The sequence below is a fragment of the Zingiber officinale genome, chromosome 10B (assembly GCF_018446385.1).
Source record: "Zingiber officinale cultivar Zhangliang chromosome 10B, Zo_v1.1, whole genome shotgun sequence".
Taxonomy (NCBI): Eukaryota; Viridiplantae; Streptophyta; class Magnoliopsida; order Zingiberales; family Zingiberaceae; genus Zingiber; species Zingiber officinale.
In genome coordinates this window covers 27,063,593-27,204,275 of record NC_056005.1, presented here as the reverse complement: position 1 = coordinate 27,204,275, position 140,683 = coordinate 27,063,593, and the positions used below count along the sequence as shown (strand labels likewise).

Here is a 140,683-nt window from a genome sequence, read left to right as displayed (position 1 = left end):
GGTAGATAAAGGTTTCAAGCAAATTCATGGTATTGACTATGATGAAATTTTTTCTCCAGTAGCGATGTTTAAGTCCATTCAGATCATGCTTGCTATTGCAGCATACCACGATTATGAGATCTGGCAGATGGATGTCAAAACTGCGTTTCTGAATGGAAACTTGCTCGAGGATGTGTACATGACACAACCTGAGGGTTTTGTAGATCCACAACATACTGGCAGAGTATGCAAGCTGCATAAGTCCATTTATGGACTAAAGCAAGCTTTTCGGAGCTGGAATCTTAGATTCGATGATGCGATCAAACAGTTTGGTTTCATCAAGAATGAAGATGAACCCTGTGTCTACAAGAAGATTGTTGAGAACACAGTTGTCTTCCTTGTATTGTATGTGGATGACATACTACTCATTTGGAACGACATCCCTTTGCTGCGGTCTATCAAGACTTGGCTGGGGAATTGTTTCTCGATGAAGGACTTAGGTGAAGCAGCTTGCATTCTAGGCATAAAGATCTATAGAGATAGATTTAAGAGATTGCTTGGCCTAAGTCAGAGTACATATGTTGACAAGGTATTACTACGGTTTGCCATGCAGAATTCCAAGAAAGGATTTCTGTCGATATCACATGGTGTGAGTCTTTCGAAGACTCAAAGTCCCTCTTCTAGAGAGGAGAGAGATCACATGGATAAGATCCCTTATGCTTCAGCCATAGGATCTATCATGTACGCCATGCTATGTACTCGTCCTGATGTCTCGTATGCTTTGAGCATGATGAGTAGATATCAGTCAGATCCAGGTGAGCGTGACTGGATAGCGGTCAAGAATATTCTTAAGTATTTGAGAAGGACTAAAGAATATTTTTTTATATATGGAGGCGATGACGAGCTGGCTGTAAAGAGTTACAGTGATGCTAGCTTCCAAACTGACCAGGATGACTATAGATCGCAATCTGGGTTCTTATTTTTGCTTGAATGGTGGTGCTGTGAGCTGGAATAGTTCGAAGAAGGACACAGTTGCTGATTCTACAACAGAGGCCGAGTATATTGCTGCATGAGAAGCAGCAAAGGAGACAGTTTGGATCCGCAAGTTCATTACTGAGCTTGCGGTGGTTCCTAGCATAGCCGATCCTATAGAGCTTTATTGTGACAATAATGGAGCAATTGCACAGGCTAAGGAACCTCGCTCACACCAGCGGACCAAACACATACTACGGCGCTTCCATCTCATTCGAGAGATCATCGATAGAGGAGATGTGAAGATTTGTAGAGTACCCACAGAGGCTAACATAGCTTATCCCTTGACCAAGGCTTTGGCACAGAGAAAGCATGATGGTCACACTAGGTCATTGGGCCTTAGAGCCTACACTGATTGGCACTAGTGCTAGTGGGAGATTGTTAGTTAGAGCCATAGAGCCAATCATATGATGATTGTTGTATGGACTCGATGTATCATATTCCTATATATTTATAAAGACATTTCTTTAAGGTTATTATACTTACTTGTATTGGTGCCAAATAACTAAGTATAATAGCGTCCTTGAGTAGAAGGTTCTTATCTATATCAATCGATTGGTTAAATCGATAGTGAGATGATATAGAGAACACTACTCTTAATCATTACTAGTCAAGTATTAACATTCAGGGACAATGTTAATATGACGAGACTAGCATGTAGGTCAACTCGATGACTTGATCTCACAAGTCATGGATATAGAGATATTAAGTTGACACATGAGTATGCATTGGAAAATGCATACTGAATGACCCTCCATGAGAAAGTATCATGGATTGTTATATGAGTGTCATATACTTTCTCATATGACTATTAGTATGACTATTAGTCCTTAAACCTGAAGTCACCATGGTTCCCTACATAAGGAGTTGCACACTTTGGCTTCGTCAAACGTCACCTGTAACTAGGTGGACTATAAAGGCGATTACTGGGTATGTAACAATTTATGCGGAAGGATGTGAGTGATGTAGATGGGATCTATCCCTCCTATATGACGGGAGTGACTTCATTATTCTTGATAGAGTGAGACCACTAAGTGCATGACCATGCCCAAATGAGTCAATATGAGATATTGAGCTCATTTGTTTAGAGTGAGTCTACTTGAAGTTCAAGATATAGATTGATTAGAGGATGACATGGTCTATATCTCAATTTAATCAATCTAGATTTCGAGGATAGAAGGAGATTATCATATATTGTGAAGGGTCACAATTAGTAGTCACAAGGTGATGTTGGATCTCAACATTCTTGTAACTTGGGTAGTAATGATGTGTTGCTAGATACCGCTCATTACTTATGCTTCTAAATGGGTTTAGGAGCATTGCCAACATTACAAGAACCTATAGGGTCACACACAAAGGGCAATTAGATAGAGAATGAGTTCATATGATGAACCAAGAGGATTAGGTTCATATGATGAACCAAATTGGATTAAGAGTAATCCAAATTAAACTAATTGAGTTGGACTCAATTTGATTCATGTGTCCAATGAGTCTAATTTAGATTATGACTCATTGAATCAATTTAATTTAATGAATAGAGATTCATTAAATCAAATTGACTTGAATCTATGGTTGGATTTGATCAACCATGGGAGATAAATGAGTTAAGTTTGACTTGACTTGAGAGGGAAGGTGAAGGGTCAAGTTTGACTTGACCAAATGTCACTTCATTGGTCAAGTTTGACTTGACCAGAACCACTTGGCATGGGTCGGCCAATCATGGTGTTCCACATCATCAAGGTGTGCCACCTAATGAGGGAGATCAAGAGCCTTGACTCTTGATATTCCATGGAGGTTTATAACCTTCCAATAAGTGGCCGACCACTTTTAATTGAGGAATAAAGAGCATTGTGTGCTCATTCATTCTTGCTTCTTCCTCCTCTCTTCTCTTCTCTCCCTCTCATCCTTCTTGGCCGAAACATCCAAGAGTGCTAGCACACTATAGGTGTTTTTCCTTCCATCTCGTAGTTCATGTGGATACATATAGAGGAGTGTTCACTTGACACTCTCGAGATCCGACAACCTTGGACGAGCGGGATAAGCGAAGGGCTTCGCATCAAAGGTATAAAATCTCTACCATGTAGATCTAGAGTAGATCTAGAGTAGATCTAGAATAGAAACAAGTACATGAATTTATTTTAATCTTCGCACGGATCCGGTGGCAAGACTTCGGGGTTTCCGTAAGGCAAAAAGCGGTTTTTGCGGCCCGAAAGTCCCAACAGAAAATAATCTTAAGTTCACTGTAGATGAGCTTTCGAGACATTTTTCATATTCTTATTACACAAGAAAATTACCAAATGGAGAAAATAAAGATAGAAAATGGCTTGTATACTTGAAAGATGCAAACAAAGTATATTGTTTTTGTTGCAAATTGTTTAAATCAGTGAAAAATAAAAGTTTGCTAGCAAATAAAGGTCTGAATGATTGGAAACATTTAAGTGATAGACTTAGACAACAGGAGAATGGTATTGAGCATTTTACTTGTTGGTGCAATATCCCACAGGTCAAGGTTGACCTAGTTGACCAAGCCTGAGTCTTGGTATGAGTTTCGATGTTTGACAATACAAGACTTCGATGATATGGGCAAGTGCAGGTGCAATTGTTCATTTGGGGAGATTGTTTGGTGCAATTTCCCTCTGATCAGGGTATGATCAGGTTGGTTGAAGAATAATCAAGTAGGTCAAGGTTGACCAGATACTTGACTGGGAAGTCCTAACTGGAATGTTAGGCAGAAGGAAAATCCTGGTGAGTGAAGCCAGGTGAAAGACCTAGTGAGTGAAGCTAGGCAGAGAGAAAATCCTGGTGAGTGAAGCCAGGTGAAAGTCCTAGTGAGTGAAGCTAGGCAGTATGAAAATCTTGGTGAGTGAAGCCAAGTAAAAGCCCTGGTGAGTGAAGCTAGGCAGATGGAAAGTCCTAGTGAGTGAAGCTAGGCAGAAGGAAATCTTGGTGAGTGAAGCCAGGTGGAAGTCCTAGTGAGTGAAGCTAGGCAGTGAGAAAATCCTGGTGAGTGAAGCTAGGTGAAAGTCCTAGTGAGTGAAGCTAGGCAGTTGGAAGTCCTGGTGAGTGAAGCCAAGCAGATGAAAAGTCCTAGTGAGTGAAGCTAGGCAGTTGGAAGTCCTGGTGAGTGAAGCCAGGCAGATGAGAAGTCCTGGTGAGTGAAGCCAGACACGGGGAAAGTCCAGATGGGTCAAGGTTGACCAGACATCTAGTGAAAGTCCAAGTAGATCAAGGGAGTGACCGGATACTTGGCATGATGAGGAAAAGTCCAAGTGGGTCAAAGGGATTGACCGGACACTTAGTGAGGGAGTCCTAGCAGGTCAATGGTGACCGGATGCTAGGCATGATGAACCAACAGGTCAAGGTTGACCGGATGTTGGTTTGAGGGGTTTGGGACTTGGTTTTGGGCAAAAACCAGCAGTTGGATCGATCAGCCGATCGATTGACTTGAGCCCAATCGATCGGCCGATTAATTGGAGAGTCCCCGCGAGAAGCCTTCATCCCAATCGATCAGTGGATCGATTGGGAGGCAGTCGCGAGCGCACAGAAGCCTGCTGGATCGATCAACGAATCGATCCAGAGGCCCCAATCGATCAGTGGATTGATTGGGAAGCTGCGATTTGTCGTGATAAGCCCTGGATCGATCTGTTGATCGATCCAGGCATTTCCCGAGAGGACAGAGGCGTTCTGGATCGATCCAAAGCCTCCCCGATCGATTGGGAGCAATCAAATCGATTGGGATCCGACCGTTGGCATCGTATTTAGCTGCAGGCGTTCGATTCCTTCAGCAGAACTTCACCAATTCATCTCAGCTCCTCGACAGCAACTCCACAACTCTCTCTAAGCTCCAGATCGCCAGTTCTTAAAGGTTCTTGGAGGCTCTTCCAAGTCAAGAGGCGGATCAAAAGCAAGAAGAAGAAAGCTAGGGTTAGGGTTTCTTGTATTCACTGTAAGCTTTGCTTATACCGTTGTTCCCTTTCCTTTCTTTCTGTATTGAGAGTCTTGTAGGACTTCTCCGCCTTTGGTAGTTACCGAAAAGGAGTGTTTATTAGTGGAGGTGTGTGTGAGTGTGTGAATCCTTGGACTAGTCACCTCCTTTGGAGGTGGATACCAAGTAAATCTACTTGTTAGCGTTGTGTGTGTTGTTTCTTGTATATTTCTGCTGCACATCTTCGAAGAAACAAGCAACGCCGACCACGAGCACACGACGAGCTATTCACCCCCCCCCTCTAGCTACATTTTGGTCCGAACAAGTGGTATCAGAACGAGGTCGCTCTTCACCGGAATCATCGCCGGAAGGGGCAAACAAAACAAGCAAAGCTAGAGGGTGAAGAAGTTGGAGCAAATTCATCAAAGTCAAAGAATTCAAGAAGCTCAACTCCAAGATGCAATTCCAAGATGGACTTCAATTTGACACAAGGGTGACTCCACCATACGTTTCAACAAGCTTCGATCTTTGGAAATCAAGGATTGAGAATTTCTTAATGGTGGAGATAGAGCAATGGTTTGCTCTCATGAAAGGTTTCAAAGCTCCAAAGAACTCCAAGGGAAAAGTCCTCAAGAAAAGCAAATGGAGCAAAGAGCAGATTCAAAGGAGCGAGACAAATGATAAAGTGATCAAGCTTTTGGTCAACTTATTTCCTAGCCACATTTTGGCTCAAATTGGAGAATTCAAGGATGTCAAGGAGCTTTGGAGCAAGTTGGCAACTATTCATGAGATCCCCTCCACTGTACCAATCCAAGAAAAATCAAAAGAGGGTGACTCATTGGAGCAAGACCAAGAGGAGGAGAATTTTGAAGTTGAGAGATGCTCAACTTCCGTAGAAGAGGTCCAAGAATCCTCATCCTCAAAGGAGTGCAATCAAAAGAGCAAGGAAGGAGCATATTCCTTGTTTCATACACAAGAGGATGAAGAAGAAGGTGAATCCTCCACCTCTAGGATTGAGGGGGAGCGACATTCGGTGGCACCGGATCAAGAAGAATGAGAAGCTTCTACATCCGGGTCAAAAGAAGAAGATGATGAAGTAGCTTCCATCTCCACAAGTCAAGTCATATCTAATGGAGGATCATCACTATTGGATCAAGAGGAAGCCTCTACATCCACATCACATGGAGGACCAAGTGTCATTCCTACATGTGAAGGTAAAAATATCTCAATTAATAATAAAAATCATATTATATGTTTTGAGTGTAGGGAGAATGGGCATTACAAGAGCAAGTATCCAAACTTGGCCAAGAAGAAGGGCCAAGTGGCACCCAAGGGCAAGTAGAAGCCCAAGGAGACCATCCCCACAACAAAGAAGAGCAAGGAGCACATTGTGTGCTTCTTGTGCCAACAAAGAGGGCATTACCGAAGTCAATACCCTAAGGGGAAGAAGGTGGTCAAGGATCAAGGAGAAAGCTCAATTCAAGGGGGAGCCTCCAAGATAAAAAGAAAGGTAACTTTTATTGAGCCTATCCCTTTAAATAATGGTAAAAAGTATGCTAGTTCTAATTTTTATCATTTTAATTCTATTTACCATAAAAATAGAAAGCATAAGAGCTTTAAAGAAAATCATATGGTTCTTCATGCTAAAACTCAACCTAAGGCTAGAAAAGTAGATAATCAACTAGGCAATAATTCTAAGGGTGTTAATTATATGCCTAGGAAAAAGAAAAATCAAGATTTTAGTGAAAAATCTAAGGTTGAGGAATTATGGAAGGAAAATCAAGTCTTGAGGTCAAGACATGATAAATTAGAGAAGACCCTTAGAAAAATCACAAATGGAACACAAGGGTCTAAGGGTAAAAATCTAGGTCTAGGAGTATCAAAGTCATCCAATGGCCATAGAGGTTTGGGATACAAACTCAAGGCTAAGAAGGATGTAATCTCTTACTATAGGGTTCCATATAGTTATGGAACCAACCCTAGGTCTAAGGGTCAAGTCAAAAGTACAAGGGAAGTTATCCCTAGGAGTATTTTTATAACTAGAGTGACTAAGACTTCTAAGAAGTCTAACAAAGTCACTAAAAAGGTCACAAGGGAAGCAATCCCTAGGGTTGACCTAGAAAATGTGACCAAGGCTTCTAAGAAGCCAAACAAGGTCACTAGGAAGGTATCTAGGGAAGTCACCCCTAGTGAATACCTAGAGCATTCAAGGAGAACCAATAGGTTTTGGGTTCCTAGTGTTAGGACATTTGGATGCGGCTAGAGAGGGGGGGTGTGAATAGCCGACCTCAAACTATCGTTTCTTCCTACAATTTAGGTTAGCGCAGCGGAAATACAATGTAGAAACGAAAGTGGAGAAGATCAAACCTCAAACATGATGATGTAACGAGGTTCGGAGATGATACTCCTACTCCTCGGCGTGTCCGTAAGGTGGACGAATCCTATCAATCCGTCGGTGGATGAGACCCCGGAAAATCGGCTAATAAGAACTCCTTCTGGATGGAGAAACCTCGCCACAATCTCTTTTGCAACAACAATAAAGGAGTACAAGAAATAAAGCAAGAAACAATGGATAATATGAATGTAAATACACTCTACCAAGTTTGCTTACCTTCTTCTCATCGACTGGAGTCCGTTGATGAAGCAGCAACTTCACGGATGATGCCAACAGCAGCTGATCAACCAGTCGAGGGAAGCTCACACGAAGCTTCAGCAAAGAGGAGCTCAGCAAAGCTCAAATTGCAGTAAGGAGGAAGAGCAAGTACTATATCTATAGAGGCCCTCGACCTCGATATATATCCTGCACCTGCTGCACCTGTGAAGAAGACAAAGAGTAACACAGAAATCTAGCCGTTGTGTCGCAACGGCTAGGCCTGGACCGATCAGGCTCCACCCTGATCGGTCTGGGAGCCATCTGATCGGTCTGTGGACCGATCAGGCCCTAGGCTGATCGGTCCCCAGACCGGTCAGCCATCTCTATGAGGGTTGGCTTTAAAGCCTGATCGGTCTGTGGACCGATCAGGCAACGATCAGTAGCTTCCTGATCGTTTTTCTGATCGGTCTGTGGACCGATCAGATAACCTACAGCGAACCACTGTTTGGTTACTGATTGGTCACCAGACCGATCAGATAAACCTGAGTATCACTGGATCGGTCACCAGACCGATCCAATGCCTTAGAGCTTTCCAGCCCTAAATCCTAAAGCCTTCCCGGTCTAGAGAACGAGCTACCGAGCCCTTCTGACCTAGTCTGGAGAAACGAGCTACCGAGCCCTCTCCGACTTCCATGTCCGGTCCAGAGAACGAGCTACCGAGCCCTCTCTGACCTAGTCCGGAGAACGAGCTACCGAGCCCTCTCCGACTTCCACGTCCGGTCCAGAGAACGAGCTACCGAGCCCTCTCTGACCTAGTCTGGAGAACGAGCTACCGAGCCCTCTCCGACTCCATCTGCTCTAGAGAACGAGCTACAGAGCCCTCTCTGACCTAGTCCGGAGAACGAGCTACCGAGCCCTCTCCGACTTTATCCGGTCCAGAGAACGAGCTACCGAGCCCTCTCTGACCTAGTCCGGAGAACGAGCTACCGAGCCCTCTCCAACTCCATCCAGTCCAGAGAACGAGCTACCGAGCCCTCTCTGACCTAGTCCGGAGAACGAGCTGCCGAGCCCTCTCCGACTTCGTCTGGTCCAGAGAACGAGCTCCCGAGCCCTCTCTGACCTAGTCCGGAGAACGAGCTACCGAGCTCTTTCCGACTTCCCATGCCAAGCTTCCATACTTGGACTTCTCCCGTGCCAAGCTCCCTGCTTGGACTTTTCCGTGCCAAGTCTCCATACTTAGACTTTTCCCGTGCCAAGCTCCCTGCTTGGACTTTTCCGTGCCAAGTCTCCATACTTGGACTTTTCCCCGTGCCAAGCTCCCTGCTTGGACTTTTCCGTGCCAAGTCTCCATACTTGGACTTTTCACGTGCCAAGTCTCCATACTTGGACTTTACCGAATCAAGTCAACTCAAGTCGGGTCAACCTTGACCGAAGGTTGCACCCACAATCTCCCAAGTTTGTATTCTTGTCAAACATCAAGATACAACTTTTCTATTCTCGTCAAACATCAAAATACAACTCGAGTCAGGTCAACTCGAGTCGGGTCAACCAGGTCAACCTTGACCTAAGGTTGCACCAACAATCTCCCCCTTTTTAATGTTTGACAAAAACCTTAATCAAGTTAGGTTAACCCGATAACCTAACTTAGGTTTTCCAATAGTTCTCCAATGTTCTTCCTTAAACATTCTCTGAACATTCTCCCCAAACTCCAATGTTCTTCCTTGAACATTCTCTGGGCATTCTCCCCCTTTTTGACACACATCAAAAAGAGTGAATCAAGGTCAAGAGTTTCTTCCTAATGAAAGTCACATACCTTTCATTGAAACCCTTAATTTCCCCCTTGATACTAAAGATAATAATCAACATAGTGACAATCCCCATATCACTAATCTTGACGAGTAAAAACTCCCCCTAAAAGTCAACTCCCGCTTGACCAATAGGTAAAACTCCCCCTAAAGGTCAACTCCCCCTTGACCATTGCACCAACAATGTCTTGGAGAGTTTCAATCCTTTAGAAATCTAAAATACCAACTTCCAGCTGAAATTTCAGACAATCAGTCGAAAATCAGTATTTTGGCATGCTCAGCCCTTTACTGGATCGGTCACCAGACCGATCCACACTTCCCTGGATCAGTCCAGTGACCGATCCAAACCTCCCTGGACCGATCAGCATCCCCTCTGATCTGTCCACAAAGCTCTGATAGGAATTTCTGATTTTTCTCCCGAAATTCAGAAACCCCTAAAAAATCACAGAAAATTCTAAAAATTGTAAAATTTTGAGGATACATTCCTCATAACATATATTATCATGGAAAAATAGTTTTCTATGAAAATAACTTCCATTTTTAAATCTCGATACAAAGTTTAAAAGACTTTGAAATAGTTCAAGGTTAATCCATCTTTGTATCAACTTGCTTAATGATGAATGCTATCACTAGAAAAGATTCATAAAGGTTTTTCAAATCAATTTTGAAATGATCTTAAACCATTAAATTTAGGACCACAATCTTAGGGCTAAATGTACATGACTTGTACGTAAGCTTTCCCTATGATCCTCAATTTCGAATTAGGCTCATCTAGGTACAAGAAATATGCACCTTGATCCTAACTCATAATCCTAATATCTCACACACATCTAAGGTGTATCAAACACATCCAAGTCAATTTTGATGTGAGATATGGGTTTAAGTCATCTTAAGCTAAGTTCTCATGCATTTTCTAAACAACAATTTGATCTCCATATCAAATTGTGTTTTTATCCTTAAATCAATTTAATTGATCATACATGCAAGAGATGATGACATGACATAAAATAATATCATAAGTGGAAACATGTGCCAATGTCATGATGTCATGGCATAAAGTATGAAACTTAAATAAGGCATGACATATAACTAACCTAAGCATTATCATGACATTTCAAATGATAGTAAATTAGATATGATGTGATGACATGGCATATGGCAAACAATATATGGCAAATAATATATAAAAGTATAGAAAATACCTAATTCTAGCTTTAGTTGCCATTTTTGATAATTTTGATCATTTTGCCATAAATTCTATATTCCTAAGTGTAATAGATCTAAAATCATATACTAAAGATTTTTAGATCACTATGTGCCAATTAGATTGACCCTAGAAAATTTCTCAAGTGTGGTTGGCACATCCTAATCACCTTAGGAATGAGTAAAATTTTAAATTTCATTTTCAAGGCTTGATTACACCTTGAAAATTCCTAAAATGCCACCTTTTGCCATGATTAGGTTAACTACCTATCCAATTAAGGTTGACACACCCTAACCCATCTAGCGTGATGGAATCACGCTCCTAGGAACCCAAAATCTATTTGAGCTCATTGGGTTCACTAAATATTCACTAGGGATGACTTCCCTAGCAACCCTCCTAATGACCCTCCTAGGCTTTAAAGCCTTGGTCATTTGGGACTCATCAAGATCAACTCTAGGGGTGACTCCCCTTGTGACCTTGGTGATGGTCTTCCTGGCCCTAGGTCTTGTTCCATAATCGAATGGAACATTATGATAAGTGGGCTTGACCACTTGAGACTTAGGTTTGTGACTCAAACCTCTCATGTCCTTGGGCTTTTGTTTTTGACCCTTAGACCCTAGAGTTGACTTCTCCAAATTCTTAAGGGTCTTTTCTAAAGTGTCAAGTCTTGACCTTAAGACTTGATTTTCCTTCTCTAATACCTCAAGTTTTAATTTGTCATTTTTCTTTGAGGTATTCCTAGGCATATGTCTAGTTGTTTTGGGATTCCTATCTAGGTTTTCCTTAACCTTAGATGAATTAATTCTAGGGTTGGTACTTCTAGTATTGTCCTTATCTAGACTAACATGTTTAGCACCTAAGCACATGTATCGATTTCTATAGTTATCATTCTTATCATTATTGACAAATGCAATAAAGCTACTAGCATGTGTCTTATTAGAATTGCAAGGATATGCCTTAAAGGGTACCTTAGGGTTTGCCTTAGCTCCCCCCATAGATGTGCTTGGTCTCTTGTCCTTGTGAGGTTGCCTCCCCCTCGGACATTGGCTCCTATAATGTCCCCTTTGCTTGCATTGGAAGCACACCACGTGCTCCTTGCCCTTGCGTATCGGGACTCCAACTTCCTTGACCTTTGGCGCCGGTGGAGTCTTCCTAATCCTCTTTGGACATTTACTCTTGTAATGCCCATATTCCCTACACTCAAAGCACATTATATGTAATTTATTTGAAATTAAGTTGCTTGAGTTACCTAGGGTTGAGGATGGATATACGCTCTCTTCTTCATCCCCTCCGGAGGTAGAGGCTTCTTCTTGCACCAATCTTGATGAAGAACTCTCCTCCTCTTCTTCCTTAGATGTTGAGTAGCCCTCAACTTCTAATTCCATACCTCCATGATATGAGCTACTTGGCTCACTTGACTCCTCTTCATGACTTGAATTGGAGCTCTCCTCATGGAACTTAGCCAAGTTGTTCCACAACTCCTTGGCATCGTTGTATCCACCTATCTTACACAAGATATCATTAGGTAATGAAAATTCAAGAATTTTCGTTACCTCGTGTTGATTGTGGATTGGTGGATTTGTTCCTTCGTCCACTTCTTCTTCTCGAGAGGTTCTCCCTTTTTATCCACCGGAGAAGTAAAACATATTCGTACACAATTCCAATTCACTAGGTTAGTCATAAGAAAATACTTCATTCTTACCTTCCAATATGCGAAGTCGCCGCGATCGTAAAAGGGTGGAATCGTGATGTCTTCTCCAAGTAGATCCATTCTCTAGCTCGTGCTCCCCCGAGTGTTAATCCGACGAAGAGCAACCTTGCTCTGATACCACTTGTTAGGACCTTCGGATGCGGCTAGAGAGGGGGGGTGTGAATAGCCGATCTCAAATTATCGTTTCTTCCTACAATTTAGGTTAGTGCCGCGGAAATACAATGTAGAAACGAAAGTGGAGAAGATCAAACCTCAAACACGATGATGTAACGAGGTTCGGAGATGATACTCCTACTCCTCGGCGTGTCCGTAAGGTGGACGAATCCTATCAATCCATCGGTGGATGAGACCCCGGAAAACCGACTAATAAGAACTCCTTCTGGGTGGAGAAACCTCGCCACAATCTCTTTTGCAACAGCAATAAAGGAGTACAAGAAATAAAGCAAGAAACAATGGATAATATGAATGTAAATACACTCTACCAAGTTTGCTTGCCTTCTTCTCGTCGACTGGAGTCCGTTGATGAAGCAGCAACTTCACAAATGATGCCAACAGCAGCTGATCAACCAGTCGAGGGAAGCTCACACGAAGCTTCAGCAAAGAGGAGCTCAGCAAAGCTCAAATCGCAGTAAGGAGGAAGAGCAAGTACTATATCTATAGAGGCCCTCGACCTCGATATATATCCTACACCTGCTACACCTGTGAAGAAGACAAAGAGCAACACAGAAATCTAGCCATTGTGTCGCAACGGCTAGGCCTGGACCGATCAGGCTCCACCCTGATCAGTCTGGGAGCCATCTGATCGGTCTGTGGACCGATCAGACCCTAGGATGATCGGTCCCCAGACCGGTCAGCAATCTCTGTGAGGGTTGGCTTTAAAGCCTAATCGGTCTGTGGACCGATCAGGCAACGATCAGTAGCTTCCTGATCATTTTTCTGATCGGTCTGTGGACCGATCAGATAACCTACAGCGAACCACTGTTTGGTTACTGATCGGTCACCAGACCGATCAAATAAACCTGAGTATCACTGGATTGGTCACCAGACCGATCCAATGCCTTAGAGCTTCCCAGCCCTAAATCCTAAAGCCTTCCCGGTCTAGAGAACGAGGTACCGAGCCCTCTCTGACCTAGTCTGGAGAAACGAGCTACCAAGCCCTCTCCGACTTCCATGTCCGGTCCAGAGAACGAGCTACCGAGCCCTCTCTGACCTAGTCCGGAGAACGAGCTACCGAGCCCTCTCCGACTTCCACGTCCGATCCAGAGAACGAGCTACCGAGCCCTCTCTGACCTAGTCTGGAGAACGAGCTACCGAGCCCTCTTCGACTCCATCTGCTCTAGAGAACGAGCTACCGAGCCCTCTCTGACCTAGTCCGGAGAACGAGCTACCGAGCCCTCTCCGACTTCATCCGGTCCAGAGAACGAGCTACCGAGCCCTCTCTGACCTAGTCCGGAGAACGAGCTACCGAGCCCTCTCCAACTCTGTCTGGTCCAGAGAACGAGCTCCCGAGCCCTCTCTGACCTAGTCCGGAGAACGAGCTGCCGAGCCCTCTCCGACTTCGTCTGGTCCAGAGAACGAGCTCCCGAGCCCTCTCTGACCTAGTCCGGAGAACGAGCTGCCGAGCCCTCTCCGACTTCCCATGCCAAGCTTCCATACTTGGACTTCTCCCGTGCCAAGCTCCCTGCTTGGACTTTTCCGTGCCAAGTCTCCATACTTGGACTTTTCCCGTGCCAAGCTCCCTGCTTGGACTTTTCCGTGCCAAGTCTCCATACTTGGACTTTTCCCCGTGCCAAGCTCCCTGCTTGGACTTTTCCGTGCCAAGTCTCCATACTTGGACTTTTCCCGTGCCAAGTCTCCATACTTGGACTTTATCGAATCAAGTCAACTCAAGTCGGGTCAACCAGGTCAACCTTGACCGAAGGTTGCACCCACAATCTCCCAAGTTTGTATTCTTGTCAAACATCAAGATACAACTTTTCTATTCTCGTCAAACATCAAAATACAACTCGAGTCAGGTCAACTCGAGTCGGGTCAACCAGGTCAACCTTGACCTAAGGTTGCACCAACACCTAGGAGCATTTTCTCTACCCCATAGATGGGTGAGAGAGTGTCAACTCTAAGAAGAAGGGTAGTTAACCCAACTTTGAAGAAATTGACACTCAATGAGCATTTTCAAGGTTTTTATTAACCTTTGAAAATGAAATTGATTTATGATTTACTCCTTGAAAGAGTAAAATGTGCCAAATTTGAGAAGTATTGATTTTATTTTAAAATGGCACATATTGGGAAAACATGAGGAAATATCAAGTTGGGATTTTGGTATTTTCTTAATGTTACTCTTGTGGAAAAATGAAATATGCCAACATTTAAGGAATAAGTTTAATTTCAAATGGCATAAGTTAATCAAGAGAACGAGAAATGCCAATTTAGGTTTTGACATTTTCTTGGAACGTTTAGAAGACAATCTAGGTTTAAATTTTTAATTTAGCTAAGGTTTAAGGACACTTAGATAGGTAATCTAGGTATTTTATCTATGCTAACTTGCCATAATTTGCTTGCCCATCAAATGACATGACATCATATTTATTTATTTGTGGTTGCACTCATGCCTTATTATGAAAAACACAAAAATATCATGTCATGACATACATACATCATGTAGTTATAGGAAATTTTCTTTTGAAAATTATTTCTTTTTGATGTATGTCATAACATTATCATGCATTGTGTTTATTTCCTTAAAATTAAGGACAAATGACATTTATCAACAGGTGATATCAACAAGTGACATCCTAGGTGGATGTTCAATATCCACAAAATGCCTAATATGCATGATCCCTAGATTTGGGCAAAACCAAATTTTACATCTCACAAAGACCCATAAGGTGACTTGTATGTATTTTAGTGCACATTAGATACAAGTGAGAGGTTAGGATGATGAACAAAACTCAAGATGTTGATTTAGTGCATTCTTTTGAGTTTTAAGTTCATCAAAACACATAGTTATGTGTTTTTCCATCATTGGGAAAGCTAATGTACAAGTCATGTGCATTAAGCCCAAGGAACATGGTGGGATATTGGTTTTGAAAATCATTTTAAAAAGTTTTTGGAAAACCTTGGTGAAGGCTATCTTTTGATAGTAATCACCATTGAAGAATTAGACACAAATTTGAAGAAAACACTAAAGTTTTTATAAGTTTTCAAGTTTGTGTCAATCTTTGAAAATATGATGTATTTTCATAGAAAACTATTTTTCCATGATAATATATGCCCTAAATAATGTCTACAACAATTTTTATGATTTTTGGGATTTTGTGGAATTTTCTAGGGGTTTCTGAAATTGATTGAAATTGAATTTCAGCTTTTTCAGAGATTCAATCGATTAGTGGATCAATTGGAGTGCCTCAATCGATCGGGCAATCGATTGAGAAGGCATCTCTCGCGAGCAGAAGCTCGCTGGATCGATCAGCCGATCGATCCAAGCAGTCTGAATCAATCAGTGGATCGATTCAGCAGGGTTCAATCGATTGGAACCCAACTCTAATCGATCGAAGATGCTGATTTTGGCTGGGAAAGCTTATTTTCAGCACTTTGAACCTATTTTAGTCTAGGTAACCATTCCAACCCCCTAAAAATACATGTGTATACATAAAAAGGGTGTTTTCATGTTGAAAACAAGGATGGTTTGGTTAAGGGAGACTAAGTAGAGGTTTACGTTTGAGGTTGATTCAAATTTTGAACTTTTGAACCTCAAAATTTTTAAATTTGGGTTTCCTAAAGGTTTAGGGATTCCAAGTCATTGTTGGTCCAATTACAGAAGGTACGACCATGTCTTTAGGGGAAGTTACTCTTTAAAGACATGAAAACTATTTTTTCATGAACCTTGGAAGGTGGTTAACCTTCTTTTAAGAACATGCTCAGGGTTGAGCGTTTGAACTTTAATGGGGAGTGGATATCCTCATTGTTCAAGTGATTCAAGTTGGTATATGCTCCTGGATGAGCATTTGATACAAATGAAGGGTATGAGATCTTCATTTGGGTTATTGGACCTTGTTAATGCTCAAGGGCGAGCATTGATGATAATGAAGGGTATGAGACTTTCATTATCGAGTTGATCACAACGAGTGAAGTTGTGAACAATGATGAGCAACTCTTCAGGGGGAGAGTCTCATAGGGGAGAGTTTTCAACAAGTGAATTTGTTGATGTGTGCCAATAGGGGGAGAATGTAGGGTTTAAGTTAGGCCTTCATTATCTAAGAGGGAGTTTGCCTTCTTAGTGGGAGAATGTAGGGTTTAACTTACGCCTTCATTACCTAGTGGCATGAAGGAAATTGAGGCTATGGGAATTAGCCTAACTTAAATGAGGTATTGTCAAATATCAAAAGGGGGGAGATTGTTGGTGCAATATCCCACAGGTCAAGGTTGATCTGGTTGACCAAGCCTGAGTCTTGGTTTGGGTTTCGATGTTTGACAATACAAGACTTCGATGATATGGACAAGTGCAGGTACAGTTGTTCATTTGGGGAGATTATTTGGTGCAATTCCCCTCTGATCAGGGTATGATCAGGTTGGTTGAAGAAGAATCAAGTAGGTCAAGGTTGACCAGATACTTGACTGGGAAGTCCTAACTGGAATGTTGGCAGAAGGAAAATCCTGGTGAGTGAAGCCAGGTGAAAGACCTAGTGAGTGAAGCTAGGCAAAGAGAAAATCCTGGTGAGTGAAGCCAGGTGAAAGTCCTAGTGAGTGAAGCTAGGCAGTATGAAAATCTTGGTGAGTGAAGCCAAGTAAAAGCCCTGGTGAGAGAAGCCAAGCAGATGGAAAGTCCTAGTGAGTGAAGCTAGGCAGAAGGTAATCCTGGTGAGTGAAGGCAGGTGGAAGTCCTAGTGAGTGAAGCTAGGCAGTGAGAAAATCCTGGTGAGTGAAGCTAGGTGAAAGTCCTAGTGAGTGAAGCTAGGCAGTTGGAAGTCCTGGTGAGTGAAGTCAAGCAGATGAAAAGTGCTAGTGAGTGAAGCTAGGCAGTTGGAAGTCCTGGTGAGTGAATCCAAGCAGATGAAAAGTCCTAGTGAGTGAAGCTAGGCAATTGGAAGTCCTGGTGAGTGAAGCCAGGCAGATGAAAAGTCCTGGTGAGTGAAGCCAGGCACGGGGAAAGTCCAGATGGGTCAAGGTTGACCAGACATCTGGTGAAAGTCCAAGTAAGTCAAGGGAGTGACCGCATACTTGGCATGATGAGGAAAAGTCCAAGTGGGTCAAAGGGATTGACCGGACACTTGGTGAGGGAGTCCTAGCAGGTCAAGGGTGACCGGATGCTAGGCATGATAAACCAACAGGTCAAGGTTGACCGGATGTTGGTTTGAGGGGTTTGGGACTTGGTTTTGGGCAAAAACCAGCAGCTGGATCAATCAACCGATCGATTGACTGGAGCCCAATCGATCGGCCTATCAATTGGGGAGTCCCCGCGAGAAGCCTTCGTCCCAATCGATCAGTGGATCGATTGGGAGGCAGTCGTGAGCGCACAGAAGCCTGCTGGATCGATCAACGGATCGATCCAGAGGCCCCAATCGATCAGCGGATCGATTGGGAAGCTGCGATTTGTTGTGATAAGCCCTGGATCGATCCAGGCATTTCTCAAGAGCACAGAGGCGCTCTAGATCGATCATTGAATCGATCCAAAGCCTCCCCGATCGATTGGGAGCAATCCAATCGATCGGGATCCGACCGTTGGCATCGTATTTAGTTGCAAGCGTTCGATTCCTTCAGCAGAACTTCACCGATTCATCTCAGCTCCTCGACAGCAACTCCACAACTCTCTCTAAGCTCCAGATCGCCAGTTCTTGATGGTTCTTGGAGGCTCTTCCAAGTCAAGAGGCGGATCAAAAGAAAGAAGAAGAAAGCTAGGGTTAGGTTTTCTTGTATTCACTGTAAGCTTTGCTTATACTGTTGTTCCCATTCTTTTCTTTCTGTATTGAGAGTCTTGCAGGGCTTCTCCGCCTTTGGTAGTTATCGAAAAGGGGTGTTTATTAGTGGAGGTGTGTGTGAGTGGGTGGATCCTTGGACTAGTCACCTCCTTTGGAGGTGGATACCAAGTAAATCTACTTGTTAGCGTTGTGTGTGTTGTTTCTTGTATATTTCTGCTGCACATCTTTGAAGAAACAAGCAACGCCGACCACGAGCACGCGACGAGCTATTCACCCCCCTCCCCCTCTAGCTACATTTCGGTCCCTACATTACTAACATGAGAACTTGGATTGATTTGGAAATTATATTGAAAAAGAATGAAACAATTGATAAAGAGATCCAAATGCAAATTAAGAAAGAGAAATAAAATTGGAAACTTGTTTTAGCTAGGATTATTTCTGTTGTAAAATGTCTTGTTAAACGTAATTTGGATTTTCGCGGAGATAATGAAAAAACATTTACCAAAATAGTAATGGTAATATTTTTGGGCTACTTGAATTAATTGCAAAATTTGATTTGGTAATGCAAGAGCATTTTCGACGTATTCAAAATAATGAGATTTATTATCATTACCTTAGTCATAAGATTCAAAATGAGTTGATTTTTATATTAGGTTCTAAAGTAAGAAGTACTATAATTGAAAAAATAAAAAGGCAAAATATTTTTCAATAATACTTGATTGTACTTCAGATGCAAATCACCATGAGCAAATGACTTTGATAATTCGATATGTGGCTATCTTAGCTTGTCCTATAAAGGTAAATGAGTATTTTATAGAGTTTTTAAAAGTGCATGATGCATCTGGATTAGGACTTTTAATGAATTACAATATGTTTTATAAACCCTTGGACTTGATATTGATAATGTGAGGAAGCAAAATTATAATAATGGTTCTAATATGAAAGGTAAAAATCAAAGTGTACAAAAGAGATTACTAAATAAATCCAAGAGCATTTTATATGTCATGTGCTTGTCATTCTCTTAATTTAACAATTTGTGATATGGCAAATTCTTGTGCTAAGGCTGTGTCATTTTTTGGAATTGTGCAGCGCATGTATACTTTATTTGCTACTTCTACAAAAAGGTGGAAGATTTTACAAGATCATGTTCATCAATTAACTCTAAAGTCATTGTTAACAACAAGATGAGAAAACCATGTTAATAGTATCACAACCACAATAACACAACCAAATGAGATAAGAGAAGCTTTATATGAATTATCAAAAGTTAGTGAAGATGCTAAGACTAGGAGTGAGGCTGGATCGTTAGTAACACATGAATTTGAAAGTTTTGAATTTTTGTTGGGCATGACTATATGGCATAACATTTTGAAAAAAAAAATTGAATTGATTAGTAAAAATCTGCAATCTAAAGATATGCAAATTGGCATTGCAATAAAGATTTTGAGAGGATTGATTTCTTATTTTGAAAGATATAGGGAAGAAGGTTTCCTATCTATTATGACATTAGCGAAAGAAATTGCATCTAAAATGGAAATTGATCCTATTTTTCCTCAAAAACATGCAACTCATAGAAAGAAACAATTTGATGAAAATTGTCATGAAGAGATTTCATAATCTGCTAGAAATCTTTTAAGATTAATTTTTTTTTTGTCGTTGATATTGCTATTTCCTCTTTAAAAAGTATATTTGAACAAATAGAAATCTTTGAAAATATGTTTGGTTTTCTATTCAATCCTAAAAAGTTTCTTTCAATGGATGATACTAGATTGTATGAGTGTTGTGATAATCTTCAAGTTGCTCTAAAATATAATGACAAGTCTGATATTGATGTTAATGATTTATTTTCTGAATTGCAAGTGCTACAAATGTGTTTACCAATAGAAAGAAAATCAACTTTTGAAGTTCTTGAGTTTGTAAAAGTCTTATATTGTTTTCCTAATATCTCTGATCCTGTCCGAATGCTGAACTAACGGACGCTGGGCACGTGGCGCTCCTCGGTTGCTGGTGTGGATCTTTGACTGGTTGCACGAAGCTCCGACGAACCTGCACAGAAGTCGGGACGGGAAGGGGTTCCCGGCGGCGACCCTCCGACGCTCAAGTCAGGCAAGCAAGCAGTGAAAAGTGGCTCTCGAAATATTAGAGCGCGTACCTCCGGCGAAGGATGAGGGCCTTTATATAGGGCAGTAGAGAAGTAAGTGCACACATATCGAGGTGTACACGTGTTTGTAGCCCATACCCCAGTAAGGGCTTGTCAATGAGCTTACCTGACCCATACTGCTACAATCTAAGCATGTCCTCGATGGGACAGCGAAGCCTCCTGTCACATGATTTGGAGTATGACCGTATCACAAAGCATGCCAGCTGTCAGAAGATGTCCCTTGTCTTTTTCCCCGAACTCCTGCCGGTCGTCCGACCGGCCCACGTTCACCTTCCGTCCGACCGGTCATATATGATGGTCCACTCGAGAAATTATCGGTATCGTGTTTTGTGGCGACTGTTAGCAGTATGCTTCATGTCTTCGGCCGAGCGTGAGGTCCGCTCGGCCCTACGGTCTTGCTCCATGAGCGCCGGAACCCCGACTTCCATAGGGGTGCCTTTTGCCATCAGCTAAACACCGGGCGGCCACCCGGTGGGTTGGACCCCTTTCTCCGGTCGGCGTAGTTGGTTCGACCTTCTTCGCTGGACCGCCCGGCTCTATGACTTCCACGTGGCGTTGACCCCTTACAACGAGGGTCCCCTGTTCTTACCGCCGGATCACTTGCCTCCCCTTCAAGTCTAGTCGAAGGAGGCAATTAGTCCGACTGACTAGACTGCGAGCCTGGCCGGGCGGCTCCTTAGTGCTAGTATCCTCCGATCGGCCTACCGCAGAGAAGGCCTTGAGTGAATCAATAGTGGCCTTCATCGGATCTCTTCGTAATCTGCGCCAATCTTCGACATTAAGGCTGAGCATGCGTTCATTAAATGCTTCGAATAGTTGAATGCCACGTGGCGCACTATCATCACCGTACAGCGGTGGTGGCATGGTGCTTTGATGTGATCGAAGCGATTTGAAATGGACGGTACGATGCACGCTTTGATTCCCGTGACCTGGATCCAACGGTGGAGGCCGCCCGGCCTCCACCCTATAAATTCTTCGTTTTCTTCTCTTTCTCTCATTTACCTCCGCGATTTTGACCCCTGCCCCCAGCGCTTTGGAGCTCCGGCGATTCCGCTTCTGCTTTCCGACGACCTCCGGCGTCTCTTTTCCGCTCCTTCTCATCGTAAGGCCATCTTTCCTTGTTTCCGGTGCTTTCCTTACATTCCTTTTCCATATTTTCATCCTCGGGATATCCTTTCGTTCGCTGTCTTCCTCCTTTTGCCTTTTTGCCTTTTCGATTCCTTCCGATCGGACCATAGCTAGTTCTTCTTATCCGGAAGACCAGTCCCTTGGCCCATGGTACACCACCATGCAGTCCCGCTTCGAACAGCGGGACTTCGATGTTCTGACAGACAATTTCGAAATCCCAGATGATTTCGAAATTTGCTTAGCTGGTCCTTCCGCTCGGCCTCACAAGCCGCCGCGCGGAGCATTCTGTGTCTTCCGCGACCAGTTTACCGCCGGTCTGCGCTTCCCTGTCCATCTGTTCATCATAGATGTTTGTAATTTTTTCGGTGTGCCGTTCGGCAGTCTGGTACCCAACACCTTTCGTCTCCTATGTGGTGTTGTTGTTTTATTCAAGATTCACAACATCCCCCTCCGACCGGAGGTCTTTTTTTATTTCTATTATCCCAAGCAAGCCGAGCCGGGCACCTTCATGTTCCAAGCTCGACCCGGCTTAGTCTTCTTCAACAAACTACCTACTTCCAATAAACATTAGAAGGATTATTTTTTCTACATCCGTATGCTCGATCGGGCCAACTTCCCGACCCAGTGGCAGGTCAGTCTACCCCCCACTCCCGAGCTGAAGAAATTCAAGACCCGACCGGACTACCTCCATGCTGCAAATACGCTAGTCGGTCTGCGCCTGGACATCAATAAGCTTCTTCACGAAGGAGTGATGTACATCTTCGGCCTGAGTCCCATACGGACTCCTCTTCCGACCGGCTTCGGTAAGAATTTTACTTTGGCCTTTGTTTTGATTGCTAACTGATTTCTTTTCTTTCCTTTACACCGGACATCGTCATGGATTTGGTGATGGCCGGCGTTTTGAAGAGAAAGGCGGCAGCTCTGGAAGCCGCGGCGGCCAAAGAAATGGAAGCGCTGGGTATCCAGCCGGTCGGATCCCATGAAGGAGAGAGCGGGACTCAAGCTGAGTCGGCCGCTCAAGCTTCTCAGCAAAACGTGGCCAGCGGAGCCATCCCCCCCTGGAGAACCAACTGCCCCTGAGGAAGGTTCCGCTCGGGAGGAGGAGCAGCCTCTACAAAAGAGACACCGAGTGGAGACTCCCCTGCGGTCGGCTACCTCCGCGGTCCAACCATCCGAGCGGGTCACTGCGACTGCTCGGGGCAAGGCGCCAGAGGCCGAAACCATTTCATCCGACCGGACGCCTTCTGACTGGGACGAGCCAGCTGCTCCAGTTGAGGCTACTCCGATCAGCACTCTTCCGCCTGCTCGTCATTCAGTCCAACGCTCGACCATTCATTCGCAGTTTTCTGCGCCGGCTTCTGATCCCCTTCCGACTGCCGGTCGGACGACCCCCGGCCACGGCCGTACTATACGAGTCTCTCTTCATCTCCCGACTGAAGAGCTGCTGCCCGAGGCCGACCGCCCGACCGCGCCCGAGCACACCATCACTTTGAATGGGCCCCTAGCCGAGATGTGGGCCGACGCTCGGGAACGTGTCGCGCTGATCCCCCTTCGCAACTTAGCCAACAACCACATGCAGGAGGCCACGGGGGTAAGTTCGTTTTCTCTGGAAGTTTTGCCTGCATTTTTTCAATCGGCTACTAACAATTTTCTCTTGCCAGAGATGGGTGGAGGAGATCGCCGTCTCCAATCGCCTAGCCATGGTGGACGAGGAGTTGAGACAACTGAAGGCGGCTAGCGGTCCGTCCGGCTCTCAAGGCCCCTCGTATGCTGAGCTGCAAAAGGAGCTGAAGAAAGCTCAAATTCTGCTGGCGGCCGAGCAGAAGAAGATAGTCGATCAAGCCCACGCCCTGGCCGAGTCCGAGCGACAAGTCAAGTCGCTCGACACAAAAATAACCTTGGCCACCACTCGGAAAAATACGGCCATTTCCGACTTGGAGAAGAAGAACGTAGAGGTTCGAGGCCTGGAGCTGAAGATAAAGGAGTTGACAGAGCAGCTCGACAGGGAGAAGGCGGGCCGCTCGACCGACGCGGACAAGATTCAGAATCTGAATGAGGCCCTTACTGGCTCCCAGGCGGCTTTCAAAGAATATCAAGATGCCGAGCCGAGTCGAATTGCTGCCTTAAGACAGAGCTACATCCGCTCGCCCGAATTCTCGGAGAAAATATGCGAGCGGATGTACACAGCCTTCGACTTGGCTATGACCGCCACCACCACTTATCTGAAGTCTAAGGGTCTTCTTCCGGAGTCTACTACTATTCCGGCCGGCGATCAAGTGGCGCTTCTGAATAACATTCCCAGGGACCTCTATGATTATATTGAGTAGTTTTCTATAATTCGGCAACTCGCCCGGATATCATCCTTTTTTGTAATTGGGTCGCTCGGCCTAAACTTTACCTTTAATGCAATGTTTTCCTTGTATTTGTTGTCTCCTTTCATAACCAACATGTGTGTTTATCCGCTCGCCCATTATTACTTCTTGTGCTCCTCCAAAAGGGATTTTAACAAAGTAATCGTTGTGATCTCCCCGCTCGGTGAAATATACCGTGTTCTTTGATGGTAGAGCTCGTTTACCAAATGCCAAGTACTTTTGGATATTGGGCCAATCGGAGCGTAGAGACGATCGAACGGTATCGAAATCGCGTGCCTCGGGACATTAGATGCTTTACTCCACTCGGATTATTTATAGACGCCGGCTCGTCTCTCGATTTTTAACGTCGGAGCTCGACGGCCTTCCGCTCAGAGGGTTTATAGACGCCGGCTCGTCTCTCGATTTTTAACGTCGGAGCTCGACGGTCTTCCGCTCGGATGATTTATAGACGCCGACTCGTCTCTCGATTTTTAACGTCGGAGCTCAACGGTCTTCCGCTCGGATGATTTATAGACGTCGGCTCGTCTCTCGATTTTTAACGTCGGAGCTCGATGGTCTTCCGCTCGGATGATTTATAGACGCCGGCTCGTCTCTCGATTTTTAACGTCAGAGCTCGACGGTCTTCCGCTCGGATGATTTATAGACGCCGGCTCGTCTCTCGATTTTTAATGTCGAAGCTCGACGATCTTTCGCTCGGATGATTTATAGACGTCGGCTCATCTCTCGATTTTTAACGTCGGAGCTCGACGATCTTCCGCTCGGATGATTTATAGACGTCGGCTCATCTCTCAATTTTTAACGTCGGAGCTCGACGGTCTTCCGCTCGGATGATTTATAGATGCCGGCTCGTCTCTCGATTTTTAACGTCGGAGCTCGACGGTCTTCCACTCGGATGATTTATAGACGCCGGCTCGTCTCTCGATTTTTAACGTCGGAGCTCGACGGTCTTCCGCTCGGATGATTTATAGACGCCGGCTCGTCTCTCGATTTTTAACGTCGGAGCTCGATGGTCTTCCGCTCGGATGATTTATAGACGCCGACTCGTCTCTCGATTTTTAACGTCGGAGCTCGACGATCTTCCGCTCGGATGATTTATAGACGCCGGCTCATCTCTCGATTTTTAACGTCGGAGCTCGACGATCTTGGGCTAATCTTTAACACAGCCGCTCGGCCAACACAAGCCATCCTTTTTAATTCATTTCTGCTTCCTGCATTACAAGGACATGGGCGACTAGAATATACACAAATGAGTTACACCAGTGCACCTTTCATCCGGCATGATAAGGCTGGAGATGATTCGCACTCCATGGCCGATCCAGCTGCCGTCCATCTTCATCCTCCAGATAGTAAGCGCCCGAGCAGAGCTTTTCGATAACCTTGAAGGGGCCCGCCCAGGGAGCTTCCAGCTTGCCGATGTCACCGGCCGGCTTGACTTTCTTCCAGACAAGGTCGCCGACCTGGAACGATCTGGGGATCACGCGCCTGTTGTAGTTTTGCTTCATCCGCTGCCGGTACGCCATCAGCCGGACGAACGCCTTGGCTCGCTCCTCTTCAACCAAATCTAGCTCCATGTTCCTCCGCTCGGCGTTGCCTTCATCATAATTCTGGATCCGGGCGGACTCGACGCCGACTTCAACAGGAATCACCGCTTCGCCGCCGTACACCAGATGGAAAGGCGTGACGCCCGTTCCTTCCTTTGGAGTCGTTCGGATGGCCCATAGGACGCCCGACACTTCATCCACCCAGCTTCCTCCCAAATGGTCGAGCCGAGCGCGCAGAATGCGAAGAATTTCTCGATTGGCTACTTCGGCTTGACCGTTGCTTTGGGGATAGGCTACAGATGTGAAGTGTTGCTTGATGTCATAGCTTTTGCACCAATCTTCAAGCAATTTTCCTGTGAACTGCCGCCCGTTATCGGAAATAAGTCATCGGGGGATGCCGAACCGGCAAATGATGTTCTGCCAAACAAATTTCTTGACCATCTGCTCGGTGATCTTGGCTAGTGGCTCGGCCTCCACCCACTTGGAAAAATAATCTACCGCCACTAGCAGAAATTTTCGCTGTCCGGTCGCCATAGGAAATGGACCAACGATATCCATTCCCCACTGATCGAACGGACATGAGACTGTTGATGCCTTCATTTCCTCTGCCGGTCGGTGGTAGGAGTTATGGTACTTCTGGCACGAAAGGCAAGTCGACACGGTCCGAGCGGCGTCTACTTGTAAGGTTGGCCAGAAGTACCCGGCCAACAGGATCTTCTTAGCCAGCGATCGTCCGCCCGGATGTCCTCCGCATGATCCTTGATGTACTTCTTGGAGGATGTAAGCCGAGTCCTCCGAGCTTACGCATTTCAACAGCGGGCGCGAGAAAGCCTTCTTGTAAAGCTGATCGCCGATGAGTGTGAACCGACCGGCTCTCCTCCTTAGCAGTTGAGCTTCATTCTGATCGGACGGTGTGGCGCCCAAGCGCAGAAACTCCATGATGGGTGTCCTCCAGTCGCTCGGAAACGTAAGGCCTTCCATACGGTCGACGTGCGCTACCAACAATACTTGTTCAATTGGCTGCTAAATGGCGATCGACGCTATTGAGCTCGCGAGTTTGGCTAACTCATCGGCCGCTTGATTTTCTGCTCTGGGTATCTTCTGGACAATGACTTCCCTAAAATTGGCTTTAAGCTTCTCAAAGGCTTCAGCGTAGAGTTTGAGCCGAGCGCTGTTGATTTCGAAGGTACCAGAGAGTTGCTGAGCAGCCAACTGGGAATCCGAATGAAGCATTACCCGACCGGCACCCACATGCCGTGCTGCCTGCAAGCCAGCTATTAGGGCCTCATACTCTGCTTCATTGTTTGTAGCTTTATAATCCAGCCGGACGGATAAGTGCATCTTTTCTTCTTGAGGGGAGAGCAACAGTATTCTAATCCCGCTTCCGAGCCGAGTGGATGATCCGTCCACAAATATTTTCCACATAGCTTCCGGCTCTGAATTCTGCACCTCCGTCACAAAATCTGCCAAGGACTGCGCTTTGATTGCCGATCGGGGCTGGTATTGGATGTCAAATTTACTTAGCTCCGTCGTCCATTTGATGAGCCGTCCAGACACTTCTGGATTCAATAATACACGCCCGAGCGGGCTATTGGTTTTGACAATGATGGTATGCGCCAAGAAGTAGGGACGAAGGCGCCGAGCGGCAAGGACCAGAGCGAAAGCTAGCTTCTCGAGCCCAGTGTAGCGAGATTCAGCATCTTTTAAAATGTGACTAAGAAAATACACAGGCTCTTCTCCGCTCGCCCTCACTAGTGCCGAGCCAATTGCTTGCTCGGTTGAAGACAAGTACATATGAAGTGGCTCACCCGCAGTCGGCTTGGCTAATACCTGGAGAGAGCTCAGATATGCCTTCAACTCTTCGAACGTCTGATCGCATTCTTCGTCCCAATGAAACTTATTGGCCTTGCGCAAGATTTTGAAAAAAGGAAGGCTCCGGTCGGCCGTTTTGGAGATGAATCTGGACAGAGCAGTTATCTGACCGGTCAAACGCTGCACTTCCCTTGTATTTCTTGGAGGCGGCATGTCTTGTAGAGCTTTCACCTTGCTGGGATTTGCTTCGATGCCCCGCTCGGTCACTATGTACCCCAAGAAACGCCCTCCTTTCGCTCCGAATAAGCACTTCTGGGGATTTAGCTTGACTCCATATTTGCGTAGCGTTCTGAAGGTTTCCTCCATGTCTTTGAAGAGATCGGCCGCTCGGACGGACTTGATGAGAATGTCGTCCACATAAACTTCCAGATTCCGCCCGATCTGCTCTTTGAACACTTTGTTCATCAAGCGTTGATAAGTGGCTCCCGCGTTCTTCAAACCGAATGGCATCACATTATAGCAGTAGGTGTCGTCGGCCGTCACGAAGCTGACTTTTTCTTGATCTTCACGGGCGAGCGGCACTTGATGATAGCCTTGGTAAGTGTCGAGCATACATATTAAATCGCAGCCGGCCGTAGAGTCCACTAGCTGATCTATCCTAGGCAGTGGATAAAAGTCTTTCGGGCAAACTTTGTTGAGATCCCGAAAATCTATGCATACTCTCCACTTGTTGCCCGGCTGGGAGACTAATACTACGTTCGCCAGCCAGCTCGGGAACTGCACCTCGCGAATGTGGCCGGCCTCCAAGAGTTTTTCCACCTCCGCTCGGATGATGGAATTCTGCTCGGCGCTGAAGTCCCTTTTTCTTTGCTTGACTGGCCGTGCGTCCGGTCGGACGTGTAGCTCATGCTGCGCTATACTTGGTGAAATTCCGGGCAGCTCATGTGTCGACCAGACGAAGACATCATGGTTTCTCTGGAGGCATTGGATCACCTCCTCTTTCTGATTCGCCTCCAGGTCGGATGCGATGAATGTCGTGGCCTCCGATCGGGTCGAGTCTATCTGCACTTCCTCTTTTTCTTCATAAACTAGAGAGGGAGGTTTTTCAGTTATAGCATTCACCTCGATCCGTGGCGACTTCCGAGCGGAATTTGCCTCGGCTCGGACCATTTCGATGTAGCATCGCCGAGCTGCCAGTTGATCTCCCCGTACTTCTCCCACTTTGTCTTCGACGGGGAACTTGATCTTCTGGTGGAAGGTAGAGACGGCCGCTCGGAACTCACTAAGCGCCAGTCGTCCCAGAATGACGTTGTATGATGAGGGAGAGTCGACCACCACGAAGTTTGCTGTACGCGTCCTTCTGAGCGGCTCTTCTCCCAATGAAATAGCCATCCAGATTTGTCCGACCGAAAGGACTTCATTGCCCGTAAACCCGTAGAGGGGGGTTGTCATGGGCAGCAACTCGGCACGGTCAATTTGTAGTTGATTGAACGCCTTTTTGAATATTATGTTGACCGAGCTTCCTGTGTCAACAAAAACACGGTGAATAGTATAGTTGGCTATTACCGCTTTGATGAGCAGAGCGTCGTCGTAGGGCACTTCAACTCTTTCCAAGTCCCCAGGCCCAAAACTGATTTCGGGTCCACTCGCCCGCTCTCGGCTACAGCCGACCGCAGGGATCTTCCGGTCGGCCCGCCAGCAATAATGTTGATCTCGCCTCGGGAAGTATTGCTTCTATTCTCTTCTTCCCGAGCGGACGGTCGAGACCGTTCTCTGGACGCTCGGCGATTCTCCTGCCTTGGAGAACGATGCCGATCGGGAGTCTGTTGCTGTCGTCTATCAGCTCGCGTCCGATCGGCTTCATGAGTTCTCTGTCGCCTGTCGACTGAGGGAGACCGTCGGCCGCCATTCCGGGGAACGGGATGAGCCACGAAGGGAAGACTTCGACAATCCCTTGTGTTGTGCGTATCCGTCCGGTGGAAAGAGCAGAACATCGGGGTCCATTTCTTCTTTGGCTTGGGCCGGGCGGCAGCTACCTCTTTCACGTGAGACCTGGCATGGGGGGAGCGGATTGCTTCGGCCCTCGGTCCTCTGGGTGGCTGATGAGTGGCGTGCTGTTTCCGCTCGGCAGGAGGAGCCCGCTCGGTTGGAGTTTATTTTTTCCTGGCCGCTTGCGCTTCCTCCACGTTGATGTATTCGTTGGCTCGGTGTAGCATGTGATCATAGTCTCGGGGCGGCTTCCGAATGAGCGATCGGAAGAAATCCCCATCCACGAGGCCTTGTGTGAAGGCATTCATCATGGTCTCCGAGGTGGCCATTGGAATATCCATTGCCACCTTGTTGAACCGCTGGATGTAAGCTCGGAGCGATTCACGGGCTTCTTGTTTGATGGCGAACAGACTAACGTTGGTTTTTTGATAGCGCCGACTGCTTGCAAAATGATGTAGGAAAGCCGTTCGGAAGTCCTTGAAGCTGGTGATGGATCCGTCCGACAGCCTCCGAAACCAACGTTGAGCTGATCCGGATAGGGTGGTGAGGAAAACCTGACACTTCACCCCATCTGTATATTGATGCAAGGTTGCCGTATTATCAAACTTGCCCAAATGATCGTCCGGATCGGTGGTTCCATTGTATTCGCCGATCGTCGGAGGCACGTAGTACTTGGGCAGAGGGTCTCGTAGAATAGCCTCTGAAAATTGGCGATTAATCCGCTCGGGCGATGAGTCCGCTCGAGGGGCTTTTCCTTTTCTGTCATCTCGTCTCGGCATTTCATCCGAAGAAGATCCCCGATCTCTATGAGTGGGTGCGGCTTCGGGGGTGCGGAATAGGGTCCGGTGGAATGCAACGATGGCCTGTGGTGCTTCCGCTCGGCCACCAGATGCTGACGTTGCTTGCTGCTCCGGCCGCTCGGCTGTTGCTTTCTGTTTTTGCTCCACAAGCTTGGCGGCCCTCAACTCGATCAGAGCGTCGAGTTCCTCCGTTAAAGCGTCACCGTGTGTTGTCGTCCAGTCTCGTCCATTGTTTCCGTTCGGATGCAGGAGCGTTCCCACAGACGGCGCCAATTTGATCCTGTCCGAATGCTGAACCAACGGACGCTGGGCACGTGACGCTCCTCGGTTGCTGGTGTGGATCTTTGACTGGTTGCACGAAGCTCCGGCGAACCTGCACAGAAGTCGGGCCGGGAAGGGGTTCCCGGCGGCGACCCTCTGATGCTCAAGTCAGGCAAGCAAGCAGTGAAAAGTGGCTCTCAAAATATTAGAACGCGTACCTCCGACGAAGGATGAGGGCCTTTATATAGGGCAGCAGAGAAGTAAGTGCATACATATCAAGGTGTACACGTGTTTGTAGCCCATACCCCAGTAAAGGCTTGTCAGTGAGTTTACCTGACCCATACTGCTACAGTCCAAGCATGTCCTCGATGGGACAGCGAAGCCCCTTGTCACATGATTTGGAGTATGACCGTATCACGAAGCATGCCAGCTGTCAGAAGATGTCCCTTGTCTTTTTCCCCGAACTCCTGCCGGTCGTCCGACCGGCCCACGTCCACCTTCCGTCCGACCGGTCATATATGATGGTCCACTCGAGAAATTATCGGTATTGTGTTTTGTGGTGACTGTTAGCAGCATGCTTCATGTCTTCGGCCGAGCGTGAGGTCCGCTCGGCCCTACGGTATTGCTCCATGAGTGTCGGAACCCCGACTTCCATAGGGGTGCCTTTTGCCATCAGCTAAACACCGGGCGGCCGCCCGGTGGGTTAGACCCCTTTCTCCGGTCGGCGTAGTTGGTCCGACCTTCTTCGCTGGACCGCCCGGCTCTGTGACTTCCACGTGGCGTTGACCCCTTACAACGAGGGTCCCCTGTTCTTACCGCCGGATCAATCTCCATTGCTTATAGAGTTTTGTTAACTATACCAGTTACTATAGCATCAACAGAAAGAAATTTTTCTAAATTAAAATTGATAAAATCGCACTTGCGTTCAACTATGTCTCAAGAAAATTAAATGGCTTAACAATTTTATGTATTGAAAATGAGGTGTTAGAAAAACTTGATTTGGAAGACCTTATTGATGATTTTACTTCTCAAAATGCTAAAAGATCTAGATTTTTTCAATGATTATTTGATACTTGTTTTATTTTTGTATTTGTATGTACTGCACTTTTTGGAGAAGTTTGGGAAATATATTTTGTATGGTGTTATATTTTTTTAAGAATCTTGAGAAATATATTTTGTACGAAGTTTATCATATTTTAAATAAATTAAAATATATTATTTTTTAAGTTTTTTTTATTCAACTCTATTCAAATTGTATATTAATAAAAAATTATAAGGTCTTTTTTTTTTCTCTTTTCACTAAGGGACTCTAAAAGTCAGGCCGACCCTGATCCCATCTCGTATTCATGGCGTATAAAATCATCGATAATGACGTTAAACCCCCTCAACACTTCGATAGTGATTTTCATATTGCAAAATGTCTGATGCATGCCGCCTCGCTAGGATTAAACCCCGCTACTCGAAGCGTTTTATGGAGGCGCGGGAGGTCTATGCTAATCTAGTCCACCATCGCAACTATCGTATCATGAATTAGTGAGTCAGTGGATTTTATAAGTGTTAGTGAATATTAATGTTTATATTATACAGTGTTAGTAAATTAATGATTTTATTATGTAATTAACAGTTGAGAAATTTATTGGATAATATTTATATTTGGGCATCTCTCATATGCCCTAATGTATTTTTATGTTTAAATGAGACGTGTAATCAAAAGATATTGAATTTTTTGATCGTCCATCATGAACATTTTTTGATTGATCCTAGCGACTGATGAAAATATTTAATAAAATTGAATCAATTACTTCTAAAACTAATCAATAAGATTAACTAGATTTATTATTTTTTAATATATTTTTATGTTACATCAATGTAGCATAAAAAATTTACTACTCTTAAAAAACCTTTCCTATAATTTTTTATTGGTCTACATTATTAACTCTTGCATCTTTATTTTTCACTCATATTACTAATTTAGATAGTAAAAAAATAAATTTAAAATTTGACTATTATGTTTTAAATAAAAACTTCGAATCTCACATCCTAACAACTCAAAATTTTTTATTCAGCTCTTTTTATTCTACAAACATGTTAAAATCCAACAGATTTTTTTTTAATTGACAAAGTATTTATCTCTTCGAGCTAAAACAACCATCAACAGCCGCACCCATCCACAGCCCGTAACCGTGGCGCGGATTGTGATTAATTCGACGGCTCGAAAACCTATAAATCCCGTTCCAGTCAACTACTTCCAGAAGGTCGCCGGGTGCAATGCCGGTTCATTAAAGCCGAAATTATGGGAAAACAGATGGCAGTAGGGGTGGTAATTTTTGACCCGACACGAAAACACGACCCGAACCGAACACGAAAAAATCAGGTTAGGGTTGGGTAGTTTCGGGTTCGGGTCGAAATCGGGTCGACCCATTTGACCCAATTAATAAATAAGTCGGGTTATGGTCAACCTGAAATGACCCGATTACAATCCGCGAACCCGTTTATAAATAATTATAAATTTAAACTAAAATTATAAATTTTAAAAAGTTAAAAACCCTAAACATAGATATATGTTATGCTATTGATTGCAATGTTGCTATGCCTTATCATTTATGATATGAATTTTCAATTTGTGTAGATAAATGTTATTTTTAATTTTTAATTAAATATACAAATTTTATTTAATGAATTCAGGTCAGATTCGGGTCAAATGGGTCAAACAGGTTAAACGGGTCAAACGGGTCGAACGGGTCAAACGGGTTAAACGGGTCAAACGGGTCGGGTTCGGGTCGGGTTCGGATCAAGTGCAAATAAACAGATCAGATTCAGGTTGAATATTTTGACCCGAAATAATAATCAGGTCGGGTTCAGGTTGTCATTTGCCAACCCGCCAACCTGCCAACCCGAACCTGTCAACCCGAACCCGAACCGAATTGCCACCCCTAGATGGCAGATCAACTGCTCCATTATTTGATTAAGAAAATTCAGATATGACGACATTCATTACGATCGGTAGATCACTGCCGTCCTCTTCATCGATCATCAGATCAGTGTGTTTTACTTCTAAAAATATAAGAGCCAGATAATGGGAAAAGAAAAAAGAAAAAACACTAAATGATGAACAAACTATGTTTATAATCGTCATACTCTCACTGAAGGAAAGAGATCTTCGCACTAAAACCCTCGATTAATTAACAGTAGTAATAGAATCATGATTTTCACAAATTAAAGTTTCTCTTTTTTATATTATAGTTTTTGTTAAAACTATTATATTGTATTTGTGAAACACTTTAAAAATTATAATTGCATTCCGATGTTTTTTTAAAAAACATTTGTGATATTTTAATTTTATATTTAATTTGTAATTCATGTAATAATTTTTAAAACAAAATTATGAGATAACGATGTCACTTTTATTTTAATTTTTTATTATTATTTATCACACCCATTCAATGTCTGACCTAATTTTCTATACCAACATGTGAAGGTGAGTTTTAAATGGACAATTTTGACCGATAACATAACACAAAGCTAGATCCTCTTAATGATAAATTAAAAAAATTATTGGAAAAAAATACCTTTTATTTTCCCCCAGCAATACTATATTATTAAAAATTTGGACTCTTGTTTTTGAACTCTTTACTATGATGGTCCTTTAAATTTTAAAATTTTCACTTGGTTACTATTTTTAGAAATTTTTGTTTTTATGATATTCAGAGTATATTTGGTATTTCCGATAATTATGGGTCCTAATTAATTTTATTTTTATTAGAAGATTTATTTTTCTATAAAAACCTTTTTTCCATATAAAATTAGAACATATATTAAAATTTCTTTTTTTTTTCTGTATAATTTTTTTTAAAAATAAATCTGGCGAGCTTATCTTATTTAATTATTTTTTTACGTTCTCTCCTTCGACGAGTTTAATCTCTCATCCTATTTCTCCTCTTATTATTAATTTGCATCCAAGTCCATATACAAACTAACAAAAGTCTAAAGCTTGGAAAAGAGTGATCCCCAAAGCTCTCGTGCAAGAAAGCTAGCTATTGAGGGCACCCCGGCGGCCCATGCCACGACGGCATCCAATCAATAGCCGGCAAAAAGGAAGGAGAGGGGCCACAGTTGACAGAAGACTGCGCGCGTGTCCAACGTCCCGTCCCGTCCCGCGGACAAATGTACCGTTGAAGAGTAGAATTTTGCGGCAGAAATTGCATGTTTTTCCCACCTCCCCACCTGCCCATGTGTGCGCTCTATAAATAGAATAGCAACCCATCCTCTCCGCCTTCCCTGTCAAAAGGACAACAATTTGTGATTCGAAACGGAGGAGGAGAAAGCAGAGGAAGAAGGAGAAGGTGCTTCGTCCTTTCCTCTGTTCCTCTTCGTCTTATCCATTCATTCGCTCTATAAATAGAATATGGCAATTCGTCCTCCCTCCTTTCCCGTCAAAAGGAGCACAATTTGTGATTTGGAACAGAGAAGGAGAATAGAGAGGAAGGAGGAGGAAGAGGAGCTTCGTCCTTTCCTCTTCTTCTAATCCAACAATTCCTTGCTGGAAGAGGAGAGGAAGGTGCCTCTTCTCCTTTTCCTTTTTGATATTCGAACCATCCATTACGGAATCCTAGTTGACATAGAGGAGGTGCCTTTGTTCTCCGCCCATTTTTGTTTTCTGCAATTAGGAGGAACATTATTTGTCTTCCTTTTTTCTTTTGCCTGCATCTTTCATTTTCACAACTCGATTGTTTACAAGTGGAGGGCAAAGAGGCGTTTTTCTTCCCCCAGCCCTCTTTTTCTCCACCATTCAATCCTCTTGAACGCTCCTTCTGCGCTTGTGGAGACATCTTTGTTGGGATTCTGGAGGAGGGGAAATGGCAAGGATCTCGATCGGGTTCCTCGGTCTCACCGAACTCTTTATCAGCACAATGGTGCATATGCTCTTCGGTTTCTACATATTCAGCACCGCAGTGGCATCCGATGTCTCTCAGGTCCTAACTGATTGCCTCCGGCCCAATATCTTCAACCTGGGAGCCAGAGAGGAGGGAGGCAATGATAGCAAGGAGAAAATGGCGGTATTGGAGGGCTCTCCGCCCCCAATTGTGCTGGTTCATGGCATTTTTGGGTTCGGCAAAGGGGTACGTACGCCATTGTCATTCCTCGACATTCTTTGCAATTTTAGAGAATTGACCCAATCTTAAATTGGATCTTGAGATGCTGCTATTTGTTGCAGAGACTCGGAGGTTTGTCCTACTTTGCTGGGGCGGAGAAGAAGGATGAACGAGTCCTTGTGCCTGATTTGGGATCCCTAAGCAGCATCCACGATAGGTGAACTTTCTCAGATTCTTTTGTTCGATTAAGCCAAGGGCATGAACATTGAAGGTTGGGAAAAATTGAAACTTTTTAGGGCAAGGGAATTGTTCTATTATCTGAAAGGAGGGAAGGTGGATTATGGAGAGGAACACAGCAGGAAATTTGGCCATTCACAGTTTGGAAGAACATATGAACGAGGTGAGATTTTCGAATGCCTTTTCTCAGTTAGGGTTCTCCCCGCGTTTCTCATAAAGTATTGCTGTGATGGGGTGCAGGCCATTACCCTTCATGGGGTGAGCACCATCCTGTTCATTTTGTCGGCCACTCTGCTGGCGTGCAGGTTGTCAGGGTTTTGCAGCAGATGCTTGCAGATAAGGTGTTCGATTTATTGCGTCTGAGGAATTCATTACTTAATTTTGCCACTTTCTTGATCGATAACCCTAACCTTCATGAACTACCCATCGGCTATCAACAGGCTTTCAATGGCTTTGACACCTCTGAGGACTGGGTTTTGAGCATCACCTCCCTCTCTGGAGCCCTCAACGGAACCACTAGGACATATTATGACGGCATGCAGTGAGTAACTTGTTTATTTTAGATCATAATCTTGGTTTCTTGGATTATTGATACACGTTTGATGAATTTGATTCAGGCCTGAAGATGGAAGGTCGATGAAATCGATATGTCTGCTTCAGCTCTGTCGCCTAGGAGTCATAGTCTATGACTGGCTGGACATTACATGGCTGAAGAACTACTACAACTTTGGGTTCGATCATTTTCAGATGGCATGGAGAAATTCTGGCATTACTGGTTTGGTTGATCTCATACTGGGAAACTCAGGACCTTTTGCTTCTGGAGACTGGATCCTCCCTGACCTTACAATTCAAGGCTCAATCAATCTCAATTCTGGTCTCCAGACCTTCCCCAACACCTTCTATTTCAGCTATGCGACTAGGAGGACGCAAAAAATCCTTGGCTACACGGTTCCTTCTAGCATCTGGGGCATCCACCCTATGCTCTTTATTAGAGTCTTGCAGATGTGCCAATGGAGGTTCCCGACCAGCGCATCCCCACCTTATAAAGGATACAGGTCGGTACATGGGACTTGGGTATATAATGCAGATCAGATTGAGACATGGCCGTTGACTTGTCTCACTGTTTGGTGCTAATCTGACAGAAATTTTGAATACATTGTCGTACAGGGATGAAGATTGGGAACACAATGATGGAGCTCTAAACACAATATCAATGACCCACCCTCGTCTGCCGGTAGAACATCCAAGCTTTTATGTTGTGGATGACTCAGAGTGCCATCCTTTGCAACCAGGAATCTGGTCAGTCTTGCTCACCCTCAGTAGCTATACTTTGACATGAATATTTATTACAATGCTACTTATCTACAAATATCACGGACAAAAATCAAAAGAGTACCCTTTTTTATTGAATGAAATCATAAAAGTGCGCTTCTTTTTTTATTTATCATCAAAACAGCGTTCCATCCCATTTCAATCTATTTTTGTTTCTAAAAATATCCTTTTTTTTTTTGAAGTTGTTGCAGCAGCTATGGAATCATAGTTGTTACATAGTCATAACAGCTATGAGATTTATAAAAGCTACAATCTTATAGTTGCTATAATTATATTTGTAGTAGTTATAATTACATAACTGCTATGATTATGTAACAACTATGATTTTGTAGCCGCTACAACATAATATTAATCAATGTTGATCAAAGATGAAGTTTTTATGTTATAAAGATAATTTGTACTTGTTATAATATAATATTGACTAGTATTGATTAAAAATGAAGTATCCATATTGTAATAGCTATAAACTGTAGTTGCTATAACATGAAGTTACTAGTGTTAATTAGAGTTAAAGTGTTCTATCATAGTTGCTACAATAGTGCCGAACAATGATATTTTTAAAAATAAAAATAGCTTGAAGTAGGATGGGATGTTGTTTTGATGATAATGAAAAAGGAGTGCCTTTTACGATTCTAATAAAAAGGGTTCCCTTTTGCATCTAAGAAATTTACTCTATTGTTGTGGTGAACAATTCCTTTAAATTTCAGTTCTTAGCATAGTCTTGTCTAACTTCCCTACTTTTCCTCATTTAAATGTGTTTGCTGAATATCCATTCCTAGCGGAACTTATAAGTTATCTAATTGTCGTAGAGAATTTTTCTATCATCTTTCCTTGTTCCAACATGAAATTTTTACAGAAAGATTCATTTCAACCTAGTAGCAGACATCCATTTTCACTTTACGGAACGGTCAATCACTCATATCTATGTATATCCTTTTTTGTCTCATAATGAGCATGAAATTATGTGGTTATTACAACAATCAATTACACATGCCCATGCTGCTCATATTCCCTTTTTACTACCCGGGACTATGGTGTGACGAAATGGTGCAAAGTTGTGACTCAGGCATCCACAGTTCGATCCACAGTTAAGGCTCATTTGTAGAGATTTTTCCTTCAAATGGAACGAGTAACCACGAGATATTGGGCTTCTGGGCCGCTTGCCGTAAACGCTTCCCAATTTATTTTGATAGCCGGTGGAAAACTTCCGTGAAATCGGACGATCGCCCTAATTTAAATGTTACCTGATTCAATATTTTTTCATATTCCCTTCTTGCTATTACCGACTTTTGTCTCAAGAGTTACTTTGATTAATTATACGAAGTCATTATATCCTCATTTCATTTCTTAAGTTTGCTCATTGTGAATCCTAAGTAATCCCCCGTTGTTGTGACAGGTACTATAAGATCATGGAGGCCGATCACATCTTTTTCATAGTAAACAGGGAGAGAGCAGGAGTACAGTTTGACGTTCTGTATGATGGCATATTTCAGAGGTGCAGAAAGCATGTATTCAGAAGCAGTAAAACACTAATACCCAACGAAAGCAGTCAATGACACCATTCTCTTCTGCATTAGATGTGACTAGGGAACCAGATAAGAAAGATGCATCAAGTTTATCATACACATCCTTTTACAAGCAGGCTTCCTCGTATGCACGCCTTAGTCTACCACAATGTTATGACAATGCTCACAAATGACTTGAAATTATTCAAAATTGAAGCTTCTAGGTTTTGCAGGACATACTCGTACTGATTTTTAGCTTTGCTTGTTTGTACATATGCATTTCGTGAATGGGAAAAAAAAAAGAAACTCAGGTTTTAGCATAAATTGAGTGCTTTTATGCTAACTATAATGTTGCATGATGAACACCCAGCGCCGTTTATATTTGGCCTTCTTCAATATTGTCCGGCAACAGTTGTAGTGAAAAGTTCATAGCAAATATTCTGAGTTTTCAGCATAGTGTCTAAACTTAACGACTCCAATATAACAACTACATTTCAAATTTCCAGCTCAACATTCCCTTATTGATGAATATATGGAGTTGTTTACTTGCTGAAGTTCTGGGCAGTATATATGGAGTTGCTTACTTATTACATTTTCTTAATTAAAAAAAAGTAAATAAAAAATTAATGTCTATGAATTTTCGAGTGATTAAAAGTTGATCTCATTTAGTAGACAAAATATTTTAGACTTTTGCCCTTAAAAACACATTCTCTTTCTATTATTCAAAACAACTGAAGTTGAAATATTTATGGTTGATCTCCTTTTTTTTTTCTTAAGAAGTTCTGAATACGTTTATTTTATGATGAAGGTCGTTATATTTTATGGATAATTAATTGATAAATTGTAAAAGTATCCACATTAGTTACTATATTCAAACATGTTATTAGATAAGATAGTTAAAAAATCTTTACATCAGTTATTCTATCCATTTCTTAAATTTTATAAATATTACTTATCTAAATTTAATAAAATAGTTTTTTACTTTAAATTATACATTTTGAATAAGGAAGTTATTGAGAATATTCTAAGCTCTTAGATTCGTATTAACTAATTTTCTTGGACAAAAGTCAGAAGTTTGCTTTTTTTATTTATTTTTTGGATAATGTTGAAATAGGTAGTCAGTTATAAGATTACCCATTTACAATTTTATAACTATTATAACACAATACTACTAACCCATTTTTGATCATAAATAAACTGTTTATATTATAGAAATTATGATTTATAACTATTACAATATAATGATAATTACAATCGAAATGTCTATGTTGTAGTAGTTATAAAGTTATAATGTTGTTAACGGTGATTACAATTGAAATACTTATATTATAGTAGTTATAGTTTTATCATGATGTCAAACATAAAAATATAGTAAAGTAAGAAGAAATATTATTTTGATAATAAATAAAAATGCATTCCAAATTTTCTAATATTTTATTTATTTATTATTTTTTTATGTTAATTTGAATAAGTACTAACGAGTGTTTGGGAAAGCTTTTGCTTATTTAAAAATGATTCTTGTAGAGATTATTTTGAATTAAAAATGATTCAAAGTATAGAGTGTTTGAAAATAGAAGTCAAAAGTTAATACAAGGTAAAGTGAGAGTATTTAATAAATAATTATTTCTAACCTTAATTTTTAGTTAAATGACCACAATATCCTTAAACTATAAAAATAAATATGTGTGGTGATAATTATATAAAATGATAAATTTATTAAGATCATAAATATGATAGTAATTAGGTAAAATAATAAATTTATTAAGGATATAAATGCCAACTTTTAATTTTATACCATAAAATTTCAACTTTTAAAATTGAATAAAAAATTACATAAAATAGAAGTTGACATTTATAAATACTTCAAATATTTCTAGCTAATATCTAAAGAGCTTTGTTTGTATTTTCATTTACATTTTCAGAACATTCTAATTTTTTATTTTTTTGAAAAATAACTTTTCGTATTTTTCGTTTCTTAAAAAATACTTTCTCTTTTTGGAAAATGAATATAAAAAATACAAACAAAATATATTTCTTTTTTTTTCAAAAAATAAAAATAAAAAATAATATAAAAAATATTCTCTATAAAAAATAGATCAAACGCTGTCTTAAAACAATTTAGAAGCTCTATCAAATACTTTCTATGTTCTACTAAATATTCTCTAATTTTGCTAGTTGTATGTTGTAGTTGTAATTGTAGAGGAATATGTTGTTATTAAAATTATTAAATCCAATGTCAAATATGTCGAACCAGTCTCCTTGGAGATTCGTGAATACGTTCGTCCAGCGCTCAGTCAACCAGTCAACCCGTCCCAGGACGGCTATTGTTGGAAATACATAAGCGCAAAGGGAGAGGGAGGTATTTCGTGTTCCTCTTTGGAGTTGTTCGGCCGGTGCTGCGAAGGCGAAATGGAAGTGAAGGAAGAGGGCGAAACGGGGAAGCCGCTGATGGAGAGGAAGAGGGAGAAGGCTAGCGCTTCGCCTTCCATATGGATGGTGGTCGCCAGCACAGCCGTCGCGGTCTCCGGCTCCTTCGAGTTCGGCATGTCGGTATGCGAACAATCTCCTGTTATAAAATCATTAGCTTTCCTATTTCAGTGGTGGTTATTCGAGGGTGAAAATTGATAAGGGTGGTTCTCTGCATGTCAACTCCTTGATTTGGGAACTAGCTCGAGAGTATTCTTTTCGTCAGTACTAACAGCAATGCACTTTTCTGTGAACGTTTAAAATTGAGGTAGCACAGACACCGGTTTCCAATGAATCTGAAAATTTTTACGAGTAAATATACAGAAGATGTTTCCATTTGGTTGGTTCGTCGAGTGGATCGGATGCTGGTGATATAAAGTAGGAATTAGAGAATAAAGCCGAAAGAAATGTGAAAAAAAGTGCCATAAATGCATGGAGAACCTTAACTGAATAGTTTTGATTTTAACTTTTCCGACGCACGCTGTCATATCTAGGTTGGTTCATAATTAAATTGAAAACACTTGGGGTTTCAACAAGAAGATTTGAGAACAAACTTATTCAATGGAGAGGTCAAAGGTGCTTGTTCGGAGTTGTCTACTAGATAGAAGCCTATTTTCCCACTGTTAATTTGATCTCATTTAGGTGTTAAATTTGCAACATGTATTAAGCTTAGTTATATATTTATACTAGGGGTTGATATCAAGTACAGAAGGGATTATGTTTGTGAATGCATAGTTGATTTCAGTCTATATTTGAAGTTGCTTAAACACTAGAAGTTTTCACATTTTTGTAGATTATCCAGAAGAAAAGCAATCCTTGTAGATTTTTATAAACAGTGTAAAAGATATCAGTACTATCTCATTTACCTTTTGTTCTCATATGTAATTAAGGTGGATTAATAGTGATCAAATAAATACCATCCATACTTATTGATTTATCTTTCTTTGTAACTTGCCCTACTTATCCGAGTAAACTCATTTCCCCATCTTGTGTTTGTTTTCACCTTCCATTGCATGCCGCCAGTTCATATGCTCTTTGACAGGTGCATGTTTCTTCAAATGCCTCCAAGAATCCATTAAACAGAATGCTTAAGAAAAATAGAGGTTAGATGTTTCATCTAGAGATCTAACAGTCTATGCTCAATAAATATCTTTTTCTTGAAAAAAAATAATTCAACATCTGGACCACTTGCCATACCAAATGTGTCTTTCCAGGCGTTGCTAGAAAGCTGGTAATTTTGGCTAAATATTTGAATCAGGTACACTCTCTACTAAATTCCTAGACATAGGCAACTAAAGAAGTTGCTGAAGTAATAAATATCACTGGGGCTTTACATGCTGCCGTTCATATGTAGTCTCATGTCATGATTAAAAAGTTTCAGTACTTTGTTCAGTAAAATACGGAAAATATCCTTGCAAACTTTAGGTACTTTTTGTTTTCCATAAAAATGAAGTCTGCTTATTTGGTCACTTCCTGTAATTCTTCCATTTTCTCTTTTTTTGTCCTTTCAGGTAGGATATTCTTCACCATCACAGTCTGGAATAATGCACGACCTTAACCTTTCATTGCCCCAGGTATGTGTTTCCTTCTCACATGGCCACCTAATTATGGGTAAAGAAAAGGAGAAACAACTTACAGGTGCAGTGTTAGAATCAAATAGAAAGAATTTTTAGTGGTTCACGGATGGCGTGAGCATTGTGTGTAGTGGGATACATGAAACATTAGTTTGTAGCACAATTTTATTTCACATATTCATATGTTATACTTGGCTCTGCAGTACTCTCTATTTGGCTCAATATTGACAATTGGAGCAATGATAGGTGCTATATTCAGTGGAAGGGTTGCAGATCTAATTGGAAGAAAAAGTGTAAGTTAAAACGACATCTATTTTTTTCCCTCAATGCTGGATCCATATCGGAGAATCCACACTTACATAACTAATGCATTATTTATTCATGACTATTGCAGGCAATGGCGGTTTCAGATTTTCTTTGTATTACTGGATGGACTTTTATTTTCTTAACAAAGGTTCTTCCCTGAGTATGAAATTGAGGCTTTATGTCAGTTTTTTTATTAGTGTAAATTCACCATGAAGCATGAAGCCTGCCAAAGTAGTCATGTAGGTTTCGTTCTTAGACACTATGCTTGTGTTTTGAATGATCACTGATTATCATGAGCTTATTACCTGTTGTAAGGGTATCTGGTTGCTTGATATTGGAAGATTACTAATTGGATGTGGCATCGGTCTTCTTTCCTACGTGGTAAGCTCAAGCCAATATGGTTTTCTGAATAAAATTAGAAGCTAATTTTCTTGTTCTCATTTTTATTTTGGTCAAAATTTGCCATGACACATCCGTCATTTTGTGGAATATAAATATAGTCTGACATATCCAAAATATGTCACTATATCCTCATCATTCAAGATAATTTGATTATGCTATAATTGGTTTCTTTCATGATAAATAGTTATGGGTGTAGACACTAAATTGTTATCCTTTGGCCCAAGGTTTAAAATTTTGGTTGTGTTGATTTGTATCGACTCAAATATTATCTCGATGTCCAGCTGTGTTGATGGTCAGCATGGACCAATAGGATCTGTATTGTGCTGAGATAGTTTTGGACTGACCTCACTCTTTTGATCTCCTCCCATTTGATTTATTTACTTCAAAAAACAAGAATGGTAAACAAGAATATAACATTTTCATAATCAATTGAATTAAATTTTCCTCTTGAATGACTCAAATATCAAAACCATCTCAACTTATAGCATACCTTACTAGTGACAGTGTTTCTACTAATTCCTTATTAATAGGAGTTTTAATTAGAATGAGCGTCTTGCATTGGATGAGCATATTGCTTTTGCTTCCAGGATGATACTTGAATTGGTTAATCTACAGATTTATTATTATACTCTTGTTTGTCAACGAAGGTTAGACTAACACAATTGGACCTGTGACAAGCACAATTATAGGATATGGATATAAGTAGATCTCAGATCTTTGATTTGATTTATCACCGTTTGTTGTAGCCAGACCATAGTAGCAGGAACACCAAGTATGATGAATTTCGATGATCGGTTTAAGCTGAGCTTTATCAATGATTGTACTTGTAACAAATTTGTCTCTCTTACAACATACACATATGTTTATTTTTATGCATATATTTGTGAAGTTTAGTTGTTTTCCAAATGCAGGTTCCAGTGTACATTGCTGAAATAACACCAAAGAGTTTAAGAGGCGGATTTGCTGCAGTTAATCAGGTAATGGAAGAGGTTTCTGAAGCTGGATAGTACAGAGTTAAATTTAGGCATCATATTATTTTAACAAAATTCTAGTGCAGCTAATGATATGTTGTGGAGGGTCACTAGCTTACCTGTTCGGAACTGTTTTCACTTGGCGTATTCTTGCAATTATAGGTAAAACTATTAACATCTGAAGAAAAGATAATTTTTATCCTAATTTGATATTGCAGAGTTAATATTGGGAATTGTTGAATCATTTGACAAGATTCATGCCGCTAAAAATCTAGCAGTTTGGGATTTGTAAACTAGTTATATGTTCTACATAGAGGTGTAATCTAGATTTAACTGGTCATTGTTATGTTATATAGGGCTACAAAAAAGGCCTATCATTCTGATTATTGATCCCTATCAAAAGCATATCAGCAAACAGGCAATAACAACTTCTTCGGACCCACATTTTGAAGATTAACTACCTGTCGAGTAGAGATCCGCTTCTCCTTTGTCTGCAATTATTCATGGCTTGCTGTATGCTTGTCTAAAAATTGCCAATGAAGACTTCAACCTGCACACAAGTGACAATACTGCACTATTTATTACACTGAACTACCTTACTTCTTACCTTCAACTTAGTACTTGCCTCTTTTAGTTTTTAACTTTTTATCTTTTGCCTGTATGAACACTTAATTGGGGTACTGAACTAGAGTGCTTTTGTGTGTTGGGATTACTAGTTTCTACTAATAGCTTGCACTTTTCCCACCTAATGAATGCATTAGGTCTTCAACCTCATTTCTTTCCTAACAAGTGTATCTTGAAGTTGATTGACCTAATATTTTCTGCTTCAGGTACATTTCCATGTTTTCTGCAGTTAATGAGTCTCTTCTTTATTCCAGAATCTCCGCGATGGCTGGTTAGTAAATTGAACATCAATTACAGTTTTGAAGTGAAACTAATATTCAGGTCTAAGTACATAGGCCTCAATGGATTCCTTATTTCACAACTAAGAGTTAGAAGTGTTAATGAGTATTAAACTATAGATTGCCATCAAGTCTAAGAGTATTCATACCTCAATGAATTTATTTTCCACGCACTCTTCATAGTTCAAGGCTTCAAGCTGTTATAGAAGTATGGGTTGGTGCTCTAGAAGTAAGTGGTCATTTCATCAAACTTATGGTGGTTTTTACAGACCTAAACTACTTAGGATCACCCTAATACCTATATGATATAAAGAATGAGGGGTCATAAATACAGAATGAGAAAAAACAGTTAAAATGATTTATGTGATGATCTTTTGGGGAGAAAAACCATTAACAAAAGATATCATGATGGAGAGAAAACAGGAAAAGGTGCAATAGCCACACTGATAGAGGGCTATGATGATTCCTCTTACATGACTATGATTCTTCTCACACTTCCTAGTTCCCTCACTGATTTATATCTTGATACACATGCGATGCATGTATTTATAGGAAACCTACATTAGTGCCACTACAAACCTTGAACCACGCATGTTACTGGTGAAATGTTGAGGGGGTGATGAGCGTGATGTGTGATGATTTAATGAGCTTGTTGCCTTCTTTTGATACCACTTGCTATCTGTCAACCTTGACCAAATAGGTTGATCTGCTTCTATCTAAGGGTGAGCAAAAATTCGATTAAATTGAATTAACTGATCAAATTTAAAAATTCTGTATGGTTATTTTGGAAATTTATTTAAAAATATATATATATTTTTCAGGTAATTTGGTTCGGTTTCAATTTTAAAACTCGTAATTCAGTTAAACCGAATAAATTTATATTATCAACTGAACCGAGCAGCATCATAGTGGTGCTGGCACCATAGTGTTGGTTTTTTAAAACCAACACTACAGTTTGATTAATTCGGTTTTCGATCGGATTAACTGATATTTTATCCGGTCAGTTCGAAAAAAATTCGGTTTTTTTGGTTACGATTTAATCGGTCAGTTCGGTTTTGAACCGTTTGCTTAGCCCTACTTCTATCTAGTATTGCAATTTGATTATCCAATTGTTCTACATATGAATCTAGTCTAAACTAATATGTCCACCTCTTAAGTGTTGGCAACCCAGCAATTAGCATACCATTTTAAAATACCTTAATTTCACTAGTATGGATCTAACCTGCTTGACTTAAGGGTCTAAAATTGAGCGGTCAGATATCACAACACCTCAGTACATGCACTTCAACAATACCTCGATACATACACTTCCTCTACATGATAGCTCTACACACTCTAGAAGGGGTAAACATATACTTCAGAAGTGTCAATTGACACAACACTTCAAAAAATTTTATTGAGTAGGTGAGATACATTTGAGTGGCACAATAGTAGGCAAAAGACACGGAAAGTTGAAGGGGAGCCTTGGAGCAACGGTAAAGTTGTTGCTTTGTGACCAAAAAGTCACGGGTTTGAATCCTAGAAACAGCCTCTTGCAAAAAGCAGGTAAGGCTGCGTACAATGGATCCTTCCTCGGGACCCCGCATAGCGAGAGCTTCGTGCACCGGGCTGCCCTTTAATAGTAGGCAAAAGACAAGTGCAATCAACTCTTTGCTAATGCACCCCATAGGATAGCTGCTGTAATGTACACCAACCAAATAGGAAATAGCAGTGTAAGATGTTAATGCTCAAAAGAAACTCCGTTAAATTATTAGATAGGTTATCATATATGATGATCCTACATAAGCTTCACCTCAAAATCTCACATCATGCATAAAACACAAAGTGATACTATCTGCGTCTGGTCCTCTTAATTATCCTTAGTGAACTATGTGAAATTCACTTAGAAAAACACTAAATTCATTGACCAAGCCCTTTGCATGGATTGCTTTCTTTGCTGCATCTAATATCACCAGTCTTAGTAAACAATAACTATAGCCTATAGAGAGCAATGCCTAACAATATCATATCTACTAAGCGCGAACATCATCTTTTCGTGATCTCGTCTGGATCTGCTGCAAGATAGATCAACCCTACATAGCCCTGTAGATCATTCTTGATCTGCCAAATTGCAAACATTCTTCTGTACTTTCTTGTTGCTTAATCTACTCCAATGCCTATCAGTGTCGCTTCCCTAGTTTCATCATCTGTGTATGCTAATAATGCCTATATGATCTATTTTTAACCTGATTATGACATATATCATACTCCTAACACATTAACCATAATGGATGGGTGCATTCATTCAATCTCCTGAGACGATTATGTACCACGTTTATTAGTTTGAATTCTTTCTAATAGTGCGTTGAATGACATCTGGCATTAAATAATTTTAATACCTTCTTGATGTAGTGTTGTTAATCAAGTAGCAGCTTGCCTAAGCTCCACTCCATATCCATTTCAAATATTCATGTCAAAAGTCTTTTGTACACAATGAAAAATTTTCACTTCATTATTTATAGACAATAATCAATATGTAGTACTGAAGGGGAGCATTGGCGCAATAGTCGTGTGAACTAGAGGTCACAGGTTTGAGTCATGGAAATAACCTCTTGCAATGCAGCATAAACCTGCATATAAAGACCATTTCTTGGGGGAGGGGCACATTGCCGTTGGCAGGAGCTTTGTGCACTGAGTCACGGAAACAACCTCTTGCAATGTAGGCTAAGGCTATGTATAATAGATCATTCCTCAAGACTCCACATTGGCGGGAGCTTGGTGCAGTTGCCCTTTTCTTAAATCAATATGTAGTACTAAGTAGATGAGCATGCCACCATCTAGTTTCTTGAGAGACCAACCTTCATAATTGCTTCTGGAGAACTAAAGTGAATATAAAATAGTTAAATCTTTTGTACGCTGCTCAGAGATTGTTTCGAGCAATGACATGTTGGCTTTCTTACCAAGTTTTCTTCACTCTCAATCACAAGGCTTTCTGATTTTTACATGTAGATTTACTTGCGATCGGGATAAATGACCATTGAATTTAACTCATGGTATTTAACTGACACAGAAAATGAGGAAGAAATAATTTCTTTTACACAAAAGAATAGGCACAAGGCTCTCTTGTTTATAGAGAGAATTTACAATAAAAGGAAACTAATAAAAAAGAAACTAAATAATAAGAAAACTAATTAAAGCTAATATTTGACATATTATCCTTTTCTATTTTTCCCGATTTGCATATTTTGACTTTAATGACAGAATTTCTAACACTCCCCTTCAAGATGGTTTGTAGATATCTTCCATAGTCAGCTTGCTAGTCAGCTTATCGAATTGTTTCTTGTGTAGTTCCTTCGTTAATACATCAGCTAATTTTTCATTTGTTGGAAGATATGTCATGCATATTATTCCAGTGTTGATTTTCTCTTAGATGAAATGTTTATCTACTTCTATATGCTTTGTGCGATCATAAAGAACAGGATTATGAGCTATGGAAATAGCAACTTTATTATCACAATAAACCTTTATAGGAGTTGAGTAAGAAAGCTTCAATTCCTCAAGAATTCTTTTGATCTGCATCACCTCATAGATTCCATAGGCAACAACTCTGAATTTTGCTTCAGCACTACTTCTGGCTACCACATTTTGTTTTTTACTTTGCTTCGTAACTAGGTTCCCACCAACAAAGGAACAGTAGTCTGATCTCTTGTCCGTAACACTCTCTGTAGACTTCAACTTGAAGATGTCCATGTTTCTTGAATAATAAACCTATCCCTAGATTCTCTTTAAAATATCTTAATATCCTATAGATGACCTCGAAATGTTCTGCTCCTGCTGAGTGCATGAATTGACTTATCATGCTAACTGTGAAAGTGATATCAGGCAGCGTATGAGACAAGTAGATCAATTTTCCTACGAGTCTTTGATAAAGGTCCCTGTCCTTTACTCCTTCAGCCCTAGCAGCTTGTAACTTCAAGTTAGACTCAATCGGAGTCTCAACCATTTTACACCTCAGCAAACCTATTTCTCCAAGGAGATCAAGAATATATTTTCTTTGATTAACAAATATACCTTCCTTGATCATACAAATTCCATTCCGAGGAAATACTTGAGGACTCCCAAATCTTTAATTTGAAACTCTTTTGTGAGTCTCTTCTTTAGGACTGCTAATTTTGCTTCATCATTGCCCGTTAAGATAATATCACCAACGTAAACAATCAAAACAACACTTTACCATTTTTTGAATGTTTATAAAATATTGTGTGATCTGCTTGACTCGAAGTCATAACTGACAACAGCCTTTCCAAAGTGTTCAAACCATGCTCTTGGTGACTGTTTGAGTCCATATAATGTCTTATTTAATTTGCACACTTTTTCACTGCCAAGTCTCTTCTCAAATCCAGGTGGTAGACTCATGAACACCTCCTCTTCTAGATCACCATTGAGAAATGTGTTTTTAATGTCAAGTTGATGTAGAGGCCAATCTGAGTTTAATGTAAGAGACAACAGAATTCTAATAGAGTTTATCTTAGCAACTGGAGCAAAAGTCTCTAGATAGTCAATCCCGTAAGTCTGAGTGAAGCCTTTGACCACTTGTTTAGCCTTATACCTTTCAATGCTTCCATCAACTTTAGTAAACATCCATTTACACCCAATTTCTTACCTTTGGGTAGATCAACTATCTCCCAAGTGCCACTTCTCCTTAAAGCATCATCTCTTCCATGACTGCTAAATTCCAACTCGGATCATCCAACGCTTCCTGTATATTCCTTGAAACAAACAAGTGTGAAATCCTAGAAGTGAAAATTTTATGTTTTTTTGACGGTCTTTGATAGGAAAGATAATTTGTAATAGGATGATTAGTGCAATCTTGGACACCTTTTCTAATTGCTTTAGGAACATTAAGATCAGGAATAGTAGGTGAAGAATTAGACATAATAGGGGGAATCAAAGCTGGACTTAGAATAGGGTTACTTGAAATTTTAGTGCCAAAGCTCGGATTTTCAAACTGGTGTTGTGCAAGCTTGATATTCGAGTCTTTATTCTTCAGATGAAATCTTTTCCTATTATATACCTGAAGCTCAAAATTCAGATCTTGGAGATCAGTTTGTAATATTTCTCCCTCTGATCGAGAGTTTCCAACACTAGGCACTAGAGGTAGGTGATTATTTTCAAGATTGTGTGAAAAAATGATATTAGGAAGTGGGATAGAAATGTCCAAAAGAATTGTCTTTTTCTTCACTTGTCGCCCCATGAAGAGAATTTTTGGTAAAATAGGAATTTGATTCTAAAAAAGACACATGCATACGCAAAAAAAAAAAAAATTGAGGATTGAAACACTTATACCCCTTTTTGTTTGACGAATAACCCAAGAATACGTATTTTATAGCACGTGGTTCAAGTTTTGAACGAAATTGACATAGAACATGAACATTGACAGTACATCCAAAAGTTTTGACTGATAAATCAGGAAAAAAAATTTTAAGACAATCAAAAGGTGTTTTGCATTCTAACACCTCAGTAGGCATCCTATTTATCAAATAATAGGCTGTTAAAATTGCTTCACCCCATAAATACTTAGGAATATTCATATAAAACATTATGACATGTGCTACTTCAAGTAATGTTTATTTTTTCATTCTGCAATGCCATTTTATTTATTTATTTTTTTGGGGGGGGAGGGGGGAGGGGTATTCCGACAAGTAGATTGATGAAAAATGTCTTTTTCGTTTAAAAAATCACCCAAGACCTCATTAAAATATTCTGTTCTATTGTCAGAATGTAAAATATAAATTTTGGTTTGAAATTAGTTTTCAATCAGAGTGTAGATTTTTTTTTATTCATCAGATAAATTCAACATAAATGTGTATGGTCATCAATAAATGTTGCAAACCATTTTTTTCCAAAAAGAGTAGTAATTTTAAATGGCCCCAAACATCACTATGAATCAAATAAAAAAGTTTGAAGGCCCGATAATTTTTTGGTAAATAAGTTGAACGATGAAATTTTGCTAAAAAAAATTTCACAATGTAAAGAAGAACAATCAATGATTTTAAATAATTATGGAAAGAAGGTTTTTAGATAAGGAAAACTAGGATGTCCTAGTCTATAGTGTCATAGCATTATTTTTTCTCGAACTAAATTTGAACTAATACTATTAAAGCTCTGAGTTTTTTTATTACTAACAGGTATTTCATCCATAGAGACCTTCGATCATCCTAGCACTTCCAATCATCATCCCGAGTTTTGGTCATGAAATTCGCAATGTGATTCAAGAAATATAATACGACAATTAGAATCTTTAGATAATTTATTAACAGACAAAAGGTTGCAGGCTAATTTAGGAACATGAAGAACAGAATTGAGATTAGTTTGTTCGGTCAGTTTAATAAGTCATTTTCCTACAATAGGTGAAAAACTACAATCGCCAATTCTAATTTTCTCGTTTCCAGAACAAGGGAAATAAGTATCAAATAAGTGAGAGCAACTAGACACGTGGTCTGTGGCTCCCGAATCTATGATCCTCGGAGAGGAGTTTAAACAGAAGAGAGCTTTAGGATTGCTACCTGTTTGTGCCAAGGAAATACTAGGAATACCAGATGAGAAGTTGGATTTTATTAGCTTCAAGAGTTGATCCGTCTGCTCTTTGTTGAAGGGACCTGAGTCGGCTTCATTGGCAGTACGAATTCCACAATTCTTCTCTCCTTGATTAACTTCTATCATGGCTACTACAATTTTATCGCTGTTCTGATACCAACTCAGAAAATGAGGAAAAAATAATTTCTTTTACATAAAAGAATAGGTACAAGGCTCTCTTATTTATAGAGAGAATTTACAATAGAAAGGAAACTAATAAAAAGGAAACTAAATAATAAGGAAACTAATTAAAGTTAATATTTGACATATAATCCTTTCCTATTTTCCTTGATTTGCATATTTTTGACTTTAATGACAGAATTTCCAACAACTGTACCTCTTGAGAACATGTTATCCCTTGTACACTATTGGCATGACCCAAGTGGTCCCTTTCCCATGGATGGGATAGGATTCACTAAGTGAGGAGACAACCCCATCGATGATAAATTGTTGATCATTGACCCATGTTGTCGTAGCATTAAAAATGTGTGAGATGTCTCACAACCTAATACTAGTTCCAGCATTGAGCCCAATAATGGCACAATGGCCAGTAACACAAATAATAATAATTAACATGGCATTATAAAAGAAACAGCTAAAGATATCTCTTCAACTCATGAAAACATAAGTAGCAGAAACAAAACGGAAAATATAATGAAGAAGCCTTGAGAAGTCTGACTGAGTGAACTCCTTGAAAGTCCAACACCAACAGCATTGTATGTCTTAGGGCATTGCTTAATAACTTGATCTGACTCAATTAGCACTGACCTCAAGAGAATTTGGAGGCAAGAGCAAAAGGGATTGTATGTATGAAATCAAAAGGGTAAGTAACAAGTAGGTAATTATATGTCAGTGTAGTATGAACTCTTCTATTAAAGTAGCTCACTTTGATAATTACAATAATGTCTTAAACCAATATTCTAAAAATAATATTTTTTTTAAGGATATTCTAAAAATAGGAAATATCTAATTCAACTACTCTTGTCTCGTTACCTTCCCCTTTGAACAGATTTTATCTTGTTACCATATGGATCCAACAATTGCATTTCCTAGATTAACGCCCTTTTTGAGTTCTTATGTTTAGGATTTTTTTTTTTTTTGTTTGCAATACTTGGTTCTCAATCTTATACACATTCTGCAGAGAGAGCTTATTATTACTTTTCTATTGTTACACGTTAAATTTTTTAAAACAAAAATAAAGTAGAAATACAGGAGTCTTCCTAGCAGTGATTGAAGTTTTCAAGATTCTTCCGTGCTAAGGCTTAGCTAAATGTTGTCAGGGATAGATTATTGGTTTCAAATATCAAAATGTAAGGACATCAAACTTTACTTGGCATTGAAGTACAAGTTCAAACTCTTTGCAGGCTATGGTTGGTAGTCATCAGGAGTTTGTAGCTGTCTTAAAAAGGCTAAGGGGAAAACACTCTGATGTCTCTCAAGAAGCAGAGGAGATAATGGTACTATATTTGACTTCAAATGGTTACATAGCATATAATAGCTTCTGGAATATAAGAATGATCTAACATTGACCATTTAGGAGTTCACAGTAAGTCTTCAACGGCTTCCTCAGTCCAGCATGGTGGACTTGTTTCAGAAGATATACCTTCATGCAGTCATTGTAAGGTTCTTGTTCAGCAAAACTGGTCAATGTTTTAAGTTATCTTGATATTTTCTCGTTCAAATTTATTAACCAGGTCGGAGTTGGCCTTATGATACTCCAACAATTTGGAGGAGTTAATGCTATACACTTTTATGCAAGTGAAATATTCGTGTCAGCAGGTAAAGTATTAATGTCCCTCCAAACTATAATTGTGAATTTAACTATATTGCCTCATCCTAGACAATAAATGGGACTTCTAATCTTTTGTATGGGTTTTATCCAAAGTTTTTTTTTATGATTCTTATTTTTGAGAACGAAACTATTGTGGATCTCTATGAAAGTGAATCCAAGCCATCATATTCCTGCGGCCTTTGGAGCACAGGATGCATCCTTTAACGCACAGGCTAGAATGGGTCCAAAATTGTTTATTTGTCATACTTCCTTAAAATTTGGCATCGTCAGTCAAGGTCATTTAAAATTTTGCTTCTGAAAATTTAGAAGCAGTATTTTCATTTTCTTGAGAAGAATGTGATGAATGCACTGAAAGTCCTAAACTAGTGGCGGCGGCGGCGGCGGCAATTTTTTATATGTAAATCTTCATAAATTGATATAACAAAAGAAACTCAAACGAAATTATTATTTTTGAGTTTGAACTTTTTCAAAAAGTCCATATAATTCAAATTTTCCATGCCTCCTTTTTTTAAAGAAAAGTTGAGAGACATAATCACAAATGCACACAAACTCTATGATCTTACCAGGTTTTTCATCCGGTAATACTGGAATGATTGCTATGGTTGCAGTGCAGGTATATCCTTTATGAAATTTCTGTTTTCTTTATCAAATACATTATAACTGAATTGCTCGTTGCAGATTCCAATGACTACATTAGGCGTGATTTTAATGGATAGATCAGGGAGGAGACCACTTCTAATGGCAAGAAAATATAAGCAATATTTTTCAGCTCAGATTTCTCTTTCCTTTTCCTTAAAAATGATCTGCATATTAACTCATGTCTTTACCACTTTTGATTTCAGGTTTCTGCCGCAGGAACGTGTGTAGGTTGTTTCCTCGTTGCTATAGTATTCCTATTGAAGGTCTTCACTTGAATCGAGAACTCTCTTTATTAATGTCAAAAAAGAAATCTCATTCATTTCTCAAGTGCAACAGGACCATGACTTTCCAAAGGACTTGACCACCGCGCTTGCTCTGGGTGGCATTTTGGTATTTCAATCTTGTTTCATTATAACTTTTCTTTTAAATTCTATTTATATTATTCAGACTGGCATTTTGTTTCTTCATATCAGATATATACTGGATCGTTCTCATTGGGTATGGGGGCAATACCATGGGTTATTATGTCAGAGGTGATTTACTTGAACAAAAGGAACTGAAAATTAAGGGTAATTTTTAAAATGCCCTCCAATCTTTAACATCCTTTTCAAAATACCTCTTGAAATTTTATAAATGTCAAAATGCCGTTTTAAGGTTTTTATTGATTTTGATATAAAATAGAAAATTTAGAAGGCATTTTGGCATTATTAAAAGTTTGAGGAGTAGTTTAAAAAGTATTAAAAGTTGGGAGCATTTTAAAAATTACCTAAAAATTATTGTTATTGAAGCAGCTTGTCGTAATTGAGACTTTGGTCGCAGATATTTCCGCTGAACATGAAAGGAACCGCAGGAAGCCTTGTGACCTTCGTTAGCTGGGCTGGTTCATGGGTTATCTCATTTGGTTTTAACTTTCTCATGATGTGGAACTCAGCAGGTAATTGAGCATACTAGGTACTTCCATTTTATGGTGGAATTTTTCAAAATTTTTAAAAATATTCTCAAAACACGATAAGGAATTTAGTTCTACATTTAAATTTTAGATTAAGTTTAGGTCATTTAAATATCATCTGCCTGCAAAGTTATGTCTTTAAAAAAGTGAAATGAGTTAAGCGACCATATATCTTTTGATTTGGGAGGAAGCTTGTGACATTTAAATATAGATGTACTTATAGAAATTATGATGCAGACGCACATGAGGTGCAATATAAGCACTTTATTGGCACATTGCATTTTGCACCTAAGTCAAAAGTTTAATTTACCATATATGATTGTCTGTATGGCTGATTCACCAGTTAGTATTATGCACTAACTTATTTCAACCCAAGTGGTGCAAGCTAGTGGTCTAATACTTTTGAGTGTGTGATTTTAATTGTTTAAGTGATCTAAGTACCTAAATAAATTAGGATGAGTATAGCTCAAGAGACAGCTCAGCCAAGGAGTATGGAGTTGTTAGATTAAGGGTCAATTATGGGCTAGGTAAACTCGAATTCAATTGAATTCATAGTCAACCTCACTTCACAGTTGTGGTTCTAACATACAGCCATCATATTTGTGCACTTCAACCAACAGATTCCTAAATGGTGAACTCTTTCTTAGCAATGCAAATCACATAAAAAAAAAAAGACAACCTGGTGCACATAGCTCCTACCAATGAGAAAATTATTCGAACCTTAGTTGACTCATCATTGGTGGGGTGAATTAAGTTTAAAGAAAGATGACCACATACTTATTGCTATAAGTTGGGAAACTATAATTCTGATTCGAGGCAATACCATTTTTCTGCATTCATAAGTGTTTTTTTTTCCCTGTAAGATAATATCTTGATGATCAAAGAGATGGGAAGTCTTATCATATTAGAGAGGTTGGATGATTACAATTTTAAGTGATGGCAAAGAGGATGCATCTTCTTCTTACAACTTTGAAGGTCGTCTATGCCCTCAACACTCCCAAGCTTGACAATGGAGAAACCTTTAGAGTCAACATGAGCAAAAGGCAAATGGGAGAACAACACTCTCATGTGTTGTGACCACACCCTCAACTCAATGTCAAACCATATTTTCAACATATACCAACATCATACACTGGAAAAGGAATTTTAAGATAGATTAAAAAAAAAGTTTACATTCAAAAATGTAGAAAGCAAAAAAGTTCTGAGTAATTCTATAAGTTGTGTAAGGAGGTTTATTATTTTCTCAAAAAGTTGGAAAATACCAAAGAGGAATATTGGAAGCTGGAGGATCCCGTTAAGTCAAGTTTAAAGTACCACTAGATTTGAAGCTGGAGGATCCCGTTAAGTCAAGTTTAAAGTACCACTAGATTTGTGCACTTTAGGTGGGTGAAGTTCAACGATGTTTCTAAACTGGGTGAATCGTGGTTTTTTCCCGGCATTGTAAGTCACAAAAGAGCAAATGATCTCCTGATCTTCTAAAAGAAATTTATCAATCTTAATTTTACATCATTAATAGAGGCAAAACAAACCTCAAGGAAAAAAAATTATACACTTCTGGATTATTCAATTACTTTGAATTAATAGACTATCATTTCAATCCTATTGACAATAACATTTTCTGTCATTTTACATAAAAGTGAAAAAAAAACCCATAAAAATTCTTATTGATTAAAAAAAAAAGGTCTAATGAAGCTTACTTTCATTAAAAAAAAAAGGAAGTCTATTAAAACTTCACGAAGATAGTTCACATGATTTTGCCCTTATGTTTAACCAAAATATATTATTTATATATTTTTGAACGAATCATGGTTCTCGGGTGGGAGTTTTTTTATTTTTCATTTTTTAAACATCTACGTGATTACACATGACTTAATTGTTTATCTTGACAGGTACCTTTTTCATATTTGCGAGCATTTGTGGCCTTACCATTGTATTTGTGGAGCGTCTGGTACCAGAAACCAAGGGAAGAACTCTGGAAGAGATACAGGCGTCAATGAGCTTCATTTCTTCAGATTAACAAAGATTCCACAAGTAATCGGCAAAGTATTAATTATTGTAGTAAAAATAACATAAAAGATAAATTTCTGATGATAAAAATAATATAAAGGACGAAGTTCCTTCATCTGTAATATATATTTATCTCCGTTTCAGAATAGGAATCAAAGACTAAAGTATTAATATCTTCCTGAATTATTATATTCATAATCATCTTCTCGTACATTCACAGGATACATATTTCACTCTAATTTATTTTTGCTACTGAAAGGGCTTTTTTTCCCCTGCCGATTTCCTTTCAGAAGATCCATAGCTTTCCTGCTCATAATCAAGCATCCTTGAAGGAGTTCTTCCTGGCTTGCGCCAGCACCGTCTTGTCTGCGACTACGAAGTAAGCCAATCCAGCAGCTGCATCCGCCAACATCGATCTCAAAGTATTGAAATGTCTGAAAATAACCAACATCTCTGAGAGTGTTTACGAGATGAAATGGCGAACAGACCTGTGGAAATGATGAGTGCTTGGGCTGTAGGATTGAGGTGGTACTTCGCCCATGGTAGCATCCTAACGCTGGCCAACTTGTTTGCCCGAGTTAAGAAAACAAAGTTAATAAATTAAGCAGGAAGGAAACACTAAATTTGTTTGCATCAATTGCTGCACTTGCTTAGTGCTTACAGTGGGCACGGCAGCAGCGACGCCTGCGACGGCGGCGGCCTTGGCGCCTGCAACAACCCCCTCTGCCATGAAAGAAGTGAAATTCTTAACGTAGGCAATAATGAAGCTGCATGAAAAAGCAGGTTAATTATAGAATACCATGAGAGCAGCGCTTGGCCATGGCCAGCTTCTGATCTATTGACGCAAGAGTGACCGGAGCCATCGGTCGATAGAATTGTGTTTACTAGAGTGGAAGAAGAAGAAGGTTGAAGTGAGTTTTGGGAGATGGAGATGGGGGCGATGAGTCAGTATTTATGGGCAGCAGTGGGCTGATGGTTTTGCGAATTCCATGGGTTTGGATGGGACAGAAAATGAATCTTTTGCTTGTTTTGAAGTCACGCGAAGATCGAGTACTGACTGAAGTGGCAGACAGCCCTTGGTCTTGTAGATCTTGATAGCTATAAAATATATTATATGCCTGTTGCTCTTTTTCTTTTGAATCATTTTTATATATATATATATATATATATATATATATATATATATATATTTTCAATTATCAAAACATAGATTTTTTTTTTATTGACAGTCAACAAATCAAAATACTTGAGTTTTCATTTTAAGCATAATGCTGAGTATGATGCACAAGAATGAATCATAGAAGCTCAAGCTCGTTGTATATGCCTTCATCAAATCTCACAAGTAAATCATTTTCCTTAAATAATTACATTTAGTACGGATTTGGATGGTAAGCAAGGATTGAATCCTTGGAGAACAATTCTTTAAGGAATGAAATCCCTTCCATCTAAAAAGGTCGTTCCATCGTTATGATTTACTCAGTTGAAATACTTTAGATGAACAAGTCATCTTTTGTCACTTGAGACTATTTATTTAGTTGGATTTGGTCACCAACTTCTTCTAATTAATTTTTTGGATATATGAAAGCAAACCTACAAAAGTTGTCAGGCTAAGTTTAATGAATAAATTGAAGAAAAAATAGATTTAATTCTTTGAAAGTGAAACCACCCTTTGAACACAATAGAAAAATGACCAGAAAAAAAAAAAATTCTTTTGACAGTTTTTGAAAGAAAAAAAGACAATTTTCATATTAATGAAAAACATAGATTATATATATATATATATATATATATATATATTGATTAGAACATAACAAATTATATGAGAAAAAGATACATTTTTTAAAAATCAGATATCCAATTTTTTTAAACATATTAATCTTGGATGTAATCGACTAAATATTTCAGAAACCACTACTCATTCAAACAACCCGGATTCTGATGCCCGCTTTCAATAATTATTATAATAATTTTAAAATTATTTTAATTAAACTTAATTTTTTAAAAAAAAATTATATTAAAAAAGGCTCAATGTATTTATATATATTTTTAATTTTTTTACAAGTTAACAACTATTCTATATAATATATAAGTAAAGTTAGAATAAAAGTATTTTTAAATGAAAAATATGATAAAAGTGTTATTTTATTTTAAATACATTTTAATAATAAAGCGTGCCTTTTAATATTCGTAGAATTTTTTTTTTAATAAAGCAGGAGTCCGGTAACCCAAATTATCAAGCACTCCAAAACTGGGACGAACCGCCACCTTCCCATCAGTAAAATAGGGGCGCCCACACTCGCATGGCTTCAAAACAAGCAGCCAGCCAGCCAGACAGTCCCAAAACCATCGGCTTCTGCAATATCCAACATTTAATTTGACTCCTCTCCTCTGCCTTTCCACTTCTGCCAGTCCCACTCTCCATAAATACCTGTCCTTCCTACCCCCAAATTCGCACTCTTAACGCATTCCCTTCGACTCTTCTTCTTCTCCCTCTTCCAAAAAAGAAACAGACATTAATTGATGGCTTCGGTCACTCGTGCTTCAATGGACCAGAAGCTGGCCATGGCCAAGCGCTGCTCTCGTGGTATATATTCTAATCGATTGCTTAATTCATTACTTCCAGTACATCATGAAAGATCTTCTCAATTCTCATCACACGATTTCATGGCAGAGGGAGTTATCGCAGGCGCCAAGGCGGCCGTCGTCGCGACCTTTGCCGCTGCCGTCCCCACTGTACGTAAGCTGCAGTAATCAGGGCACATTGATTAATGAGTTTTATTAATTAATTAACTTAGTTTTTCTCAATTTTTGATTAAAAAACAAAAACAAAAACAGTTGGCCAGCGTTAGGATGCTGCCATGGGCGAAGCGCAACCTCAATCCTACAGCCCAAGCACTCATCGTTTCCACAGGTATACCGTATGCGTGCATTCATCTTCAATATAACATATATAATACTATCGGTTAAGTGGGATTAATTAGTTAATAATAGTTTGGAATTAATGCTGTGGATCGATCGATGCAGCTGCCGGATTCGCCTACTTTGTAGTTGCAGACAAGACAGTGCTGGCACAGGCCAGGAAGAATTCCCTCAAGCATGCTGAGATGTCCAAGCAACATAAATAGTGCTTGGTTAAGAATCTAATAATAATTAGCTATATATATATATGTATAATCTTGATGCTAAAAATTTAAGTAAATGCATGTAAAATGAGTGAGATTAATGTATAACTGTAATAAGATTTTGACAATCATTTTGATGAAAAGAACAAGAATCTGAGTATGAAAATTAAGGTTTAAGAAAAAGCATTTCATGCCTCCTTAGAGGTTCTTAGCTCATTGCCAATGAAGTATGGATTCTGTAAGAGTAGAAATAAATCGTTTGACCTTTTCTGACCAAAGGAGCTAGCTAATGTTGGAGGACACATTCAGTGCTTCCTACAATGTTATCGAAATTTTTTAGTAGAAGTGAGAAACAGAAAATATATGCTCCTCCAACGTAACTATGGCTAGCTTCCTCCGCAGAAAGGATGACTATCACTATGGCGAACAAAATTCTTACCAAACATTTTCAGGATTTCCTATGTTAGAAGGATGAGATCTAAAATGTAGAAGATACAAGAAACTTGGGGATTATTAAAGAGATACTCTTCAAAACCTTGAGTCCCAATTGCTAATGATCGAGTCAGAAAATTGCCAAGCAAATGTATAAATATTCAAGTTGGAAGGTTTCCTGAAGGCTTATACACTTTAGGTAAGTTAATTGCTAAAACCCATACTTTTTTCAAAGAATCACTTAGTGCATATTGGCTTCTTATCTTCTAGCAACCAACAATTTCCACTTCTTCAATCCAAAATTAAGTCACAGGATTCAACAGAAAAGGTGAGAGCTGTAGATCATTTTTGCAACCTAAGACAGTAGTTGCTCACAGTCACAGACCATGATCTTTGATACTAGTGGAACAAGTACAATACAACTCAAATGACCATTGCACAAAAAAGTATGTGAAAGAGTAAGTTCCATTTTTTTTCTTCAATCAATCATACAAGAAAATTGATGATGAAATACATATACACTACCTGGCAGATTAAATTTGACCTGACAAACGGGAGCGAGTAGGCTTATCTCAATCTTTCCCATAATAAAAATATGCTGTTAAGTTTGACTTTGTATTCAAGATCTTTGAATTATATTTATTTTTCTTCGATGTAATCTCCATGACAACACTAATCTGATATGTAATATGTGCTATTCAACAAAAAAGAAAGTAATAGGATAAAAAAGACGATTGAATTACACTGCAATAGTGTCCGATTGCTTAAACTATGAAGGAAAGAGAAAATAAAAGGAACAGCCTCCATATCCAGTATAAAACCTCAGAATACAACTCAAACCTTTATTTCTCACCGAAGATGGAATTTGTAAATTGAGATTAAGTTGAGCGAACATGTATCCTTCGCTGAATAGGGGTCCTGCAAGAAGGGCAGTCCTTCATTCCTTGCTTCTCATGCAATTCATTGCATTTTGCACAAACAATTTGATGGGAGCAGGGAAGGAAAACAACTGACATTTCCTCAGTCAAGCACATTACACACTCTCTATCACGCTGTACTTCATTGTCAGATCCCTGGGAATCCAATATCTCGGTATTAGAATGAGCATTCATGTCCCATGTAAGTGCTGGGGTTTTTGTATAACTATTAATTCTCAGTTTTGAAATCTTGTCTTCAAGGCTTCTGATATCTTCTTTGTATTTTTGTAATTCACTTTCTGACTTTAATACAAAGGCTGTTTCCTCCAATTTAGCTGAAGTTTCTATTTGTTCATGTTCATTCCTTTCAGCAGCGACCAGCGTGAGGATATCTTGTTTTCCCTTCTCTTCAAATTTCCATCTATCCTGTAATATTTATTCTAAGTGAACCATCTGAAGTTACATATACAAAAAACTCAAAATGGCCAATACTTAACTGAGAAAAAATGTATCATAGGAAGGAACATAAACTTCAATTGAATTGAACCAAGTGATGGAGGAGCTACAAAAATTAATAAATTATCTGTGTCTCTAGCATCTAAAACACACCTGGTTCTTCCCTTGACAGTTTCCCTGGCCTAAGAATTGTTTTCCTTCCAGATGACTTCAACGTAAGATACTAGTATTTACAAACAAATATGTATTTATATTTAAATATACGCATTACAAGTGTTTGAATGAATAGGCTCTTAGATAGACATGATTTATTTACTAGTCACTATTATAATTGTGACACACTCATGCACACACACATATATATATGGTCAAATCTTATTTCTTCAGTTCACTTGAGTGTTGATTACACCTTTACTCTAAACTAAAACATGTCAATTAATAATGAGTCTCAGATAGAATGCTAAAAGATATCTCAGGTACAATGATAAAAAACGCAAGTGAAAATGATATTATTGGCTGGAAAGGGATGTTGAATACTTTCCAATGAGGCGAGTTATCAATGATTTTCTTAGTTATAAGGTTCTAGAATTGCAGCATTCTGTTACAATTTGTCCACAAATGAAGTCTGAATTCCCCCTGTAAATATAACATAACATTTGGTTCTCAAAATAGTCCTTGTGGGATGACAGAATACACAGGGAGCATATGAGTATAATGAAGTCAACTTACTATTGCTTTCAGTTACAGCTCATGGTGTGCCAGGAAACGTTACCTCATTTACAATCATTTATAACAATATAGCAACCATAGAGTATAGGCGCTTATATAATCATAGGTTACCAAGAAGTTCTCTATTCTGTAACAAAGGAAGAGCATTAAATTAAAAAGGGGAAACAATGATCGAGACTAATGACTAGCATTCACAAAACATAAGAAAAAAAACAAGGACGAGTGGAAACAAGAAAGTAATGGCACAACTAAGTTGCACAATTGCAATCGATAATTACCTCACTTTGGTCATGGTACACTTTAGCTTCTTCAAACTTCAGACTAAGATGCAATAACTTCTGTTTTTCAGCTGCAAGATCCTCGGCAAGCATTATTTTTTTCCTTTTCCCATGATTGCTTCTTTTTCTGTGTCCTGATTTCCCTCAGAGATGCTTCTTGACAACTATTAGCTAGTTTAGTAGCACGTGCCTTAGCAACTTCCAATTCCTGCCTCAGCTTGTTGTTATCATCTTCAAGCCTCCTGGTAGTATCATTTAGCGATTCATACTGAGAACACGCTTTTGACTAAGCAAATTCTGTCTCTGCGACTTTCTTCATCATACTAACTTCCAGTGTTTCCTTTTCTTTAAGGAGATGAGCTGCTTCATCTCTTTCTTGCCTCAGGCTTTGAAGTTCAGCCTTTTCCTTGTTGAGTCTACGAGCAGCCTGCATCACCTTTTGTTGTCCCCAGTCTGTCCAGTCTTGTAGTTGGGTCTTTAACACCTCAATTCGAGCGAGTAATTTAACCAATATTTCATCTTTGACATTCATAGGTGTCCAATTTGAACTAGCCTGACTGTACAGAAAATTAGAAATGCAGGTCCTCCTAGTGGAGTCGGAACTATCATTTTTTCCAATCATGACATTATGACAAGTATTAATAGTACACAATAAGGAAGCATCAATGCTTGCAGGAGGCAAGGAAGGGTTCTTATTGACTGTATCCAAGCCAGTTGATATTGATCCTGTCCGAACCAGGAGTCAACGAACGCTGGGGACGTGGCGCTCCCTACTGGACCCTCGAGCGCTCCGGCGAACCTGCAACAAAACCGAGCCGGGAGGGGTGTCCCGGCGACGGCCCTCCGACGCTCAAGTCAGGCGGGGAATAACAAACAGATGGCCTCAAGATGAAGACTTGCGTACCTCCGGTGAAGAAATGAAGACCTTATATAAACCTCTCGAAGAAGCCTGGGCGCGCCAATCAAAGCAACCACCTGCTTTTGACCATGCCCAGGTATGGGTCTGTCAGAAGGGCCATGCCCAGATATGGATCTGTCAGGAAGACGTCCATGAGGCCATACTGCTACTGTATCAACCTTTTCATGATGTGACGGCAAGATCCTCCATCGTGCGATCTTGTGTACGGCCTAATCATCAGACATGCTTCTGCTGATATCCCATATCCCGAGCCGAGCACATAGGCCGCTCGGCCACCTTTGTACCCTCGCCCTTATCTTGGCCGAACGGACAACCCGCTCGGCCCTTTGGTCCCAGCTGAGCGGACTCCCGCTCGGCCCTTCGATCCCAGCCGAGCGGACTCCCGCTCGGCCCTTCGATCCCAGCCGAGCGAACTCCCGCTCGGCCCTTCGATCCTCCTGCCTTGGCGTCGGAAACCCAAGCCCATGGATGGGTTATCTCTAGCTCCGCTCGGACCATTACCCGCTTGGCCAGCCCTCCATCCGTCCTTAGGCTGGGACCCTTCAGAAGGTGGGTCCCCCATTCTTACCGTCGGATCACTTGCCTCTCTCTCAAGTCTAGTCGAAGGAGGCAGTGAGTCCGACTGACTGGACTATGTGTCCAAACGGAGCGGTCGTCGCCTTACCGTCGCTTATAATATCCCTTGAGCCGTTCGGCCCTTACGCCACATTCAGCCGCTCGGCTCTTTGTTTTGGATGTCTTGGCGTTCAACGTGGATGTTCGCTTGTCTAAATCTTCTCGAACATCGCGCAAATCCTTTTCATTAAGTCGAAGCATGTGCGGTATGGGCGCATTAATTGCGCCTGGTGACAGAGCGCCACGTGGCTCCTCTTGCGTGGCGGTGATGATCCGTACGATGGGACATCGATTGCTTTGAAATGGACGGTTAGATGATGACCTTGTCTCCCGTGACCTGCATCCGACGGCGGAGGCCGACCGACCTCAGCAGTATAAAGCCTCTGTCTCCTTCCTTCGCCGCATATTCGCTTGTGCGTTGCCTTCTGCTTCTTCCTCTGCCGTGACCTCCGACGATCCAGTTCTTGTTTTTCGGCGGCTACCATCTCACCGGTGATCCTTTCCGTCCGTTTCCTTCTCAGTGAGTCTTCTCCCTTCGTTTACAAGGTCTTCCCAACTTGTTTTGCCTCTTTTGCTCCCATTCCTTCGATTCCTCGCTATCTTTTTGCTTCTTCGAGATGGCAAGCTCCTCCGAACCCGCTGTTGGTATTCATGGCCCTTGGTATCTGACCATGGAGAGTCGGTTTGATGAGGAGGGTGCTCGGCGCCTTGTTCGGACATATGGGATTCCCGATAACTATGAAATAGTTGTAGCCGACCCGACTGACCGGCCCCATGACCCCCCGATCGACACCATTTGTTTTTTTCTAGACCAATTCCAGGGCGGCCTTAGATTTCCTACCCATCCCTTTATTTTAGAGGTTTGTAACTATTTTCGCATCCCGCTCGGCCAACTTGTGCCGAATTCCTTTAGGCTGCTGAGCGGGGTGGTTGTCCTCTTTAAGCTGCATAGTATCCCACTTGACCCTAAGATATTCCACTTCTTCTTCTACCCCAAACAATCCGAGTTGGGCACTTTCATTTTCCAGAGTAGAATAGGCTTTAAATTTTTTGATAATATGCCGACCTCCAACAAACACTGGAAGGAGTTTTTCTTCTATATCCGACTTCCCGAGCGGCCAACATTCCGAACCAAATGGCAGACCGCTGTGCCGACTCAGCCGGAGCTCGACAAGTTCAGAAGCAACCCAGCCTATCTTCATGCGGCGAACTGGTTATCCGGTCAGCGATACAAGATCGACCAGTTGCTTCTCAAGGGGGTGTTGTATATTTTCGGATTGTCTCCCGTTCGGGCAAATCTCCCCTTCCGCATGAGTAAGGATTCTTTACTCTCTTAGTCTTTTTTGTCTAATTGATTTTAATTTCTTTTACTGCAGCTGAAGTCATGTGGCGCTCCAAGGCTACCGCTCATCTGAAGTTGAAGGCCGTGGAAATTGAAGCGGCCACCAAGAGAGAGCTCGCCGAGCGGGGTCTCATCCCCAGCCGCCCGGCGGATGCAGGAGAGGGGGGGGCGCAGAAGCTGCCCCATCCGCTTCAACGGAGGTTGAGGCGGATCCTGTTTCCTCAGCCCCCGCCGAGCTGGGCGTCCCCCAGGTCGGAGATCCACCATTGGAGGTTCGGCGGAAACGTCGAAGAGACTCCAGCCTTCCGCCGACCCAAGAGGGGGCACCACAGGCGCCGATCGGCGTAACTTCGCCTGCCCGCACGCCATCACAGATCGGGACCCCCGTTGCTTCGCCTACCGCACAGCCCTCCGGCTCTCCTCCCCGGACTCGTCGCCGCTTACGTCGGTTGGGCGAAACTTCCACCATAGGGGAGTCCTCGCATCAGGCGGTCGCGACTGAAGAAGCGCCGTCCGGCCATCCGACCATCAAGACTACCCTCCGATTCCCATCGGAGGAATATTTACTGTCTGCCGATCGGCCCTCGAGCCCTGTTCACGAAATAACCTTGACGGGTTCGCTCGCCAAGCTTTTTGAGGACGCGCAGATTCAAGTGGCCCTCATGACGCCCAAGCAGCTCGGCGACAACAACATGCAGCAGGCCACTCAGGTAAATTCATTTTTCTTCCCGCACCATGCTACTGTTTGGTCCCTGATTTCATTATTTCCCTTACAGCGTTGGGCTGAACAAATCGCCACTAGCCATCGGCTAGCCGAGCTGGAGGAGCTCCTGGAAAAACTCCAAGTGTCGGGGGGTCCTTCGGCCGAGCGGGAGAAACAAACCCTCGAGGCCGAACAGAAGAAGGCCGCCGACCTGTCTACAGAGGTGGCTCGGCTAGAGGGCGAAATCAAGAAGCGCGAAGCGGACGCCAAACGCGCTACTGCCCGGAAGAAGCGAGCGATAGCTGATCTGGATAAGATGAAAGTAGATGTCCGTGCGCTAGATCAGCGATCCAAGGATCTGGAGGCCCAGCTGAACGCCGAGCGAGAGGACCGTTCGGCAGAACGCACAAAGGCCGAGGTGGACTTGAAGGCTGTCCAAGATACCTTGACCGCTTCCCGAGCGGCACTCAAAAAATATAAGGAGGGAGAGCCGAACCGTCTAGCAGCAGCGCGCCAAGAATACCTCCGCTCGGAGAGGTTCGGCGCAAAATTCGGCGGCAACGTCTCTTCTACTTTCGCCGAAGCGGTCAAGGTCACCATGACGTACTTGAAGAAGGGTGGCCACCTTCCCGAGGGAATGCATATTCCCGCCTCCGACCTGGCGGCCATGATTGATGATATCCCGGACGCCTTCTTTAATTTTGAAGACCCGGAGTGAGGCGAGTTCTTTTAAGTGCTTTTTATATTTCATCCGCTCAGCGGATGCAAAAATTTTTGTACGTGCCGTTCGGCCTCCTTATGTTCCTTTGCTTGCATTTTTTGTTTGCCCTTCATTGTCTCGTTTTAGTGTGTTGCTGCTTATTCGTAGAATCAGTTGGGCTCCCCTAGCTTCCTACTAAACGACCGATCGGGTTAATCAATTGACTTGTTTCCTCAGAATCGTTTAGCGCTTGGCTATGCTAATTGCCTTCAGTGAATGCGAAGTGTTGGCAAACCGACGGCCGATCGGCCTTAATCAATCTGGTACTTGCGAACGATCATGATCGGCGCGGCTCTCGATCTTTAACGACGGTGCTCGTCGGCGCGGATGTTTATAGCCGATCGGCGCGGCTCTCGATCTTTAACGACGGTGCTCGTCGGCGCGGATTTTATAGCCGATCGGCGCGGCTCTCGATCTTTAACGACGGTGCTCGTCGGCGCGGATGTTTATAGCCGATCGGCGCGGCTCTCGATCTTTAACGACGGTGCTCGTCGGCGCGGATGTTTATAGCCGATCGGCGCGACTCTCGATCTTTAACGACGGTGCTCGTCGGCGCGGATGTTATAGCCGATTGGCGCGGCTCTCGATCTTTAACGACGGTGCTCGTCGGCGCGGATGTTTATATCCGATCGGCGCGGCTCTCGATCTTTAACGACGGTGCTCGTCGGCGCGGATGTTTATAGCCGATGGCGCGGCTCTCGATCTTTAACGACGGTGCTCGTCGGTGCGGATTTTATAGCCGATCGGCGCGGCTCTCGATCTTTAACGACGGTGCTCGTCGGCGCGGATGTTTATAGCCGATCGGCGCGGCTCTCGATCTTTAACGACGGTGCTCGTCGGCCCGGATGTTTATAGCCGATCGGCGCGGCTCTCGATCTTTAACGACGGTGCTCGTCGGCGCGGATGTTATAGCCGATCGGCGCGGCTCTCGATCTTTAACGACGGTGCTCGTCGGCGCGGATGTTTATAGCCGATCGGCGCGGCTCTCGATCTTTAATGACGGTGCTCGTCGGCGTGGATGTTATAGCTGATCGGCGCGGCTCTCGATCTTTAACGACGGTGCTCGTCGGTTTTCCGCTCGGTTTTTATAGCCGGTCGGCGCGACTCTCGATCTTTAACGACGGTGTTGGTCGGTGCGGATGTTTATAGCCGATCGACGCGGCTCTCGATCTTTAACGACGGTGCTCGTCGGCGCGGATTTTATAGCCGATCGGCGCGGCTCTCGATCTTTAACGACGGTGCTCGTCGGCGCGGATGTTTATAGCCGATCGGCGCGGCTCTCGATCTTTAACGACGGTGCTCGTCGGCGCGGATGTTATAGCCGATCGGCGCGGCTCTCGATCTTTAACGACGGTGCTCGTCGGTTTTCCGCTCGGTTTTTATAGCCGGTTGGCGCGGCTCTCGATCTTTAACGACGGTGCTCGTCGGCGCGGATGTTTATAGCCGATCGGCGCGGCTCTCGATCTTTAACGACGGTGCTCGTCGGCGCGGATGTTATAGCCGATCGGCGCGGCTCTCGATCTTTAACGACGGTGCTCGTCGGTTTTCCGCTCGGTTTTTATAGCCGGTCGGCGCGGCTCTCGATCTTTAACGACGGTGCTCGTCGGCGCGGTTATTTATAGCCGGTCGGCGCGGCTCTACGGTTTAACGTCTGGGCTAGACGGCCTTCAAGGCTAACTCCTTACCAGGTCGAGCGACCTTGGCCTTCATAACTTATCTCGCGCTTGAACAGTCTTTGTGCCCGGCCGAACAGCCGGGTCATTTGCTTGCGAATCCAACCAGCTGGGAGGCCTTTACTATTCGGGCGCTTGGCTCGGATAATCCATATGCCCCTTTCACAGCTGGGAGAACGTACTCCTGGCCGAACGACTCAGGGTCTGCTTCGTCGAGCATTTTGGCTCGGATAATTTATATCCGTCCGGAAGGTACTGGGTCTTCGATCTTCGAGCGCTCGGCTCGACCCATTTACCTCCGGCTGAGCGGCGCGAGGCCTTCGTTCTTCGACGACGATGCCTTATATTTGTTCTTTTGACTTTTCATTTCTGCATTTCAAGTATTTAGTCGAAAAAAAATACACAGGATGATTTACAGTGGTACACCTTTCATCCCGCCCGGTAAGGCTGGAGGTGGTTTGCGCTCCACGACCTATCTAGTTGCCGACCGTCCTCATCCTCCAAATAATACGCGGCCGAGCGGAGCTTTTCGATGATTTTGAAGGGACCTGCCCACGGAGCTTCAAGCTTGCCGACGTCGCCGACCGGCTTGACTTTCTTCCAGACAAGGTCGACGACCTGGAATGATCGGGGAATGACGCGCCGGTTGTAGTTTTGCTTCATCCGCTGACGGTATGCCATCAGCCGAACGGATGCCTTTCCCCTCTCCTCTTCTACCAAGTCCAGCTCCATGTTTCTCCGTTCGGCGTTGTCATCATCGTAGCTCTGGATCCGGGCGGACTCAACGCTGACTTCAACCGGAATGACGGCCTCGTCGCCATATACCAAATGGAACGGTGTGACTCCTGTCCCTTCTTTTGGCGTCGTTCGGATGGCCCACAAGACGCTCGGCACTTCATCCGGCCAACTTCCTCCCAAATGGTCGAGCCGAGCGCGCAGAATACGGAGAATTTCCCGGTTGGCCACTTCAGCTTGACCGTTGCTCTGAGGATAGGCCACGGACGTAAAATGTTGCTCGATGCCGTAGCTCTTGCACCAATCCTCTAACATCTTCCCTGTGAACTGCCGCCCGTTGTCGGACACTAGTTGACGAGGGATGCCGAACCGACAAATGATGTGTTGCCAGATGAATTTTTTAACCATTTGTTCAGTGATCTTTGCTAGCGGCTCGGTCTCCACCCACTTGGAGAAATAGTCTACCGCCACTAGTAAGAATTTCCTTTGCCCAGCCGCCATCGGAAATGGACCGACAATATCCATTCCCCATTGGTCGAACGGGCATGAAACGCTTGACGCCTTCATTTCTTCGACCGGTCGGTGGGAGAAGTTGTGATACTTCTGGCATGAAAGGCAGGTAGATACTGTCCGAGCGGCATCTATTTGTAAAGTTGGCCAAAAGTATCCGGCCAAGAGGATCTTCTTGACCAATGAGCGGTCGCCCGGATGACCCCCGCATGATCCTTGATGTACTTCCTGGAGGATGTAAGCTGAGTCTTCCGAGCTTACACATTTTAGCAACGGGCGCGAGAAAGCTTTCTTGTAAAGCTAATATCCGATGAGTGTAAACCGACCGGCTCTTCTTCTGAGGAGCCGGGTTGCATATTCATCGGTGGGTGTGGTACCCGAACGGAGAAATTCTATAATAGGTGTCCTCCAGTCGCTTGGAAACGTGAGGCCTTGCATCCGATCGACGTGCGCCACCAGCAGTACTTTTTCAATTGGTTGCTGGATGGCAACTGGTGTTATTGAACTCGCGAGTTTGGCTAACTCATCTGCTGCCTGGTTCTCCGTTCGGGGGATCTTCTGTATAAGAACCTCTCGGAAAGTAGCTTTGAGTTTTTCAAAGGCCTCAACGTAGAGTTTAAGCCGAACACTGTTGATTTCAAAGGTGCCAGAAAGTTGTTGAGCGGCCAACTGTGAATCCGAATAGAGAGTCACCCGAACGGCACCCACATGCCGGGCCGCCTGCAATCCGGCTATGAGGGCCTCATACTCTGCTTCATTGTTGGTAGCTTTGTAATCCAGCCGGACGGATAGGTGCATCTTCTCTTCTTGAGGTGAGAGCAGCAATATTCCAATCCCACTTCCGAGCCGAGTGGAGGACCCATCCACATATATTCTCCACATAGCTTCCGGCTCTGGCCTTTGCACTTCGGTCACAAAATCAGCCAAGGATTGGGCTTTGATCGCCGAGCGGGGTTGATATTGGATGTCGAATTCACTTAATTCTGTCGTCCACTTGATGAGCCGTCCGGACGCTTCTGGATTCAACAGTACTCTTCCGAGTGGACTGTTCGTCCGGACAATGATGGTGTGAGCCAAGAAGTACGGTCGAAGGCGCCGAGCGGCTAGAACCAAAGCAAAGGCCAACTTCTCGAGCCCGGTGTAACGAGATTCAGCATCTTTTAAAATGTGGCTTAGAAAATACACCGGCTGCTCTTCGCCGCTTGCCCTCACAAGTGCTGAGCCTACAGCATGCTCAGTTGACGACAAATACATATAAAGTGACTCACCCCCGATCGGCTTGGCTAGCACTGGCAGAGAATTAAGATATGTCTTCAATTCTCCGAAAGCTCGGTCACATTCTTCATCCCACTGGAACTTAGTAGCCCTGCGCAGGATCTTGAAGAATGGAAGGCTCCGGTCGGCGGTTTTGGAGATGAATCTGGACAAAGCAGTTATCCGACCGGTCAACCGCTGCACTTCCCTTGTATTTCTTGGAGGCGGCATGTCTTGCAGAGCTTTCACCTTGTTGGGATTGGTTTCGATTCCCCGCTCGATTACTATGTACCCCAAGAAACGCCCTCCTTTTGCTCTGAAGAGACACTTTTGGGGATTTAGCTTGACTCCATATTTGCGAAGCGTTCGGAAGGTTTCTTCCATGTCCTTGAAGAGATCGGCCGCTCGGACGGATTTGATAAGAATGTCGTCCACATAGACTTCCAGATTACGCCCGATCTGCTCCTTGAACACCTTGTTCATCAAGCGTTGATAGGTGGCCCCGGCATTCTTCAATCCGAATGGCATCACATTATACTTTTTCTTGATCTTCCCGGGCGAGCGGCACTTGATGATATCCTTGATAGGCGTCAAGCATGCAAATTAATTCGCAGCCGGCCGTAGAGTCCACCAGCTGATCTATCCGGGGCAGAGGATAGAAGTCCTTGGGGCATGCTTTGTTTAAGTCCCGAAAGTCGATGCAGACTCTCCACTTGCCGCCCGGCTTGGAGACTAATACTACGTTAGCCAGCCAGCTCGGGAACTGCACTTCTCGTATGTGGCCGGCCTCCAGAAGTTTCTCTACTTCCGCCCGGATGATGGCATTCTGCTCGGCACTGAAATCCCTTTTTCTCTGCTTCACTGGCCGAGCGTCCGGTCGGACATGCAATTTATGTTGCGCTAGGCTCGGCGAAATTCTGGGTAACTCATGTGTCGACCAGACGAAGACATCATGATTTCGTTGGAGGCATTGGATCAGTTCCTTCTTCTGCTCCTCCTCCAGATCAGAGGCGATAAAAGTTGTAGCCTCCGATCGGGTCGGGTGAATCTGTACTTCCTCTTTTTCTTCATAAATTAAAGAGGGCGGCTTTTCAGTGATGGCATTTACCTCTATTCGGGGTGCCTTCCGAGCAGAGTTGGATTCTGCTCGGACCATCTCGATATAGCATCGCCGAGCTGCTAACTGATCTCCCCGTACTTCTCCCACTTTGTCTTCGACGGGGAACTTCATCTTCTGGTGGAAGGTTGAGATGACCGCTCGGAATTCGCCGAGCGTCGGTCGTCCCAAAATGACGTTGTAGGACGAGGGAGAGTCAACCACCACGAAATTTATTGTCCTGGTCCTCCTGAGCGGCTCCTCTCCCAGCGAGGTAGCCAACCGGATCTGTCCGACCGGCTGAACTTCATTGCCCGTGAACCCGTAGAGGGGGGTCGTCATGGGCTGCAGCTCGGCTTGATCAATTTGCAGCTGATCGAAAGCCTTCTTGAATATGATATTGACCGAGCTCCCTGTGTCAACAAATATGCGGTGAATAGTGTAATTTGCTATTACCGCTTTAATGAGCAGCGCGTCGTCGTGGGGCACTTCAACTCCTTCTAAGTCTCCGGGCCCGAAAGTGATTTCCGGTCCACTTGCCCGCTCTTGGCTACAACCAACTGCGTGGATCTGTAGCTGCCGGACGCCCGCCTTTCTGGCTCGGTTGGAGTCTCCTCCAGTCGGCCCACCAGCAATAACGTTGATCTCGCCTCGGGCAATATTGCTTCTATTCTCCTCTTCCCGAGCGGACGGTCGGGACCGTTCTCTGGACGCCCGTCGATTCTCCTGTCTCGGAGACCGACGCCGATCGGGCGTCTGTTGATGTCGCCTCTCGGTGCGTGTCCGGTCGGCTTCATGGGTCCTTTGTCTCCTGTCGATGGGAGGAGACCGCCGTTCGGCATTCCTAGGAACGGGATTAGCCACGAAGGGAAGACTTCGACAATCCTTCGTGTTGTGCGTATCCGTCTGGTGGAAGGAGCAGAACATAGGGGTCCACCTCTTCTTTGCCTTGGGCCGAGCGGCAGTCACTTCTTGTACGTGCGACCTGGCATGGGGGGATCGGATTGCTTCGGCTCTCGGTCCTCTAGGTGGCTGCTGAGCGGCGTGCTGTTTCCACTCGGCATGAATAGGTGCCCGCTCGGTAGGAGTTTCCTTTTTCCGGGCGGCTTGTGCTTCTTCCACGTTTATGTATTCGTTGGCCCGATGTAGCATATGATCATAATCTCGGGGCGGCTTTCGGATGAGCGACCGGAAGAAGTCCCCATCCACAAGGCCCTGCGTGAAGGCATTCATCATCGTCTCCGATGTGGCCGTTGGGATATCCATCGCCACTTGGTTGAATCGCTGGATGTAGGCTCGAAGCGATTCTCTCGACTCTTGCTTGATGGCAAACAAGCTGACACTTGTCTTCTGATAACGCCGACTGCTAGCGAAGTGGTGGAGGAAGGCCGTTCGGAAGTCCTTGAAGCTAGTGATGGATCCGTCCGGCAGCCTCCGAAACCACCGTTGAGCCGATCCCGAGAGGGTCGTAAGAAAGACTCGGCACTTTACTCCATCTGTATATTGATGGAGTGTAGCTGTGTTATCAAACTTACCCAGATGATCATCCGGGTCCGTTGTTCCATTGTACTCGCCGATCGTCGGAGGCACGTAGTGCTTGGGTAGAGGGTCTCGTAGAATAGCCTCCGAGAATTGGCGATTGATCCGCTCGGGAGATGAGTCCGCCCGGGGGGCTTTCCCTTTTCTGTCATCCCGCCTTGGCATTTCGTCTGAAGAAGAGCCTCTATCTTTTCGATCTGGTGCGGCTTCAGGGGTGCGAAATAAGGCCCGGTGGAATGCGACGGTGGCTTGAGGTGCGTCCGCTCGGCCACCCGATGCAGATGTTGCTTGTTGCTCCGGCCACTCGGCTGATGCTTTTTGTTTTAACTCCACAAGTTTGGCGGCCCTCATCTCGATCAAAGCGTCGAGTTCTTCCGTCGAAAGCGTCACCGTGTGTTGTCGTCCAGCCTCGTCCATTGTTTCCGTTCGAATGCAGGTGCGTTCCCACAGACGGCGCCAAATTGATCCTGTCCGAACCAGGAGTCAACGAACGCTGGGGACGTGGCGCTCCCTGCTGGACCCTCGAGCGCTCCGGCGAACCTGCAACAAAACCGAGCCGGGAGGGGTGTCCCGGCGACGGCCCTCCGATGCTCAAGTCAGGCGGGGAATAACAAACAGATGGCCTCAAGATGAAGACTTGCGTACCTCCGGTGAAGAAATGGAGACCTTATATAAACCTCTCAAAGAAGTCTGGGCGCGCCAATCAAAGCAACCACCTGCTTTTGATCATGCCCAGGTATGGGTCTGTCAGAAGGGCCATGCCCAGATATGGATCTGTCAAGAAGACGTCCATGAGGCCATACTGCTACTGTATCAACCTTTCCATGATGTGACGGCAAGATCCTCCATCGTGCGATCTTGTGTACGGCCTAATCATCAGACATGCTTCTGCTGATATCCCATATCCCGAGCCGAGCACATAGGCCGCTCGGTCACCTTTGTACCCTCGCCCTTATCTTGGCCGAACGGACAACCCGCTCGGCCCTTTGGTCCCAGCCGAGCGGACTCCCGCTCGGCCCTTCGATCCTCCTGCCTTGGCGTCGGAAACCCAAGCCCATGGATGAGTTATCTCTAGCTCCGCTCGGGCCATTACCCGCTTGGCCAGCCCTCTATCCGTCCTTAGGCTGGGACCCTTCAGAAGGTGGGCCCCCCATTCTTACCGCCGGATCAGATACAATGTTAGATGAACCAGCAGTAAAAGAGAAGGTCTGAGTTGTAATTGATTCTGAAGAGGCCAGTTCAATTGTTTTATTCAGTTTTTGTGGAGAGGATTTTGGATTACTGATAAAACCTGAAATGGACTTATTCTTTTTGTCTAACAGAACACTAGCCAAGTTGCTAGTTTTGGTTGATCTTGAACCTAACCTATAACCATGAAGTTGACTATTCCTATCAGATTGATGTGATCGGCACCAATCTCTAGAGCTACTAGCAAGTCGTTTTTTTTCTTCCAGCAGACTTTTCACGCGGAAGAGAAGATCTAGGTAGAGCATGAGAGAAGAGATTCTCCTCTAAAAAAAAATGTGGAACCGTCACATCAGCGGCCCCCCTAGAGCCGGTCCCACGGATATGGAGGGAGGTAAATGCAGGTACATAGGTGGAAAGTGCATGGCGGAGACGTTAACCCCAGGCAGTGACACCCCGGGGATCGACCCCTGGACCTTTCAGCCACAGAACCATGCACTCCCCATCTGTGCTACGCCCTGGGGACAAGAGATTCTCCTCTAAAGATTTAGATAAAGTTAGTGGATTCTCCTCTAAAGGTTCTGAATGGCTGTATGGACCATGCACACTGCCTGAGGAATAGAACCGTGAAGAAGGTAAACCAGGGACGCTAGCCAAGCTTGAGGTTTCATCGCTAAGGGAAAGTGGAGGATGAGTTGAAGAATTTAGCTCACCAGCAGAAGCATTGCATTCTGACATGAGTGAACTAGGACCATAGGAATTACAGTTGGAAATTAACTGAACAGAAGAAGAACCTGAAATGCCACTGAATCCTGAACTACTGAAAGTATCAGTATCCATCATGCATGCAATGGAAAGATTCATATCGCACATTAACAAGGACCACATTGCATTTCCTCTACTAATGAAAGGCCTCATCTCCATAAGCACACTAACCATGTCTTCCAATAAGGTCTTCTCCAACTTTCTAATCTATTCAGAAGCATTCTCACTCTCAGAAACATCCACTGCTTTTCCGCTTGCTAGGTACTCCAGAGCATGTTCAGCAATACTTGCAACCGGGTCTTTACAACCATAGCAATGACCAACATTTAAGAGAGCATTAATTGCAATAGACTCTGTATACCCATAAGAAGTAATCTTTTTTATTGCATTCTTGTAAGCTGCATCCAAATTACTCAGTAGAAGCTCCTCAAGTTGGGTTTCTGTCATGCCACTCCAGTCAGTTTCTCTTACATCTTCCAAATCTAATACCTCCTTGAGACTATGAGTAAGAGCTCTACAAGTACTACACAAGCTTACATGCTTCTCAAGTTCTTGACTACTCAAAGGTTTAGCTGAAATCGTTTCATAGTCATGGTATGCACTTTCCATTAAAGAAGGATCAAGCGTGTCTAGTACTGGGGAATCTGCAGGAAATTTTCTCTTATTCCTGCTACACTTCTCTTGAGAGGATATAGCAGATGATCCAAGATCACCATTTGCGACAACAATTGCTGCCATTCTAGCTGCGCGTAGTGGCACAGATTGATATCTGTATATCAAGATTATAGAAATGATAACCCCACTGATACATTAAATTGAGCACAAACATCATTCATAAGAATCGTAAAATACAATAGCATTCAGATTTTCTCGATTATTATTGTAATGCCAAGAAACTCAGACTACCCCAAAAAAAATTGGGGAAGAAAAAATGGCAATTGAATCTTCATCAGCACATCGGTTCAACGAACAACAATAAAAAAAATCAACGAGCGAGCAAACGACCGCGTTTAACATAAATTTATTGAGCAAGAACCAAATTGGAACGATTTTCGACACAAAACATAGCGACTTTTGAGGAAAAAATACATCAGTTAGGGTAAATCTGCCCCCAATGCTCGATCGAGCGGAAAGTTTAATATCGAATTCCATAAGGTCCAATTAAGAAGAGGTGTTAATCCATCGGATGGAAACACCGTCACAGACGGGCGGAGACAAGGCAATTCGTTGCATGGACTGCCGCAATAAAGATCGGAGCTGACCAGGGTGGATCTGCCGCGGTCTAGATCGATTGGAGGATCGATCGGCGATCATAAAAGGGGGGATTGGGGTTGGATTGGGTCGCAGCACAATGGCATGGCAGAAAAATAACTCTCAATTTGGCTTTGGGGTTGGCTATCAGATTTGTCACGGTATATATAGCCAATTGCAATTTTAACCCTTCTGTTCATTTACTTAATGACATCAGCCATTGCTATATTTTTTTTCCCATTTTCTTTTCTTCCACGCAAATTCTAATGAATTGAGATTTTTTTATTCAGATTAAATTTTAAGAATTAATTTTTTCCCCCATGTTATAATACCAAATGAAATTTATAGTTGAAAAAAAAATGTCTTTTTTATTTTGCAATATAAGCTAAATCCTTCTTGACTGTGGCAAGGTGATAATCCTCCACTCGACGGTCCTACCAGACCGTTCTAAAAATATTGAAAGGGAGTAAAATTATGGGGCGTCACCCTCCTCCTCATGTCGCTTCCTTCTGCACCGGCACTCTGGTCTCCTCCGGCTCCTCATCCTCCGTCCTCGATTCCACCACTCTCCCTTATGATCATTCTTCCTTCACTCGTATTTTAAGGTACCGTTTCTTCCGTCCACTGACTTTATACGGAAATCTCCTAGATCCGGTCATGTAACCGGAGATTCTTTTTGCAGGCGAAATGGGGTTCTCGAACCTTGTCGCTCTCGCACACATAACAAAGTCGATGCTGATCCCCGCCGATGGGCGTCAATGTCTGCCCTACTGAGTACAATGAACACATTCCTTGTCACGATTCGAGTTGAGCTAAGTTTGATCTGAAGTTTGAACATTTTGAAGAAAGGAAGGGCTAGAGAGTCATTGTCCGCCCGCGGAGATAAGATTGTTTTGCTTGGTGCCCCCGCCGGCTGGCTCAATATACCCATAAGGCCCTACGAGCAGGGACTATGTGTGGCGCAGCAATGTGAACCATTCGCTCCTCGCCGAGGTTAAAGGGGGACAGAATTGGGTGCATGAGAAGGGATCCTGTGGAGGCGGTGCCCACTTCGAGCATGGTGGCGGCCAGGTATATTCAGACGAAGCTCGTCCGTTTTGACTCTACTGGTTTAATTCCAAAAAATAAAAATAAAAATCCAGTGGTACTTTGATCTATTAGTAACCCAGGCTTTGAGAAATCTATCTTATGTCCAGAATTCAAGTTGCGATTGCTGAATGTGCAGGCTGGGAAACATGACAACTAATGAAGAAGGTGATCAATTTACAACAAGAGTTGTTCAAGTCTTGGATGTTGGCTGTGGTGTCGCCAACTTCTCAGCTTATCTGCTTCCGCTTGATATTCACACTACTTCATTTGCTCCAAAAGATGGTCACGAGAATCAGATTCAATTTGTTTTCGATAGAGAAATTGGGGCAATGATATTAATGTTGGCTACAAAAAAATATTGATTTCCTAGCAACTCATTTGAGATGGTTCATTGTTCGAAATGGCGTGTTGATTGGCAGGAAAATGGTATTATTTTCTCATATTCATCTTAAGAAGAGCCTTTTTGTTCAAAGTCTTTTGTATCATGTCATGAATGATAAGGATTTGGTGTCTCAATTCTTATATTTTATCCATTATATGGAGCACTCAATTAAATGATTGTTAATAAAAGAAGTGTCATTTCCTTAATTATGTTCTCAGGACTTACCAGTGAAAATCTGTTGCATTTGGCTCATCTTTCTTTTTAACCTGGTATGGATAGTTCTTAAAGTTGCTGGTTTATTTCTATCATTTTTGTCAGTTCTTCATGCTATTTTGAATTATGCCAAGGGCATTACTCGAGAATTTGCTATTTATGGCTTCTCTAATTGATGCTATTGGCATAACACTTGCATAGAAATTATACACATGATGTTTGATCCTATCTGAAAATCAAGAAGATAACTAGCTAGAGTTATGGCTGCTGCATTAATTGAATGTAGACCTTGCTCTGCTCTGCAACACAAGAAACATCAGTGCCAAGCCAGGGAAGGGGTTCCTGGCGTTGGTCCTCCAACACTCAAGTCAGTCATCGGAAAGAGGGAAGAAGACAAAGTAATAGTGAGCACAAGCGTGAATAGTGAATAATGCGTACCTTCGCAAGTACATGGACCCCCCTTTATATAGTACCCAACGGGCGATGTGCACACTCCTCGAGGTATGTGCATGCTCTCCAATTTGTCCTATTAAAGGACCTGTCAGGAAAGTGTCTCTGACATCATACCTTAACATGGCATGCATATCCCTAACAAAACAGTAGAACCTTCCGTCGTACGATCCGCCTATTGACCATAGTCATGTACTATTCTTTATGCATGCACTTAAATATTTTGCAGTAACATACTTAATATCAAGAGAAAACATCCTATTTTTAGACATAGGAATATGAACAATAAATTTGCTTTGTTTTCTCAAATGAAGACTATCATCTTTTAATTGCATATTGAAACCTTTCTCAAGCAATTGCCCAAGACTAATAATATTTGTTTTCATGTCCGGCACATAATAAACATTGGTGATATATGTGTGGGTTCCATCTTTAAGTTTGATGAGAATCTTACCAACGCCTCTTACTTAGATTTTGGATGTGTCTCCAAACGATACTTGCCCATTCACGGTTTCATCCAACTCGGCAAACATATCTTTACGCCCGTACATATGATTGCTTGCCTTGGACTCTAAGTACCACAAATTCTTGTTTGTGGAATCTCTATCCTTTCTTGCTAGCAAAACTACATCATTGTCATTGGTTTTTTTTATGCGTAATTAGCATTAGTACATTGTTTAAGCGGCATTCCATTGCATAATGTCCAAATTTGTTGCAAGTATGACATCTTACATTTCTTTTGTCATACCTTTGGTCTCTACCTTGATTGTTGTCTTTACTTCTTCCTCGGCCTCGAGCAAAGCCCCTGCCACGGCCTCTACCTTGGCCATGTCCACGGAAGTCACCACGGCTACCGCCATTTTCTGGCGAACCTTCGGTCTTTGACTCTTCTTTCTAGTCAATAATCGTGAGCTTGGTTTGTAGAGCCTGCCCCATAGGTCCTCTCCGTCTTCTTTGTAGTCTTGCTTCATGAGCTTGTAGAGAGCTTAATAGTTCTTGCACCTTCATTTCTTTCACATCTTTTGATTCTTCTATGGTCGCAACTACATAGTCATACCTTGGCTCCAACAAGTGTAAAATTTTCTCTACGACGCGACTATCTTCAATGTCATCGTCATTTCTTTTCAGTTGATTGACAATAACCAATACTCTTGTAAAGTAGTCTGATACACTTTCAGACTCTTTCATCTCTAATGATTCAAATTTCTCTCTCGGGATTTTAAGGTGAATACTTTTTGCTCTTTCATCATTTTTGTATGTTACTTGTAAGATCTCCCATGCCTTTTTGGAAGTTGTAGCTTCGACTACTTTCTCAAAAGTAGCTTCATCAAGAGCTTTATAGATAAAGAAAAGAGCTTTCTTATCTTTTCTCTTTTGTTCTGCCATTGTCGTCCTCTATGCCTCCGTTTGGTCGATTCCTTCTTGAGGCGTTTTATAGCCTCTTTCAACGATATCTCACAAGCCTTTGCTCTTCAATAAGACACTCATTTGGATACTCCAATTACCATACTTCAAATCAGCAAGACGAGGGATAGGAAACATTGACATGACTCTGATACCACTTTGTTGGAAAAAAAATTATTGGAGAAGAAATAAAGGAAATTATGGAAGAAAAATATGGAAGAGGAGGAGAATCTCTACACGGAATAGGAGGAGAATAAAACAAAAACTCAACTTACCCTTTATTCATTGAAAAAGGTATATATTTATAAGCTTATTGGATAAACACTAATAATCTAGATTTTTTTTTAATTCTATCTCCACGAGACTCTTATCCTTATCATGACACCTCATCAAATTCTATCCTATCACAAACTCTTATCAATAATTGTCACCTCATTATTCTATCTTCATAAACTTTTATCAAAAACTTTATCTCTAAAAATAAAGTTTAATTTCCAACAGATAGAGCATCAGAGAGCGAGAGGCTTAAACAAGAATGGAATAGAAAAGTGATATGTTCTAGGTTTTCATCGCCGCTCACCCTTGTGCGATGATCGAGTAGGGAGGCCAACGCGAGGCCGTCCTGTTGCTTGCGGGTGAGTGCAAGGTCGCTCGCATGCTCACCTGTTATGGCTCCCCGCTGCTCACCTATTGTGGTGCACATGGTGCCAACACGCACGAGCAGAGGACAGATGCGGGCTTTCCATTCGATTTTGGGAGGATGGAAAAAAAATAAAAAATTGATCCATGGATGGATTCAAGAATCCATCTATCAATTATTTAATAAGAAGTAAATAATGGAAAGGATGATTAATCCATTATTTATCGCGCACACGTGTTGCATACGTAACATAATACATAGTGTCACATACTCATAAATTAGATTGGTAAAGGTACGATAGCGCCGTACAATAACAGACTCTCCCTCGTAAAAAAAATAATTTAAATTTTTATATCAAATATTAAATTGATAAGAATAAATATTATACTTGATCTTAGCTAAAAGGAAATACATATTTTCTAATGTCATTAACCCAAGTTATTTATAGAACTTTCTCCATTTCCGATGCTACCAATCCTAAGATTTGAGACTAAAAAAACCTATGATAGTGTATAATTTTTTATATTAAAAATAATAAAAAAAATTATTAATAAATTTTAAAATCATTTTCAGTATGAAAAAAAATATTCATATAAGTTTTTTTTAACTTCATCAAAATTAATTGGTAAACGAATCAGATTCATAATAAAAATAACTTAGTAGATAAAAAATTTGCATTTCTAACTGTTTCTTAGGATTATAAGTTTTTCATAGTAAAGTATATGATAATAATAATAACTAAGTTTTTAATTCATAAAGTACGATCAAATTATATGAATCCTTTTCATTAAATTTAATATTTTATTATATTATTATCTACATTTAAATAATTTTATATCATTATTATTAATAAAGTTTTTTCTTCTTCCTCAATTAATATTTGTAATGTACTATTTTATTATTATAAAATATATATAATGTAATAAAAAATTTGAAAGTTAAGAAGATAGAATTTTCACGACAAAAATTCTTTTAGTTGTTGGGGTATTGAGGTTAAAAGTAGTATCTTTTTTATTTATTTTTATTGAAATCGTTCAAAATTTTTTATTTATTTATTATCAAAATAGTGTGTTGTATTCCGTGTCAATATATTTTATTGTTGAAAATATTTTTTATTTTTAGTGTTGTTGTAGTAATTAGGGATCACAACATGAACATTTAACTCTAAAGATGCTTAGGGTTTAAGGTTTACTTAGAAGTTATAATAAAAAATATATAATGTAATAAAGAAAATTAAAAGATTGATTTCATCATCTTAGATATTATTTATTTAAAAAAAAAATTCTTTCTCGATGCTAATTGGAATCATCAAATAGATATTTATTCTTTTATTAATTATCAAAATAGCATTCTTTTAATATATTTTTATTTTTAATGTTGCTGGATCGCGATATGGATATTTAATTATGAAAAAACGCGATTTAGGGTTTATCCAATAAGAATTTATGCCTGCGAAAAGAAAAAAAAAAGGACATAATTCATGCGCACGTGAATGCTGCGATTATCGGAAGTTGACAACAAAGAGGGCTGAAGTGTTGGAGAGGGAAGAGGCGGATCGAGAGTCGACGGGGAAACCTCTGAAGCTCTGAATCAATTCACGACCATGGCGACCGAGGAGGTGCAGGTGATCCACTCGTGGTCGGCTCCCAGGTCCCTCAGCACCAGTCTCATGTACTCTTTCGCTCAGGTTTTCTCTTCGCTCTCTGCATCCGCCTTGTGTTTGATCTTGTGCGATTCAGTGTTCTTTTTGACGGTGAGATCCTGATGGCCATTTGATCGTCATTCATCCTTTTTGCTGGTTTGGATTCAGAGGGACGATATGGATGTGGTCGACGAACCTCTATATGCAAACTTCTTGAGGATCACTGGCGTGGAGAGGCCCTACCGTGATGAACTCCTTGCCAAAATGGTAATGGCCTGTTACTAGTTTTTGAGTCTGTTTTTCTTAGCGTAGTTAAATTGAGGTGGCGTTTGGTTTAGGGATTTGGGAACGAGGGAATTGATTCATTCCCTAGCCTTGTGTTTGGTTAATGAGAATGGAATCAAGATTTTGGAATGAAACCTAAAAAATTTGGGTATATATTAAACCCACCCCTCCCTTGGATTTTGATGGAATAGGAATGTGAACTAAGTTTTGGACAAAAATATCCTTCATATATTTGTTCATTTTTTTTTCATTTCACACTATTTCCCTGTTTTCTCTCATTATATTTTCACTCTCCTTGTTCTATCATTACACTTTCTCTCTCAACATATTTTCTCTCTCATCATTCTCTCTATCACACATTCTCTATAATTTTCTCTGTATATTCTCTCCCATCACACACTCTCTCCTTATTTTTTCTCTCTTCATTCTCTTCCATCACACTTTCTCTCCCATTACACACTCTCTCTTCATTTTTTCATCATACTTTCTCTCTCCTCAATCTCTCTTCATTTTCTCATCATGCTTTCTCTCTCATTTTTTCTCATCACACTTTCTCTCTCTTCATTCTCTCCCATCACTCTCTCTCTTCTCATTTTCTCCAATCACACTTTTTTCTTTCAGCACACTTTCTCTCTCCTCAATCTCTTATTTTTTCTCATCACACTTTCTCTCTCCTCATTTTTTCTCATCACACTTTCTCTCTCTTCATTCTCTCCCATTACTCTCTCTCTTCTCATTTTCTCTAATCACACTTTTTTCTTTCAGCACACTTTTTCTCTCCTCAATCTCTTATTTCTCTCATCACACTTTCTCTCTCTTCATTTTCCCATCATACTTTCTCTCTCATCATACTTTCTCTCTCCTCAATCTTTCATTTTCTCTCATCATATTTTCTCTTTTCATTTTTTTCTAATCACTCTTTCTCTCTCATCATACTTTTTCTTTTCTCAATCTCTCCTATCATGCACTCTCTCCTCATTTTCTCTGATAATACTTTCTCTCTCTTCATTTTTTCATCACACTTTCTCTCTCATCACATTTTCTCTCTCATCATTCTCTCTCATCATATGTTTCTCTCACATTCAACTTTCCCTCCCATATAATTTTTTCTCTTATTTTCCTCTAAAGGTAAAAAAGAAAATTTAGGTTCATTCCGATTGAAAATATTCAACTAACCAAACATTATTTTTAAAAATGATACCGAAGCTTATACCTATTCCCATTCCATAATACTATGATACCCATTCCCATTCCGATTCCTAGGAGAGAACCAAACACCACCTGAGGGCCTAATCGATAGCGTGAAGGAACATTGGCTTGTTTTATATCACCGGAGTTCGTTTCAAACTGCAAGTTTATCTTTCTAAAGATAAAATAGTAGATTAAACGGGAAATGTCATAGGTTCCCCATCTTGCCCAGCAACATTTCACTTTCTCAATATTGATGACTTTCATGCTGTTTTTAGGGTAGACTTATTAATATCTCTGTGTGTATATTTATCTTGTTAACCAGTTTGGTTGTGTTTGCAAAATGTAGGATTCTGATGGAAATAAGGTGGTAAAGGAGGTGATATTCGGACCTGGTGAGAAGAAATATCGATACTGCAAGGTACTAACTTTATATCATTGTTGCTCAAACCTTGCATTGAATGGTTTTACTCTGAATTTGTCGACTTCTAGTATGCTTCTGGACTTCACTGAAATGCAATTAGTTTTTCCTTATTTCTTCCTGTTGCCAACTATCACAATTCTTAATTTGTTGGCTTCTAGTATGCATCTGGACTTCACTGAAGTGCAATTAGTTTTGCCTGATTTTAATCTGTTGTCAACTATCATGATTCTTATTTCTGAATCTAATACTATGCTTTTGTCTTCTTTGTAGCATATAGCAAAACAACGTCTTCCTAATTTGACAAATGATTTGATGAAGAAAGGAAAACATTTTATATTGATTCGCAATCCCCTTAATATCTTGGTAAGCACACATTGTGAACCACAACTTTTTTCCTCTTGTTATTTCCTAACTAGCTAGGCTTTTGCTCTTTGCATCTGTTTAATTATTGGATTTTCTAGACTTATCCAAATAATTCACAGTTATTGGACAGTTTTAAAATAGCCTAGGTGTTCAAATATTTCTACCTTTCATTCACCTGGAGGTGGCCGTCCTGATTCTACGGAATTTTCCTACCGACCACTGGATAAATCCGGAAAGTGCAAATGGGCCACAGGGAACAACCTAGCACCACGAGTGCTGTAGACATTTATTTGCGCTGCGTGGGAATCAAACCTTTTTTGCTTTGGAAACCCATCCATCTGCTTACCATCGCACCAAGCCCCACTTGCATTTATTGGACAATTGTTACATGTTAGAGTGGTTTTAATGTTTTATGATTGTGTAATTTCTAATATGATGTTGTATTTCAGACTTCTTAGGTTTGTTCAAAGAATATAGGCAATAATGGAATAGTGGTCAAATAAAGTACAACTCAAAATTTAGGACCTTCAAATGCTTGCCACAGTCTTTAGATATTTGCTTCATAACCAAGTAAAGAATAGGCTGATGGGAATATGCAAATCCATGGACAAAATCCTCAGGAGCATAAACCAATATTCTTCTGCAACTTAGAGGCCCATGGTTTGAGTAATTGAGCCATGGTGAAATTGATAATACAATAAGTCCATTACAAGCTACCTCAAGAATAAAGGAGGCATTCAAAGCTGTAGCATTTTATTTTTCTTGAAATTATTTCTCATTCTGGAAGCCTTTCCAAAAATTTGTATAATTTGTTTTCTGGATTCAAGATTTTTTCACACAATACAAGCTACTTCTGCAACAGCTAAGTTGACTCCATTACCAGAAGTATCTGGTGTACATATATTCAGTAATCCTACATTACAAGCTACTTATTTGTTCCTTCCTGATCCTTCATGATGATTTATGCCATCAGCAATCGTTCAACAAGGTTATATCGCCATCATTTCTTGAGCTGGGTTTGGGTGATCTTGTATCCATATATAGTGAGCTTTGCAAGTTTGGTAAACATCCACCTGTAATAGATGCTGATGACTTAAAAAAAGATCCAGAGGTTAGTTCACTTCTTGTTATTATCTTTGTAGTTTGAACACAGATTTCATACTTTAGTTGTCTGGTTTTGTAAGTGGTGCTAGTTGAAACTAGGGTTATTTTATGCTTGTTAAAATTGTATGATACTGCCTGAACTGTATTAGTATTGGCAATGGCTGATTTGATCTGATGAAATTGTTGGATAAGTTAAAAAAAATAGACGTCTCATAATTTAGCTAGAAACTAGGAAGATTTATCTAGAAAATGAGAAAATAAATTTAAATATGCTGAATCTTGACAAAACAGCTTTGAAATTCCAGAAAAAAGTGTCCCTTTCTTCCCCGGAGCTTTCTCATTAAATAGAATTGCTTTACAATTTATCTTTAGTAACAAAGTAAATATAGCTACCATATTAATTACTGATAATCTAATTTAAGTATGTACTAATTACAAATAATCTACTCTAGGTAATAATATATACACAGCTAATTAGCACAATTATGGCAAAGTAAATTCAATATTTGATAGGCCATAATATCTGCCATTGATATCCCCCCTCAAATTGATGCTGGATGATCAACAAGCATCAATTTGTCAATAAGAAAGTGATGCCGATGTCGGGAGAGAGCTTTAGTAAACACATCAGCAATTTGGAATTCAGTGGTTATATGTGGAAGAGTGATGACACAAGCATCATATGCCTCACGAATAGAATGACAATCTACTTCGATGTGTTTGGTGCGTTCGTGAAATACTGGATTAGCAGCAATTTGAATAGCACTAGTATTATCTGCATGAAGTGGAGTAGGTTCAAGTTGGGAAAACCCAAGTTCACCCAACAGTCCCTGAAGCCAAACTATTTCAGAACAAGCAGAGGACATAGCGCGATACTCTGATTCTGTGGAAGACTTAGACACCCGATCTTGCTTCTTACTTTTCCACGCAATAAGAGAGGTACCCAAAAACATTCACCAACCTGTAACTGAGCGTCGAGTATCAGAACAACCAGCTCAATCAGCATCACTATATGCAACCAAACGAATAGGAGAGCCCACAGAGAAGAAAAGTCCCCGGGAAGAAGTGCCATGCAAATAGCGAACAATGCGTCGAACTGCAGCCAAATGAAGATGTGTAGGTGCTTGTAGAAATTGACTAACTTGTTGAACAGAAAAGGCAATATCAGGCCGGGTAATAGTCAGATAGTTCAAGCTCCCCACTAGTTGTCTATATAAAGATGGATCTGGGAGAAAATCACCCTCATCACGGCGATATTTAACGTTCACCTCTAAAGGATGATCAACAGAACGACCATCCTGTAGACCAGCCAAAGCCACTATCCCCTGAAGATATTTATGTTGGTGTAAGAAAATTCCAGCTGGAGTAGAGTGTACTTCAAGCCCCAAAAAATAGTGTAAAGATCCCAAGTCTTTCATATGGAAAGACCCCTGAAGATGCTCTTGAAGCTGAGAAATTAAGACAGAGTCGAACCCTGTAATAACAATATCATCAACATATATCAGGAGCAAGACGATTCCTTTTACAGTTTTGCACAGGAATAAAGAAGAATCATACTGACTTTGGACAAAAGAGAAGTTAATAAGCGTAGAGCGGAACTTGTCAAACCAAGCACGTGGAGCTTGCTTTAAACCATAGAGTGAACGTTTTAGTTTGCAAACATCAGAAGAGGGTGTAGAAAATAATCCTGATGGTGGAGTCATATAAATTTCTTCCTTAAGATCTCCATGCAAAAAGACATTTTTCACATCCATTTGTCATAATGACCATCCCTTGGAAGCAGCAATAGCAAGGATAAGTCGTACTGTCGTCATCTTAGCTATAGGAGCAAATGTCTCCTCATAATCCACTCCATACTCCTGGCGATTACCAAGTGCCACCAGCCTTGCTTTATATCTATCAATTGAGCCATCAGATCGTAGCTTAATAGAATATACCCATTTACAACCAATGGGCTTAACACCACTTGGGCAAGGAACAATATCCCAAGTGTGATTCTCCTGAAGAGCCTGAAGTTCATCCTGCATAGCTTTAACCCAACATGTCTGCTTAGTTGCATGCGAATAAGAGGTAGGAACTGTAGTATCAGCTAAAGTGGCAGAAAAACCATATTTATCAGGAGGATGACGAGTGCGAGAGGATTTTCAAAGAACCATTGGATTAGGATCGGGAAGAGTTTGTGATGGTGAGGTTTTTCGTCGTTGATATATAACGCTAGGTATAAAACGATCAGTTGATGGAGAGGTATTCTCAAAATGAGGAAGAAGAATACTTCCAGAAGGAGAAACATGTTGCGGAAAATAATACTCATGCTCAAAGAAAATCACATTTCAGGAAATACGCAAACGATTAGCAATCGCATCATAACCTAGAAAACCTTTTTGAACATTGTTGTAACCCATAAAAGCACACCGTACAGATTGAGCTGTAAGCTTGTGACGCTCATGAGATGGCAAGTGACAAAACAAACACACCCAAATGTGTGCAACATGTGATAATCAGGATGCATACCGAAAAGACGATAGTAAGGAGAATCAAAATTCAGTTGTTGAGAGGGCAACCGATTAATCAAATACACAGTAGTAGACAAGGCTTCCACCCAAAATGTAGGCGGAACTGAGGACTCTAGGAGGAGTGTGCGTACCATATCCAATAAGTGATGATGTTTTCGTTCAGCCACCCCATTTTGCTGGGGAGTATAAGGACATGACCGTTGTGATAAAATACCTTTGTTTTGCAAAAGGGCTTGAAATTCATGTGATAGATATTCACCACCATTATCAGACCGTAAAATCTTAATGCACGTAGAGAATTGTGTCTCAATAAAAGCCAGAAATTTTTGAAAAACAGTGAACACATCAGCTTTACTACGTAGAAAATATATCCATGTGAATCGACTATAGTCATCAATAAACGTCACAAAATATCTATATTGTGCACGGGAAGTAATTGGAGTAATGCCCCAAACATCACTATGTATTATCTCAAAGCATGTTTTAGCACGACCACCATGAGTAGGAAAAGGTAGAACTTTACTTTTCCCAAGTTTACAAGTAGTGCAGGCAAGAAGTAATAGATGTTTAAAAGACTGAATGTTGTCACCAAGAAAGCCATTCTTCATTAAATTAGATAAAATCACATTATTCGGATGGCCCAATCGTTTATGCCAAATATCAGCCTTATTTGCAGTAACAATAGAAGAGAAGGACAAATTTCTAGGAACATAAAACTGCAACGGAAATAATCTTCCCACTTTAGGCCCCTTCGCGATCACCTGACCCGACACCTGATCCTGTACAATACAACCATCACGAGAGAAATGTACATCACAGTGATTATCAACCATCTGACCAACAGAAATTAGATTTGTAGACAACCCAGGAGAGATAAATACATGACTAAAAGAAGACCCTATATCACCAATGGCTGTAATTGGAAGATTACTGCCATTAGCAATCTGAATATTTTGTGAGCCATTATACTGTCGTACATTATGCAACAGATCAGGTGACCCAGTCATATGATTGGACGCCCCCGAATCAACAATCCATGAAGAAATATTCATACCTTGGCCCTGAAGAGTAAGAGTAGAAAAGGTTGTGAGAATCATCTGTTGGACCATCTCTGGGGTAAGAACAGATTGATTGGGGCCAGTGACTGTAGATGTAGGACCAATAACATTCAGATTTGGAATAGTAGCTTGAAAAGCTTGGGTTCGTCGATTTTCCGGACGTGTAGGACACTCCTTGATAATGTGCCCATGTTGCTTACAATAGTTGCAGAATTTCTTACTGCAGTTGCGAGCAATATGCCCAAACTCCTTACAACTATAGCACTGCAGTTGATCCTTACCACGGTTCCTCCCTTGAGCAACATAAGCAACATTGATAACTTTAGATTTTTCTAGTGATGCACCTAGAACAGCTTGGGTAGCCAATCTTTGTTCTTCACGCAACAATTCTCCAAGACATATATCCAAAGAAGGAACTGGATTTCTATTTAGCAATCCAGCCCGAGCAACATCAAAGTCTGATCTCAATTTCATTAAAAATTGATCGCGTTTACTAACTTCATGAATTGCCTGAATACTAGCTAAGGCCTCCTTTGGTACTTTTGAATATATAATATTAGAATATTCACCCCAAAGATTAAGAAATCCAGAATAATATTGCTCAATAGAAAGATCACCTTGACTGAGATTACCAATCTCAAGCTCTAGTTGGAATCGCCTTGCAGTATTATCTTGATGATATATTCGTTTCAGGTAATCCCACATCTCCTTAGCCGTATTAAAAGGACGTAAATTGTTCACCATATGAGCTTCGATGGATCCGAGAAGCCAAGAGATAATTCGGGCATCCTTTGTCTCCCATTGACCAAGGTCCTTAGCGTTTTCAGGAGCCATTAAAGACCCATCAATGTGACCCCAAAGCTCCTTCCCTTTCAGAAACATCCGGAACTGAAATTCCCATGTTGCATAATTCTTTCCGGTAAATTTGATTGCCAAAGTCTCCGTAGGTATTCTTCCAGAAAAATTCTCATTAGCCATCCGAAAAACAAGTCAATCCAGAAAAACAGAAATCTTAATCCAAACTCTGAATCACAAGTCAATCAATCGAGAGAAAAAAAAAATTGTTGATTGGAAATCAACCCAAAAGAAACAAACCAGAGAGCTTTAAGGGCAGAAGAAATTTCAGCCTTCCTTTGGCTCTGATACCATGACAAAACAGCTTTGAAATTCCAGAAAAAAGTGTCCCTTTCTTCCCCGGAGCTTTCTCATTAAATAGAATTGCTTTACAATTTATCTTTAGTAACAAAGTAAATATAGCTACCATATTAATTACTGATAATCTAATTTAAGTATGTACTAATTACAAATAATCTACTCTAGGTAATAATATATACACAGCTAATTAGCACAATTATGGCAAAGTAAATTCCATATTTGATAGGCTATAATATCTGCCATTGATAAATCTCAGATTAAGCTGATTTTGTGAAACTCATCTGTTATAGTCAGCTTCTTGTTTATCCAATGTTAAATTCTAACGAACTTGCATGAGAGGGAGAGAGAGTCTTTGACACTTGCTTGATACACTCCTTAAATTGTTCTTTGTATAGAAGAAATGAGAAGTAGTATTATACCACTACAACTTATGGTATCCAACACCCCTATCCCTTTAGTTAATCTAGTTAATCAATATGGATATGTTTCAATATATCAAACTACCATCTTGGTTGCCTATTGTGTAAGTATTGCAGGAAGTGATTATGTGTAGCATTTTCCAGGAGACAATAATTCTTATTGAAATTTGCTTGTAAACAACGGATTATTGCTAACTGTTGATGATGGGAAGTTGTGTAAACAATATCTAAAAAAGCAGTATACGGTTGACCCATTGCATAGTCTAAAAATAGTAGTTAAAAGTTATTATATGTAATTATACACACTAAAATACATAATATGTACTGATCTATATTAATTAACAATGATAGATATATCATATAGTTGCCAAGTATTTAAATTAATACTTATGAGTAACCACTCCAAGAATTTACCTTGTAAGAATCCTTATCAATTGAGAAGAGATCAGAGAAAGTAATAATCATACGGGTTAAATTATTTTATTTGACCTAACCCAAACTTGGCTTGAATATATCATAGTTTCACTTCTTTGGGTGTTTGCTTAAGCAGTTTGAAATTGGGCCATATAAACCCCTAAGATTGCTTTGAAAACAACGGTTATTGATGAAAATTGGTCATTTATAGTCATTATATGATCTTGATACTTGGATTTGTTGTCTACTCCTTTGTTCCCATGCTCCACTTTGGACATTGCGTTGCACAATGCTCCCATTGAACAATCATGTTGGACAGCTAGATCCATGCTCATGTAGGATACTTATATCCAAGGTTGAGAATACCGTTCCGTGCCGCCCGGCACGGACGGTTTTTACCGTTCCGCCGGGCGGCCGAAACCGGCACGGGAGCACCTCCCGTCTCGGCGCCGCCGGAGGAGACGCGGGACGCCATCAGCGGCGTCCCGCGACGACTTCGGCACCGCACGCGACGCCTTCGGCACAGAAGGCGTCGCGCCGAAGGCGTCGTGCGCGACGCCTTCTGCGGCGCCGATGGTGTCGCCGAAAGCGTCCGGCAAGGTAGCCGGACGCTTCCGGCGACCCTTCCGGCGCCGCCGGACGCCTCCCGCGGGATCGCCCGCGATGATCGCGGGCGATCTCGCGTACGCCCTTTTTTTTTTTCTTTTTCTTTTTTTTAATAATTATTTATTTTATTTAATTAATTTAAACAATTCCTAAGAGGAGTTGTGATATTCTGAAGAGGCTTTTACAAACCTAATTAAATTATCCTAATAAAATATATAAAAAATATATTTAAAATTAAAATAAATTAAATAAATTTTATTAATTAATATTCTGAAAAAATAATGTTTTAAATTTTATTTAAAAATTAAAAAAAATATAATAATTCTTATTTATATTCTAATATATTTTTTATTATTTTAAATTTCATTTAATTTTTAAAAAAAATTCTAAAAAAATTTAAAAAATTCTAATTTTTTTAAAATTCTAATAAATTATATTTATATTCTGATTTTTTTTATTTTTTAAAATTTTTTATTATTTAAAATATATATTATTTAATTATTAATTAATTAAATGAATAAATAGTTATTTTATTTATTTAATAATAATAATATTATTATTATTATTGTTATTATTATTATAGATACTTTCATTTTAATTTGAATTATTGTTATATCAATTCTATTTAAATAAATTTATTTTTAATTATTTTTTCTAATAATATTAAATTATTCAATAATTGAGAACTTATAATAAATCAATATACAACTTATTTTTATATATACCATAAACATATTTATCTTATAATTACTATAGATAAATAAAAAATACCGAAACTGAATCGGCACGGCACGATACGATACCGAAACCGTATCGTTCCGGTCTGAGACCGAAACCTCGGCACGGGTCGAAATTTTAAACCTTGCTTATATCCAAATCCAATTAAATTTATATGTGGTGGATAATACTTAATAGGAAAGTGAGCATAATCTGTAAGTTGTTCTACCACTAACATAATGCTACTTCCTATATTAATATGCCTTCGATGGTATCCATTGAAATGTCTGGCCACATTAGATCTTTAATTTGTAAAGGTTAAAGAAAAGCTTGTCCTTGCATGTTTCTTTCTTTTAACTTTTTGTCATTGGATGTGCCAGGTTTTTCTAAAAGGCACTTAACTTTTAGTTGCCAAGAAAACATAAATTCCTTTCTATAAACTTTTAGTTGCCAAGAAAATGTAAATTCCTTTCTGTAAAAGTACAGTGCCTCCCATGAAGCAATAACCATTGAGTATATTTTGTAATCAGCAGTATCCACTGTTCAGATTTTAATTCAATTCCATCCCAATTGTTGTGTCTAATATAGATGCATCTTGAACTAATTTCTGAATGGTCCCTGGAGTGGATGGGTCCTCTAGTCACTCCTTTCTAATGATATCCAAATCAATAGAAATATGCTTACAGATGGGTGTCAAATTTTCTTTATCTGGAATATAAAAAATGCTTTAGCCATTGGCCCACATCTCTGACTTCCTTTTGCAGATGATCACAACAAGCAATTTGAACATCCACTCGTGTTGTTCGATAGAAGTGCCCCTCTAGTCACAACCAGCAATTTGAACGTCCACTTTTGTTGCTCTAGAGAAGTGTTCCTCTGTTCTACAATACAAGGTTTTAAAAAGTATATAGAGGGTGTCATGCAGTCAACTGACTGCATAATGTATATGCAATCTGTGGAGGTATATGAGTCTACATTAAAAGTATTAAAAAATGATTTATATTGGTAAAACAATTAACAATCCAACATGCATCATAGCTGCAGATTGTTGTGCAGCCACGAGGTGTCTGATTGTGTGCTGGGTACTCGCACACAGTCTTGCTTGAGAAATAATTTGCTGCCCATCTTGTTGCCCCTTGTGCCTCATTTCATATATGGCAGAGTTTCAGTTTAGATTGCTCTTGAATCCATAAGGTATATTTATTGATGCTACTAATTCATACTTCCACGTAGAAAATATATGTCAATGATAGAATGTAAAACACATGCAGCACAGTAATCATTATTACACAACAATATAATTAAGTAATATCCATATAATTTATATCTAGTGTTTATGATTTACAAAAACAAGGGATTGAGTTACAAGTCACAAGCTACCAAATAGGTAGCTTTGGGTTTTAAGTCAATTTTGTTCATTCTAAATTGGTCCAAATGAACCAGATATGGCGTTTGTTTTTTTTCAACTTCACACACAGACTGCATTTGTCTTATGCACTCATATCATGCCTCTGAGGATTTCCTTTGAAATTCATTTTGGTGGCTACATATGGGCTTTTTAAAACCATGTTACCATACACATCAAGCTTTTATGATCATTTATAATATGGACTTGGTGCCTAATCAAGTAAGCCCTTCAGTTTTGTACAAAGTGAACTATAACTAGCGTTTCTTTATTATACAAGTAAGCTTTTGATGAAATGGAGAAAGGGCTTCATGATAGAATGCAACCTAGCTACCATACTAACCGAAACCCTACCAGCTCCAACTCTTGAACCATCACATTCATGTATAAAACATACATTTAGAAGAAAAAAACCAGCTAAAGTAAGAGATGTATAGGAGGGTAACTACTTCCCAATCTATGATCTCCTTCCAGTAAGAGAGGTTTGAATCTACGCAATCTGAATAATAATGAAATTATGTGGCTACAGTACTCCCCTTACCTTAGTTATTTTGTTCAGATGTAGCAGGCTCACTGATATGTATTATAATACTTTGTTTAGGGAGATTAATACACTTTTCTGTGATTTAATCTAGGTTCACATTGTTTGGTTAGAAAATATGACTAAGGACACTATATTTTAGTTTTATTATCAATCCAACATTTAGTTTAACTTTTTTGTTTTGGTTTCGAAAAGTAATCAATTAATCTCTTCTAACCTTCAGGTTGTCCTCCGTGGGCTTTGTCAAGATCTGGACATCCCATTTCAGACATCCATGCTAAAGTATGTCTATATATGATAGAAAAATCAACTTCTAAATTTGATTCTTTACATGACTGATGAATACTATTTTTTATTATCGAGCCTTACAAATTATATCTTCTACTCAAAACTATGCAATTTTCTTAGTTACCTTGATGATTCTTTACAAAGATTAAACTTTTTTTTTACTTTATCTGGGATTATTGTACAGATGGGAAGCTGGACCAAAATCCATTGATGGAATCTGGGCTCCTTGGTGGTATGAGAATGTGCACAAGTCCACGGGGTTTGAGAAACCAAATTTGCATATGATTGTAAGTTCCATGTTGAATGTCTATTAGGAAACCATGCTAAAGAATAAAGATAGTTTTTATTTTATCTTATTTTATGAGTAATAACTTTGTCAACATTTTTTTTTTTTTGATATCATTCTGGAATTCTTTTTGGTGATAAATAGTTTCCAAGGAAAGACGTAGACTATAAACCATCTTTCATATGAAAAGTTCCATAAGCGAACAATTAGTAAAGTAATTCGCTGATTTGCTCAAGTTAATTGAAATATTTGATAAGCCTTTAAAGTGTTGAAATAGTTTAAATAAATTCCTACATGATTTGTCATTTCCCTTAATGGCAATAAGAAAGTCATCAGCTAACATAAGATGAGAAAGTTTCTTGACTTCGACTGTAATAGAAGTAACTTTTATTTTATCCACAAAAGAAGAATCAGAAAGCTATTTGAGTAAGAATAAACATATACGGTGGTAGAGGGGTCACCTTGTCTTATATTCCTTGATCTGGAAAATTAGTGAGAAATGTTTCCATTGATTTCGCAAGCCAATATGGGGAGGAAATACATACATGAACCCAACCAATGAACTTCTTTAGGAAATTCATGAACTGTAAGGATGAGACCTTCTCAAGAGATTTTACAAAGGCTTATTATCAATTTTAGTTAAGATCAAAGGTCAATTTCCTTGGAATGTTTCACATTATCAAATCTCAGTATACTCACAATCATGTTATAGTCATGAATGATGCATCCTGCAATAAAAGCTGACTGCTCTTTGGAAATTAAAAAAAATCAAGAACATATTTGATACAAGAAGCCAATGTCTTGTAAAGGAGTTAATATCAAGATTTAAATTCTTTAATTGCTTCAGTGTTTTGGTTCCTTGTCGGAAAAATAACATTTCAATACAATATCATTCCATTTAGGTAGGTGTCAATTGCTCTAAGGAGGAGAAATCAGTAGAAGACCGGGAAGTAGAGTAGGAAGAAGCTTACTTGATGGCTTCGGGTCATAAAAGGAGCTCATGACTGAAAAGTGGGTCACATAAGACGCTTGGTATTGGGGCGGGGGTTGCAAAACTAGCTCCCTGCTTGGCTGAATTTTTGCAACAACGCTGGAAGATGCTCACAAAAAGGAGCTCACAATTTAGGCAAAGCTCACGACGAAGGTGGAAGACACTTGCGATGAAGCAGAGTGCTCTTTGACAGCAAAGGTTGAAGGCTTGGGCAAAGCTCACGATGAAGGAAAACGGCTTTGGTGAAGCTCACAACCAAGGCAAAAGGCTTGGGTAGAGCTAGTGTGAAGATGAAAGGCCCACGACAAAGGCAGAACTGCAGAAGAACTCGTATAAAAAATGAAATTCACTAACAAGATCAGAATGCAATTCAGTATTAACTGAAGGAATTTAATTTATTCCATATTCAAAAAACTGAATTCACTAATAAGAACAGAATGCAATTCAGTATTAACTGAAGGGATTTGTAACTCTCAAAATTCATAAGGATATTGTTGAGTATCAGAATTCTAAAGAGAGGCATATCAAACTGTAAAATGAGAAATAATCTATTGTTGATCTTGTGAAATTTCACTGTTCTCAGTTGATAATATACTTTATCGCAGCAATCCTACTGTGCTAGGTAAGTTGATGAAAATAGGAAGTGTCCTTGTCACCATCTGCTATCCATTTGGATCTAGACTTCACCCAGCATTTAAGATTAATTTGTCAGTTAAGCACAATAATTTTTATTGAGGAATTTTGAGGTTAGTTAGGTCTTTAAAGGACAGCCTAGATCTAAAATCTTGAGCTTCAAGTAACTCAATATTACTCGAATTTTCCTTGATTTTTAGTCCAAGGTTTCCAGTATTTTCTCTGATCCAAGTAGTTAAATTAGGATTTAAAGAAATTCACTTGTTACTGAGACTCTGAGAGTAAGCATAGGGTTTCTGTTGTTAGGAGTCTCAAGCTATGTGTTTACCATTAATTCTGACTTTTCAATAATGTTTAAAGGTAAAGAACCTTTTTCTTTTTGTTTATTATTGGGATAACACTAATTGATGGATGAGGATGGACATAAGTCACCTTTGACAAAAGTGTTAAACAACATAGATCATGGCATTGTTGCAAGGACTCTATCTAATCTAATGGAGATTCTTGAGGATTGCACAAAGGGAGTACCGAGTAAGGTAAATCAGCTAGATTTAGTTTATCCATCGAACTCTTAAAGAGGTCAATCAGAGAGGTGGATGAGGAAGGAAGTTGCTCTAGTACCAAGTTAAAAGGGAGTAATTGTCTCATCTTTTATTAAATAAATCCTATATATATAGGAGGCAAGGTGTAATGGACCATTAGGCCAAATTATTTTAATTGGTTTAACAGCTACAAAGAAATAGTATATATTTTTTCTCATTATGACATAGTTTTTTTAGTGCTTGTCTGTTTAAGCATCATGTGCATTTACCTCAGCTCTTGTTCATGGTCTGCTGCACACTTTTGTTGTTAATTAGAGTTATTCATGGCTATTATATTCTGCATCTTTTTGTTAACAATATCTTGGCTCAAGCTAACACTACTAAATTGATTGCACCATTTCCTATTTTCCAGAAGACATTTTGTATTTTCTCTGACATCCAAGAGGCACATTTTGTGTGTTCCTGATATAAAAATATTTGCAGCCCTTTCCACTTGAATTATATGACTTGCTGGAACAAAGCCTTCCTTTCTACAACATGCTCAGATGCCATTGTAGGAGATTGGTATCATCTCTCCATTCTTCACTACCATTTCCACCTCTTCCTGTCCCAGCCAATGAGAAAATTCTCATTTGGGTTGGTGATGAACTCTTACCTCGTGAAAATGCCAAGGTACTGAAATGCTTATTTTTGTCATTTCTTCTGATACATTTAGACTATTTGTTTCTTTGTTTTGGTGAACTAACCATGTGTTGTTAAAGGTGTCTGTGTTTGATTCAGTTGTACAAGGTGGTGATGCAGTGTGGGAAGGTCTCCGTGTATACAATGGAAAAGTCTTTAAGCTTGATGAACATTTAGATAGGTAGTGTTCTTTATCCATCCTACTCTTCAATGTAATGCAGCCATATGTTGCTCAATATATTTTTAATTTTCCTGCTTCTATTCTTCCAGAATGTTTGATTCAGCAAAAGCTTTAGCCTTTATTGATGTTCCAACACGAGAAGAGGTTAGAATTATGATTGCTATTCTGTTCAAACCTTGCCAAAGCAATCTTTCAAAATAGTAAAACTAATTCTAGGCTTGTCTTAAATGAAATAATTATTACTTAATAAACTTCTTTGTTATTCACTCTTTAGATAAAAGGAGCTGTTTTCAAGACCCTGGTAACAAATGGGATGTTTGATAATGCTCATATTAGACTCACTCTAACGCGTGGCAAGAAGGTAATCAGTGTAGTAGGTTGTCGATCAACTATCGACTTAGGATCAAATGTGTGGAGCTGAAATTATAGCTTGTATATATCTACAAAAGTCATTTGTTTCTCTCAGGTTACTTCTGGTATGAGTCCAGCTTTCAATCTTTATGGTTGCACTTTGATTGGTAATAGCTCATATCACACAACAACAATTTTTTGTGTAGTTTATACTTTATAGTCATACTTATTCTTTGTTTTTTTTCCCAATTTCATTTTTGCCTCTAAAATAATCATTAACTTGTTAATGTATTCCTAAGACAATAGGTCATTATGCCCATGCAGTGAACATTCTTGATCCTAGTTTGTCAGAATTTTCTTCTGGTCAATGCAGTGCTTGCTGAATGGAAACCACCAGTTTATGACAATACAGGAGGCATAAGATTGGTTACAGCAACTACTCGTCGTAACTCACCAAATGTAAGAGAATTCTACTAAAATTTTGTTCTTTGTTGAATTTACTGAGTTTCCTATACCCTGAATGATTTGAAGTATCTAACCTTTTGATTCAACTAATAAGAAGAACAAATCTTAGTTTGTCTAGTAATACAGTGGAGACCAAGGTTTAAAATTTTGATCCGTGCCGTGGTTTTGGTCCTAGACCGGAACGATACGGCTTCGGTATCGTGCCGTGCCGATACAGTTTCAGTAGTTTTTTATTTATTTATATATAGTAATTATTAGATAAATATATTTATTGTGTATAATTTAAAAATAAGTTATATATTAATTTTATATAAGTTCTCCATTATTAAACAACTTAATATTGTTATAAAAAATAATTAAATATAATTTTCTTTTAAAAAAATAATTGATGTATAAATAACTCGAATTAAAATTGATACATCATAATATCATAATATGTTACCTTACTAAAAGGAGTGACGTGAATCAAATAAAAGCAATGGTTTTTGTAATATTTTACTTAGATAACCTTTATAGTTCTCCAATGTCCAGATTAAATAATCATAAATATATAAATTAATACAAAATATTATTTTATATATAATAATCATATAAATTAGCTATTTGTTTATTTAATTAATTAATAATTTAAATAATATATATTTAAAATAGTAAAAAAATCAGAATATCAATTAAACATTAAAATAGTAAAAAATATAAAATAATTTAAAATATATATATAAGAATATAAATTTGATTTATTAGAATTTTTATAAAATTTTTAAATTTTTTAAGAATTTTTTAAATATAAAAAATAATTTTAGAATATTATTTAATAAAATATATTATTTTTTTTTAAAATTTTAAATATATTTTTATATTTTATTAGGATAATTTAATTAGGGTTTATGAAAACATCTTTAAAATATCACAATTAAGTGGGAGTGAGAATTGTTTGATTTATTTAAATGGTAATATTAATTTTGTATAGTCAATCCCACACCCGATGCTCGCGACTTGCCCGCGACGCCTCGAGGCCTCCGACTCCCCGTGGACACCTTCGACGGAGCCAGAGGCGTCCGACGACACCTCCGGTGGTATCGGAGGCGTTCGGCGATGCTTCCGGTTGCACTTGAAGCGTCTTGTGATGCTTTCAGCGCCGCTAGAAATGTCGCATAGCGACGCCTCTGGCGCCCGCAAAGGTTCAGGTGCCTCGCGACGCTTTCGGTGGCACCGGAAGCGTCTGGCGACGCTGCCCATGCTGTCGCGCTACAACGAGCGCACGGACATGACGAAATCATCACTATTTTGGTGCCGGTTTCGGTGCGCGGGCGGAACAGTAAGTTTCGCCCAGCACGGAATGAAATTTTGAACGTTGGTGCAGACTTCTAACTTCAAAGCTTTCAAATCCATTAATATGAAGGAACAAAGCCAAGTTGGTGTGATACTATAATGGAGCATACTTTCTGGCTCAACAGATGCAAAAGTGATTGTCACAAGGTTCCATGCCATGTTAATTGCTTGCGGGCCCACTTGTGTGTGATGTCTCCAAAAAATATTTGAGCAACCAGGGCCTCTCCATCTCCAGCACCTCAATATTGATGTTGGTCACTCTGAATCAATGGGACAATCCTTCAATTATTGCACCATCATAGAATCCCACTACTCAATCCTCCCATGCCTACTCCATACCAAAGAACCCCACATCCCATCACTCTACCTTGGTTCTCGAATCTACACTAATGCTATTTTCCAAGGGAAATTTTTTGGTGAAAGCTACTTAGCAGAAGAATCTCCCTTAAAAGTTCATATTTAAGGTTTACACCTTAACATTCAAGAAACAATCACCAAACTTTTATCACTAGGAACATATCATAAGGAATAATCTTTGTTAAATTGAATAATGTATCACCAATTGAATAAAAACCAGGTTAGCCAATGAACATAATGCCCATAAACCTATTAAGCAACCAATGTCTGTCTCATCGGTTATAATTTTGTTTGCCTTGCCTGATATCTAGCAAGATGAACCATTCCTCCTTCCCATTGGTATGGAAACATTCTTGAAACCACTATACTAGGTTAAAGCAGACTCCAATGCTAGCTGATGAAATTAGTACTTTAGTTCAAGCTTCAAAATTTCGTTCTGTGCCGGGCGGAACGGGCGAAACTTATCGTTCTGCCCGTGCACCGAAACCGGCACCAACCTAGGGAAGATTTCGTCGGCGTTGTGCGTCGCTCGTCGTCGCGCGGCAGCATGGACAGCGTCGCTAGAATCTTCTCGTGCCTCCGGAAGCGTCGCGGGGCGCCAAAAAGGTCGAGGGCTACGGAGGCGTCGGGACGCGACGTTTTTGGCGGCGCCGAAAGTGTCACGGGACGCTTCCGGCGCCGTCGGAACATCGCCGGACGCCTCCGGTGCCGCCAGAGGTGTCGCCGGACGCCTCCGGCGCCGTCGGAGGCGTCCGCGGGGCGTCAGATGGGTCGCGGCGTCGCGGGTGAGTCGTGGCTTCGACGAAGCCACGGATTACTGTGCAGAATTTAATTTTGCAACTTAAATAAATAAAACAATTCCCATTCCCACTTAATTGTGATATGTTATAATGTTAAAGAGGCTTTCACAAATCCTAATTAAATTATCCTAATAAAATATAAAATAATACATTTAAATTTTTTTAAAAAATAATAAATTTCATTAAATAATTTTCTAAATTTTTTTTTACTATTTTAAAAATTCTAAAAAAATCTTTAAAATTCTTAAATAAATTTTAAAAATTTTATAAAAATTCTAATAAATCAAATTTTTATTCTTATATATTTTTTAATTATTTTATATGTTTTACTGTTTTGATATTTAATTGATATTCTAATTTTTTTACTATTTTAAATATATATTATTTAAACTATTAATTAATTAAATAAACAAATAGTTAATTTATATGATTATTATATATAAAATAGAATTTTATATTAATTTATATAATTATGATTATTTAATCCGGACATTGGAGAACTATAAAGATTATCTAAGTAAAATATTACAAGAATCATTGCTTCCATTTAACATATTATATTATGATGTACCAATTTTAATTAGAGTTATTTATGCATCAATTGTTTTTTTTAAAAAAATTATATTTAATTATTTTTTATAACAATATTAAGTTGTTTAATAATGAAGAACTTATATAAAATCAATATATAATTTATTTTTAAATTATACACAATAAACATATTTATCTAATAATTACTATATATATATAAATAAAAAAATGCCGAAACTGTATCGGCATGATACGATACCGAAACCGAATCGTTCCGGTCTAGGACCGAAACCTCGGCACGGGTCGAAATTTTAAACCTTGCTTTAGTTACTAACGAAGGTTGGTGAATTGCCATGATCAACTATAATGAAATTTCCTTAACAATCTTACAAACACTAGACTTGGTATAAGTTTTGTTTCTCTTGTTTTCCTCAATCCTCTTCCTCGTGTCCTCTTTTCATCTTCTTTCAATTTTCCTCTTCTTCTATCCTTAGCACTTATCCTTGTGATCATTGCGAATTAGCACCATCTTAAATCGTCAAATGGTTTGCTAGTTGGCACCGGAACCTTGTCATTCCACCACACCATTGATATTGGCACTAGAACTGGTATAACCTTGTATCACTCTATATCTTTGTTCATCGAAATCTTGTGGTTTTTATAAGGAAATAGAAATAAATGCCTTAATTTCCTGAAAGTAGGTTACTAATTTTGCTAAAAAATTAGGTGTGCTTTATGATTGTTTGCTTCATGTCATTTGGCAAATAAACTTCAATGACACATACAACTTAAAAGTTAGCACTTATTTCATGGACTTATATCACCAAAATTCTTTTTGCATTGTATATAGTTTTTATTATGCAAGTTCAAATATGTTCTTTGTTCGTATTGTGTGTATGCTTAGAGTCACTTTTTGCACCTTTCTTTCAGAGCATAGACTCCAAGATTCATCACAATAATCTGATCAACAACATTTTGGCCAAGGTCTTCTTTTTCCTTCAAAATTGAATCATACTTCTTCTGTCCTGTTCTTGGTCTAACTGACTATTTTTTTTCCCAGATAGAAGGGAACCTTGCCAATGCAGAGGACGCTATCATGCTAGACAAAGATGGTTTTGTCTCTGAAACTAATGCTACAAACATCGTGAGACATTGCTGTAGTTATACTGAGGTGTTATTCAATAATATCCAGTTAAATCAAAATGCATTCGTTCTTTTTCAGTTTATGGTAAAGAAGGGGCATGTTTTGACTCCTCATGCTGACTATTGCCTTCCAGGCATAACTCGAGCAACTGTAAGTTTTATATTTCTATTTTAAAATATTTTTCTGCTATTCTTATATTCCCAATTAGTAAAGCCCTGACAATCATAGTGTTAATATTTATCACACAAAAAGGTGTATCCTACTTTGGTATTTACCAAAGGGCGCATCTGTTTTTCCAATATACCCCTTTGCTCTCCTAAACCAAATCACGATAAGAAGCTACAAGTACTTGATGGCCTTAAAAAGTTCAATTTCATGCTAAATTGGCACCATTTCACCACGATTACCCCCTTAAGTTTTTTAATGCTTTGTTTCCCTAGGGTTTGAGTCCTTTCGAAATTGGCACATCCACTAATGATAACTGTATGTTTTTTTTTTCTCTTGATTTGAAGTCCTTTAGGACCACCAAATAATTTTTGTCAAGAGTGTTTGACAGCTCTAAAAGGCTCAAGTGCCAAATGAACACACTGCTGCACCTCTATCGGTCCTTTGCTGTTCCACCAATTGACCACTCGTGACTCGTCTGACCAGAAGCTCAGCCAGTTTGATTTCCAGTTTAGATTTTATATGCTTCAGGAGGAAGAAGACAATCTCCTTCTGCTGCTTGAGCAGAAAGGGGAAAGGGAAAAAGCTTACCTGTGGGGGAGAAAGGAAGGGCCTCCTGAAGAAGATCTTCATCCTCAACCTCATATCTTCATATTTATGAACCAATAGACAATTTTGTCGCTGGCCAACTCTACTGGAGGAGGATGTGCAAAAGGAGATCGTGAGGCAAAGATCCACATCTGGATATTCATCCTCTGCTATTTGTGGAGATTTAGAAGCCTGGTGGAGAAAAGAGGTACAGGTTCGGAGAAGAGTTAATAGGCCAGGGGCTTTTTTTGTTTTAAAGCTTCGGTAAAAGGTAGTCTGGTGCACGAAGCTCCATCCAATATAGGGTCCCAGGGAAGGATTGACCCACATTGTTTTAAAGTTTAGGTATAAAATAAAATTGCTACATTTAATTTTCAAATTTGGAACTATACAAGCTATGCGGAAGGGAATTATGTTAGCAAAACTAATTTAAAATTATCTTGGCACCCTTTGAAGTATGCCAAAAATGTGTGAACTGTTGGAATTGCACAGTTCGGATTTTGTATCATTTCGACTGATAATCAAAACTATGACTTTAATCCTTGCTTTTATCTCCATTTATCCCAAACTATTTTCAGCCATCTAAACTCACTAAAATACATGACACATGACTATTAAATCCTAAGATGAAATAAATGAAATAGAACAAAAGTTAAGAAAAATAGGATAAACCAGCTTCAATACTTAAACATTAAGATTATCTCAAAGATGCACTTGTATCATGTTTCATCATTTAAAAACTTAACATGCAATCTTAAGAAAGTGAATATTTAAGTGTTCCTTTTATTTTAATTCTACAAATGCATGACAAGTTTGGTTCTGCGGAAACTTTCAGCTAATGTACATTGTAGATTCATCATTCTGCTGTGAAATTACAGGTTATGGATCTTGTTCTAAAGGAAAACCTAATTCTACATGAAAGACGGATAAGTCTATCTGAGTTCCATGCTGCTGATGAGGTATGCGCTTTAACATCCAGAAATTTAGTCAAATTTAGTGAAGTGTTTAGTTGATTCTCTTAGCATCAAGGTGACTGAAGAATGGCTTATCTGCTGTTTTAGTTAACTAAGCTTCTTGCCGTTAGATGGGTATATGAATAATACCATAAACCTTCATTTAATTGACAAGCTTTGTGCTGTGAGTGAATGTCCAGTAACCTACCATTAAGCTAATTAGACTTCATCCAGTAGATCAATAAACAGAAAATTGCCATTTAGTTAATTAAGCATCAAACCGTGATGAAATATGTGAATTTATTTGCATAAAGTTTAATTAAAATTTTCAACTTCGTGGTTTACCTTTGTTTGATAGTGGTTTCCCTCAAACACCTGTTAATCATCAAGTTGATTGTTAATATTGTATGTGTTGTGTTGGCATAATATGGATAATCATCTGTACTATGATTACTATATTTCTTTTGCTGCTTGACTCTATCTCTAGTCATTTTAGTCGTTCAAGATCATTGATAAATACATATTAGAAATACCATATATAACTTCACATTAGGATTATACCAGGACAACCCAGAAGGTGTGACACAAATACATAACAGAGTTAGCTTCCATTATTTGTTGGGTAAGGAACCATTGTGTATATCTCGTGGAAGCCTATTGTGGTTCTCTAACATAACTCTATTTGTCTGATGGAAAATATTTTCTTCGAAAAAGCAGTTCCTTTTTCCTATTTTAACTTGTGCATATAAAAAACTTATAACTGTTCTATGGTGCTGTTTTGGTTGATCTAAACCATACAACACATGGGTCATGTGTTGCAAAACTCGTAGGCTAACCATTAGACCATCCCATTTAAGATTCTTCCTAGAAGCGATTAAGTTCATTACTATAGTTTACATGATTTGCGCAAGTATTGATCATCAAACTAAGATCATTATACCTTGTGATCTATAAAAATTAGGCACTTAGAGAAGGCTATGGTATCCACTGGAAAAGGGAGAGTTATCAAAAGGTAATTTGGGGTAATGCTCAAGGTGCTTATCACTTGCATTATTGTGCATAAGCACATATAAATCTAAATTTTGACCTTAGTTATTATGCCATGTGCTTATCTTATCATATTGCATGGTGTATGGGTATGCGATATGCACCTTGCTTTTAGATCTTTTCCCACTAAAAGAGAAAAAGTGAATCAAAATACTATATATATATATCAGAAGCCCTTTAATGACATTTGAGTTGTAGAGTGATAGTATCTCAGACTGAACAATGATGTATATCCATTTACAAGCCAAAGAGAGAGCATGATCCACTTACGCTATCTTCCAACATGTGTCTACCTAGTTTGCAGTATCGTGATCGTGATCGTAATCCTATGCAAGATCGATGGTGAGAATCGGGATCAGATCGTAGAATCATAAGATCCTATTAAAAATTCTTAAAATTTAGTATTTGATAGGAGATCAAATTGATCAATGAAGACCAAAACATGATATTTGAGTAAAATTCCTTTTAGAATAAATAAAATAATAATAATAATAATAATAATAATAATAATAATAATAATAATAATAATAATAATAATAATAATAATAATAATAATAACAATAATGGGTTGAAAAAATATATAATAAATAAATATAGTTTATTCATAATTTTAAAATTTAAAATAAATTTATATATATATTTTAATAGGATAATTCAATTAGGCTTTGAGAAAGTCTATGTAAACTATGAGAAAGTCTATGTAAACTATCTTATTTAAGTTAGGATTTGATTGAATCAACTATCTAAAGTTTTCATCCGAAATCTAAAGTTAAAATGAATTCACTGTGTCGTCTCCTCTCCGGATCAATACACTGTGCTACTCTCCTCTCCCCTTATCGAGCGAGATGCGAGGCCTTGCCCCTACTCTCCTCTTCCCCATCAAGTTGAGGTCAGGGTTCTTTAAGAGGCATAGAAATTGCAAAGTATAGGTGATGATAAGTATTAAGTGTTTGAAACTTGAAAGCATTACTCTACCCATGCACCAACCACCTCAATAAATTTTTTCCTGATGAAGGTCCATTATAGTGCACAATCATTGAGGCACAAGAAGTTGCCAGAGAGTTGAAGCATGTGCACAACATCAAAGGAGAAAGATGACAGTTTTGTAAGCCCAAGTGACAATCCCAACAAGGAGCTAGGAATGGCAAATCAGATCAACAAGTCAAATATTCAACTTTGACCTGAACATAATCTGGTTAACGAACAAGTCAAAATATATGGTCCTAAACACATTAAGGGTTTAAATGGACAGACCCGACAAAACCCATTTAATTAAATGGATTGTGTTGACTCATATCATAGGTGGATCACAGGCTACCACGTAAAACAATATTTGTGAACCCATATGAAAAATTAAAAGAACATACCAAGCAATGAATAAATGTTTAAAGGGGTTAATTGCATAGTAAAATGGGTCAAAGCAGGCGTACTTATATTTAAATGTGGTCATTGGGTCATGTTTGAATGAGTCAAAGTGGGCCAATTTATCAAACCCAAACATGGCCAATTTTATTTGTAGATCATGTTGGCCCCATTTATGACTCAACCAATTAAACTCAAACCCATACCCATATAATTATAGGTCAGACAGTAGGAGTCAACCAAATGCAGGATCTGTTATTGGCTTCCTTAAAAGTGTGCCACTCACTTGCCCCACTTCCTCATTCTCACTCTCTTAATGCTACTAATGATATTGCCTCCTGCCGACATTGCATTTGGTAGTAAGGATGGCAATAATGGACTTAACCTTGCAGCCTCACTAGTGAGGTTGCCCTTTGTCTTAGGCTTTTATTAACTTCAAAGTGCTCCTACATTCATTGCTTCATCACAAACACTCACAAAGTTAAGAGGCAAACTGGAGAGTTTGTAAAGCTTGAGGCTTTGAGTGTGAATTTTAACTTTTGGCATTGGAGCATGATGCACTCTTTCCTGTTTGAATTAAGATACTGTCCACTGTATATTTAGATTTTGGAGATTTTTTGTTTATTTTGGTTTACATATTTTTCTTTCTGTTTTTGCATGTCTTAGGACACATCAACCTAGGTAATATTTTACATTGTCAATTATATTCATCTATAAATTTTAGTTCTTCATAAGCATTTTTTTAATTTATTTTATTTTTATATTTATGTATATTTTGTTATTTTCTTTAGGGAAATTGCAAAATCGGGCATAACTCCTCAGTTTTTGGATGAATTTTCATTTTAACGAATATTTAACATAGTTTCAATTTCATAACAGATATTATAGAAGTTTAATGATACTTTTACCTCTTTTTTTTTTTTTGAAAAAAAAGTTATTAACAAATTATGTTTAAAATATTTGAATCATTATATGATTTAATGTATCATTTTTCATAAAAGTGTCATTACAATGTGGTAAATTAAGCTTAATTTTTTCTTTTGTAAAGCTGAAAGTACATTTAAGGTTTTGCTAAAAATGGAAATCTGTGCTAGATTTGATAATTAGCCAATTTCTTATATGTTTTATTTATTTTTTTTCTATAAAATAATTACGATGTCATCACTGATATGCAGTGAGCAAAAATTAGCATAACCAAGTTGTATGAAAAATAAAATAGTAAAATAGTTTTAAAAGCTTATTTTAAAAAATGATGAATTGCTATCTTATTTCAGGGAAATTACTTCTTTGTTTACCAAATACCAATCACAAAAAAGCTAGAATCATTTTCTTAGAAACAATTTTTTGTCAGATGCTTGAGCCTAACACAAATGTAAAAAATTGTGATAACTAATTAGAATGGGGATGACTTCCATTGTTAATTGTTCGCAATCTAGTATCCATATTTTTGATAAGGTTCTCTCAAGGCTAGCATTTGCTGACATTTGTTCCAACGCCAACATTTTCTCCAAGAAGCCAACAGTCGTTCGACAAGGTCTACCTAGAGGCAATGGTGAGATGTAGTATTTAATCTATAAAGGCTCCAATCAAGACATAAAGCTATATCTAGTGCAGCCATAGTTAGCACTTAGCATCTCCCTTTTAGTAAATTCCAGAAGGATACTTTGACTCAAGGGGAGCTTAGAATTTACATTAGCTAGGTTATCCTTTGTTCAGTTTCATTTGTCACATTGTGGATGATGTCATTATGGTCATTATTCAGTCCATTTACTTAGTAGTCGATTTGTCAGATTTCTTGTTCTCTATAACAACCATTGTAACAGGAGGAATGTAAACATAAAGTTTTACAGTCACATAAACGCTGTATGTGCTTTTTAAATATTAATTATAAAATATTTGGATTTAATAGTTTTCATTTCAATTCCACTTAGAATGTGACCATTTGATTATGTGCAGGCTTGGACAACTGGAACTATGGGCGAACTTACACCGGTTAGTTCTTTTATTTGCCACTGCTCGCTTGAACTAAATCATCTTTCTTATTCACTAAGTTGATTCTGTGTCTACAACTGGTTGCAGTATTGCATAATTTAATTTTTTCAAAAATAATAAGAAAGAAAAATGTTTTATCATTGATTGCAGTCCAAATTTACTGGACAAGGAACCACCAGTGAACAAGGAGCATATCAGTTGGCGGCATGATATTTACCTTTATACCTCTTGATACTATTTAGTAGTCTACAACCTGATATCAGTTGGTTAACAAGAAGATGAACTGATGAGTAAGAGGACTAGAAAGAACAATAATTTTAAGTCACTGAGTAGTCAACCAAGGCCTCCCCTATGCCTATCTTCTTGCCTATGTCATCAGCTTTGTCAACTTGTCAACCTTTTCAATCTTGCCGAAGACTTCCTCAACATTGTTGGAACTTGTTCATCTAGACTTGTGGTGTTGTTTGCATACTGTTCCTTATCTTGGTGTGTGCATAGAATGACATGTCACTCGTTTTTGGTAGCAAAGCATGAGATTTAATTTATGCTTCATAATGCTCTAATGAGGGAGGGTAATAATCTGACTGCAAAGTCTATGTGAGAAAAAAAGACAATGCATTGACCTATATTGCCTCTTCTGCTTCACTTTAAGATATCCTCAATGTGGAATGCAGTGCTTGACACAAGACTGATGTAGAAAGTTACAACGACCCCATCTTATATAACCTAAGACTCCTCTAGAACAAAATGCACAAGCATTCCTCTAGATTAACAAAGGCTGTGATTATAGTAACCCACCCTATATAACCTAAGATTCAGATTTATTAGACCTAACCAACTGATTAACCCATTAACCTCAATCCAATATCCCACCTTCCTCGTCCAGTGCACAAGAAAGGTTTTACGTTTTCTTCGTCCTTTTCCTACACCAGGTTGACTAGTGATCAACCACCCAGCATTACGTCAGATCATATGATACCAATACCATGCCACTATGATGAATCATTGAGATTGGTTTTTAAATGCTGAGAAAGAATCAAATATTCATGGATATGAACTAGATCCTTTTAGAATAATTAATTTGATAACAGTCATATAAATTCTTTTCTTTTCTTTTCATGTATCTACACTATATATTGGTACACTTAGCATTTCCTCCTATCCGTGTTCTAAAAATAGGCCCCAGCGAGCCGCACCGAAAACTTGCTACTCGGCCAACCTAATGGTCTTAGCGCCTAAGTAGGATTAGGCGGCCCTAGGCGTCGACTAATTGGTTGAATCTTTTAGGCGCCGTGGAAATAGTGTAAGGTTTTCATGATTTTTTTTAGTTTGGGCTTTTAAATTTAAATCCCAATTAGAAAAAAAAAAACTGAAATGTAACCTTTTTTTTGTGTTGGGCTTAAGTTTTATAAGCCCTAAACTTTGGTCCAAAAAAAAAAATCGATTTATTGGCTTGCCCTAGCGGCTATCACCAAACTTTATCTACATCATATTGAGTAACTAGAGCTGGAGAAATCTGAGCGAATGAAGAAGCCCACATTTTGAAGAAATCAGAGAGTTAAGGTTGGAGAAATCAATTTGAAGAAAAATTTATTATCTAATCTTTCCTCGATTGAGTGACTTGGAAGGGAGGCGACGCCTATTGACCAAGTAATGCTATCTAATATTCAATTGCTATCAAGGTTTAAAGGTTCGTTCCATGCCGATTGACACTAATGAAACATTTCATTCCACCCACTTATTGACGCGCAGAACAGCCTAGCATTGGAATCTTGCTCGTGCGGTGGCGATATGCAAGTCTTTTCTGTCCCATGGACTTGTCTTGCAAGCACTTTCAGTTGGCTTCTTGTGTCTTCTGTGAGCAAAAGTGCTGTGACAAAATCAAGTTCATCTCCTTGCCCTTCTTTCCCCTCCTCAATGTCCATACACTGTTGCCTCCCTTCACCCGACACAGCAGCACAGCAGTCGGCATGCACGACATAGTCTTGAGTTCCTTAGGGACCAAAACCTCGCTTGGCTTGACTTAGAGGTTTCAAACCTTGATCGCTACATGGTCTTGAATCTGTTCTAAAATTGACCATGAAGAATGATCCTCTATCTCTCCTCTTCTGTTGTATAGTTTAGAGGTTTACCGTTTTTTACTTCTGACTTGATCTGCAAGATCATGTTGTATTATTGATAAAGATACATCAGGGCTGTTAAAGAATACACGTAAATGGAGTTAAAGGGGAAAAGATAGGAGGTAGAAACTCCACATAGCTAACTGAGGCTTCTCAAGTATGCTTAAATATAAAAAAGGTTCCTCCAGTTAAGTGCTTTGACATTTTCATGTTAGATTGTATTTCCTCTTGGTTGTCAACAAAGATGATGAAATTTGTGGCAAATCTGGTGGCAGTCGGTCACAAAAGCTCCCCTTGGTGGTAGTTCTTCATCAGCTTATGATCTCTTGAGCTGTATTTATTAGTTTGTTGATGGTTGGTAGGTCACCAATATCCTTCATCATTAAGTAGATACAGGGTTCCATGCTAGGTGTCTACACCATTTGAACAAAATCTTCAACTATCATTTCGACAACTTTTTTGAAATTGAAATTAGTGTCTACGGCAACTTGGATTATGTTTTTAGTGCTAGGTTACCTTCAACTTACAAATGTAAATTATGTTGTAGTACTAGCCAATTTTGTGTAGATCTGGTAGTGGAACATCACATTCTTGTTGCCATGGATGAGGAAGTTGATGATGAAAATTTGTGTATCGTCTATCATTGTGGCTACAGAGTGTTAGTTCCACGGTCCCTTATATTGCCGGATCTATACTCAACATTGCTCCACTTTAATGTTCTAGGTGAAATCTAGTAACTCATACAACTTTGAAGGCTTCCCCTTGCTTTTGGATCTCTAGGTATTATTGGTTGCACCAGGGGATGCGATTAAATTGGAAATGATTTGATATTTCTCTGCCATAGTCTTCTTATCCTTACCCACTCAAGATCAAGGCGTGTTATTCACTCACCTGTGAGAATGTCGTTGGATTTAGGTTGTGCAGTGACACAACGGATAACTATCGGTTTCGTTGATTCGTGCACGAATGCCGGAAGCGACTATCGAATCTGTTGATTCACGCATGAATACCAGAAACAACCTTCTACAACCTGTTGATTCGAAGCGGAATACCATGAAATAGGGAAACACCACATTCCAAAGACGAGACAATGGCTAAAAATAGCATTAATCAAAACTGTCTTTTACAACTAAACAAGATGCTTATATGTCTTGTCTTCAACCCCTAAATATGACTTATATGACTTAAACCCCTAAATATGCAAAGGAAAGAAATACTTACAAAAAAGAAAAATTCTAAACTTAATAAAAATACAAGATATCCTAAATATCAAATTCGGCAAAAATTATAAACTTAATAATTTCTCGATTTATTCTTTTGTCTGCATCATTAAAATTACTTTTCTGATTTGCTCTATGTCTGCATCATTAAAATTATTTTCCCGATTTGTGCTTTTGTCTGCATCATTAAAATTGTTTTTTCAATTTGCTCTTCTATCAGCATCATTCTCTCCATGATAGAGAAAATTTACCCCCGAATTTAAGTAGGTAACCAAAAGTGGATAGATATTATACTCAATAATAGCCTGTAGAGAAGAAGCCATATTGCTGCTGTTCTCCAAAAGATAAGATATTGCTTTGCAAGACAAACATCTAATAAACTGTTTGCCTGAAGCCTTGCTCGAACCGCGCGAATTGACTCCCTTGCAATGGGCACATCAACATTTCCAGCATATTCACACAATTGAGTCACAATCTCACAAGTGTTGCTCTCATTAGCAATGACAGTCAACATCTCAAGTTTAAGTTTTTTAATATATGATGGACCACTGAATTAGCAATAAAAATGTTTGTAGTCAGAAGAGAAGAGCTTAGGAAAAAGCATCACCAACATATGCATGTGACTCAGAACTGCGTAGGATTGCTCAGAACTTCCTGACCCCACTAAAGTGAGCAAAGGAGCTTTAAGGGTCTCATAGACCTGCTGATGAACATCGTGTTGGAGCAATCTAGTGACCCTAGGTTTTGATGTTTGGGCAAAGGTTTAAGTTAGTTTTATTGTTGTATTTGATATGCATTGTGAGTGTGCAGGATACAGGTACAACAAGGAAGTCCAAGTGTGATCTTGGCAAAGGAGGAAAGTCCAAGGATGAGTCTTGGCGGTGTAAGTCCAAGCATGTAGTCTTGACAACGTAAATCCAAGTGTAACTTGGCAATGGATGAAGTCCCGGAGGCGCGACCTCTTGGCAAAGGAAGACCCGACAACAATGACAAGGCCGATGGAAGCTCCAGAAGGCAAGACGTGAAGGATGGGGAGGCATCCGAGGGACGCAAGGCTGATGGAGGAGGCTAGAAGGCTAGGTCTAGGTTGGTCGGGCAGGGACGAGTGCTGAGAGATTGTACTCGGAGCAAAATATAAGAATTAGGGTTTATTGTAGCCAAGGTTTAAAATTTCGACCCGTGCCGAGGTTTCGGTCTCAGACCGGAACGATACGGTTTCGGTATCGTATCGTGCCGTGCCGATTCAGTTTCGGTATTTTTTATTTATCTATAGTAATTATAAGATAAATATGTTTATGGTATATATAAAAATAAGTTGTATATTGATTTATTATAAGTTCTCAATTATTGAATAATTTAATATTATTAGAAAAAATAATTAAAAATAAATTTATTTAAATAGAATTGATATAACAATAATTCAAATTAAAATGAAAGTATCTATAATAATAATAACAATAATAATAATAATATTATTATTATTAAATAAATAAAATAACTATTTATTCATTTAATTAATTAATAATTAAATAATATATATTTTAAATAATAAAAAATTTTAAAAAATAAAAAAAATCAGAATATAAATATAATTTATTAGAATTTTAAAAAAATTTAGAATTTTTTTTAAAATTAAATGAAATTTAAAATAATAAAAAATATATTAGAATATAAATAAGAATTATTATATTTTTTTAATTTTTAAATAAAATTTAAAACATTATTTTTTCAGAATATTAATTAATAAAATTTATTTAATTTATTTTAATTTTAAATATATTTTTTATATATTTTATTAGGATAATTTAATTAGGTTTGTAAAAGCCTCTTCGGAATATCACAACTCCTCCTTAGGAATTGTTTAAATTTATTAAATAAAATAAATAATTATTAAAAAAAGAAAAAGAAGAAAAAAAAGGGGCGTACGCGAGATCGCCCGCGATCATCGCGGGCGATCCCGCGGGAGGGGTCCGGCGGCGCCGGAAGCGTCGCCGGACGCCCCGGCGGCGCCGGAAGGGTCGCCGGAAGCGTCCGGCAAGGTAGCCGGACGCTTTCGGCGACACCATCGGCGCCGCAGAAGGCGTCGCGGTCGAGATGCGGCGGCCGTCATACAGGGTGGTGTTGAAGTCGCCGCCAAAGCCGCGAACGGTGATGCCGGTCGGCTCGCCGCGCGCGCCGGAGCGCTGGATCGACACGCCGGGCAGGCGCTGGAGCGAAAACTGTCGCGTCGGGCGGCACGAACGGTATTCTCAACTCGATTGTAGCGATCAGCGATCAGTGATCGGCCGATCGGGGCGCCGATCGGCAATGAATGTGAAATCGAGCCGTTGGGGTGTAACGGTCGAATTTCCACAGGAGGGCAGTCGACTGGTAGGCGGGGTTTTCAACCCGCGGGCTATAAAACCAAAGCTTGGGAGCTTGGTTTGAGTTGACGAAATTAGACTTGGTTAAGGTCTAATTAGTAGTCTACAAGTGCTCAAGAGTTTTCCTTGTGTCCAAGAGGTCTTGGTGAGTTTGTGGTGAGGTTTCTCCACCCACAAGGAGTTTGAGCTAGCCGGAGGTCTTCCGGGGAGTAATCCACCGACGGATAGGGATCGTCCACCTTACGGACACGCCGTGGAGTAGGAGCTTTATCTCCGAACCACGTAAATGATCGTGTAGCTTGGTTTGCATTCTTTCTTGTCCTGTATTTTGTTTAGCTTGTTTATTTTTGTATTATTCCGCTGCGCAAGCTAACAATGTAGGAAGCGAACGATTTGGGTGAGCCGCTATTCACCCCCCTCTAGCGAACGTCAAGGTCCCGACAATTGGTATCAGAGCGAGGGCGCTCTTCTACGGACTAACCGCCAAGAGAGCAAGAAGCTAGAGGAAGAAGAAGATGGAGTCCGAAGGACCACTCGGATGGGATATCCGAATTCCACCTCCGTACGACAAAGAAGACTTCAATTATTGGAGGAAGCGGTTAGAGACATGGTTCCAAATGGATTGGAACCAATGGGTTGTCTTGAGTGACCCATTTGAAGCTCCTACGGACAAGAAGGGTAAACGCCTCCGACCTCGGCATTGGACCGAAGAGCAACGAGAGCAATCGGAGGCAGACAAGGAGGTAACGAGAATTTTGAATAATTTACTACCTTCTAATATTTTGTTGAGTGTAGGTGAAACCACAAATGCAAGTGATCTTTGGAAAAAGATCATTGCCTATCATGAAGACCCTATAAAAATCCAAGAAGTGGAAGAGCCCAAGGAAAATGGCTCATTGGTCCAAGAAGAGAAGGACCAATCCGATGTTGACAAGAGGTCAACATTCGAGGAGGAAAAGGAAGAGGAGGAAGAGAAAGAGAAGGAAGAGGTGGAAGAGGAGAGATCTTCCACATCCTCAAGAGATGAAGAAGTGGAAGAGTCCACATCTTCAAGTGAAGAGGAAGAAGAGAAATCCGAGGAAGAGGAGATCTTGGAAGTTCAACCCTCTAGTTCAACTACCAAGAAGAGCACAAAGGACCACATCAAATGTTTTGAGTGTGGTAAGATGGGGCACTACAAGAGTAGGTGTCCTTCGCTCAAGAAGGTAAACCCTAAACTCACTAAAGTTAATTTAGAAACTAATGTGAGTTGTAGGAAGAAGAAGAAGGAGAAGAAGCACATTAGGTGCTTTACATGTGGTGAGTGGGGTCACTACCACACAAAGTGCCCAAGGAGAGGAGAGCTCAAGAAATTGGCGCACTTGAAGAAGTGGGAGAAGAAGGGAGCTTCCAAGGTAAAAACCAAGGTATCATTTAATGAATCCATTCCGTTGACATATGATAAAAAGCATGCTAGAAATAACTCTTATCATCTTAATGCTATTTATCATGAGAATAGGAGGCATGATAACCTTAAGGATAAATATATTCCTCCTTATGCTAGATTTACCACACCTAAGGTTAGGAAGGTAAATAACAACTTAGGCAATAATACCAAGGATTTTAGATATATGCCTAAAAATAGAAATGCTCAAGGATTCAATGAAAAACCAAAATCTAGAGATTTATGGGGAGAAAATCAAGTCTTGAGGACAAGACTTGATAATTTAGAAAGGACCTTAACAAGAATGGAAAATATTCTTAGGGGTCAAAATGAGCATAACCTAAGAAAAGCTAGACAAGAGCCATCCAATGGCTATAGAGGTTTGAGATACAAACCTAAAGCCAAGAAGGATGTGACTTCCTTTCATAGGGTTCCATATAGTTATGGGACCAACCCTAGGTTTAGAGGTCAAGTTAAAGATACTAGGGAAGGAATCCCTAAGAGTATTTTTGGCAAGACCAATGTGACTAAGGCTCCAAAAAGGCCTAATAAAGTCACAAATAAGGTTACAAAGGGAGTTAACCCTAGAAGTGACCTAGTGGAAGTGACCAAGGCTTCTAAGAAGCCAAGAAAGGTCCTTAGGAAGGTATCTAGGGAAGTCATCCCTAGTGAGTACCTAGAGCATCCAAGGAGCACCAATAGGTATTGGGTTCCTAGGAACATATTCTCTACACCCTAGATGGGTTTAGAGAGTGTCAACTCCAATTGGAAAGGTAGTTAACCCAACCTTGGGAAAGTTGACACTTGAGAGCATTTTCAAGGTGATTGTTAACCTTTGAAAATGAAAAGGATGATAAGTGTTACTCTTTGAAAGAGTAAAATGTGTCAAAATTTGAGGAGTTAAATCTAATTTAAATTAACACACTAGAGAGAAGCAAAAGTGATGCCAAATTTAGAATTCGACATTTTCTTATGGAATTAAGGGAAATGTAAACCTTAATCCAAATTGTCACTCTTGGAAAAGAGTAACATGTGGCAAATCTTAAGGAATTATGTTTGAATTAAATTGGCGCAATGTGGAAAAACATAAGAAATACCAAATTGAGATTTTGGTATCTTCTTAGAGTAATTAAAGAAAAATCTAGGTCATAATGTAAGATGTTCACTCTTTGGAAGAGTGCAATGTGTCAAACTTTGAGGTTTTGAACTTAATTTAAATTGACACATTTAGAAAAGGATAAGAAATGCCAAGTTGGGGTTTTGATATTTTCTTAAAAGGTAAAAGGCAAATCTAAGTTTTAATTTGATTTCATTTACTCTTGGAAAGAGTAAAATGTACCATACTTTGAGAAATTTGTTTAAGTTAAAATGACACAAATTTAGAAAGGAAAAATAAATGTCAAAATTGGGTTTTGACATTTTCATGGAAAATCATGGGCAATTTAGGGTTAAATTTTGAGTTAGCTAGGGTTAAGAATACTTAGATAGGTAATCTAGGTAAATTTTATTTATGCTAACTTGCCATGTTTTGTTTGCCTATCATATGTCATGACATCATATTTATATTTAGCATTCATATTTTATTATGAAAAATACAAAAATACCATGTCATGTCATACATACATCATGTAGCTATAGCTTGCTTTTCATTTTGAAAATTGCTTATTTTGATGTATGCCATGTAACATCATGCATTACTTTAATTTCCTTGTTATTTAAGGACAAATGACATCTATTATAAATGGTAAATATCCCAACAAGAGGGATTATATCAAGTGGCATCCTAGATGGATGATCATGATTTTTACAATGCCTAGATAGAGATGCATGATCCCTTAGTTTAGGGCAAGACCAAATATACATCTCACAAAGAACTATAAGGTGACTTGTATGTGTTTTAATACACGTTAGATACAAGTGAGATGTTAAGATGGTGAACAAAACTCAAGATGTTGATCTAGTGCATCTTGTTGAGTTTTAGGTTCATCAAAACACATAGTTATGTGTCTTCCAATCATTGGGAAAGCTAATGTACAAGTCATGTGCATTGAGCTCAAAGAACGTGGTTGGATATTGGTTTTAAAAATGATTTCAAAATACTTTTGAAAAACCTTGGTGAAGACTATCTTTTGATAGTAATCATCATTGGAAAGTTAGACACAAACTAGGAGAAAACATTGAAATTTTCAAGAGTTTTCAAATTTGTGTCAATCTTTGAAAATAGGAAGTATTTTCATAGAAAACTATTTTTCCTTGATAAAGTATACTCTAAATAATGTCTACATGAGTTTTCATGATGAAAACAAGTATGGTTTGGTTAAGAAAAACCAAAGTGAAGTTTCGGTTGAGGTTAGTTTCATTATTGAATTTTTAACCTCAAAACTTCAAGTTTTGACTTTCCTAATTATTTAGGAACCCCAAGTCATTGTTGGTGCAATGATAGAAGTTTAACCATGTTTTTAGGGGGAGTTACTCCTTTAAAACATAAAAATCTTTTCCAAGACCAAAAGGACGTCAAATGTTAAGGTAGCACATGACATTGGTATGGGAGGTGTTGCCAAGGACAAGGGAGAGTCATCCAAGGCCAATAAGAAGGAATATGCTAGGGTAGCATATAATTATAGCAAGGATGAGGTGTCCAAGATTAAGGACAAGAAGAAATTAATCAAAGACAAGGTGTCTAAGGTTAAGAAGGTGAGTTTAGTAGGCCAAGTGTCACCCGAGGTGCATCGAAGTGACCTAGCTATAGTGGATGAGTCACCAAGGGAGGTGACTAAGGTTAAGATTCCTAAGGTTAGGAAGAGCCTTTGGGACCCATGGTAGATGGGTTATCAAATGTGCCAAGTGGTTAGGAGACGGACTTAAGTCTCTAACATAGTGGGTTGGCACAATTGAGTTGAGTTTCATGCATAGAAATATGAATTGGGTTCATATTGCATGAAAATTAGTTTTTGATATATAGATGCCATATAAACTAATGCTAGTGATGCATTATGGTTTAGTATGGGCAAATACATCAAGAGGAAGCCAAAACTAGGACTTTAGGTCAAGGTTCAATTGAACTTTTTAGCTAGTTTTGTCAATCTTGGGATTGGTGATAGATATATTTTTATATATATTTTTCCCAAGTAGATATTGATATAATAGACCTCTCCACAAAATTTGGGGATTTTTGGAGGTCTGTAGAATTTCTGAAGTTGGTCAGAAAAGGTTGATTTTTTCATGAATAGTGTACCAGTCGACTGGTACAGTTACCAGTCGACTGGTAACACTGTTCACGAGCACAGAATGTCTCTGTAAGCTCGTTTTCATGGGGGCAGTCGACTGGTACTTCTTGCAGTCGACTGATACGGTCTAAAATTGTTTTTCAGCACTAGAAAATGACTAAAAGAGAGGTGAACATGTATGTAATCTTATGGGAAATTAATACATGATGTCTATGGTCATTAGAGGTCAAAGAGTCCGATAATTGGGATATTGTTGGAGCTCTTTTTGATGTATGGCAAAGGGGGAGAAATTTAGGTTTAAGTGGGAAACCTACATACCTTTGCAAGAAATCCTAACTCAAGGGGGAGCTTAGGTGAAGGGGGAGAAGTTTACCTCTGCAATAAATCCTAACTCAAGGGGGAGCTTAGGTGAAGGGGGAGCCTAGGATTAGGTTCCATGATTTATGCATGTGTAGATTGCATGTTTATTTGCATTATTATTGATATATTATTTCCCTAACTTAAACGGTTTGCCAAACATCAAAAAGGGGGAGATTGTTGGAGCAATCTAGTGACCCTAGGTTTTGATGTTTGGGCAAAGGTTTAAGTTAGTTTTATTGTTGTATTTGATATGCATTGTGAGTGTGCAGGATACAGGTACAACAAGGAAGTCCAAGTGTGATCTTGGCAAAGGAGAAAAGTCCAAGGATGAGTCTTGGCGGTGTAAGTCCAAGCATGTAGTCTTGGCAACGTAAGTCCAAGTGTAACTTGGCAATGGATGAAGTCCCGGAGGCGAACCTCTTGGCAAAGGAAGACCCGACAACAATGACAAGGCCGATGGAAGCTCCGAAGGCAAGACGTGAAGGATGGGGAGGCATCCGAGGGACGCAAGACTGATGGAGGAGGCTAGAAGGCTAGGTCTAGGTTGGTCGGGCGGGGATGAGTGCATGAGAGATTGTACTCAGAGTAAAATCCTAGTTTTAGGGGTTTACTGTAGCGTCACTGTAGCAGTACTGTAGCATTACTATAGCAGTACTATAGCAGTCGACTACATGTTTTAACAGTCGACTGGTTCAGTTGACTGGTGCAGTTGACTGGGTGCGAACCGAATGTTTTAGCAGTCGACTGGTAGGCGGGGTTTTCAACCCGCAGGCTATAAAACCAAAGCTTGGGAGCTTGGTTTGAGTTGACGAAATTAGACTTGGTTAAGGTCTAATTAGTAGTCTATAAGTGCTTAAGAGTTTTCCTTGTGTCCAAGAGGTCTTGGTGAGTTTGTGGTGAGGTTTCTCCACCCACAAGGAGTTTGAGCTAGCCGGAGGTCTTCCGGGGAGTAATCCACCGACGGATAGGGATCGTCCACCTTACGGACACGCCGTGGAGTAGGAGCTTTATCTCCGAACCACGTAAATGATCGTGTAGCTTGGTTTGCATTCTTTCTTGTCCTGTATTTTGTTTAGCTTGTTTATTTTTGTATTATTCCGCTGCGCAAGCTAACAACGTAAGAAGCGAACGATTTGGGTGAGCCGCTATTCACCCCCCTCTAGCGGACGTCAAGGTCCCGACACATCGGTCATTGACATTGTTAGATGCAAAATCACTTTGATTGTAGCTTAGACAACAACTCCATTTGCATGCTGAAGTCAGTGCTCAAGTAGATTCATTATGTCAAATACATCATTGCTATCAGGAGGTACATACTTAGAGATTAGTTCAAGGATAAGGCACTGTGCCCATTCATTGAATTCTTTAATCCATTTCAAAAGGTAGTATATGTCTGCTTGTTGTGAAGAGTCTCTCTTTCCCTATTGGCTTCCTCTAATTTTTTGGCCTCCAAGTTCCATATCTCCTGCAATACAAACAGGCAAGTTGCAACGACCTAGGCATCCGAATCGATGAGCATAAGGTTCTTGAGCGAATCTAGAAAATCAAAGCCGAAGCATGTAGTAGTAGAGATGTGATATAGCTTGAGGACACCAAGGACCACAACCATCCAGATGTAGGGGCTGCTGTCCTCAAGCCCAGAAGTGAGGGGGGAAACAAGGTACTCAACGAAGTTGTGAACTCGGAGGGAGAAGAGGCTAAGGAGGGCGAGGTCACGAATCATAGGGTCCACATCGTGACAGTCCTTATGCAGGAAGTTAATAGCAAGGAGGGCAAGCCCGAGGTGGCAACGTGCATAGTTTCCGACATGCAGATAGCACATCTTCTTGTGGATGATGTCGGAGGTGGCGGAACACATGACCATCTAGTTGAAGGCGGTGGAGACGTCGATCCCCACCGTCATGTGGGAGATCATGTGCTTGAAGAGATTGTGCTTGGAGTCATCGGCACCAAGCGCATGGCTAACAACTAGCAGACGGAGCGAAAGCTTAAGAGCAGAGACCTCGCTCTTCTTGGAAGGTTGAGACGGAGAGGAGGACTTCTGCTGAGCAATAGGGGCCGGAGCCATGGATAGATCCGACCATAGATGCCGAAAGATGGATGTGACTGTTGTCGGGCTTTTGAAAGAAAAAGGCAAATGGTTGAAACTTGAAAGCAACTTCCACTAACGTTTCGTGGACCATGCTACCCAACACAGTTAGTGTTCCTCGAGCTTTTGTTATATAGAGCAGAGCACAAATTTCAACAATTAATTCCTCTTTATTTATTTTTTTTTCAAAGTCCATATCCTTATCAACTTCATCATCGTCATAAACTGGCTCGCTAGTTGTGTCGATCTCGTTTTCGGCGTAAATTGGATCATTGACTATTTCAATCTTTCGCCCTATATCTTTCTCAAGAAAATTTTATCCAAATTAAAATAAAATAACTTATGAACTTTAATATCTTGTGCCGCTAGACACTTAGATAACTATCTATGTAGATCTTCAAATATCACGTCTTAGGTGCTACGACCATGGTGTGAGGCTTCCTCAACCGGAACATGCCTAGCAAGACTATAATCACGATCATGACGACCATCCACGGGATCTAGAGTTCTAATACCAAACTGATGTAGCGAATGACTATCGATTCCATTGATTCGTGTACGAATACCGGAAGCGACTATCAATTCCGTTGATTTGTGCACGAATACCGAAAGCAACTTTCTACAACCTGTTGATTCGAAGGGGAATACCAGGAAATAGTGAAACACCACGTTCCAAAGAGGAGACGACGGCTAAAAACTAGCATTAATCAAAATTGTCTTTTGCAACTAAACAGGAAGCTTATATAGACTTCAACCCTAAATATGCAAAGGAAAGAAATACTGATAAAAAAAAATTCTAAACATAATTGACAAAAATAATAAAAGATTAAAATTGCTTTCCTGATTTTCTCTTTTGTCTGCATCATTAAAATTGCTTTTCTGATTTGCTCTGCGTCATGCAGATCGCAAGTTGATCTCTGGACTGCTAGAGAGCCCTTTTATCTCACCTTAGGATGAGCCTCTTGTTGAAAGATTGTCGCAACTCTGCCCTGAACACAAACACTAAACTCATCAAATTTGAAATAGATGTCGACCCTGTGTAGCACAGTTTGCTACCACTGTCACTTTCACTTCCATAATGCAACCTGATGTCTTGCTCATATTTGCAGTCAATTCTCAAATAATCCATACTGGGGTTCGCATCTTAAGTTCCTTAGCATCATAACTGTGGCTCTAGGACTCGTACACATTTGTTGCTTTGAGCTCTGGTTTGGCATTCCTTCAGCAATCAAGTAATTCCTTGGACAATCAATGATATATCATGCTTTCAGTGACAGTTGCCAGTATGTTGTTGTTTTGTTAAAGATTCCAACATGGATATCAATATCGTATCCTAATAGTCAACACAATGGGGGGGAAAAAGGATGCCGGTTTAAGCACCATATAAGGCCAGATCCCACCAGATACACAAACACAGTATGTACTACCTGTGCCAGAAGGTAAGCAATGTGCACACATGAATCATTTCATCGTTGGAATGGTAAATATCAAAATTGTCCAAGTCATACTGACTGATATATGAACTCGTGCTTCATCTTGCTTTAAGATGGAGTGCCCGCATATTACTAGGAGTAATCTTGAAACATTCTACTCAAATTACACTGTCAGCTCCTGTCTATAATATGGTTTTTTGACTGGATGTTCTGAGGAGCATCTGAATTTCTAGCTGCTAGTTTAGACTAATCTTTGATCCTTTTATTGTATCGAAGTTTATGCACCCATTTTGGTGTTTGGTACTTGTGACATAAAAAAATTAACAGGAGCTTCAACAGGTTGTCATGATTGATGGTCGTGTCATCGGAAATGGAGAAGTTGGTCCAGTCACCAAAAAGATACAAAATGCTTACAGAAGACTAACTGCAGAGCTTGGCATGCCAATACCCTTTCATGGAGAGAGATAACTTGGTAATATGACAGATTGACAGGTTTGGTGCTATATCCACTGGAAATGTGATGCAATAAGGTGCTCTTTATCCATGCCATTCAACTTCCACAGTGTTGAGCATCTCTGAACTCCATTTTTTTACTGTCATCTGTAATAAATATGTGGAATTTTGATGAACGTGGAATATGAATATTTGATATTTAGATGTTGAACCGGATCCGCCGACATCGGGTTCGCATTCTGTTCTACATCATCCAGATTCAGAGGCAACTTTTCCCCAGGTAGAACTTCTATTGCAATTATGGGCTGCCACAGGATTGTCGTCTGTATTTGAGAATTACGTTCATGAGGATTCATGTAACTCATTTGTTTTTCCACAGGAATATGCAATAAACTGATTAACCACAGGATTGGTGGAATAAACATGGCTTATTTTGTACCATTCAAATGATTTTATTTTATTTTATTTTTATCATTTTTAATTCAAAAATGGCTCGTTAAACTTAGAAATACTAGAATAATACACTCTTGAATTTAAAACTCCACCCCACTTCATTTCACTTCATTGATATTCCTACAAGTGTACCCACTTCCATTAAAAGGAATAGACGTGTAATTAAAGATTTTCAATGTATCTTATATTTATTATTTCAGTATTTTAAAAATGTTATTTGCTAGTAATATTTACTTTGACTGTGTATGTATTTATATTATTTATTATTTACTTTATTTTAAGATAATTTATTCGTTTTTTTAATTATGTTTTGTTTTGAGATGCATTGTCTTTTACGTTGCACACCGTGTGAGTATTTATTTTTTTAAATTTTTTATATTTAATACTATAATTTAACTTTTAAATTTTAAGATAAAATTTAATTGGTATAATTGAAACTTAAAATAAATAAATAAATAAAATGAGTCATGTAGTCATTTAAACCCTACTGGCCACCAGCAACGACTAAGTCAGACAAGGCAATTCAATTTCCTTGCGATGCATTAGTCAACCACTTGCTTTACTGTCGTGGTTCAAAGTCATTTGCCAACTGCTTTGGCCTTGCATCTAGACCTGGTCAAGATTACAGTTTGATGGTTCAAAATCATTGGTTAGATAGTTATTAGTACGTTGCTTGTTAATTTTAACCGTCAAAGATAGTTAGTGCTCTTGTCCGAAAGTTGAGTCGACGAATGTTGAGGATATGACGTTCCTGTTAATCGTGCGAAGACTCCGAATGTAGCGGACTTGCAACTACAACTATGTCAGTGCCGAGCTAGGGAAGGGTTCCCTGACGTTGTTGGCCCTCCGACACTCAAGTCAATCACCGGCGATGTGGAAGCAGTAGAGCGAAGAAGTAGAAGAATAGTGGCAACAGTAATGTGCGCGTACCTCCGATGAAGTTTGGATCTCTTTATATAGGGCTCTTGTAGCACGTGAATGCTTCCCAAGGTGTGCATGTTTCTCGAGATTTTTCTTGAAAAGATGTATTAGTAAAGTGTCCCTGGCACAACACCTCAACGAGTTGAGCACATCTCTGACGTGACAGTGGAAGCTTCCGTCGTACGATCCTCTGCCTGATCGTGTCGCCAACCATGCCGTCTGTCAGGGGCACGAGCTCCTAGAAGGATATCGCGAGATGCTCCTTTTGTCCGTTATTGGGCCGAGCGGGTAAGCTGTTCAACCAACCATCACCCGTCCGGACGCTGTCGTTCTCGGGTCGAGCGGGATGATCGCTCGACCAATCTTCCACTGTTCGAGCTCCGCTGTTGTGCCGAGTGGAGCTATGTCTGAATGTAGTGTACTCGGTCGTGACCTCGCTTTACTGGTTCCAAGGTTTGATGTAAGTCCGAGAGGCCTGGCCGCTTGGCGTGTGCGTCACCGACACATGCTTCTCTGAGCGTCAGAAGCTCGGTACGTGGCCAAGCTATGATGATGTTGGATCGGACATTCTTTATCCTGGTCGGGCAAGGGGGTTGCCCGATCGACCTGTGATGTAGGGGAGTCGATCACGCCTTGACTTTGACTTCCAACGTGGCCTTGCCCCTCCTTGGGGTGGATCCCTTATCCCCGCATCACATGCCTCCCCCTCAAGTCTAGTCGAAGGAGGCTTCAAGTCCGACTGATTGGACAAAAAGTCTGGAGATTAGTTGGTCGATCGACCGTGATACTGGTGGACTCCAGTCGGTCTGTCGAAAAGTGTCGGTCGGCTATAGGACTGATCCTTGAGGCTGATCGACCCTTCGAGTACTTGTACTTAACTTTCTCCTTCGGTGTCTTCGAACGAGTGCGGTCAACGGTGACGTTACCCGAATCTCTTCGGAATTCATGCAGATCGCCCCCCTTAAGGCCGAGCATGCACCCATGCCTGTTAATGACACCCATTAAATGCGGACTAATGGGGAAATGCCACGCGTTGCCGTCGCAGTCACCGCATGTCCGAAGCGACAGGCGCTGATGTGACGTTTGGTGGTTTGAATTCTACGGCTGGATCTGTGCTCCGGTTCCCGTGACCTAGATTGGAAGACTCCGGTCAGCCGAGCCCAAAGTTTATAAAGCCGCAACACCGACTTCCTTTTCTCACTTTGCATCTTCTGCGAAAGCTGCCGGCGACCTCTTGCGAGATCTGTGCTCCGACAATCTTCTGCATCTCATCGACGGCGACTCTTTCTCCTCCTGTAAGCTTTCCTCCTGAATCTTCCCTCCTTCAATCTTCCTGGCTTACTTTTCGCTCCCCGCTACTTCCAGTGCTTGCTTTGTGTTTTTTGCTCACATTTCTTCCTTACTTTTCGCTTCCCGCTACTTCCAGTGCTTGCTTTGTGTTTTTTGCTCACATTTCTTCCCCTCGGACTCTTTTTCCTTCGTATTTTGGTAATGGCGAGCTCTTCACAGCCGTCGGACCCCTCTCCTAGTCTATGGTATACCAACATGGAGACCAGGTTTGATGCAGGCAACGCCGAGAGTCTCAAAAATATTTTTGAGGTTCCCCCTGATCATGCGATCATTTTACCTTCCTCGTCCGATTGGCCAAACGATCCGCCGACCGACACAATCTGTTTGTTCAGGGACCAATTTGTGGACGGTCTCCGATTCCCTATCCAACCCTTCATCATCGAAGTCTGTAATTATTTTCGCGTTCCCCTTCCACAACTCATGCCAAACTCATTTCGCCTTTTGTGCGGCATCATTGTGTTGTTTCGGTTGCACGACATTCCTCTGACCCCTCGAGTTTTCCACTACTTTTATTATCCCAAACAGTCCGAACTAGGAACCTTTCTTTTTCAGTCTCGGGTCGGGCTAATATTCTTTGACAAAATGCAAACTTCCAACAAACATTGGAAGGAATATTTCTTCTTTATGCGTCTTCCCGAGCGACCTAGCTTCCGATCCTACTGGCAGGTTGGCTTACCACCTCAACCCGATCTGAAGAAATACAAGAGCCACTCTGACTACCTTCATGCCGCCTCCATGCTGGCCAGCCAGAAGTATGACATCCACAAGCTACTGCTTGAGGGTGTGTTGTACTTTTTTGCCCTGAGTCCGATCCGCACCGGGCTTCCGACCGGCTTAGGTAAGAGATTTCATACACCTGTCTCCTTTGATTCTAACTGATTCTTCTGCTTCTTTTTGCAGCCGAAGTCATGCTGCGTGCTCGGATGTCCCGCCTTGTGAAACTTCAAAACGTCGAGATTGAGGCGGTTGCTGTTGAGGAGTTGGCGAACCGTGGCCTGCAGCTGGTTGGCTCTCAAGATGAGAGCGTAGCGACTCCCGCTCTGGCGAGTAGGGGGGGGGGGGGCAACTAGCCAAGCCCCCAGCGTCGAGGTTGTCAGCGGTGCGAAGCCACTATCCGAGCAAGTGCCCATCGTCTGCTCGGAGAGCTCGGATTCCTTTGTCGAGCCGTTGCTAAGGCGTAAAAGGCGCCACACAGAGTCTTCGTGCTCTGCTGCTTCGACGGTGGGATCTGCCAAAAGGGTTGAGGTCGGCACCTCGAATCCCTCCGCGATTCCTACAACTACGCTCGAGGAATCCTCCGACCGGACTCCATTGGTGGCCGAGTAGTCGCAAGAGCCTATTGCCGCAGAGCCCTTGGCTTCTATGCTGCCATCGCGACCATTGAGGGTTCGGCGATCGACCATCCTCCCTGCATATGCGGCCTGGCCAGCTGGCCCAGCCTCCTCGGCCCACTTGGCTTCGGGCGGCCGATGATCCGTCACGACGATCCTTCACCTGCCCACAGAGGAGTACAGCGAGCCGAGCACCCGGTCGAGCACTCCTGAGCATCAAGTCATCATACGGGCTCCACTCGCCCAAGTCTGGGAGGAAGGCCGAGCCCAAGCGGCGGTGATACCTCGGGGCGCGCTCGCCATAACCATACCCAAATGTCAACTAGGGTAAGCTCTTTGTTGTCATTATCTTTCTTCCGATCGGTTCTAACCCTTTTACCTGTTTGTAATATTGGGTGGAGAGCCTGACCATGTGCCACAGGCTAGCTCATCTGGAGCATGAGTTCAGGAAACTCCAGGTCTCCAGCAGCCAGCCTGCCATGGATCTACAGGAGATGACCAAGCTAAAGGCCGACCTGGAGAAGACGACCAAGCTCCTTGAGGTCGACCAAGCTAAATCTTTCGGCCACAAGGAGATGTTGGGCTGACTCAAGAAGCAAGTTAGCACGTTTGACAAGAAGATCGAGTCAGCTACCGCTAGGAAGAACCGGACCATCGAGGACCTGGAACTGAAGAACAAGGAGGCACGAGATCTTGCCAGCAAGCTCAGAGACGCTAAAGACTTTTTGGTGACTGAGCGAGCGAGCCAGACGGCGAGGGAAACCTAGCTCTAGGGCCAGCTCTCTGATAAGGACGCAGCACTGAAGCTGGCCTAGGATGAGATAGAGAAGGTGAAGGCCGAGCTGGAAGGCTCCCAGGCAGCGATGAAGATTTATCAGGACGCCGAGCCGAGCCGATTTGCAACACTGAGACAGAACTACATCCGTTCGGACGCGTTTAATGATAAAGTCGTCACTTGGTATCTTCGGCTCTGCAACCTGGCCATAGATGAGACGATCAACCAACTCAAGGAAGGTGGCCACCTTCCTGAGACCTTCAAGGATAACGCCATCAGTCGGGATAAAATGACTAAGTCACTGCCTGACGACGCTCTTGATTATCTTGAGTGAGGTTGATCGCTGTATATTTTTGAAGTCCTAATGTAAGCTCACTCGTTCGACCAAGCTTTTGTTTTTATCTTGCAACTGTGATCCCGCAATGTAATCTTAAGTATTTTGGTTTTAATATACACGAGCCCGCTCGGCGAAGCATTTCCTCTCACAACTTTCCTTCATTGCCTGTAAATGCCCCTGATCTTGTATCTGCGACTAACTGCTCGACCGTAAGGGCAAGCTTGGATTTTAAGATCGCTGCTCGACCATTGTTGAAGACTCGGGTTTAAGGTCGCCGCTCGACCGTTGATGGATACTCGAGTTTAAGGTCACCGCTCGACCGTTGATGGAGACGAGAGTTTAACGTCGTCACTCGACGATTTGGTGAAGACTTGGTTTTAAGGTCACCGCGCGACCGTTGGTGGAGACACACGTTTAACGTCGTCGCTCGATGATTTGGTGAAGATTCGAATTTAAGGTTGCCGCTCGACTGTTGGTGAAGGCTCGAGTTTAACGTTGCCGCTCGACGATGACTAGAGTTTAACATCACCGCTCGACGGTTTGATGAAGACTAGAGTTTAACGTCGCCGCTCGATGGTTTGGTGTGTCGTTCGACATATAGCTTAGAAATCCTTTATTTTGTCCTTGCATTGTAAGAGGACGCACAAAAAATGTATAAACATACTTCTATACTCGCGCACCTCTCATCTGGCCCGATAAGGTTGGAGATGGTTTGCGCTCCATGGTCGTTCGAGCCATCTTCCCATCTCATCCTCTAGATAATGAGTACCCGAGCAAAGCTTTTTCACGACCTTGAAAGGTCCAGACCACGGAGCCTCTAACTTGGTGACGTCGTTGACCGACTTCACTTTCTTCCATACTAAGTCGTCGACTTGGAATGATCTTGGGATCATCCTCCGATTGTAGCTCTGCTTCATTTTCTGTCGGTATGCCATCAGCCGGACGACAGCTTTAGCGCACGATTCGTCCACCAAGTCCAACTCCAAAAGCCTCCTCTCGGCATTGTCCTCATTGTAATGTTGAATCCGATCGGATTGAACTCTAACTTCGATGGGGACGACCACTTCGCCGCCATACACCAAGTGGAAAGGAGTTGCCCCGGTCCCTTCCTTAGGGGTTGTGCGGATCATCCACAGTATGCTTGGGAGCTCATCGACCCAGTTACCTCCAACGTGGTCGAGCCGAGTGCAAAGAATTCGAAGAATCTCACGGTTGGTGACCTTTGCTTGCCCGTTGCTCTGAGGGTAAGCTATTGAGGTGAAAGCCTGCTGAATGCCATACCCCTCACACCATTCTTTGAACTTCCGACCAGCGAACTGCCTCTCATTATCTGAGACGAGCCAACATGGGATGCCAAACCGACAAATAATGTTTTGTCATATGAACTTGATGACCATTTGTTCGGTTATCTTAGCAAGTGGCTCGGCTTTGACCCACTTTAAGAAATAGTCCATCGTGATGAGCAGGAACTTCCGCTGACCTGTCGTCATTGGGAATGGTCCCACAATGCCCATGCCCCATTGGTCGAACGGGCAAGAGACCGTGGACGTCCTCATCTCTTCGGTTGGTTGGTGTGAGAAGCTATGATATTTCTGACATGACAAGCAGATGGATACCATCTGAGCGGTATCTTCTTGGAGGGTCGGCCAAAAATATCTTGTCAGCAAAATCTTTCTTGCCAATGAATGACCGCCCGGATGTCCTCCACAAGATCCTTGGTGCACCTCTTGTAGTATGTAGTCGGCGCCCTCCGATCCGGCACACTTGAGCAAAGGTCGGGAGAAGGCTTTCTTGTATAATAGTTTCCGATTAGAGTGAATCGTCTGACCTTTTTTCTCAACAACCGAGCCTCCTCCTGGTTAGACGGGGTCGCTCCTGACCGCAAGAATTCTACTAGCGCGGTCCTCCGGTCGTTCGGGAAATTGAGCCCTTCTATCCGATCGATGGGTGCCACCAAGGACACTTGCTCGATCGACTGTGTTATGACAATCGACGATAGTGAACTGACTAGCTTCGTCAATTCATCTGCAACCTAATTTTCCGATCAGGGGATCTTCTGTATGATGACCTCTTGAAAGTTGGACTTCAATTTTTTGAAGGCCTCGGCGTAGAGCTTAAGTCGGGCATTGCTTATCTCGAACACTCCGGATAGTTGCTGAGTGACCAATTGAGAGTCCGAATGGATCATGATTTTGAGGGCTCCGACGTGTCGAGTGGTCTGTAAGCCAGCTATCAGCGCCTCTCACTCGGCTTCATTGTTTGTTGCCCTATAGTCCAGCCGAACGGACAGCTGCATCCGCTCTTTTGTGGGGGATATGAGTAACACGCCGATGTCGCTTCCCTGTTTAGTGGACGAGCCATCGACGTATATCCTCCAAATGGCTTCTGGCTCAGGATTTTGTACTTCGGTGATGAAATCCGCCAAAGACTGCGCTTTGATGGTCGTTCGGAGTTGGTATTGGATGTCAAATTCGTTGAGCTCCGTTGTCTATTTGATCAGTCGTCCAGACACCTCTGGATTGAGGAGGACTCTTCCTAAGGGACTATTGGTCATCACAATGATGGAGTAAGTGAGAAAGTACGGGTGAAGCCTTCGAGTGGCGAGTACCAACGTATAAGCCAGTTTCTTGAGACCGGTGTAGCGGAATTCAATGTCTTTCAATATATGACTCAGGAAATACACTGACTGTTCTATGTCGTTCTGCCTGACTAGAGCTGAGCCGACCGCGTGCTCGATCGAAGATAGATAAATTCGGAGTGGCTTGCCGACAATTGGCTTGGCTAGTACAGGTAATGAATTGAGGTACTCCTTAAGTTCTTCGAACGCTTGATCGCACTCCTTGTCCCATTGAAATTTGGTGGCTTGGTGTAGTATTTTGAAGAATGGCAAGCTCCGATCAGATGATTTAGAGATGAACTTGGACAATGCTGTCGTCGATGACCGATCTAGTATGTCGTCGACGTATACCTCCATGTTACGATCGATCTATCGTCGAAACACCTTGTTCATCAGCCTCTGATAAGTGGCTTCGACGTTCTTTAGACCGAACGACATGACGTTGTAGCAAAACGTTCCATCGGCCGTGATGAAGCTGACCTTTTCTTGATCCTCGCGGGTGAGCGGTACTTGATGATAACCCTGGTAGGTGTCGAGCATGCAGATCAACTCACATCCCGCGGTGGAGTCCACCATCTAGTCGATTTGCGGTAGTGGGTAGAAGTCCTTTGGGCACACCTTGTTTAGGTCACGGAAGTCGATGCAGACTCGCCACTTGTTGTCCGGCTTGGAGACCAGCATGACATTTGTGAGCCAACTCAGGAATTGAACCTCCTGTATGTGGCCAACCTCTAGCAACTTCTCTATCTCTAACCGGATGATCAGGTTTTGTTCGGCGCTGAAGTCCCTTTTTCTCTGCTTCACAGTCGAGCGTCCGGTCGGACGTGAAGTTCGTGCTGCCCAACACTTGGGGAGTGTTGGTTGCTACTCGGAATACCGTCCTAGTTCCCCTGTACAAAAATTTGTACAAGCATAAAACTATCCTAGCTACCCATGTGCTCTACTGAAGTTAAATTTGGATTGTAAATGATACTTAACATTATTAATCCAAATTGTCCTTCAGAAGTTAAACTTAGATTGGAAACGATACTTAACATTTTTACTCCAAGTCTAACCGATGTGATCTTCCTAAGTTAAACCATATTATAGAAGTTATCAAATATCAATTTCAAAGATTGGCTTCCAGGTTAAACATGGCGAGGCACTAGGCCTTCTTGGGTACGAGATCATCCACCACTTCCTAGACAAAGCCTTTCAAAGAAATCGAATATTTAACTTCTTACAGTAAACTAGGTTTAACTATAGAGACCTCAATAGAAACACAATATCGAAATATGAAATCGAACAATAAAATCAATAACAAAAATGATAACCTAAAACTGATAACCTCTTGTGTTTGGTTTTTCATGATCTATACAAAAGATGAATTAGTTATGATGCGGAAACGAATAACTAGTTATATCTTTTGTAGCTTATAGATCTTTTGATCTTCTGCTATATTCCTCTCCTTCTCTTCGACGTCGTATGGGCGACGATCTTCCAAGATGAAATCCACCCAAGCTTCTTCCTTTGCTTCCAAGATCCGACCACCAACTAACCTCCAAGGGATGCTAGGCAAGAGAGCTTCCTTCTCTTCTTCTTCTCCTTTAAGCAACCGGCCACCAAGAGATCACCACACTAGATGCTGCCGACCTCTAAGGAAGAAAACAAAAGGAGAAGAGAAAAGGACAAGGGCCGACCACCAAAGGATTGGAAGAGAGGAATAGAAGATGTGTTATCTCATGAGACACCCCTTCATCTTGTTTATAATCCTTAGTCTTGGCAAAAAAAGAAAGTTTTAAACATAATTAAAACTTCCTTATATTCCTTGCCAATGACTAAAAAGGAAAGTTTTAAAACAAAAAATTAAAACTTCCTTTAATGCTTGTCATGGCCGGCCCTATACTTGTGCTCCAAACAAGGAAAGTTTTAAATATAAAATTAAAACTTCCTAATTTATTTTCGGTAAGAAATTTTAATAAAAAAATTTCTCTTTAAAATCCCTTGTTGGTTATAAAAGAAAAATTTTATAAATTAAAATATCTCTTTTAAAACATATGGACGGTTACAAAAAAGGAAAGTTTTAACAAAAATTAAAATCTTCCTTTTAACTACAAATAAGGAAAGATATCAAACCTCTCTCTTAATCCTTTGTAGAAAGCTATAAAAGGAAAGATTTTAAAATTTTAAAATTCTCTTTTAAAACCATGGCTTCCACAAAAGGAAAGATTTTAAAATTTAAAATACCCTTTTATTTTAATGTGGCCGGCCACCTAGCTTGAGCTCCAAGCTTGGCCGTCCATAAACTTTGGCTCCACTCTTTGGCTTGGCCGACCATAGCTTGGGCTCCAATCTTGGCTTGGCCGACCACAACAAGATGGGTAAGAAGCTTAGCTTTAAGTGGATATATGACTTTATAAATAAGAGGCTACAACAGGGACCGAGAGGAGGAATTGGTTTTGGTCTCCCGATGAGCTTGAGCTTCCCATGTTCGCCACGAACACCCAACTCAAGTTCATCAATAATAACTCATACCACTAAAGAGTTATTATTGCACTACCGCACCAATCCCATATTACAATATGAGCTCCTTCTTATCATGAGTGTGTTAGTCTTCCTGTGTTTAAGATATTGAATGCCCACTAATTAAATGAGTTACTGACAACTCACTTAATTAATATCTAGCTCCAAGAGTAGTACCACTCAGCCTTATTGTCATGTCGGACTAAGTCCACCTGCAGGGTTTACATGACAATCCTTATGAGCTCCTTAAGGGGACATCATCAACCTAGATTACTAGGACACAGTTTCATTCTATAATCAACAACACGCCATATAAATAATATCATTTCTCATCTTATCGGGCTTATTGATTTAACAAACTAAATCACACCATTTGATAAATTAAAGAAATAAATATTAAGTATACGCGTTTGTTATTATATCATGATTAAGAGTACGCACTTCCATAATAACAGAGATTTTGTTCTTTTATATAGTCAGTATAAAAACAAACTATCTCAAATAGTCCTGCTCAATACACTCATAGTGTACTAGTGTAATTTTATAGTCAAGATAAACTAATACCAAATTACACTACAACCATTCCAATGATTTGTCCCATTCCATCTTGATTGTGAGCTACTATTTATAATTTATAAGGAACTGATAACATGATCTTCCGTGTGTCTCCTCACACCATGTTATCTACAATATAAATTAAATGAACAACTACACTTAGCATAAATATGACATTTGACCAATGTGATTCTTATTTCAAAATAAATGTTTATACAAAAAGCTTGATTTTTAGTATACACTCTAACAATCTCCCACTTATACTAAAAGACTGTACTGCCATAAACGCTGCCATACATCTGATTCCCATCCCCTCAACATGACGATCAAAAGCTTTCGCCGGAAGAGCCTTAGTGAAAGGATCTTCCAGGTTATTTACTGATGTAATCTTGGCGATAATAATTTCTTCTTGCTTTATGATCTCTCGTATCAGGTGGTACTTGCGCTCAATGTGTTTACTCGCCTTATAGGCTCATGGTTCCTTCGAGTTTGCTACTGCACCGCTATTATCACAATAAATTGTGATGATTTTGGGCAAACCAGGAATCACATCTAAGTCCATCAAAAAGCACAAGTCCTTCATATCGAATTGTTTGGACAACCATACCCTTACTTCTGACAACACTTTGACATTGTTGCCAACTATCAAAATGTCATCTACGTATAGTACAAGAAATACCACCATATTTCCATCACACTTCTTGTATACACATGACTCATCCAGACACTGAATAAATCCATAAGACTGAATTACTTCATTAAACCGGATGTTCCAAGATCTTGAAGCATGCTTCAGTCCATAAATAAACCGATTGAGCTTACATACAAGATGCTCTTTGCCCTTTGCAATAAATCCCTTTGGTTGCTTCATATGGATGTTCTCTTCAAGACTTCCATTAAGGAAAGTTGTATTGACATCCATATGTTGGTTGGTTCTAGGAAGATCGTACCGGTTCCACTATACAAAAATTTTGTACAAGTGTCGAATCTTTCCTAACAACCTATTGTGTTCTTTAGAAATTAAATTCGGAATCGCAAATGGAACTTAACATTATTGATTCCAAATTTAACTTATCTATTCTTAATGGTTTAGACTTGGATCGCAAGCGGAACTTAACACTATTAATCCAAATCTACCTATGTTACAAATTCAATTAAATATTTATTTCAAAAATTGGCTCCGAGGTCAAACATGGCGAGACACATGGCCTTCTTGGGTATGGGAGAATCCACCACTGTCTCGACAAAGCCTCTTAACGAAATTCAATATTTAATTTCCTAAAATAACATTAGGTTTAACAAAAAAGAACAATAGAATCACAAGATCGAAAAAATTTAAAAAACACAAATTCGAATATCTAATCCGAAAATCTAGAATCATATGCCTCTTGTGTTTGGAATTCATACAAAGAAAAACTTGTATGATGCGGAAAATAATTACTAGTTATACCTTTCTTTGTACGCAACGACCACTTGATTTTCTACCGTATTCATCTTCTTATCTCGGATGTCGTGTGGGCGACGATCTATCGAGATGAGAACCACCCAAGCTCCTTCTTCTCCAAGCTAGTTTCGGCCACCACAAAAAACTCCAAGAGATGTGAGGTTCGGCCACCACCACCAAGCTCCAAGGGATGCTAGAAACAAAGTCTCCTTTCTTTCCTTCTTCCCCTAGCTAGAACCGGCCACCAAGGACTCCTCTTGTGTTGATGTCGTCGGCCACAAAGGAGGAAGAGAAAAGGAGAAGAGCAAGAAGCAAGGGTCGGCCACCACAAAGGAAGAGAGGGGGAAAAAATAGAATAGAGTTGTTAGCCATGAAGACACCCCTACCCTCTCTTTTATAATCCTTTGTCATGCCCCCAGAAGAGTCCCTGCCAGATAAAAATCCGGCAGCATCTCCCCTGTACCGGTGACAATATGAAGCATACATACATACATCACAATATATAAACATAAACAACAGATTCATCAGCCCACACGGCTGGAACATACATAAAATAGAAACAACATAACCACGAAATGTATCAACTATATGTATATGTCATAGTTTTCATAAACTACAATTACTATACAGATAAACGACATCTGTAACAAAATTGCAAAATGTAAATACAGCGAAACAAAAGTAAAACAAACCAGAAAATCAGCACGTCGAGATCTCTGAGCAACTCTATGAAAGTCCAAAGTCAACTATAATATCAAAAGGATCCCTGTGTCTGCAAAACTGGAGACCAAGGAATGTAGCAAATTAGCCAAATGGCTAAGTGGATACTCAAGAAAGATGTGCATGAATTTAATCTTATTGAAGAAGTCAAGGAAGTAGAATAAATCATCATCTTTTGTTACAACTTTAGGATTATTCTTAAAGTTCTACATTTATACATATATATGTATAATCATCTTCTCATTATCTATAATCAGGTAAAATTTTTAGATAGAGTTTGGGATCTTCACATTATCATCACTTGTCATCATTAATAAAATCAGTTCTTCAATCTTATTATTTAATCACTCAATTATAAGTTATCATGGTAAGATCAACATGTATATCAATAGTCTGAATCTGGTAAATCAACTAAAAAGTGAATCACTGGAGCCAATATCATCAGAGGTGAAATATCATATGGATAGGCTAAAAGCCTCCTAAGAGTATAAAACTGTCGCATACGTCATCTGACATACGAGCTATCAGCCCTCACCGGTGGAAGACATAATAAACACTGACCGAGGGCTACATCACGCCAACACGCCTCGGGTGTACGGTCAGGTACTCTGGACCGCGGCCGCCGCGCTACCACAATAACATGTGGGCGGTCCAGTACTCTAATATAGAGCTCTAGTATAAAGTTAGGCTCATAGTCTTCACTTTTTAATTCTTCATTTACTATCTTTATTAATTCACCGTTATGATTATATTCATCCATTTATCATGATTATTCTCTTTTCATATTGAATGGTCAATCAAGGTAATATTTTCGTATCAAATCTATTAAGTTATCATTATAGGGTCCACAGATAAAAAGCTACAAGTATCAACAGATAGAGTATCAAAAGCATGAAGTATGAAAGGTCAAGTAAGTCAAAAGAGACAAGGTATCAACAGAAGAGTAGTTCAGAATATTTCTTTAATTTTAAAAACAACCCTTCCCAGATCAATCCCAATATGAACCCACATGTGAACAAGAAATAATATTAATTATTTACCCTCCAATAATTTTAATATTTTAGCCCATTTCGCTATTTATAATATCAGTTTAATCCCCATTTTGAAAACAATAATACAACATATACATATTCCAATTTATATATTTTTTTCATGCACAAGGAAATAGACAAGAGTAGATGTATCCACCTTATATACAGCAAAATCTCCGAGTATCGGTAGGTCACCGTGCTCCACTCGAGCTCGGATCTACAAACACAATATCAAACATAACTTAAATAATCAAAATACTATCTAATAATAACAATGACCTAAAATCTACACATTATCTCTGATTCAAAATCAGTGAATTATTTTGATCTCGATACCTCGTACCACTTCGCATTCCTAAATACAACATCTGTTCTAATCTAGATAACCCTTTTAACTACACATCAATTTAACCCAAAGCAACCTAAAATATACCTTCTAAGGGTTTTGTGTGGCTGCTGGAAATGAGGGCAGCAATTAGGGTTCTCTTCCCCTCTTTGTTGGCAACTCCAGCAAGTTGTGGCGAGCTCCGATGGTTGCTGCCAAGAAGCAAGGACAACAAGAGTAGGTATTTGCTAGGAAAAGGAAAGGCAAGGTACTGCCGTTGAAGCTATTAGAGAAGAAGAGAAGGCTGAAAACAAAAGAGCATGAAAATGGATGATCTTTCTCTCTTTACCAGTGACCTCGGCGAGTTCGACGTGACCACAGCTAGCTCCGGCGGAGCTCCGGTGGTGCTGCCCAGATGCAGGAGAACAAGGAAGAAGAGAGGGAAGGGAGGGTTGTTGCTCGTGTCCCTCTTGCTGCTTGGTGAGGATGAAGGAGGTCTCGTGCTGGAGAAGAGGAGTGAGCTGCTGCGATTGCTCTTCTGCCGTTGAAGAGAAACAGAGCAGAGAAGAGGGAATGAGAGAAAAAGAGAAGTCGTGGGGGAAGAGGAGAAAAGAAAGGGGAAAAAGGAGGAGGTGGGGGTGCACGTGGGTAGGTATGGGTGTGTTAGTGGGTTTTTTTTTTTTTTTTTTCTTATACTTAACATTCTCCCCCACTAAAAGAAATTTGGTCCCCAAATTTAAGTAATTAAGGCACATTGATACCTGAGGTAAATAAATGAGGATATCCGATACGTATATCCTCCTCACGCTCCCAAGTTGCTTCTTGATCAGAGTGGTGCTGCCAACCAACCTTTACGAGACGGAGGCATTTGTTCCTCAACCGATGTTCCTTGCGATCTAGAATACGAACAGGGAATTCTTCGTATGTCGCATCAGACTGTAGGGGAACTATAAGATCCTTCAAGACATGTGTCGGATCCGGAACATATTTCCGCAGCATAGAAACATGAAAGACATTATGTACTCCTGCTAAAGCTGGGGGTAACGCAAGTCGATATGCAACAGCACCAATCCACTCAAGAATCTGGAAAGGTCCGATAAATCTGGGTGCTAACTTCCCTTTTAACCCAAATCTCTTAACTCCTTTTATGGGTGAAACACGAAGAAATACGTGATCACCTACCGCAAATTCTAACATTCTTCGTCTTTTATCTGCATAACTCTTTTGACGACTCTGAGCAGTCAACAGTCTCTGTCTAATAGTTCGTACTAGTTCAGCATCCTGCTGAACACTCTGAGGGCCCAAGAGTTGACGTTCACCGACCTCATCCTATAGGATAGGAGATCTACATGCTCTGCCATAAAGTGCCTCAAACGGTGCCATTTGAATAGCAGAGTGGTAACTGTTATTATTGTTGGAACCCCAAGGTTGGTTTTGGTGTGATCAACAAGTTAAGTTAGGTTCTGTTGTTTTCTAACCTTGTGTCTAAGTGTGCAGGAGCTTAGGAGCACAGGTACTCGAGCGGAAGACGCAGCTAGCGAGAAGGACGGCACGCGGTGCGTCCGAGGGATGAGGCGCTGCGGAAGAGTACACCGGCGGACGAGAAGGAAGTGCGCGCGATGGTTCCGAGGTAC

The 140,683-nt window shown here is 40.4% G+C and overlaps 7 protein-coding genes and 1 pseudogene across 11 annotated transcripts; 4 read left to right on the top strand and 4 right to left on the bottom strand.

Moving 5' to 3' along the window:
- Positions 1 to 34,505: 34,505 nt before the first annotated feature.
- LOC122028651 (lipase-like) lies at positions 34,506 to 38,795 on the top strand. The gene is made up of 8 exons (XM_042587494.1): positions 34,506 to 35,348; positions 35,444 to 35,538; positions 35,618 to 35,721; positions 35,799 to 35,899; positions 35,999 to 36,099; positions 36,176 to 36,613; positions 36,726 to 36,857; positions 38,287 to 38,795. Exons 1-8 carry the CDS (start codon positions 35,085 to 35,087, stop codon positions 38,444 to 38,446), a joined length of 1,395 nt encoding a protein of 464 aa, XP_042443428.1. The 5' UTR covers positions 34,506 to 35,084; the 3' UTR covers positions 38,447 to 38,795.
- A 1,919-nt stretch (positions 38,796 to 40,714) lies between these two features.
- LOC122028650 (sugar transporter ERD6-like 5) lies at positions 40,715 to 57,201 on the top strand. 2 transcript variants are annotated; one of them, XR_006124901.1, is made up of 18 exons: positions 40,715 to 40,945; positions 42,373 to 42,435; positions 42,639 to 42,728; positions 42,830 to 42,889; positions 43,057 to 43,122; positions 44,055 to 44,120; positions 44,201 to 44,276; positions 44,945 to 45,009; positions 52,996 to 53,088; positions 53,169 to 53,249; positions 53,326 to 53,410; positions 53,990 to 54,036; positions 54,102 to 54,164; positions 54,266 to 54,325; positions 54,399 to 54,452; positions 54,536 to 54,631; positions 54,882 to 54,996; positions 56,901 to 56,925. XR_006124901.1 is itself a non-coding variant. In XM_042587493.1 (18 exons), exons 1-18 carry the CDS (start codon positions 40,805 to 40,807, stop codon positions 57,026 to 57,028), a joined length of 1,413 nt encoding a protein of 470 aa, XP_042443427.1. In that variant the 5' UTR covers positions 40,726 to 40,804; the 3' UTR covers positions 57,029 to 57,201. The 2 variants fall into 2 exon arrangements, 1 of the variants encoding a protein (XP_042443427.1); XM_042587493.1 differs by having other exon boundaries at positions 40,726 to 40,945; positions 54,536 to 54,595; positions 56,901 to 57,201.
- An 87-nt stretch (positions 57,202 to 57,288) lies between these two features.
- Positions 57,289 to 57,974, bottom strand: LOC122028653 (early nodulin-93-like). The gene is made up of 4 exons (XM_042587497.1): positions 57,818 to 57,974; positions 57,680 to 57,741; positions 57,507 to 57,582; positions 57,289 to 57,414 (listed from the first exon to the last, which is right to left on the bottom strand). Exons 1-4 carry the CDS (start codon positions 57,879 to 57,881, stop codon positions 57,335 to 57,337), a joined length of 282 nt encoding a protein of 93 aa, XP_042443431.1. The 5' UTR covers positions 57,882 to 57,974; the 3' UTR covers positions 57,289 to 57,334.
- A 1,488-nt stretch (positions 57,975 to 59,462) lies between these two features.
- On the top strand, positions 59,463 to 60,240 carry LOC122028652 (early nodulin-93-like). Its single transcript, XM_042587495.1, has 4 exons — positions 59,463 to 59,602; positions 59,690 to 59,751; positions 59,854 to 59,929; positions 60,043 to 60,240. The coding sequence occupies exons 1-4, from the start codon at positions 59,539 to 59,541 to the stop codon at positions 60,141 to 60,143; spliced, it is 303 nt and encodes a 100-aa protein (XP_042443429.1). The 5' UTR covers positions 59,463 to 59,538; the 3' UTR covers positions 60,144 to 60,240.
- Positions 60,241 to 61,450: 1,210 nt separating this feature from the next.
- On the bottom strand, positions 61,451 to 76,222 carry LOC122029039 (putative E3 ubiquitin-protein ligase RF298). The gene is made up of 4 exons (XM_042588000.1): positions 75,909 to 76,222; positions 63,281 to 63,509; positions 63,143 to 63,220; positions 61,451 to 61,915 (listed from the first exon to the last, which is right to left on the bottom strand). The coding sequence occupies exons 1-4, from the start codon at positions 76,220 to 76,222 to the stop codon at positions 61,451 to 61,453; spliced, it is 1,086 nt and encodes a 361-aa protein (XP_042443934.1).
- A 6,700-nt stretch (positions 76,223 to 82,922) lies between these two features.
- Positions 82,923 to 125,135, top strand: LOC122028865 (branched-chain-amino-acid aminotransferase-like protein 1). Of its 4 annotated transcripts, none has more exons than XR_006124984.1 (20): positions 82,923 to 83,164; positions 83,288 to 83,386; positions 84,942 to 85,013; positions 85,287 to 85,379; positions 86,353 to 86,490; positions 95,535 to 95,593; positions 95,784 to 95,886; positions 98,535 to 98,723; positions 98,813 to 98,913; positions 99,003 to 99,057; positions 99,188 to 99,274; positions 99,380 to 99,389; positions 99,677 to 99,723; positions 103,680 to 103,733; positions 103,810 to 103,893; positions 103,972 to 104,043; positions 105,525 to 105,605; positions 109,965 to 110,000; positions 124,575 to 124,968; positions 125,068 to 125,135. XR_006124984.1 is itself a non-coding variant. In XM_042587807.1 (19 exons), the coding sequence occupies exons 1-19, from the start codon at positions 83,081 to 83,083 to the stop codon at positions 124,701 to 124,703; spliced, it is 1,593 nt and encodes a 530-aa protein (XP_042443741.1). In that variant the 5' UTR covers positions 82,923 to 83,080; the 3' UTR covers positions 124,704 to 125,135. The 4 variants fall into 4 exon arrangements, 2 of the variants coding, with proteins under 2 accessions (XP_042443741.1, XP_042443738.1); XR_006124983.1 differs by having other exon boundaries at positions 82,925 to 83,164; positions 99,380 to 99,431; positions 99,638 to 99,723; XM_042587807.1 differs by having other exon boundaries at positions 124,575 to 125,135.
- On the bottom strand, positions 113,037 to 122,781 carry LOC122028866 (annotated as a pseudogene).
- A 14,658-nt stretch (positions 125,136 to 139,793) lies between the features above and the next one.
- LOC122029038 lies at positions 139,794 to 140,246 on the bottom strand. The gene has a single exon (XM_042587999.1). The coding sequence runs from the start codon at positions 140,244 to 140,246 to the stop codon at positions 139,794 to 139,796; it is 453 nt and encodes a 150-aa protein (XP_042443933.1).
- Positions 140,247 to 140,683: the final 437 nt, after the last annotated feature.

Bases quoted from the DNA above. Each gene is read 5' to 3' on its own strand.
- LOC122028865 (XM_042587804.1), top strand. From the start codon at position 83,081: ATGGCGACCGAGGAGGTGCAGGTGATCCACTCGTGGTCGGCTCCCAGG. The intron at 83,387-84,941 runs GTAATGGCCTGT...TGCAAAATGTAG, and splicing joins ATGAACTCCTTGCCAAAATG to GATTCTGATGGAAATAAGGT. The intron at 99,058-99,187 runs GTTAGAATTATG...TTCACTCTTTAG, and splicing joins ATGTTCCAACACGAGAAGAG to ATAAAAGGAGCTGTTTTCAA.
- LOC122029039 (XM_042588000.1), bottom strand. From the start codon at position 76,222: ATGGTTAGTGTGCTTATGGAGATGAGGCCTTTCATTAGTAGAGGAAAT. The intron at 63,221-63,280 runs GTTAGTATGATG...GCGTGTTCTCAG, and splicing joins AAGAAAAGGAAACACTGGAA to TATGAATCGCTAAATGATAC. The intron at 61,916-63,142 runs GCACGTGCTACT...TAAATATTACAG, and splicing joins AGGAATTGGAAGTTGCTAAG to GATAGATGGAAATTTGAAGA.
- LOC122028653 (XM_042587497.1), bottom strand. From the start codon at position 57,881: ATGGCTCCGGTCACTCTTGCGTCAATAGATCAGAAGCTGGCCATGGCC. The intron at 57,742-57,817 runs GTATTCTATAAT...CTTTCATGGCAG, and splicing joins GGCCAAGCGCTGCTCTCATG to AGGGGGTTGTTGCAGGCGCC. The intron at 57,415-57,506 runs GTCTGTTCGCCA...TGGCGGATGCAG, and splicing joins AGCACTCATCATTTCCACAG to CTGCTGGATTGGCTTACTTC.
- LOC122028652 (XM_042587495.1), top strand. From the start codon at position 59,539: ATGGCTTCGGTCACTCGTGCTTCAATGGACCAGAAGCTGGCCATGGCC. The intron at 59,603-59,689 runs GTATATATTCTA...ATTTCATGGCAG, and splicing joins GGCCAAGCGCTGCTCTCGTG to AGGGAGTTATCGCAGGCGCC. The intron at 59,930-60,042 runs GTATACCGTATG...CGATCGATGCAG, and splicing joins AGCACTCATCGTTTCCACAG to CTGCCGGATTCGCCTACTTT.
- LOC122028651 (XM_042587494.1), top strand. From the start codon at position 35,085: ATGGCAAGGATCTCGATCGGGTTCCTCGGTCTCACCGAACTCTTTATC. The intron at 35,900-35,998 runs GTGTTCGATTTA...GGCTATCAACAG, and splicing joins AGCAGATGCTTGCAGATAAG to GCTTTCAATGGCTTTGACAC. The intron at 36,858-38,286 runs GTCAGTCTTGCT...TTGTTGTGACAG, and splicing joins CCTTTGCAACCAGGAATCTG to GTACTATAAGATCATGGAGG.
- LOC122029038 (XM_042587999.1), bottom strand. From the start codon at position 140,246: ATGTTAGAATTTGCGGTAGGTGATCACGTATTTCTTCGTGTTTCACCC.
- LOC122028650 (XM_042587493.1), top strand. From the start codon at position 40,805: ATGGAAGTGAAGGAAGAGGGCGAAACGGGGAAGCCGCTGATGGAGAGG. The intron at 44,277-44,944 runs GTAAAACTATTA...TTTCTGCTTCAG, and splicing joins GCGTATTCTTGCAATTATAG to GTACATTTCCATGTTTTCTG. The intron at 54,453-54,535 runs GTATTTCAATCT...TCTTCATATCAG, and splicing joins TTGCTCTGGGTGGCATTTTG to ATATATACTGGATCGTTCTC.